The sequence below is a fragment of the Chanos chanos genome, chromosome 8 (genome assembly GCF_902362185.1).
Source record: "Chanos chanos chromosome 8, fChaCha1.1, whole genome shotgun sequence".
Taxonomy (NCBI): Eukaryota; Metazoa; Chordata; class Actinopteri; order Gonorynchiformes; family Chanidae; genus Chanos; species Chanos chanos.
Genome location: NC_044502.1, coordinates 36,227,517 through 36,371,695, shown reverse-complemented (window position 1 = coordinate 36,371,695; position 144,179 = coordinate 36,227,517). Strand labels below are relative to the sequence as shown.

Here is a 144,179-nt window from a genome sequence, read left to right as displayed (position 1 = left end):
CTGGCATGCTCAATTCGCTTCCTCCGCATCTTCACAATGGCTCGTTCTGCTTTTATCTCATATTTCCTGGCAAAGGGTTTCAACTCAGGCCTTCACTCTTTCATACTCAGTATTTTCCTCCGACTTCCTGGAGTGCTCTTTTTAGGTGGCAGGGGATGCTGTCAGCTTCAAAAAAAAAAAAAAAAAAAAAAAGAGTAAGTCTGACCTGAGAACTCTAAAGCAGTGCTTTTATTCCTCCTCATACTGTCACAGGCAGCTTCACTCCTATATTCTGTTTGTACTTGATTAGAAGCACCAGTCTCCTGTGTAGTTCATACCTAAGACAAACAAAATGCTGCTTAATGATCTTTAAGATTTTTCTCGCTTTACTAAGTAAAATGGCATGTGTACTGCCACACCCTTCTCTGAGCGCCATACCTCCTCCGAATGTGCAAAAGGGAAAAAATACTATAATGCAAATCATAAATATGTAATGAGGAAAACATGTTTGAAGACCAATTTTAGACTTCTGGGCATTTCTCTTTCTTCACTACCAGATCTAGATGTCTGCTGATGGCTTTTTCCTGCCTTTTCCAAGCACGCTTTTCCCTGTGGAGCTGTCAGATTTACTTCAATTAATGTATATCTGTTACAGTCCGATGGCTCCAGAGCAAGACTGCCGATCCTGTCTCCCAGCTTCTCAAACTTTCTGTGGTTGTCATGGCATTTAGTTTGGTTGGCCAAGTCTTTCATTTCTTGTCTGCATGTTTGTTGACAATCAGTTCAATTCATTTACCTAGTGGTATGCAGCATGCTGCCATCCAGCCAAATGTACATTATGTCATTTTTTTTATGCTGAAAGAAAAATGATTAAAAACTCTCAGAGGTCAGAGTGAAGAAATACGTGTACTGTCATGTTATATTAAATTCGAATATTCAGCTCTGTTGCTTTTTAATATGTTTTCATCATATCTATTAAATCATATTTGAGCGGATAAGTATCTGTAAGACTTTTTCATATTAGCTTGAAACATATAGATACAACATACTAGGCTTATCACCTGAGGCTGAGAGTGGTCACAGCACAGGAATGGAAGAATTATATGAGATAATATCCATGTCTCAATAGGCACAGTACCAACTTCTCTGCACAGCCACTGTTTAGTAGTGAGCAAAAATGAGAACAGCAAAAAAACATGCAAGTAGTCTGTTCTTTTGATTAAATAAATGCAGTCACCACTCTTAAACCATTCCCCTTGAGGATAAACATGCATTCTTAAGCACAAGCATAAGACAAGCATTAATTCTGACAGCACTAGGAAATGCTTTATAAAAATCCATTCAAATCAGACATTACAAAACCCCAAGAGGCACTGTCTATCCACAGCGAGGATTCTAAACGCAAGGTGTAACACACCACTGTACCTTAGATGGAAAAAAAAAATCTGTTTACTAATCTGATAAACCACATCACCAAGATGCAGTCTTATTGACAGCTCAGCAGTTTAAAACTGATCAAAACAGACAGGATTTCCAGAGTCTTTAACATATTCCTTGCAAGAAAATGACATTGCCTGATGTTACTTCTTGACAAATATCTAGTTAAACTGTCAAAGTTTTGTCATTATAAGGTGAATTTGACAAACATTTAGACATCAACAAAACGTGGATGCAAAATAGATGTAAACTTTTTTGGTCAAATGCCTTTTTTTTAGTCAAAGCCAAGTTCACTCTTGACATTTGGTCCCATTTTCACTGTTTTTATATTTCAATTAAACCATCAGTGCACAGAACACCTATATCTACCAAAGGAGACTTAGCACTGCTACCCTAATGTCATGTTTGGCTACCCCAATTTGTATGTTCACATATGTTTTTTTTTTTTTTTTTTTCCGAAAGGGGATGAGCACATTTTGTTGAAATTGAACTTGTGCACTGTAGTTTACTGTAGTTTCTTCATGGATTTTTTTGATTTGGCAAAAGAATTAGGCTGGTGGTGTCATTTTAAAGTTCTGACGTGTTCCATAGATAGCAGGTAGCTAAATGACACTGGCCAGAAAACCACACTACGTGAGCTAGTTAACATGACTAGTATCTCGTACAAATATGCCCTAGCTTTTGGTAGAGCCTGAAGAAGCTTTCCAGGTCTAATAAGTGTAAGTTATTGTTCATATTTATGGAATCAGGCAATACATTTATTGATATGAGAACAACCTTTTTTTTGGGGTGGTATCCCCTTTTCACCCAATTTAGTCATAATTCCTTTGTATTTCTACTCCCTGTTATTTACACAACTCCCGTGCTGCCTAGGGAGAACGTGGATATGCAGAGTCATCGACCACTTCTTTTCACCAAACCGCTAAGGACTTTTCTGGAAAGTTGTAACATGTGCAGAGGTTCATGCGATGCTCCCCAGACATACCTAGCACCAGTGCTGTGATCCCCAAATCTACCCTCACTAGTGGATTGACTAATTATCACCTTTTCAGCATTATGAAATGGTGAAAGTAGTTTTATTTCTACAATGCCAAACAAACTGTGACTCAAAATAGGCTGACTGTACAAATTTGAAAAACAGCATGGAAAATTTCAAGTGGTACTTGCTACTGAGTAACATACCTTAGTGTAGTTGAAATCAAATGAGCCACAGAGAGGGCTAATTGTCACGGCTGGTGGTGTGGTGCAGGACCCAAGTGCAAAGACACGATGGTTGAAGGTGAAAAAACGGAAGGCTTTACTTAAAATGAAGACCAAAATACAAGTGCAAACTAATAACAAAACTAATAACAAAACCAATAACAAAAAGGTGCAGCATGACTGTTATGCAAACTAACACAAACAACGATAGACAAAGACAAGGCAAACACTAGGACTTAAATAGAAGGAAAACTAATCAGGGCAAAACAGGATTGGGCGAAATTAACAAGGTAATAATGAGACAAACGGGAACAGGTGAGGGGCGGAGACAGGCACAGAACAAGAGCACAAAGACATGGCAAACTAAAAGTCCAAAATGGCGGTGCAGGTTGTGACACTAATAAAATGAAATAGCACTGTAAGTTTGGTCTAATTGAAGAGGACTCTGTCAAAGGTGCACTTTGATTGGCTACTGAGCTAATGCAGTAGACTGTAATGAATTTTGATAGCCTTACATAAAATAGGGCTCCAGTAAACAAACAAACAGAAAATCCAGTTTTCCTGAGGAATACATGTGACCTTGTCCGGAATATCATAATGTTTTCATTATGACTATGTTTTCCCTCACTGCCGGATTTGACATCTCTGAAGAATATTTAAATTCTTCATTGTTCTTCACCGAAATCATTAGATTACAGAATTTACATCATGAAGAGCAAGTGATTCTGGTCTACATTTAAAATCACTCTAGCCTATATTAACTGCTAAACTTTGAGATTATTCTGAGTTCCAGCTTTTCATTTTTTTTTTCTTTTTTGGTATGTCATATGCTCATTTTATCTTGTACATTTGAGAAGTTGTTGATTAACCAAATAATACACTGGCCTACTCAAGGAACTGGCAGTGATAGAATTATGGAATTATGGGCATTTATTTTTATAGTTTAATATAAGTTATTATTAGGCCATATTAGTAAAAAAACAAAGCAAAAAAACAACACTTTGGATGTGACCACAAGTGCAGAAGTGGTAGAATTTGTTGCTATCCTTCTTTTCTTGTGATAGTAAAGTAAGATGCTCTGTTACTCAGTTTGTTTCATTAACTTTACAGATTATTTTTCTAGGAAAAAGGGATTACATCATTTTCATCTATTCCTTTTGTTTTTGATACGAGTTCTATTTTCCTAACGAGAATGAAGTAGCTTCAAGTCTTCAGACTGCGTCTTATAGAGTGTTCTTGTGTTCGTGGATTCCAAACAGCAGGAGAAGAAATATATCAATACAGATGTTCACATAATGGAGCACAAGGTTTTCAATGCCATTATGAGCTCATTGATGCAGATGAGTCAGTAAAAGATTTTCCTGTGCCCCTGTGCCCCTGCAGTGGCACACTAAGCAGAGAAACTCTGTGAAAGAACAACTAAATGGGAATGGAACCAACAGACTTTTAATAGAAAACTGAAGGTAAATTGAGTACTGTGGAATGTTTAGATAATCCACCTGTGAGACTATACATTTGTTGTTCAAAGTGCATAGGTTAATTGTTGAGTCTTTTTCTCCCAGGAATTTCTGCAATAAGGAATAGAAACTTTCAACACTGAAGACCTTAAACAAATTGTAATAATAATAATAATAATAATAATAATAATAATAATAATAATAATAAAACAAAAAAACTAACAAGCAAGCAAACAAAACACAGTATGATGCAGTTATTTTTGCTAATTAAAGCACAAAATAGACAGAACTTCAATGTCAGGAACATTGTCCTTTAACCTAGCCACATATATTCACAGTAAATTTGCCTATTGTGGGTTGCCATTGTTCATCACTCTTCAGGCAGACGGTGACTGGCAATGTTTAGAGGTTATGTTGTCATGGCAGTTGTAAAGCAAGAGGTAACAGTTTAGATGAAACTTGGGGAGGATGATGAATAAATCAGTCTAATCAGGTCTTTGGACAACCATGTTGGTCTCATACCTCTTCTTTTTAGCTTGGGAACTGGGGACTGATTACACCAGGGAGTACAGTGGTCATTATATATTTTTTTTCTACAAGAATCATTCTATATAACTCTGTGCAGAATTTTTGTTCCAGAATAGCTTTAATAATATCACCATCATTTACATCTGGAAAGTACTTGCCTCTGTGGCATTTTTCTCAGACTGCTTAGTTAGGGTTCCTTTGAAATGAGAGTGGCCTTCTGTTGTAGGTTTCTTTCAGCTCCAGCTATGAACGTAACACATAATGGTGTTTCTATAACGTACAAATGTTATTTGCCAACATTTTTAAAATTTTGTTACATATGGCACCTACTTACATTTGGATTTCAGTACCTGACTCAGATATACAGTGCTGAATTTAAAGATATTTCCATCAAAGTTCACAATTTTGTATATATATATATATATATATATATATATATATATATATATGAATGATTGGCCTGTTGATGGATGAGATAAGCTTGAGTGTTTGTCTGAAGGGTATTGACTTTTGGATGTTGAAACTGGATCCTATGAAAAAGTTTCAAAAGTTCTGTGTACCCATAAAGAAGCTTAGTGAGGTAAATGTTTTAAGAGAGGAATGGGTGTAAAGGAGAGAGTACTGATAAGGTTCATGGACACTGACCAAATACACAAAAACCATTATAAAATAAAGTTTTAATTCAGAGTAAATAACCTTTTTTCTTGCACGCCCTCACATTGTGCAATCTTCAAAAGCATTTAACTGAAGTCTGAGATCCTTTTCAGGGTCCTTTCAGGATTCTTTTCAGCACTTCGACTTTACTTATATTCATTTGGGGGGGAAAATGATTTAAATTAATCAATTAAAAATTCTGAATGACAAATTTGATTTTCTGCGCTTATCATAATTAAATACCCTTGTCAATAAGATCCTGCACTCACTTTGCAAGCATTCTCCAGTGTGGCTTATACTTATTATTGAACCAGAATTAATCTTCTGAGACTCTGGGGGTTGGGCTTTGTACTGTATAATGCACTAGATTGCTCAGATGACATTTAATCCAGTTTAATATATCTAGCTCCATCTGTATTGTGAAAAAGTGATTTCGATTAATATAGAAAAAGAAGAATGCAATTGCCAACCTAAACAGAAGATAGCTTATTGATTGTCTGAAAATAATATGAGCCTTACAAAGACATGTCATTCATATGTGCCTAAGACAATTGACATAAAGCAAGGCCGATATTTTTGACTACACGTTCTACTTCCCCACAAATATTAAATGACCAAGTCCCTTTCAGATCAAGAGATTATTAAATTGTAAGTGTAAAGTTAAATTTAACTGAAATCATGGTTGGCATTCTAATATTCATTAAAATTCATTTAAAATGTTGATTGACAACTCAACCAAACACAAATACAATATGCAGAAGATTGTCCAAGACAATCATACAAAGACTAGAAAAAAATATGTTCATTGCATCTTTCTTGGTTGTGTTTTAGCACTTTAATTTCAGCAGTGTGTCATTCTACATTTGGATGGGAGAGGTTTACTATCCCTGATATATCACTAAATATAGTTTTTTTAATGGTTTCTTCTTGATTATCCCTTATGGCCCTTGAAAAGAGAGAAATCGTACCCCCTATTTGGATAAATCACTGCGGTGTAGACTGCATAGAGACAAAAAAAGAGCTCATCTTTTTAGTCAAGGCCTGGTGGGTAGAGAACATACAAGACAGCAGTTGTCATGGTAACAGGTGTGACAATATGGAGAGCTAAAAGCAAACAGAAAGTTCCAAGCGCAAATTGAACCTTCTATGCCCCTTGTTAGAGGCCAGTCCTTGGCATTTCCACATAACAATGACTCAGCCTTACAAACCTTATTCCTATGCAGCTTCATCTTCCCCCATTTAGAGATCTTGTGAAATATGAAACACATTTGCATGAGAAACTCCTATGATATTTTATTAACTCTTAAGACTGATAATTCTTACACTCTATTTGATATCACTGGTTATTTTACAGGCTGTCCAGTTCCTTTCTCATATTTTTCAATTTCATGGAGAAATTCCCAGAGATAGAGAGAGAGAACTGAGAGAGAGAACACTTCAATGAGTGAAACTATGAAAGTTCATTTGTCTGCTTTCATATACTTCTAATCAGAGATGCACTCGCAGTATGCCGTATAGATCAATGAGAGTTATAATTTGGTGTTGGGCTCCTACCCTGTGATGACTGGAAGAAATAATTACTTTGGAGTAAAACAATAACTGAAGTGGAGTGATGCACTTTCATGAAAGGCATCTGAGTGAGCCTGGAGAAATCAGATCAAAGCTATGGAGGAACCTATTGATATGTGAATTGTGCAAACACCAAAAAGCATGTAAATATCGACTGGGATGATGTGAAACCAATGAAATATCCGGGACAGTCCTTGCATCATAGAACAATGAAATTATAAAAGTAAAATAAGCACCCAAAACCAAGGGATGGACTTTGTATATTTTGCCATCCATTTTTACTTAAAAATACATAATAACGAAATGTAATTTACTGAAATGAGAAAATTTTGTGCTAATGAACATATAAAGGAACATATATGCAAACCAGTTAGAAACAACAGAGAGGAAGCTACATAGCTGTACTTTAAATCTTGTGTAATGAAACCATATATATATATTATTGAAGAATATTGAGAGCCCCCCCCCCGGGTGGAAAAATTTGATTTTGTGTTAGCAGCCATAGTCATCCTTTCTTTCTTTCTTTTCTTTATTTCGTTATTTTCTTTATTAATATAAAAGCAAATCTTCTTTGTGTCTAAGCTCAGGTTCTCCGTGTACTTTTAGCTGTTACCAGAGGTACTCTATTGCATGTGTAACCTCTATTGCAGTACTTCTGTTGCAGAGGTACTCTACTGCACATGTAACAACAACAATATTCTCTATTGCACATTACACACCATACAATAGTGATAATCTTACTATTGCTGCTCTGTATTGTGGGATATTCATTATATTCATTATATTCATTATATACTATGTGTATAACTCCTGCACTACAGCAATAACTTTCTATATACCTCACTATTCTTACTTAAAGGCTACCTATTACGTTACTAATCACTGCGCAATGTACAGATACAACCTTTATTTTTATCTTAGTTTTATTTTTAATATTCTGTTTTCCTATTTATCTTGTTATATTCTACTATTTTATACTATGTCGTGTTTGGTGAGTGCTGACGGTGTTGTTGCGACACTTGAATTTCCCTTGGGATTAATAAAGTATTTTGTATTCGTATTCGTATTCGTATTGTGTCTTTAGAACTCCTAATAGACAACATTCATTCAATAACAGTTAATCATGCTTGTTATTATTAACTGACTATGCCTTATATATGCGACAGGGGAAATAACTTCCCTGAATTCCATCCATTTTAAGTTGTGCTATGCTCATTACAGAAAATGAGCATTTTGGGTAAATAATACAATGAACCAAAAATTGTAGCATGTGATCGAAAAACTGTCTGCAGTACTGACAAATGCTGAAGTAAGGATTATAATGAGCCCATATTGTCAAAAAAGATAGTTGTAAGAAGAGGCAGCCATCACACTGGAGAGTTTTTTTTTGGGAGAAAATGGTTTTCAAAGAGTTGAGAAACTTCCCAATAATCCTTTCATCTTTTTCTCTTGGTGCCTTTCAAGTTTTCCTGATACTACTTTTGCACTTGAAACACCTGCTCCATAGTCATGGCAGTATGTGATAGTGAACCATGAGTATGTTCATGAGTTTTGGTACATGGAGCATTCTAGAAGATGGGATGAACATCAGCAAAATTCTTTCCGTCTGTCAGCGAACAAAGAAAATTTAATAGTCCCTTACTTGCTAGATCTCTCCTATGACTACCTCTACTTTCACATGGCAAGGACTTTTGGAGTTGTATTATATTGCCTTTCTCTCCTTTTTACCTGAAACATTTGGAATTGAGAGAATTATTTTACAGTCATGAACGAATGAATCTCATTTTTTGACGAGGCAGTTGTCATTCAGTCTCGAACCTGGAGCAATTACCTGAGCCTTATTGTATTACCACCTTCTTGGTGTTCCTTATTCCTCATCTTCAGTGCTTTCTGCGGGGTCCAAAGCCTTCCATTTGCCACCCTCCTCCATTGAGGTGACTACTGTAATTCTCTGTCTGTCTCTCTTTCGGTCTGGCCTCGCAGTAGCCGGCCAGGTGAAAATTGCAGTTGGAACACAATGATGTGATATGACTACTGATGGTCTCACTTAGACTGCCCCCTTGTGAGGTACTCTTCCCTGCTTCAGAGATGGTGTGAGTCCTCACCCTACTGTGTGTCCAGTCTAGCTGTGAGACAGAATCTCATAGGAATGTACAGAGTTATAATTTAAAAGTTATAATTTAGCTGCAAAGGAATATGTCTGGTGTCCTCTGTGCGTCTGTGCTGTATGTGTGTGTGTGTGTGTGTGTGTGTGTGTGTGTGTGTGTGTGTGTGCGTGCGTGTGTGTGTGTGAACAAATGAAAAGATGTGTCACAAAAAAATGCAAGACGTTAGGCCTAATTCAGTTGAGGTCTGAGAACAGAAGTGTATAATAATTTAAGATTCTGTCAATCAAATTAGCATAGCAAGGTCTTTATTATGCTCTAAGGCTGGATTTTGAGGCCTAAATCTTGCCTATGGAAGAACTCTGGTGAAGTGGGATTGCTGTTACATGAATATTTAAACTCATTGAGTAGACAGCTCCAAAAGCTTCACATATACTGGGATTTCTGTTTGTATGACAGACTGTTGTTTGTTTGTTTTGCCTGATTAATTTTGCATTGTACATCAAGTTAAGCTTGACTTTGCAATTGTTCCCTTAGAGGAAAATTAATATCACTATCAGACTGTACCACTGAAAGCAAATTAGGAGTTTTTGTTATTTCCCTCAACCTCATGATTCATCCAAAAAGCTTAAGTGAGCCTCAATGACAGCTGTAATGGAAGTATAGTCTTCCTCTTAAGAAACTTCTAAATCAATTTCTCTGATGTTTTTGAAAAGTACTTTTTGAATTGAAATAATTAAATTTAATTAAATCCAATAAGGGACTGATCATGGGTTTTTTTTTAACAAGTCAGATCTAATAGTCTTACTAAAACATACTATGAAACCTGTATTGATAGTGGTATATATCTTGAACAGCCCTTCAAGGACAACCATTGATACTATATATACTTTTAATTATTTACTGGCATTGGCCATGACAAACCTAATTTCGCTAAGTTTTAGATTACTGTGGTCTCACAGTTTCTGAGAAATTTGATCACCTTAAATTCTACCAACTGACTTATTTTCTGCATGAAAAAGCTCAGATTTAGAAACTATGTAGCACAGATAGCTCTTCTTGAAATATCATTAGCATTTTCCCCCTCAAATCATGTTCTTCTGAGAAAAATATGCAGTCCTTGTATTTCAGTAAAAAGGGGCATATAAACACACATCTCAAAATGCTGACACAAGAAGCGCAGGAAAAAATGGTAACCAAGGTAACTGTCAAAGTGCTTGATCAAGGTTGCGCCAATGGCCTTTGCCTTGCAGGGGTGAAAACAATAAACAAGCTACAGAAATTTAAGCCTTTCCTCTCTCTTATGTTTCTGCATAGTGTATTGATTTTGATGGTAATAACACTGACGGGCAAGAGCGTATTATTTATTTAGTCTGTTTTTAAGGCATCAGTTAAAAGTTTCCTACTTAAACCAAATTCAAAGATATTCTGTGCAAAATAAGATTCATTCAGATCTATAGTCAGTGAAGAAACAATTTTAATGTGCAGAACGAAAAAGATTAAATATAACATTTCATTTGGTTTGAAATGGATTAGAACAGATGATACTGCCACACAGGGTCTTGAATCGAATGTTTCTATTACACTGTGGACGTCAGAATTTTCTATATATGAGAATACTCCAAAAAGTTACTACACCAGTTCCCTAGAGGAATGCCTGATTTACTTGAAATATCTATTTTCATCTGTCCTTAATTAAAAAAGGGATCAAACTTCTTACTGTCAGTATTACTATTTTAATCGTTTTTTTAGACCGAGTGAAATGTCTATCCAGGGGATGTCCAGGTATCATCAGCCCATTTCCTTAGATCATAAATAACACATGGAGTGAAGTAATGAACTTTAACACCCTTCAGTGGTCAGACTATTCATTCAGCTGTGAACAGAAAATATAAGCATTACCATAAAAGAAAGGAGTCTGGAGGCTGAGAAGCTGCATTAGACAACTATTTCATATAAACACCAGAGACAAGTATAAAATGCAGCTTTAAGCCAAAACTATGGAAGATGTGAAAGTGCTTCTGTTTTAGAGACATTGAAGTGCTTCTGGAAAAAAAAAAAAAAAACAGCTTGATCTCCAGACCGGCTTTGATGTTGGGAAGGTATGGTTTCTTGAACTTAGTATTCTCCTGCTTTGAGGGACAGACATACTCTCACTGCCCAGGCATTTTGACACGCTATGATGTCAAAGATTTAAATGAAGAACTGGAAGTCCTAACTGCTGAAAAAAAACCTACCATAGGGTGATTGACTGGGATATATCTCATCTAGAGCCCATATCTGTTGGTATCTTAATATCTGTTAATATCAGTATCAGCTAATTCTGTTTATATAAGTACAGTATTTGTATTGACGCAAGCCTTTAACAAGGAATTGTCATTTTATATGGGTTGATGCAATGTAGACCCTTAGCAAACTGTAACCGATATTTGTCTGTGGTCACTGATCAATAAATTCTCAAAACAATGTGTTTGCTAATCTGTTCATCAGAGACCCCAATTCTTTTCTCATGTGTTTGTGTGCACACGAGGTGACTTTGTCCTTGGCTTCATGGCTATTAGACTTTTTATAGGACATGCAGGAGACTTTTAATGCCTAACTGCTGATGGCTTTTTGCAGTTGAGCACCTGAGCACTCTGAAAATGCATTTTATTGTCTTCAGAAATTTACCCATTTATCAAACACAACTTCAGATAAAACTAGCATTCTTTTTGTAAGAGAAACAACAAGATTAAAAAAAAGAAAATTAAAATGCATATGACATGTAATTCCTGTCTGAAATCTGTAGGGGTTTTTACAGCTTGGCTATTCAGTGTCAGTTTCCCGTGTCTGGCCCCAGTAACCCTGGAAGCTTATTGCCTCAGAGTTACATGAAACTCCTCCATTGCTCTTGAGTTGTTTTTGTCAAGATGCCTTCTGTCTTCCAGAGACAAAAGTCTGTCTAAGATCAAAGGAACAGGATATCAGAAAAGACAGCTGTTTTCTTCAATCAAATGGGCTGACGCTCTGGCCTTTTCTTTTCTTTTCTGGGGCGGGGGAGAGGTGAATGGAGCCAGATACAGTACATGATCAGCCTGACTGTTTAGGTTCCTGTTATAGAGACACTATTAAGCACTGTTGGAAATAACACAAAGAAATATCGGGCAATAAAACCTTACATATGTATTGTGTGGATTTAATGTGGGTTGTCCTAAATCACTTTTTTCCTTTTTTTTTTCTGGAAGACATTGCTAGACATATAGTCTGGCCTACTATATATAACATAATACTGCACTCACAAAAAGTGTCCCATAACATACATGAACGTTCATCACATAGAGCAGTTCCTTGTCTGTGGCCTTTGTGTGTTGTCATGTAGGCAACGTTACTGTGAACTGTGATCTTACGTGTAATGTTTTGGGTAGGCTCAGGTTATGTGATTTATGCCATTTCAAAAGCTTTCACCATTACTCTCTTTTGATATCAGTGTTTACCCATGCAGGCAATCTTCTCCACTCTCACAGATGTAATATATTTACCTCACGTCCCTTCCTGTGCTCAGACTATGAACATACACAGTTTTATATGATACATATCTCACATGCTGCTTTAGGACCCAGGTGTCTCCCGGTAAGGTTAGCATTCTACTTTAAACTACTATTATTGGTCCACAAGCAGCTGAGTTCAATATATTCTCTCCCAACATAAAAAGTGGTACCTTGAAATATTCCATTATTTGCATTTTCAGACCCTCATTTGAGAGTCATGAGTATGTCTAGATATAGTAACTGCACACTTTTATCCAAAAGCATAACAAAGACATTATGGGATTTGCTGTCAATACGACTCTGCAAAGATAAATTAGCATCAAGCAAGATTAATGTGCATATTGTGGTGCTCTCTAATGGGCTTGCAGGAGTGTTCTTAATGGATTGAAAAGATAAAAAGCTGAATTTCTAGGTCAGTGATTGCATCCTAGCTCTGCTCCACGTAGAAATAATTTAAGGTTTGCTGAATTTACGTTAATTTCAAACTGGAATTCGGGGCATAGTTGATTTGTTCTTGTTTCTTTGTTGTTATTGCTAATAGATTCAAATAAATTTCTGACCAGACAACAAAAGGATAATATAGATAGAACTGAAAATGGAACAATTGTGAATGATAAGGTAAATTGCTGGAGAATAAACTGATTTATGCCTTTGGTTAGAAGAAACCATTTTAAATGTAGAAGATTTCCATTTTAAATATGAGCTCATGTACCCAGTTTGACGCAGCAGCTGAACACGAGATGATGGATTCAGTCGCTTAACCCAACATTAAATACTCTGTTGTTAATGAGATTACAGCTGACTGTAAAATGTAGGTTGCTGTTTGAGGTGTTAACATTGTATTTGTTTTCTGGGGGCAGAATGAGTTTCCCTGACATCAATCAGCTTTCTAAAATTAATTGTTATTCCTTCAAAACACTAAACCATGATGTAAAGTCTCTACAGACATCAATTCCAGGAACTATTATAGGCTTCCAGACATTAGAAACATTTAAGGGTAATGGGAACTGAATTATCCTGTGGGGGATTTTTTTTATTCCATGTGATAATGAAGATGAGTGTCTCAAATGTTTCTGTTTTGGTAATAAAATGATCATGACATAATTCTCATGATGGTATGTCATTTTGGAAACTGAAACAGATATTAAGGCAAAGATTAAAGTGTTCTCCAAAGTTTTAATATATATAAATGCATGTGGTGTGTGTATGTGTGTGTGTGTGTGTGTGTGTGTGTGTGTGTGTGTGTCTTCATACCAGTTTTTATTTAAGGATGCGAATTTGTATAGTACAACTCAGTATGATTAATTTAGTACGATATGACATGTTAGCTCTAGCCGAACACATTGCTCATTTAAACAGGACTTATTATGTAGTTATTTTAGGAGCACAACTAAATCTCCTACACTAGTCTGTAAATAATATGAAACACATTACCACATCATGATCAGTTGCACCTCATTGCTTTATTGTCTTTATCTGTGTGAAATGGCTGGTACTGGGTTATGGCAGTCTTTTATAGAGACTCAGCGTCAACAGTGTCAACTCAACTTTAAATCAGACCAAAATTATCATCATCATCAAATGGACATTGCACTGATAAGCTATTAAGCCATTTGGAAATACTGCATTTTACAGTTACACAACATGAAGTGCTCTGTCGTAAATGTGCCGATCATTCACTGATATCAGATTTAGCACCTGTGTATGTTCTGTTTTTTAGTCCTGTTCCCAGCTGTCCAACAAGGATAATAACACCAACTCAGTTAAAGATACCTTAGAATGTACTAAATAATATAGTATTGATAGAAATTTGAAAGGGTTTGTGTGTCCTGTGTGCGTGTATAGTTGTGAAAATCATCATTTAGTTGAGAGAGCTGATAAAAAAAATGATGTGTGGTTTGTATATTGAGGCCTTGCAATTGTGCTGAAAGTTTTCACACGACTTGTATCCATCCTTCAGATTTTGCTGGGTAATTGTCATTCCATGAAAACATGGAGGCTCATTATCAAACCCTAAGGCCGTGAAAAGAGTTGAAAGAAATGGGCCTCTTCATTTGCATAATATTTACCCTAATGGTTTTTCCATTAGGATAAAACTATCATCTGCATAGTAAAATGGATTTGACAGACAAAAAAATGCATATCTGCTGAGAGACTGTTTCCCCAAGCTTAGAGAAGAGAATCAAGGAAATAAAAAAGCAAACAAACAAACAAACAAACAAAATATATATGTATATATATATATATATATATATATATATATATATATATATATATATATATATTTCCTTGATTTTATATATATATATATATATATATATATATATATATATATATATATATATATATATAAACATTTTTTTTTCAATGTGGATGCACTCACAGGCTATGTTGTAGTGTGACAGAAACATGCAGCAAGCAAGGGATTCCTCTCCTCATTCTCATCCTTACACCAATGACAGATTAGAAGATCCATCAGCCAATCCATGAACCGAGTATCTCCTTAACTTTTTTTTTTTTTTTTTTTCTATTCAAAGTACAAGGCAACTTGTAAAATGCTTTCAGCTTATCATTTTAATGGTGAGGTGATAATAAATATTTACAGCATTTTTTCAGTCATGTAAGAAGAGAATCTGCAGTGTTATGATAAAATTAGACTTTCTATTTAATATCTATGTTAAATCAGAGTAGGCTGCACTAACAGCTCCCCTGCTGTGCATTTAACATTACTGGACTCAAATGGGAAGCTCCTTTTAACTAGCACATCTGCTTGGCAAGACAACATCGCATAAATTTACATTCTGAATTTTATGAACTTCAACAAAAATATGAGAGTTAGTATTTTGTCACCAAACCACTTAAGATGAAATCATGGGTCGCGAGAATCGATGGATGCATTTCATAGCATAAATTTTGGTGAACTGAAGAGGGATGCAAAGTTTCACCGAAAACACCTTTTAGTTTTCTAAGAAGATAAAAAAAGATCGTCCTGAGCGCAAGAGCTTTAATATTTCAGAGAGATTAAATCTCGATCACATTTTACCTCAGACAGATATTCCATTTGATTTTCTGTCCCTTAATGCTGTTTTTTCTCAGAGCCCCACAGACTTCTTTGCATGTATAAGGAAATCATTGCACGGGTGATGCATCTCTTAGCATAGAGTAGCATGTCATTGAACAGGCCACTGCACCATCACACACACACACACACACACACACCAATGTTCCATAAAACAAAACGTGAATCTTCAGCTACCATACACACATTCAGGCGAAGGCATGGAAATCTTTGTGATGTTCTGAGAAATTCATCCTGATCTTTCTATGGAAAAAAAACAACAACACAAAATGTTACTGGGATGAAAACATGAATAAAAAAAAAGAAAAAAAGAAATCATCAGCCAGAACATCTTGTCAGAACATTGGCCTAGAGCGTAACCCTAAAATGACTGGAGAATTGGACAGGTTTTTGAATACAGGCCAAATTGTTGTTCTGATTATTGTGATCACAGGACTGTGCACATTGCATTTTGTGCTTGGCTATGCAGTAAGAACATGTACTTGATGAATATATTCCAGTTGTGCAGTGCGATATGAAGTGCATTCTACTAATAGGCCTCTGCCAAGACGGGCACACCTCTAACAAACGATCTCGTCCTCTCTCATGCCATACACACAGTGCTCACATCAATTACCACTGCAGAGTCTGGCACCACGCTGGAGCACAATAAGACACTTACTTCTCTTGGAACAGAACAGTAGTCATTCACAGCCCTGTGTAAACTACACACACACACACACACATTTACATCAATAAAAATACATGTCTGTGTTTTACAATACAAACCTACGCAGTGCCATGGTGCATATGAATCTTTCTGTGTCTTTTATATCGCTGTGACTGAGGAGGAGGGGTAGAGAGAAAGAGATTGTGTGCATATGTGTGTGTGTGTGAGAGAGAGAGAGAGAGAGAGGGAGAAGGGGAGAAAGATAGCAGACATATGTGCGGCTTGTCGGTTCTCTGTCACCCTGCAGGAACGTGAAATGGATACACTGGCACAGAGTCGCGGTGGTTGCTGGCAGTTGATTGATTTAACTTGCTGTTATTTAAAGGAATGAATAAACATAATAGTGCACAGAGGTCCCTTATGCCCTTATGCTGCTCAGGTGGGAGACTAGCTCTGTCTAAGACGAGTCTTATTGTAAGCTCTGTCTCTCAAGGACAGAGCAAATATGACGTTGATAACACAAGAGAGGGCAGAGGGTGCAGTGTGTATTATCATAGAGTAATGAAAAAGAGAGAAGCACCTCACATGTTCTAATATGCACTCATCAGCTAAAGGGCTAATACTGCTGTAGCCACTCCATTAATGTGATAGAGAGGGGCGGAGGCTACAAGACATCCGTCACTGCAAAATCCTCGAGGGAAACTATAGACCAAGATGGCATCATGCATAGCCACTTGTACAGAGCCATTAGAATAAGACATTTTTTCATCATTGTTTAGTAACAGAACATTGTTGGCATTGTTTAAGGCATAAAAGTCCTTTGAAACTGTGTTATTATGTTCCTAAGGAGGCTGACACATTCACATATATGGTCATAGGGTATATTACTTAGGGGAGATATTGGTTTCAGATTTCATTATGCGACACAAACAACAGAAGGAAAACATTGTTGAAGGACCCAATTAAAATGTGAAACTGTGAGATGAACTGCCAAAAATTCAATTTTTTTCTCCTATTCCTCCACCACCCTTCTCTCTCTCTCTTTCTCTCTCTCTCTCTCTTTCCCTCTCTCTCGTTTTCGCTCCCTGTCTTATATGCACTCTCTCGTTCCCACACAGTATACGGTTTTAAAAAAAAAAAAAGTTGCCGTGGGAGGAGGAGACCGCTTTTTCTCTGTTTTTTTTTTTTTTTTTTTGAAAAATGTGTCCGTTCCGCCACACTTCAATAAAAGCGCCTATCTCCCTGTGCATACAGCAGATTCTAAATGCCATTTTCCTCTCGTTATTTCCCTCCTGTGCCTATCTCTGCCACCTGACAAACCTTTTAATGGCCTGTTTTGCTCCAGTTCTTTTATTCTCTCATATCCCTCCCCATTCAGGAAGAAGGTTCATAGCAACATATCCTATAGGCTGTCTGCATAGGGAGAAGTTTAAACCTGTTCTCAGGAAAGTACTTCCTGGGACTGGTTGTTACAAGCCTCAGTGTGAGTCCCTTTGGCCTCCCTCTGGCTGCTCGCCTCTGTTTAATCAATCACCCTTATTAAGGGGTAAAAGTGTAGGATTTAATTGGGGATGATGGGGAGGAGGGAGAGGTCCCTCAGGAGTATTGGTTCTCCTCTGTTTAATTGCGTGTGGTTGCAACCATAACTGAATCCAAAGATAACTAGCATCACTTCGAGTTTAGATCCCTGCCACCCCCAGTAGTCTACCCTGAAAGGTACCGTTCTTTTTATTGAGCTGGATGACGTGAAATGTCTTAATGCTGTTGGATGAGACCTAACAACGTCAAGTACACCATGTCATTTCGCATACTCATTTAAAAGATGCAGACATTAAACAGGTGGACATTCTTAACGTTGCCTTCTGAATTGCTGTCAATAAAGCCAAATGCCCAACTTGGAAACAGTACCTGCGAATAACGCTGAGGGTTATTGTTAGAAACTGTTTTGTTCATTCAGTTTGAGCTCAGTGTTACCCTCATAAGTATATTTTGATAAGCATGTTGTTTTAACATGTACTGCTACCAGAATACCATGTAAAATGATAGTGTCTGAACATATTTTAGGAGGTGTTAAAGGAAAACATTTAACCAATAGAGGAGATCCAATAATGAAGTGTAAAGATAAAGTCACACGGGGATGAAGAAAAAAAACAAAACATGGCTCATAATGAGAAGAGGAGACAGAGCTGAGGATTCTGTATTTAGAGAGTGGGATGAAAGGAATCTTTATGTTAAGAGACAGTAGGGCTGTGTGGGGAGCTGCCATGGGGTAAATGGGGTATTTGATTTCACCTCTGGATGTGTGGCTAACCTGCAGCTAAGCTAGAATCCAATATACATATGGAAATTTTGCCTCTGAGTTGTTGTTAGTATGACTGTTTAAATCTGCCTATTTTTATGTGTTGAATAAAGAACTGACCTTTGTGTGAAATAGACTCGTTGACTAGTGTTGTTTGGTGGTAACACATGTACCCCAAAAAACTTGATACTTACATTCACACCGATAGCTAATCATTTCAGTAATACCTATTTGAATGCAGATTTGGAAGACTAAGAGAAACAAGTTTAATTGATAACATACAGAAAAAGCCCAAAAACAACAACAACAACAACAACAACAACAACAGCAACAACAACAGCATAAAAACGCCAACGACAGAATACAAAATTTTAGATCTCTTACATTTATTGAGATCAATGGATATATACTCTGCAATGCCATCCTTCTCCCATCCGATCTGTGATACAAAATTGTACATATAATATGGTGACATTTGGCCGACTGGCTGTGTAGTGTTCTCCGGGTAAACTGATCTGAACTGCCAGCTGGGGGAGGAACTAGCGGTTGCTTTCAAACAGAGAGCTGGTATTAGCATGATGCAAGCACATTGTGTTTAAAAAGGGGGATGTGATGAGGGCAAAGGGTTGATGCCATGACCAGACTGGTGACATGGCTGCCGGGCCAGAAGATAGAGTTGTAATTTCCCTCAGTGACCTGATAAGGGCATCGACCTGCCAAAGCATCAGGGAAGAAGCTGATATACTTAAATTGCCTGAATATTAAAAGCTTTTTTTCCCCTTGTGCCAGATAAAAGAAGGAACTAGTGAATGATTTTCTTTGGGCAACATTGTTTCCCCCCCCCCCCTCTCTGTCTGGATCACTGTGAGGATTATTCAGTTAGAAACAAGAGACGCATGAAAAAATAAAAATAAAAGATTAAATGTTGTGAACGGAATTAACATGCAAGACAATCTGTGTTTTGTAACTTTTGCTGATTAGCAAAAACACCCTGACTATGCATGTCAACAAAGAAAAACAAAGCAAATTCCTTCCAATTGTCAGCAAGTTGAGAATTTCAGAAAGCACAGCAATGTGTAGTCCTCTGTGAGTTCTGTGCCGAACATTTTGAAGTAAAAACATTTCGAACATGACTGAAATATTTGATTTAGAAGCATCTTTGAGTGAAATGTTAATCTGCTTCATAATTAATTCATTCCTCAATTTAAAAAGTCTGTTTTTCTTTTCGAAACATTATTAATTGCTGACAGAATTGTATTTATCTAAACCAAGGACTGATAGCCATTTTTCATGATTCTGTCTTACAGGAACATAAGCCATAAATATCACCCAGATACAATATACCATGAGATACATGGTTGGAGACAAGGAAATAATTGTATGGGAAAATTTTGACAAGAGGTTCAGATAAATCAATTTTTTTTTCTTTTTCTAGCCAAGGTTACTCTGACCTCTGAGGAGCCATTCTTTGATATGGAGGATGAGATGCCATTAGTCCAGTACATTTATTTTTCCTGTCGTTACTGGAAACAACTGGTTCTGAGTTAAATGCAAATGCTCATCAGAAAGGGAGAATGCATCAGTTTAATGGCTGTGTTTATTGGACAGTTGCTGAATATCAAGCTGATAGTCAGGGTACAGCTGTTTTTAAATTGTGGCTTTGCGGCTGGCTGCTAGCTGTACACACAGAAGAAGGATTAACTTAAATAGAATCCAATCAACGCTCTCTCTCTCTCTCTCTCTCTCTCTCTCTCTTTCTCTCTCTCTCTCTCTCTCTCTCTCTCTTTCTCTCTCTCTCTCTCTCTCTCTCTTTCTCTCTCTCTCTCTCTCTCTCTCTCTCTTCCTTCCTTGCAATTACTGCCCATCTTTTATGATTAGAAGAGGCAAGGACAAGCGGGATATCGATACCTCAGAAAAGCAATGATAGAGAAGTGACCTCTGTTACATGCAGCACAATAACCCTTTCCTCTCATGGAGCGCTGCACGTGCAGACACTGGGCAGCACATCACAGCACTACTTCAGATGTACAGACATGCGTGGGAACACTAGGAGACACAAGCGGCTGAACCAAGCAAAGCTAAACTCATCCTTTTAAATACACAGAACAAGAAGCAAGTAGGCTTAGACTCTGCAGATATAGCCTGAAGCCCAACTGTTTCTTCTGAAGCCTTGAATTTTATGGATAATAAAGGGAGAAAAGAAAAATCTTGAAGCACAATTAGTTTTAGCCTGGTAAACCCCTTCTGGATATTTGGAGTCGATTCAAATTTAGTTCATGTCACAAGTTGTTTGGTAAAGGGGTTTGAGATATATGCGCCTCGCTTACTATCTGAATACCATATGGTGGCTCATGGATTAATAAGTGGCCCTTTTGTTGGTTTATGTGCTTATGTGCAACTGTTACATTTAACTGCTAAAATACTCTGAACATTTTTGGAAATCATCTTTGTCTCTCAGCTGCAAGGTACTTGTTTTTACTGAAATTTTAGATCATTTCAAGAGGTGAACAGTCATGCATTTCTTTTGTTTGCTCTGCCAAATGTTTAGTGTCTGTTCTTTGAAGCTTTATGAAGTTGATCTGTCGAATGTAATCACAGAGAAAAGTTCTTCCTGTTGCTCTGTCTCTCTTTTTCTTTCATGCATGCACACACACACACTCTCTCTATCTCTATCCCACAAAGTAAAACTTGAAAGTAATGATGTTAATATGGGGAATCTTTTCAAGTCTTCAGTGGAGTCATGGGTCACGGTCAAGTACTTCTGTAATGCTTATGACAACGTGCTTCTTTTGGAAGAGGGGCCCTTGTTTCAACTGTTCTCACTTTCTGTTCTTCTTCTTCTTCTTTTTCTACCTCTCCTTCTTCTTCTGCCTCTTCATCACAATCTTCGTCCTTCTCATCTTCCTGCTTTTAAATATTTCTCTCACTGTTGTTCTTTTTGGTTACATTTTGTAAAAAATATTGAAAAGCCAGTAGATCAACAGTATATAGCAGAATATGATGCTAGTCCTACCCAGGATTGTATGATTCTTGTCACAAGACAAAGTTTACTATCATCAAGCAGTTTGGTGTAAAAATTGCAGACAGACTCATCATTCTATAAGATGGATAGCAGACAGGCGGTCTTCTATATGGAATAGCAAATGAGTTCATTGCTTTGTTATGCCCCTCAAATTATGGATATTATTGAAAGTGAAATGAGGCACTTCATCATACAGCTTCTTTAATGTGTGGATGTTCACACTCATGAGTGATCAATCGTGCTACAGCTGTCAGGATGTTCAGTAAAAGAAGTAAGTCAAATAACCGGAGCAGACGCTAATCTGACAAAATCTACCTGGGCTTTTCAGTGAAGGTTCAGCTCTGCCCAAACCTGATCTAAAAGACATTTAACACCTCTAGTCTGAGGGACAAAAGGAAATGACTGTCTAGCTGAAGCTTAGGTCATGTTTTCATTCATGTTCAGGGTCCATCTTAAGGGGGTTGTTGAAGTCCTTAGCCATTGCCAGAAAAGATCTCCAGCAGAGGAAATGTAAAGTGTCTTTAGATCATATACATGAAAATGTACTCAAGTCATACAGTCAGAGACACATATAATCTTGTAAACAAAAGAGAAAAAAAACAAACAAACAAGATTGTGAGAATATAGCTTGTTCTGCCAACTGGGGTAGGATGGAGTCTCTGTTGAGAAAACCAAGTGATTTTCAGTTTTTTTTAGTGAGATGATAGCACAGAGGAGAAAAAGAATGAATGAGGATTACCTCTAGAAGGAGAGGGCATGAGGGAAAAGGGGGAAAGGCCACATTTTCAGGCTCTGCTGCTCCCAGGATGAATAATGCATGTTGAATTAATAATATATGATCAAGATTTTGAAAGTTATCATGCAGTTCACCACACCCACGTTTATTTACTGTTCTCACACACAACTATGTATGTGCACTGATTTATTTATCATTGATTTTGTGTGCATGTTTAATGCTTTAAACTATGTTTTTTGCGTACATCATTTTCATGTATTACCTTTCGTTGTCACTCGGGCACATCCTCTTTGACAAATATCACCAAACAATTTTTACTGTTTTGAGGAAAACTGGATTTTGTTGCCACTGTTCAGAAGTGTCTTTGATGCAAGAAAGTCATTTTCAAACTTGCCGTCTTATCCTCATTTACCCCTGGTGCCACTGTAAGAATCAAGTAGCTGTTGTGATAACAGCTTGAGGCAGTGATCTATGGGTAAAGATGATTTTCTCATTTTCTTTGCCTTCCGATCTTCTTACAGCTATTGGCTGCTGCTCTGAAAAGCAGATAGTGATGTTGTGAGTGTTTAATATCCCTGTTGTCTCTACACCTGGTACCTCCACAAATCAGAGTCTTCATCTGATGCTACATATATTTACCGTCATTGAAATGGAAGTCTTAAGGAAGAATTCATACCACATCACTGGTCGAGCATCAGATATTCCATTCTACAAGGTCCATTCTAAAGATTACTGCATGAAGAAAAAGATACGTCTGTACATATGAAAACCTGTTCAAGTTTCATAAAGAATTTGACTGTTGGGTAATATGTTGATGTTGTGTATCTGAATAAATATTATTTTCTACTGCATTATTTTCTACTGCAGACCTTGCATTTGAGAATTCTGAAAGGGGGAAAAGCCCTCTTTGCAACATCTCTCTCTCTCTCTCTCTCTCTCTCTCTCTCTCTCTCTTTTCCTCTCTCTTTCTAGGTGGAGTTGTACTCAGCTGAAGGTAATCTGGTCATGCCCCATTAGGTTTGTGTGGGCTAGGTTCAGCGTAATCTGTCTTGCTCCACAGGGTTTGGGTGGACCCTGCTCAAGAGTAATTTGGGATTATGTCTGTAACATTGGTGTCAGTGGATCAAGAAGAGGCTCAACATATGTGACACTGCTCAACACAACACCATAAGTTGTTTTCACCACAGGGATGAGCCTGTTATTTACCATCAGAGGCAGCTGTAAAATACGTTATCTTCCTTCCATACTCTGTATTTTCTTTTCTTTTCTTTTCCTTTTTTTTCTTTTCTTTTTCAGATTGCTAAGGGAGGAAATTAAACTGAGGCCAAGGCAACATCAGAGCAATCTCTTGACACAATTCCACATGGTATGATCCTTCGTTTTTCTGTTCACCCCCCTTTTCCCTCTTCCCTCCCTCCCTCTCCATCTTCCATCCTGTTATGTTTCGTTTTTCCAGGGGATTTAGCTCCACAGAGCGATTTTTTTTTCTTTATCCCATCACATTGTCACACGCAAAGGTGTGATGTTATTGCTTTTGTTTCATGATAGGGCTGGCTTATTCCTCTGAATTTTACTTTTGATTTAACACAACATCAGAGGAGCACATGGAGGGTTTCCAGTGTGGATGATTTAGTATCAAATCCCCTGCCTCCCCTTACCCTCTCAACAGAAAAAAAAAAAACTACACCTATATTCAAGCCAGCAAGGCAACACACTCAGGAAAAATCTATTACACCTATTAACTGGAAACCTTGAGAATTTTACACCATGAATTCTTTCACCCTGCTTACTCATCATAAACATAAAACTTTTTGTGAAGATATTTTTTTTGCTAGAAAGTATTTTTTGTTGTGTACTTTGAAGATGATTTATCTGGAAATGTCCTGTAATCACATAATGTCTTGGAGTCCTCATTTGTTTGACAGTCAGTTCAGTAGCATCTTACTTTACCAGCTCTCTGAAAAATAAGCATATATCTCGTAAGGTGGCAATCGAGCTTTAGGTTATCATTAAAAGCACTGATTGATAAACAGGATTTGACTTCTAGATGAGAGAAGTACCGCAGGGCTCAGCTTACCTCCAATCTCCTGATCATTCTTATTCCCCACTAACCGTGATAATTAGCCAATTAATGGCATCCGGCATGTACCGTGGTTATCGGATGCCCCTCCCCCCTGGCCCTAACAGAGGCATGAAGATTAGGGCCTGCCTAAGCGCACCTTTTGTGAAAACGTCAATCTGATAATGAAATAGCCAAGAATGGGTTTAGGGACCACACACACACTTGCACACACAGGGAAAAACACCACAGGCTAGAATCTAATGATCTACACAATGCTAGCATTAGGCTTGTGGATCCTAGGACCAGATAAGAATGTTTTCTCTACAGAATGCATTTTCAGAATCTTTCAAGGGGGAGAAGAAAAGATTGTTTTTAATGAGCTGCCTTCTCTGTGGTGGACTAACACGTTCATCGCATTTGTATGTATAGCTGAGGTATACATAATGTCAACTCAACCAAGTGTTAAATTCTTGTATTCTAAGTGTCTCTTTCACAGATTACAATAAATTAAATTACAATAAAATACAGCAAATGCCATCCTGATTCTTTTGAAAAGTCTTGGTTTCTGTTACGTTTAAAGCTATGCAAAAAAAATACACTGCTAAAGCCTTTTGAGAGACTTTGTATAGGGTTTGTTTTTCACCATTGTATGAAATCATTTCTCACAACAGATTTCGTAACATGCTGAGCAGTTAACATGCCGTGAGTATCCCATAACCAGTTCTTTTGCGAGATGTACCATCAGTCTTAAAGCTTCACATGCATGTCATAAAACCAGATGATTTAATCAAAACAGCAGCACCTAACACCTGATGACTAGTGTATTTTATCATCCAGTAAATACTGACTCAATAAATGCTGAATATCTTCCCTAATTAATATGCATTAATATGTTTTGACTCAACAGATATAGAGTACAATTAACAATATGGAACACTCTATCAAGTATACCAACCTATGTAAATGGTCAGGGGAAAAAGCTATCTATCTATCTATCTATCTATCTATCTATCTATCTATCTATCTATCTATCTATCTATCTATCTATCTATCTATCTATCTATCTATCTATCTACTCTGTCTGTATGCCTATCTATGTTGATTTCTGGCTGTTATTTATAGAGAACTGTATATAGCAAGTGGAAAATCAGCTACTTCTTGTTGTGCAAACTGCTGTTCTGTTCTTTTATTGTGTGCAGTCCATATAAAGTTTCACGTACTTGGTACAAGCTATCGAGAAAGACTGTAAATGAAGAAGTTCTTGTGATATCACTTTAGGAAGTTGGGGTTAAGGTGAGGCCTTGGACATAAACTGATTTGCTCCATATTATGCTGAGTCATTTGTTGTGAAAGGCTACAGGTCAGGGGTCACTGATGCTGTCCTTGGGTATTTACTTCTTCCTCTGCTGACATGCAGTTTTTGAGTTCATCAGTGGTAGACGGGCTAAACACTCAACTTTAAACCCCCGTTGCCCCCCGACCTTGGTATCTGTATGCTCATTATTATAGTCATTATATAAAATGACTGACATTTATAATATTTACAATAAATTAATTGTCCAAGAACGGTAATTGTTTTTTCTCATCTTGATCCCATTACATATACATAACTACCCTGTGTTAATATACTGTAACGAACAGTGCATGTATTGCCTTGCATTCATGCCAAAATATTCTTCATCAATAGGATCTCATCATCATCATCATCATCATCATCATTGCAATTACAGCAAAATTCCTCTATAACAGGAGAGAGAATAAGGGATCAAGCAAAAAAAAAAAAGAAGAAAAATCAAGTTTCTCTGGTAAACGTAAAGTTTATGTTGTTGAAAGCATTCATTTCTTTTTCACTTTATAAATTACTTATGAACTTCTTCGTTGACATGAAAAAAGTTCTTATCTCTCATTGTAAATTTGTCACTTATTTTGGTATGGTTACTTGTAATCCTACGGGTGGTTTCCAAGAAAAAGGATTAAAATTAGTCTTGTATTTTGAATTTGCATTTTGAAGGTTTATTCCAGATCTGACATTAATCTATGTCAGAGAAAGGTCCCTTTATGTTTACTTATTCCAGTATGAAAATAAAAATGGTTTTGTTCCCTGTACTTTCATGAAACACTGTAGAGTTATTTGTGTCAATATTTGTCAGAGATGGACATAGCACTGACAATATGTGTTAATAAACAACCCTGAAGTTAAATGTTCTTCTCATTCCATGTTTTCTTTTTTCAATCAAAAATATTACAAAGGTTTCAGACATATTCAGGTCTGTGAATATTTATTGAAGAACTTAAAGCAAAGTCTTTGGATCCGAGTTACCTTGGAAGCCTGAGCATAAATCTGACAAGGTCCTGTGGGTATACCAAGAGGTAGAACAGGAATTTTTCAGAGATAAGTCACACCAGGGGGAACAATACTTGAAATTAACTGATGCAAATAATGAGGTTATGGACAGTGTCATACTGTGTTGACAAGAATTATCACTTGATTTGCAAAAATATTTAGGGCTCTATCTTAATGATCTAAGTACATGGTTTAAAGCACATGGCATTTAGTACATTTAGGGAGTGTCCAACTCCACTTTTGCTAGTTTACTAGCGGATAATTTGGGCACAAAGTAAGGTGCAAGGTGCAAAGGGGTTGTTCATAGGGTGCAGCCGAATAGTCAAAAAAATTACATCCTGTATCCTTTCCTAACCACTTTTCCTTGACCTCGATGGAAAACGTCCTGAGGTCAAGGAAAGACGGGAGGGAGAATTCATAAGGACTTAGGAAAAGGCAACTACGGTGCTAAGAGTATCCGACTGCACTTACACTAGGCTATGTAATTATGTCACGGTGGATGTTATTGACGCGAGTCTGCCATGATGAAACTACAATGTTCTGAAGATGGACTACTAAAAGGACATCTTAGATACTTCGCCCCGTGCGCTCCTACTGTGTTGTTTCATGCAGGCCATATAAATGTGGACAACCAGGTGAAAAATGATACTTCATTACCAAGGTTGGAAGTGAAATAAAAAGGAATATAGGCTACAAGTCACAAAAGTGAAACAAAATGGTTGTCGCATTGAGAATGGTTACTCACACTCACCCTCCTCTCCACTCATATTTATCGACATGAATCCCACTTAGTATGCTTGTATGGAAATAATTGTTCAATTTATGCAAGATGAGCATAACATGATAGGACTACAAATCTACTACTGTACATATCATCATGCTTAAGCTTCAGACATGTTGAATTAAAAAAATCGTCTGGCTAAAAATGTCTCATGTACTTGTCGGTCATGTTGATCCTTTGTATTCGTGAATGGACGAATGCTGCTGCCGCAAGGAGTTGTGGGACGGCAGTATCTCCTTTCCTTTTATAAAGGATGCTCCAGTGTACCCTATGCTAAAGGAGATATGAAAGGAAGCATTGAAACACCTTTCCTTAGCATTTAGAGAATTCGATCAGCTCTTATCATGGCTGCCACTTAGATACTTCCGGGTCACTTCATTCAGTTAGGAACTTTCCTAAGCAAAAAAGACTATTCGACTGTACCTTTAGTCTCTTAATTAATCGTAGGTGTGTTTTGGGCGTGACATTCCATAAACCAATCAGAGTGTCAGCTCCCATTCCCTTTAGAAGCCACCTGTGCAGGCACCTTGACGGATTGCTATTACAACGGCCAACTTAGCACCTGGATGAAAAGAGCGATCCACCGATTCGCTGCCTCTGCCATCTCCCAATCCTCTGTCCAATCAGGTACTCCATTTTTCAATGAAACAACTGCGACATTACTTTAGATCAGGTTTTAGTTAGTCTAAGCGCAGAGGCTTTCAGTTGCATTTGAAATAACAATGCACCAGCAATGCGCCTGACCACACCTCATTTTAGGACAAAATGGACACAAGTTCATTTGATATTTAAACAACCTGGGCCATATATTTCTTCCAGATGTTTAGCATAGGGTTTGTTTGCGGGTGGGTGAGTGGGTGGAGGGTGGGGATGGGGGATTGTTCTGTGATTTTGTATTTTGTTTCAGTGCCTTTTGTATGCACTAAATAAAAATAACTATTCACAAAAAAAAAACAAAAAAAAAACATGGGTGCTGGACAGGAAAATGAAAACTGTGTCAGTCTGAAATTAGACATTTGCATTTCGGTTTGTGCCGTGTTGCAAGATAGAGCCTGTGGTGTAAGACAGAGACCTTGTTCATATGAGAATCACTTGTCTTGAACATGATTAATACAAGACCTTGAAGTGCTGACTATGTATTTACCTTACTGTACATGAACTAAGTGCATTGTATTATTCCCATGTATAAATCTAGAGCACGAAACAAATGAGGCAAAATGTTTGTAGAATTTTTTTAATGATTTTCTTCAAACTTGTGCATCAACTTCAGACAGTAAACTGTGTGCACTCAATTATGTTTTCACAACATGGTCAAAATTAGTTTAGCATCTTTAAAATCTTTAAATACATCTTTATCCATTTTAAACCATTTACACACAATTTCTCAGCACTGAATACTAGCAGTCTATTGGAAATCAGGGGTGTAGAATGAGAGCAACGTTGGCAGTCCTCTTCACTTTAGCTCTGTGTAGAGTGATTTTATATATATATATATATATATATATATATATATATATATATATACACACACACACACATATATATATTTATATATATATTAGTCAGAATTATTGTCACTATTATTTCACCCCAAGTAAAAATATCTTTCTTTTAAATATGATTCATTTACATGATAAAAATAGGATCTGTCCAAAATGTTTGTGTCAACACTACCAGGCATGCTGAGTGCTCTCCCCTCTGTGTGAATCATGAGAGTGGTCCCTTGACCATGAGGGACATAGCTCATGAACTCTGGCACTGCCCAGTCCCTAACAGTTAGGTCACATGGTTTCCAGATGTGTCCAATCACAGGCTGGTCCATGCAGACCCAAAATGGCCACAGTTTCTCACCCTTACATGCCCTGGTGTGGAGAGTCCATGGGGCACCTTCAGAGTAGGACAACGACGTCCACAACTGGTTTTGTATTGATAAAAATTATTACAAAATTTTGATTCATCTTCGTACAAAAACACTGTTTTTCTCATAGAAATCTTGCATTAATGTGAAGATTCTGTATCGGAAATGAGCCACAAAAAGTACAAACAAGAAACAAGACATTCAGAGAGAAAAAACAAAAAAAGAGAGAAAAAAACCCCAAAAAAACACAGTAGAATGATTGGAAAAAAAAAAAAATCAAATCAAATGAGTTGTATTTTTGTATTTTTTTGCCTGCTGTGAGGCAGTCCGTGAAAAAAAGAGAAAAAAGATGAAGGTATTCATAAATAAAATAATAAATAATTGAATAAATATAATGTGATAGCTGTGAGTTTTGTTTTCAGTTGCCTACTTTGACCAAAAATGCACAGGATATTCAGACGTGTTGAGCATCTGCAAGGGTCAATATTCTGTCTGTCTTCTTCAGTAATTTGATGCTCTATGACTTCCTGTGTTTTGATGTTACTGCTAGTGAGTGAGAGACACAGCTAAGCTGTCATGATACCTTCCCTTGTAATCTCTTTCTGCACAATATTCACATTAAAATTCCCCCTCCAACCATGCCCCCTATTTCTCTATCCCATACCATGTGTGTTAGTAATTTGAAACACAAGCAAATTAAGTGATTTATTGCCTGATGCCTGGTACTTTTCCTACCTACCCTGGATTCATTGGTGTTTCATTGGTGAATTTGAAAGAGACATACTGTCAGTCCCTCAGACCTGCTTTGTTCTGTATCAAACAGGACAATTTTCAGTCTGGTTGATTTTGGACAGGGTCTTAACTTCCTATTAGACTTTCACTGTTGAAATCAAAAACAAAAACAAATAAATTTTATTAAAAATAGATACAATATCCTGTCCCTCCAAATTATACTGAACAGAGATTCTCCCCACTACTATGTTTTGTTTCATTATTAATTATTTTTTTTGTCTTTTAAATTCTCTTGAGTTGACCAAACTCAGCTGAACTCTGTATATGTGATTTCTTTTAGAGAACGGTTAAATTGCCTCTATAGATTATAGCTTCATGAGCCTAAACTAATGCAAACTTAATGAAGGGACAACCTAACTCCAAAACATACACCTGTTGATCCAACCCATTTCAAAACCATCTCCTCAATCAACACATAATCTCCCTCCCATAATCTCTTTCTCTCTTAATTTGTCGGTCCTGTATTCCCTCCATTAGTTTCTCTTAATCCTGGTATCAGTCAGTCGTTGCCCTGTTGTCAGGAGCAATGAGGTAACTCTCTTTGACTTCACCCGGATTCATGTTATTTCCACAGGAAATATTCTTTTGAGTTTCTTTTTCTCAATAAATGACTAATTGTTCTGGAACAACGATGACATTTAGCACTCCGAGCGATCCCCCCCAAATACAAATGTAGCTATTTTCCCCCCTCTCCCGATACCCTCCCTTTTCCCCCTCTCATCCCCTCACTGGGGGAGGTGGGCGGATAAGAGTCCAGCTCAGGCCATTGTCTCCTTGCCTGGTAGTCTCCGGTCATTGAAGGTGTGCATGTTAATGACCTCCTCTGTTTTGACCATTACGGGCGGTTGAGGCTTGTGTTTCAGTCTGCGCTGGCACTTGAGAGACACTCGCAGTTCATCAACCATGGCACTGCAGAAAGATCTCTGTGAACGAAAGAGAAGAATTTAGAAGCCCCTTTTTTCAGCACATAAACACACAGCAAACAGCAAGACAAATGTGAAGATTTCAGAAAGCAACAGGGGGAGTGGATGGATGCTTTGGTCCGGCAGGTGTGGGTGGAGGGTGAACAGAGTGGATGGCAAAGCTGGTAGTTGTGGGTGGCAGAGTGAGATTTAGGTAGAGTGGGAGTGGGAGTGGGTGAGTGGTGCAGAAGAGGAACGTGGTGGGTGGAGGTGTGGGTTGAGAAAGAGAGGAGGAGGTTGAGGAAGAGAGACATGGTGATTCAGTGCTGGAATACCGGCTCCCATCTGGATGCACAGACAGAGCTTCAGAACTAAAGCCATTTCTCCATGGCAGATTTCACCCGCTCCCTCCCTGCCAGGATGCTGCTGCAGCATGACTTATTGATGCATATTACATTTCCTCAGACCCAAATCCCATGTAGCTGCATGGCCAATTAAGCTGCACTGCCTCTTCCATCTACCCTGCGTTTTTTTTTTTTTTTTTTTCTATTCAAAACACACTCTGGCAGTTGCAAATTCTATATTAAACAATGGACCAAACAGAATTTTAAGTTTTCTTCCCACAAACATATCCTGGTAAATAATTAATGGTAACATTTGCATACATTCAACATTTTTTTTCCCTTTACAGTACTTTGTTCCCTCATCAATTTGTCCAGTTTATTTAAGTTTGCCAATCCCTGCCTGCACATTCACATATATAAGTCGGCAACTAGAACGGATCGTGTTAAAGGACATGTGCCATTGCCCAGAAGTCATGCAGCACTGGAAGTTTCAATAAACGAAGAGCTATAATGTGTGAGCTTTATGCGTTGAACGTTGATCAAAGAAAAAAATGTCTGCATTTAGAGCCTGACAAGTGCATGCCATTTTGTAATAAACATTTATTTTCAATATTAATGTTGAACAAGGTGCACAGAAAAATCAAGTAAATATAGATGAGTTTTGAAGTTATATTTGGAATCAGACTTCAGTGATGTGAATGAGTGTAATCTATAGTTGAAGATGACATCTGTTTTGGCTTAGGCCCACAAATTCAGATTTTTTTTTTTTTTTTTTTTTTTAAGATTTAAGAGCTGCTTTATTGTGATACAAGTGAGAATGATGCAAAGTGCTCATTGCTAAATACTTTCAGAATCGTTCATTGCTTACCAAGCAGTCAGCCCTCTCCTTAGCGCTGTTTTCCACTATTCCCACTGCCGATTCCCACTTGTGAATTGACTTTAAAATGTTTCGTTTTTGGAGCAATTAACAGTGTTCATTTCAGCAGTGAAATCGTCAGTGTTAGGTGCACATCTCTCCTGTGCATTTTTTTTTTTCTGCAAGCAAATTAATTTAAATAACCCCCAAAAAATACAAGAGTAGTGCTGTTAATTTGCAAAAAAATATCAAGAAACAATTGTAACTTCGGTTTCAAATTTCATTATTATCCTATCTATCATAGAGTTCTAATGATATTTAAAATTTTCAAAATCTCATCAGCCTGTTTTTGATCTGAATGAATCTGAATCCTTATTTTACTAATTCTGAATTCTCAGGCATATCATAAAGGTCTTGCCTAAGTGTTACTTGACTGATGGCTGATGTGTTTTGGTAGAGGAGACAATGATTTTTACGTCACACTGGCCTGAACTGAGCGATCAGTGCTTCAGAGCAGCTAAGAGGGAAAATTCTGGATGCCTCTGGAGTACTGTGCAAAATTCTATTCTACAGGTAGAGAGAAACTACTGTGCTCCCTGAAATACAGGTGAGCATAATATTACTTTATTAATAATTTAATACTGAACATATTAACATTGTGTGTGTGTGTGTGTGTGTGTGTGCGTGTGCACGCGTGTGTGCTGTGCATCATGAAAATGACAAACAAGACAAATATCACAATATACCTATTTTGGTTCAGATGGTTGGAATTCTTCTTAAATATAAAAGTGAATTTCATTTCCTCGATATTGTTTTCTTCTATTTCTAATGAGTATTACTGAACAAATAAGTATTTTGAGTAAACAACAATTATAATGTGTAATTTGTTTATGATTAAAACATATTTCAGAAAAAAATAGAGATTTCAGATAAACAAAGTAAACTGAAATAATAAAGGTAAAATAAATAGTAAAACAAGAAAAATAAGAAAAGAATAAATACAACCCCATCTCTTTTATAATCTGAGTGCTGGCACCAGAATGCCAGAGGCAGTTCAGTATGTCCTCATTGGGAACGGACTGATATGAGGAGATGAGAGATGTATGATATGGTAAGAGACTGAATGAATCAATAAAACAGCACACGCTCCATCGAAGGTGATCTGTCATTGGCTCTCTGAAAATGACAGACCAAAATGGTGATGGAGAGTCTGTTGGAGAGATGGAGGAGAGGAATGATTGAACGATATGCGTGTTTGTTTCTCGGTGCATATGCACTTAGCTGCTTTGTGTACTAATGTGCTTTGTATGAGGACGTCAAAGTGTTTTCACATGTGTGGTTGCGTATATGGACATTTAAGCAGTGTCTGTGTGTATCTTCGACGTTTATGTGCATTTATGTATTGTCTTTGTGTTTTTGTGTATGTGTTTGTGTACATGTAGGAAAATCATTTATGTGTTTCATTTCTGTGGGTGTGTCTGCAAGTGCATGTTTGTGTGAATATTTGTGAGGTTCTGTATATAAGACGGGTTGTCCCTGACTCTCAGGAGAGAGGTTACTATGTTGTAGCTTGGAGCACAGTAAGCCCAGACACAGCAGCAAGAGGATACAGAGAGAAATCAAAAAAAGGGGACAGGGAAAAGGGACAAAGAAAGACCTCAAAAGCCAAACTACTACAATCATTGAACTGCTCTTTATTTACTCTGGTTTAAAATGTAGATTTATTGTTTCTCTGTGTGTGTGTGTATGTGTGCGTGTGTATGTGTGTGTGTGTGTGTGTGTGTGTGTGTGTGTGTGTGTGCACGTGCATGTGTGTGTGTGTGTGTTTGTGTGTGTGCACGTGCATGTGTTTGTGTGTGTGTGTGTGTGTGTGCGCGTGTGCGTGTTTGGTTGTGTGTGTGTGTGTATGTGTATGTGTATGTGTGTCCATGGAGAGAATCCAAGCATGCTTAGTCATGGGAATGGGGAGGCAAAGCAGAGAAATCATATAATTTTAGTACAATGTTAAGACTTTTCAACCTCTTAACCTACAGGTTCATAAACATTGTATTAGTAAACTAATCATATGTTTTTATCTGTAAAACTGCTCAAATGAAATACTTTGAAAATGGACATGTCTGTGATTACAGCAGATTAAATAAATAATAAGCACAAATTTAGCACTGAGTAGATTGACATTCATCATATGTAGATGTTATATGTAAAGGGGACAGGGAAATTATTAATTGTGCTCTAGTTCAATTTACAAAAATGAAGCAATTAAAAATACAGCTGACAGGGCAATATTCTATCAAGTACAACCAACACGGAAAAAAGAAAAAAAAAAAACAAATAATAGAAAAAGAAAATAAATATATGGGGATGCTTGCTATCACATTTTTCATTCTGTGTGCTTTGGTGCGAAAACAACCTTCACTTGCCAAGAAGAGGACAGTGTCGCTACCCCACAAATATTGCTTGTGTGAACCAGTTGTCTCCTGCCTGCTGTTATGCATTTGACTTTTCACCACTACTAGTGCACATATCTGCAATGCTACTCTGCCCATATAACACCTTTAGGCTGCATTTGCTGTTAAGAGCTACAACAAAAGACTTCATGCTCATAGTAGCTTTCTGTCAGGCGAATATAGTCAATGCCTTAGCTTTAATCTCAAACTTTTCCTTTCACTGTCTCCTTTTTTTTTTTTACTCATTCTTTTCTCAGTCATTCTGGCTCTCTGTGTTTTTTTTTGATGAAACTATATTTTCCAGTTCTTCGTACGAATTCTTTAGCGGAGAAGAACTAGTTGCCTCGTGTATCAATGTAATCACTAACCACGGACTTACCACAGAACAATGTCTCACAACAGGACACCTTCGAAACATCAATATAGAGGCTTACAGCGAACAAACAAAAACACTCAGTGAGATCAATGGATAGTGCTGGAGAAAGCTCTTGAGGCCAGTTCTCCTGCTGAGAGGAGCTAAGTGAGGCCGAGTGTTTGAGACGTAAAACTCTTGTAACAACTGGTGCCATCATGCAAGACGAAACCAGGAGGATCTCATCATATTTACAGTTTACTACACGGATTCAGGGCCAAATGAAATAATCAAATGTCACTTCTTCGCTGAAAAAAAAAATGTTTATCGTCATATGTCGTCCGTAGAATTTAATAAGCGCTGTGATTACCAACTGATAAATTTGCTGCTAATGAACAAGGGTCTAACCATCAGATGAGTGAATATAAACTATAAGTGGACTGCCACAGGCACAGTGTATGAATATTTCTGACATATTCTAGGGAATGGACGTGTTATATTCAGCAAACTGTGTTCATCTGTGTACTGAAACTGTCCCATTTACTCTTCACAGACACTGATGCTTCAGAATCTTCAGATATCACCTATGAGAGATCTCTAACCCCACTGAATTTGCATCAGTGTTTCATCTTGAAACAAACAAACGTACAAACAAACAAACAAACAAGCAAAAAAATCTATTGGTTAGTTTGAATTCCAGATGCCATGAAACGAAAACTATATATATAGGTTTTAAATAACCTGTAATCAGGTAAGTTAGTGAGTAGCGAGTGAATAGTCTATGAATAATGAACGTTTCTACACAACAAATCAATTATTTGTTTAATTAGAGAATTGATTGACCTGCTTATTCACCTCATTATTATTACAGTCCAAAATGTCACAACAACGGTGCTGTTTACATATGCTAAGCTTTCTTATTAAGTCTACCTAAACATTAGCTCACTCAGTAAAGTAAACTGAAGAGGTGAAAATAAGAGTAAGGTGAGGGGGAAGGGGGGCAGGTTTGGACAGGGTGTGATAAGTTTTAAGTTATGAGACATGCATAAACAAAAACAGCCGTCATCGCCACCAAACCAATGCGCTTTTTATTTTTTTTGTCCTTAGAGACATAGATCAAAATGAGCCGCCTGTCTGGGAGGATTATTGATGACTGTCTGTGAGTCTGAGAATATTATTGATGGAATCCTCTCTTCTCAAAATCAGAGCTGTCGAGATATTAGATCCATGTTTGGAGAATGTAAATAAACTGCAAGCTAAACAAGTCATTTTATGAAGGTGGAAGTTCTTAAATTCGTACTCCTCTATCCTTCTCCTGAAAGTGACTCTCTCTGTTTGTATGCATCTCGTGAAATAATCAGCGTGTCTTATTATTATTATTATTATTATTATTATTATTATTATTATACAGGGGAAACAAAACAAAACAAAACAAAATAGAAAAAACCATACACCTCTAGTCCAACTCTGGTTTTCTTTTTTCTTTTTTTTTCCCCCGACAAAACAAAGGCTACATTCTTACTGCAGTCCAGAAATGTGAAAATGTTGTTTTACCTTCTCGAGTTGTGCGTTTTGTTTGGACTTGTACAGAAACTCTCCCACTGCCACAAAGACAGAGAGGACAAGTCCGGCTGCCAGGACAATGAAGATTCCCCCAATGTTCTGCACCCCCAGGGCACTGGCCTCTTTACTCTCCTCCTCTGGGCAGCCATTACCCCTCCACCATTTCTCCTTCATCATATGCAGCTTGCCTTCTTCCTGCAGCTGCAGTATAGCAATGGTGATTTTATCACGGTACGGAGAACCTAAGGGGAGAAAAAAAAAAAAAAAAGAAACTGATGAGATGAGTGGTTGAAAGCACCATCTACCTCCACACACAGAGACTCAGAGGAGCGAAATTTGCCTGACACACAGAGAAATGGTGGATGTATTGTTATGCCATTGTGAGCAGACCATTTTAGCAATAAATGGGTAATTCAGAGAATTCTGGATCTATTTATGATTGATCGCGATACTGTAATATGCTTCCAGCAGGTGTCTTTTTGAGTCTAATGGTTAGTTTATTGAGGAGACTGCGAGAATTCAGTGTGACTGTCGTGTGCAAGCAAGCACAAGACTCACACAAATAATGCTCCACAGTAAAACATAGCTCCCAGGATGCTACTAATAACAAACCTATAAAACCCAATTACATTCCAGGGACCAGCATTTTCCCTCCTTTTATCTATTTTTTTCCTCTGTATAATTAAAACTAGTTGCCATACTTAATTTGAGGTAATGTTTCCAGTATGTGTTGTTTTGTTTAGCTTAATAAATTAATGCTTTCCTGAGGTGGGCTTTGAAGTTGCCCCTCCTCCAGTGTGAGCCTTGTTCAGAGCCTTGTTACGTGTCTGGAGAGTTCTCTCCGGCTCCCAGCAGCCCCCTGCGCCTCCCCCGCTCACAGGTAAACAGGCCGTACACTGTACACTCCTCGCAGATCAAAAACCTTCAGAGAGGTAAAGCTCTGATTCGGTGTGAAATATGAAATGAAATGAAAACACTTGAAATTTCTCCGACCCTTTCATGTTCTGATTGTAGAAATGTTCCTGTGGTTAGGTCTGTGTAATTAGGATGATAATATTGCCTGAATTATTTAAAACTCCGCTGTGTTCTTCTCACATCTCCCATTCTGGTGTCGGCTCTACTCTGCTGGAAAGACTATGTTTTGAAGCTCAGAGAACATGAAAAAGTATTCTAGTGAAGCAAAAACACACACAAAAGGTGCTCGCGATCATTGGCAAAACATGATGCAGGCCACAAGCAGTACGCCACATTAATAATCTCAGTACCCTCTTTTCTGTTATGCCGCTTAAATAAATGAGACGAGAAAGAATCTGCCAAGCTTTGTGGAATGAGATAAATACAGTTATATTTAAAGGCAACGAGAGAGGGGTTTGATAAGTTTTATGGAGCTAAGTGCAGTAAGGGCCTAACTCAATCCAAACTTTCCAGCCACAGTGTTATGCTAGTTCTGGTCATATAGTCAAGAAGACCACAGCGACTAGACAAACCCGCTGATCAAAACTATGAAATGGATCTCTCTGACTTACAATTGCCAAGAGGCAAAATCTTCTCTTTTATGTCTCACTTCCCACTTATACAGCACTCTTTCATGCTACAATTAATCTTATGCCATTAATCATACAATGGAAATATAGAACACTGTAATATGATATGCATATGTAGTTTGCCCTGGAAACCTGATGGCAGGTATAAAGGTGATTGTAGTTGCTATAGGGGAATACATTAAATCTTTACATTCTCACAAACCACTCCAAGTGCAAAAGGGAATGAGGTAGGAATATAGCTGAAAATATTTACTGTATTTTCTAGCGATGATAGGACCAGTGCAATGCCCACTGCAGTGTGATGAAAGATAGATATACCAAGGCTCCCACTTCCCAGCCATTGTCAGCACTGGAAAGACATTTTAATTTTACAAGAAATGATTGACAACGTCAAAATCTAGAAGTGAGAAAGCTGGTTTACTAACCTATCCAGGAGGACAATTACAACGAAGGAACCATCAAAGCACGAAAGCAAGTAAAACAGGAGGGCGGCTGCAGATCTGATGGCAACAGAAGCAAGCACTTAATGTCACCGGTGTGACAACTGCCTGCATTATTTTGGGGATTTTGTACCCTCAAGCAAGATTAACTGTAACGATCTTGCCAAGAAATCAAACAAAGAAAATACAGGTATCAAAACTTCTAGATTTTTTTTGGCGATAAACTTATAAACTTAAAGTGATAAAAGATTGGGATGATCTTGATAATAATCCCTGTGGGGCAAATTTCACTAAAATAAACATAATTAAAAATCTTACGATACAAAAGAATGAACTTTTTATTTCTTGTCTGTATGCAAGATATTCTCTGTAAGGGACACTGGTTAAGAAATTAAATTGCTTTCTGTCCCACACCGCTAGTTAAGAGAAAAGGAGAATGTTTAACAATATGTCATGTTTTTGTTTGTGAGTGATAAACCGGGTATGTAAATCCAAGAGCTCAAAAATAGGTCTCTCACAGCATGAAAATCAATAACTGATGTGCTATATCCTACGATTGAAGCAAAAGAGGGGAATTAAATGACAGTCTACAGTGAATTCAGAATAAGACACATAGCTGTAATCTGCCAGAAGATCAAAGACAAGTAATAGCAGATGAATCCCTAATGCATTGTCCCTCACCCAAACAGAATGGAATTTCAAATGAGCTGCTAGAAATGAGATGCCTAGAAAATGAAGGAGATGGGGGTTTTTTTTTTTGGTTTTTTTTTTCAGCTTTGAAAGAAAGACCAGAATCTCAATCTTTTCTCTTTCAAGTCATACTCCATGCAAAGAAACGAAAAGAGAAATTATTATAATATTTAACATGATAAGAGGTGGATCCTGAGTTTCCTGAGTAAAGATAATGCTTCTTCTCAAGTGTTTTTTTTTTTTTCTTTGCTTGTGTTAACCAAGCCCCACCCTGATGTGATGCAGTTCTAAAACCCTTGAGCCTGGTGAAGCTTAATTTTTTCTCTGTCTATTTGCATTTCCCTATCTTTGCCCTCCTGTTCATCCATTAAACAAAGAGAGGCACAGACTATAGACAACAGGCCAGGGCCTCTCTCTCTCTCTCTCTCTCTCTCTCTCATTTACAGGCCACTGCTAAAAACCCTCTGGGGAGCCCAATAGCTCAAAGGATACTTTTCTCCGAAGCAAAATTTGCACGGCTTAACTACTGAATTTTATTAATTCTACCTAAAGAGGTAAAATTAAGATAGTTGTAATTAATACTAATGAGAGAGAGAGAGAGAGAGAGAGAGAGAGAGAGAAATTTGACAGGTCCAGATGAGTGAAGACGCTGTAGTTTACTCACAAGGTAGTGGTCCGCTTAAAACAAAGTGCTGACAGATGTTAGATGACATGGTACTGTACATGACTTCAGTTAATGACCCCTCAGGGGAAGAGGCCCACACACATATTCTGAAAGCTGACTGGGCCACTTTGTACTGTTATCGTACACAAGGGGGAAATAGCCTGTAATATGTGAAATATGACTAAAAGGGCCTGGCAAATGAAATGAATGAACTGAGAGACGTAGAGGTGTGAAAAAAGGTTCAAAGCTCTTGCCAATTCAGAGTCAGTGCTAACGTGAAACAGACATATTATTCAAGAACATATCTATCTCACACATTCAGATTTTACAGTTTACATTAAATTAGTCAATTTAGTATCAAAACACCCACACATTTATTATAATTTAGCTAATTTTCACAGTGGATAACAGTTAAAATGAATGTTACTTTTTCCATTGTAAATACCTTTGCCAAAGAGACTAAGGCATCTGACACCATGTGTGTATGGATATCACTGCAGACTGACAACTTCTCTCTGTTAAAGTCAATGAGATATATGCTAAATGTCCTGTATGGGGAATACATCCTGCACATGGTAAAAGGCACTAAAAGGGTAGGATTAGCAATTTAAATGACTTGTTCTGAACTGTGTGTGAACGGTACACATGGGAGTGATGATGCTAAACACCATTTTTAGTGTGCCCTATGTGTGTACGTGTGCTCCGCACAACATGCTCCCTCGACACACACTCCACGAGCAGCAAACACATCAACAGAGGTTGCCGTAAGCCCTGCTGCCTCCGACTCATTTTCTCTGCAGATGGGAGAGGTGTAAACAGTGGTGAGAGGAACAGTGGCTACTATCAGGGAGGTTGAGAAACCTGCAGACCACCGAACACAAAGGGAGTCATCACTCTACATACTACAGGCCCCCCTGGTCCAACATTACACAGATATAATGCATTGTACCGGTCGACCAATAGAAGCTCATACTCTTCTTTCAAAGAGAACTGCTCATGTCATTGGGCCAGCCTTCCTGTCAGTCATCTGTCTCAGTGAAATGTTGTTGGTGAATATGTTGTCTCATGCCAGCACTGGCCAAAGGGCCTTTGATACTCACATCAAGGTGTTCCCTAAAATTCCAGGCATTTGTTATTTTCAAAGCAATCCCACTTGAAATGCTGAGTGGATCATTCTGCTATTCAAAATGCTGGTTTAGCAATTCTAAAGCATTCAATTTATGAAATGTAAGCAATTTATTTGCTAGAATTGAAATGCTGAATGTTGAATGGCCCTACGTGCTCCTCTATAGAGGAGCATGTAGCATATATACTTTTATATACTCTATATATACTTAGTTACACATACGTTACATCTTAGAAAGGCATGTAGTCACATACTTGGAATACTCAGATTCCCCTTTTGAGGTAATGTTGATTATATCATTTCACATTACTTTCTCTTCAAGCTATAAGTATTACTGACTTAAGCTGTAGCTACAGAGGTTTAGTTTAGGGAAATTTGGGGAGAGGCAGATTACATAAAATAGCAAAAAAAAAAATCTCTTGGAAACCTGAAGTAAAATTGTGTATATATGAATTCAAGATGTACTCTGGAATAATATTGCACATGGTTAACTTATTCTATAATTCATTTAAATTAGAATACCCTCTTGCCGAGATTTCAAATTTACATGCCTTCCTTCTTTTATTTTTTCTCATGTTTCCAGGACTTGAAACACTGTTGAAAACAGCAATGGGAACTTTGCAGAGGACCAGAGATAGCTTGGGTTCAAATGAGTTGAGTATTCATACACAGACTATAATCTGTCTGTATTAAATTTAAAAACCCTAAAAGCTGAGTACAGACATTGCAGGAGGTCACTGTGTTGAGATATCTGTCAGCAGTGTCTTGGACCCCCCCCCCCCCCCCCCCCCCCACCCTGCTTCCCTTCCCCGATCCCCCCATACAAACTCAGGTACTTAGAGAAGAGTTTTTCTCCTTTCTTTAGCTGACACAGCCGGAGGCTGCATGTATAACAGGATTAAGACAATCTGCTACTGAACCCGATAATCAAATCCTGCTCCTCCGCAGAAGAGTGTAAATGCTGTACCGTCTCCCTTTTCATTCATTTATTTATTTCATATGTTCATCTATTTTCCCTGTGTTTGCCTCAGGGTTCTTCCCTTTTCACATTCACTACATTAAAACGCATGAGGCACTGAATCGCAGTATCGAGAGGGGTTTGTGGTGAGGAGCTGGCCTTGACTAGTTAACCCTTGTCAATTGTGTTACGGAGTTATTAATCGAAATGAAATGAACGTGTCCATCCACTTCAGTCTGTGGATTTGAGTCCATTATAATTTCTATGCATATCAATAGGAAAGTGACATGTTCACTTTAACTTTTTTTTGTAACCAATATTTTTGATAATGAAGCACCAGGTCAAAAATGACCAGTACCAGTGATTCGATTAAGCAGCATCAGCTGAGGATATTGATTAATCCTGCGCTATCAGAAAATAACTGCAGTCTAAATGATTTGTGTAGTCATTTTGATGGAACTGAACAGCAGCATTGTATTCCTACTGATTAGCGTTTCTAGCGTCATGTATTAGCAGAGTTTAATCGATCTGCCCAGTGCAATAATTTGGGGCAGTATTAATGATCGCTATTTACAGTGCTCTCATTTACGCTCAGTTTTATTAATCAGAGTTAATCTTGCATCTGATTGGGGAATAGTTTCTGAACACAGTATTTACAAAGACAGAATTTAACGTGATGGTCAAGTGCTGTTTGCTGTGTAGCATTACAGATTTTTTGAGGCAGTGCTATGGTTGTAATACGCGTTATGTGGGTGATGAGCATGAGAAGTGAGTGAACGATGAGTTTTTACAGTCTTCGCACAGTGTTTACATTAGAGCATTTTTTTTTCTTTTTTTCTATGTTACTTACCCATAGGAGTTCCCACTCCATAGGCCTTGGAGTCAATAAGGCCACCGATTTGCGTGAGGTTGCAGTTGCGCTGGGTGACATACTCAATGGTGGTAGACTCCATGAGGAAGGCGTAGTCTGAGGTCAGCACGCGATGGATCCCCTCCTCCTGATTCTTGACCATGACAGAGTGTCTGCGACTGCTCATGAACTCCCACATCTTATCATAAGTGGAGATCTTTGTTTTCTGAAAAAGACAGCATCGTAAACAAAGAGGATAATTATGTGGTGTATAATTAATCCAAAATAAATCTACCCGTTTGGAAATTTTTTTAAACATGTTTTAAGCATGTTCATAGTCAAATTGATAATTTTTGGAGGCATCTCTGCAGAATATAACCAGCACTTTTTTAATTCATTTGATTCACAACAGATCAAGGTAGGTATACATGGATCAACACCAGACATACCTAATGAATTAAACAAAGCATCATTTTGGAGTCTATTCATAGTGATAAAAATGCATTCTTTTTTCTAGAATTATGATCTAGTTTATTTTTAAATACAGCAATAATAATCTAGGCTATTTAAGTAAAAAATGTGAGTGCACAGAATGCTAATGAAAAACATTATGTGTTTTGCACCTGAAAAAAAAGAAAAAGAATATACACAAAAGAGAGCGAAATCCACATTCTTGCATACTCTGTTATGCTGGGAGGCAGAGACACCCACAGAAAAAACAGGAATGAAGTAAACTAATGTGAAAGAAAAAGTGCTCATTTGAACACAAAGCATGCTTTCTCCTCATCAGAGTTCGGAACACAATTTACATGCAATTATTTTTTGAAATGTCATTAGGAAACATCATTTATTTGTGTTGAGCTTGAAGAGCTCTTCTCCTCCCTCATAGTCATTATCTCGGACTAGGAGAACTATGTCAGAAACAGTAGCTCATGATAATGACTTTAACCTTGCTAAGATACTATTGCTGGAAATAATTCAAACTGTTAAATCGTGGTCCGATTTGCGCATCTAAAGCTGGCTAGACATAAGTCAACAATTGTTTTAAGTGTTAGAGCAGAAGAATTCATAAAAAGTGAGAAACAAACTATTTTCACAATTATTAAATATTTGTAATTGCACAAAGAAGTGTTAGCGTCAACTCTGGCAGCAGTGTTTATAATGGTGTTTATAATAAAGGCAAAAAGGTTTGACCTCTAATAGGACTCAAAGTAACATTCCTAGCAAGGACTGAAGAAGTATTAGCAAAATGATCCTACCATTTGAAAAACAGAGGTCTATTTCTTTCTCTGAGAGCGTTTTTTGAAGTCATTTGAAACCTAATTAAGTCACATCTTCAAGGTCCCGCCTGCCATTATTGTGTGTAATGACTTTTTGTGGTGGGTCGATATTTTAGATCAACTGGGTGATTTGCCAAGTGCCTATCAGAATCTTTTGGAGTCACCCTTGACAAATCAGCCGACTGAGCATGTAGGCTACAGACTGCTGATAAGGCAGGAGTATTGGGGCTATGTACAGGAGAGCGACAGATAACCACCCTGTCTCAAACTGCTCTCCAGCACAACTCACTCAACAATAAGAGGATTTGTCTTCAGCGAAGCAAACCTCATTTCACTTCAGAATGACACTCAGAAAAGTTAAGTGAAGAACATAATCTGAAAAGGGTTTTTTTTTTCTCCCAATCATTTTGTGGTCTTAAATTGGAAGATATGTTCCAAATTATATATTCACCTGAGAATACAACTTGAGAATGTGAGATTAGGGATTTTTTTTTTTTAGGCATTTTCCCTTCTTAGCTGTTGTTACCTAAACTAGCTCGATGTCTCATTGCTTGTTGGAACTATTGCTCTGTTCATATTTTTCTCTCACTATGACATACTGCTCTCTCTCTCTCTCTCTCTCTCTCTCTCTCTCTCTCTCTCTATATATATATATATATATATATATATATATAAATCCTCTGTTATGAGGAGACCTGAGTTTTTGTATATTCATGGTCAGAACCCTTAATAAGCCACAGTAGTATGAAACACTACAAACAGTAAAATGAAATCACTGTGTGACCAAAACTAAAAATTAATCAAAAACTCCAGAAATGCCAAAAGCCGAAATGTAGTAAACCATATCTTTCAAATTGTGAAAATGGCATGTTCTGGTTGATAAAATGAATTATTCACAGCTCAGTGTGAATGAGAGAATTCGTTTTCCAGTCTAATTCCCATACAACAAACATCACCATTTGTGTCAAAAGCCAGCACATTTATTAGCCATTTGTTTGTCACAGAAAAAATAACTTGCACAATCCTTACACACAGCATTAAATTACTATTGACAAAAATAGTTATTTTGTTGTTGTAGAATTGCACATTCCACAATTTCTTATTTATAATAGAAACAATTACCCTTCCTCCCCATCATCATATCTCTCTCTTTCTCTCTCTCTCTCTCACTCACACACACACACACACAAAGAAAAAAGAAGTAAAAAAGAAAAAAAAAAATTCAAGTGCATTAACTGTGCAGTAGCCTGCTGTGGATAGACGTACTTATTCAAATTAATCTGATAAACTGAGTTTGACTTTTAAGGAGCCTTCAACTTTTTAGTAATGTTCCTACTTTTCAGGTGAAAGCAGTCAAATAATTGCAAAAGAGCCATCATAACTAAGATGGAAAAAGAAAAATTACTTACCTGAATAAGCAGGAACATAACAACAACAACAACAAAAACAAAAAAGAAAATGGAAATCTAATGCATGGCGTAAAATTAGGGTCAACCAATGACAATTTCAGCATGGATAACTGTGAAAAGCATCCAGACTGTTGTTCTAATGGTTGCATTGTATCTTGGCTTTGTTATGAGATTCTCAGTCAGACAGAGTATTCTGTCTAATATTCAGTACTCTGTTTTGTTTTGCTCCTATCTGTTATATGGGCTAATTTGTTTGTCTCTGTAACAGTCCTTTGGGTCAGTCTTTGTATCGGTAATTCTGGCTCTGTTCAGAGGAGCTGGAGAGCAGTGACAGAGGGGCCCAACAATGGAAGTGTTACAGGAGAACCCAGAATCTGCCAAGCATGTGGTGACAGATAGTAGTCAATATTAGGCCATATGTCCTCTCCCATAGTACCATGCTCTTTTTTACATCTTTCCTTTGAGCATATTTTACCGTTTCTTTGCCTTGCTGTAGAGTCTCAGTCTCAGTTTTGTGGCTGCCATATTTCATGGCTGCTAAAAGAATGGAGTTTGATTATGATTGTGCTTTGTATAATCATTCGATCATGGTGAAGAGGCCAACAATTGGGATTGCGGAAATTCACACGTGTCCTCACACCCACTCAGAGGCTTTCATTCATTTCGTGATGTGCCGCAAAACTGAATCTCTGCGCTCAGAAAACCATACTGTCCTCTGCATTAACTCTAACAATCAAGAAATACAAGCAAGCGTCCCAGTGGACAAAAGGTGAAATCTTGATCGTAATCAGATTACCTGGGATTACAATATAAAATGAAATGGGGGGGGGGGGGGCATAATCATGCATGATGAATGTGGGGCTGAGAGTTGGTGTTTACCACCCATGGTTTACTAATTCAGGTGCAGCTTCACTCCCCAAAGTATTACACATTGTATGTGTTATGTGTTCCATGGCTGAAATGAAGGTTTGAACTTGCTTTTTAAGATGGTTCCATGAAGACAACAGAGGCACATGGAATTATATGACTGCATCGCTGTGCCCTGCTACAACTGAGGCAAGATTAAAAAAAAACAAAAACAAAACAAAACAAAAGAAGCATGAGCAAATGAAAAAAAAAAAGTAATTTATGTTCATTTGACTAAGGGTCATGTTTAAAATTAAATATAGAAGGGTATGCTTCGCCTTTGTGTGTGTGTGTGTGTGTGTGTGTGTGTGTGTGTGTGTGTGTGTGTGTGTGTGTGTGTGTGTTAGCCTTGGCCAGTTAGGAGTTTTACATCTTTAACACCCTTTCAAACCTGGCAATCTAAGAACAATTCTAACCTTGTATCTATATGAGAAGATACAGTGTAGTATGTGTTGCTAATTAAACATAATAAATGTTTAAAATTGTACATTATAGCTTTAAACTTAAACTTTTTTTTTGGTGTATCGTAAATGGTTGAGACCAGATGTGCAGATGCATGTCCCCTACCCAGAGGCATTTGAGACATGAATGCAATTTGGCAGCATGAATCATTTAACATGTTTTTGTGGTGACATTTGGGAATCTGTAATCAACCTGTCAAACCTTTTTGTTAAACCTCCAGAACCTGTAACATGCCTTTCTTGGTGTTTGAAACCTTGATTTGCATCTGTCCCTTGAACTAATTAGATGAAGCAGAGCTGCCCCTGTTTCTAGCTCCATTGTGGAGGTTTCCTCTTGTAATTCCATTATCTTGGCATTGTGATGTTAATGGAAGTGGCAATGATGAATAATGGCCTTAAAGGACAACACATTCTTTGTAACCTTTAATCAACAGCAAAGCAACAGCCTCCCTCACTTCACTTTCTCAAGGGGCATCCCATACTGAATCTAAAGATGTCACCCAGTAACAGTACCATCATATCCTTATTGTATGAGTATAAACAAGACATCCTCACTGTATGTAACACAGAGGCTTTCCCAGGATTTCATAGGTAGTTAACGTTTTTAGTTTAGTTTGTATTTCACAATGCCTTTACTTTAGATGATTGTTAACATTTTGTACTTTATATTTACAACAGTCATGCTGTTTTGTGAATAATGTAACACTGAGTCAGCAATCTGATACTGAACTATTTTCTTTTTTATGAACTATTTGTTTTGTCAACATTGAAAAAATGAAATATGCTGAAATATTATTGATATTATTGATGGCTATTTTGTAAGAAACACTACAATATTACACAGATAATGATAATGTTATCAAGGCCAAAATTATATTATATTATATTCATAGTCTGTTACAGTCATATTATTTGATGCAGAGTAGTTATTTAAATAACACCAATTACTTAGTTATGAATCATGCTCAATATATAAACATTTACTAAGCATTTGATGCGAGTGCTGACACGTGTTATATGGTAGTTACAGTGTAGTAACTATGTAATAATATAATGTAGCCAGGAAAGTGCCACAATTACAACAGTGGTTCAGCATAACAAACAGATGAGATCACACGGTCCTAATGAGCTGCTTGCATTGACATTGATCCAGAAGGGCACAGAAATGACTTAAATATTTTATGTTGACTGCACTGAAACTAAGGTCTAGTAAATCAGTCTACAATTGTCAGAGATAAATATATTAAATACTCTGGCACCAAACTGAAATCTCACTTTTGGCAGCCAGGCGCTTTTGAGATACCATTGAATGTGTAATGGGAAAAAGACTGGATCAAACAGATTAAATAAAGATGGAATGCAGAGGGAGTGTTGTCTACATATCTATGTACATGCTTAGAATATTTATTTCTTATTTCCTTTGTTAACCTTTCTGGTAACTCTCTGTAAAATCACTCAAATGTTAACATTTACGCATTACAATTACCAATCATTTGAATTATTTATGATTCATTTGTTCATGGTTAGTTTGTAATTAACTACTGATCTTTTCTCTTTTTTCACTTTTCTCACTATATACATTTGGTTATGGAAATTCTGTTTCCTTTCATACATTCTTATACTGTATGTGTTGTGAATACATTGTAAGTGCAGTAATATTTGAAAGGTCTTTCCATTTAGCTGTCTCAAATTATGTCCTGTTTATGTTCAGACAGTATTTATATCAAGAACCATAAACAAATTCTGTGTAGTGCATTATAGTGGGTCTAAACCTGTGTGTGTGTGTTCATGCACCTCTGTGTGTGATCCAAAGCATGCCTGTGTATGTCTATTGGCCTCAGAGCACTTGCACAGGGATATGCTGTAGTGACTGCGTGAGCAGGTGCACTGAGAGGCAGCCATCCCTTGGGTCTTTTTTCCCCACAAACACGCTTTCTATTGTCGGGCTTGTCAAGATGTCTTGGTTGAGTGTTTTACATATGGTACCAAAGGGCTGTAATCAAGAGAATTGAGAGAGAGGGGAAAAAATAAAAACATAACGGCATCAACATAAATACCCCCCCCCTCAAAATCATCCACCCGAACAAATCCAAACCTTCCTCAATTATGTATATAGTGATGTTAACAGTAGCAGGCACCTCACCCTGACTGGAGAAGCTCTGGACCATGACTAGTGGGAGGTAGAACAACTTTGACATTTCAAGTTTTCAGTCATAAGAGGGACTGCATGTAGTTAGCAAGCTTTTAAACAAGTTTTATAGTTCCAGGGTCAGTTATTTAAAATAGATGCATTATTCTCAATGTAACTCACTGCAATGATATTATCTTGACTGTTGAGACATTACATTATTCTTTTGTTCTTCAGTTGGACTTTATTTTTTATTTGAGCAGGTTATGTTTGTTAGTAACATAACCACAGTAACCTATACTGTGGATTATGAATGGAGAACATACACATATTATATAGCATAGTGACGAAACTAAATCGTCATGAAAACTATTGTTTTTGTTTTCCAAATCTGGAGAAACATTTTGTCAGTGGCTCATTTGTTTTCGTATTAATGAAAAATAGGCTGAATCAGAGACGCTGAATCCTTCCTTATTTATTTTATACCTAAAAGTGACTTTTCTTGGGGCCTGGTGGTCAGATTTCATCAGACAGGCTGAGTCAGATAGCCTCTCCATCCATCTCTATGGTTATAAATGCATTGCTGTCCTATGAGGATGCACCAAGGAAACCCATCCCTTAAAGAAACGCTTACTGGATTGCGATGGGAGATTGCAAGGAAATGTGTGTACCTGTGTTTGTGAGTTTGTTTGGTAGTTATCAGTAGACAGGAGAGAGAGAGAGAGAGAGAGAGAGAGAGAGAGAGAGATGGTCACAGATTTTTTTCTGATTCCATGAAACACCCAGAACAAATTAAAAAGGAAAAAAAAGAAAACAGAAAAAGCAATGACAGCAGGCGCAGGGTTGTTAGGTGAGGGGAAGGGAAAAGGCAATGAGAGATGGATCTCTCGGCAGCAGAGGGCTAGATATGGTTGGAACGGGAAGAGGCGGCGGGGTGAGGAGGTGAGGCTGTGCTGCGCTCAGCAAAATGCTTCCACAGATCGTTTTGATGTCGCTAGATTCAAAAAGAAAATGAGGGAATGAGAGAGAGGGAGAGAGAGAGAGAGAGAGGAGTTGAAGATAAATACACAGAGCCAGGATGCTCTTGCAGCAAAGCTGCCTCTTTTTTTGATCACAGTGCCTTTTGTTGTTGTTGTTGTTGCTGCTGTTGTGAGAGAGGTGACACACTATACATGACAGAGATGAATATGCCCTGGAGAGGCAGAGAAGAAAGAAAAACAAAAGAAAATAGAGGGGCGATCTCTGAGAGGAGAGGCTCTGAAGCTCAGGCTCTGGACGCTCCTCCTCGCAATCACAGGGTGGCCTGGGCTACGCTTGAGTGGCTTCGGCACTGAAACCTGGCCATGAATGGAGCAATGTGTGTGGTTCAGGCAGGGTCAGGAAAAAATGAAGTGCGTTTCTGAGAGCTGCTGGTCACATCTTTTCATCTAGCTGTGCGGTTCAACGCATTTCAGCTCTGCATTTAAATGTTTTTTTCTTGCAGGTTATGAAATTATTTGAATTTTAAAAAAGGAAAAAAAAAAAAATACTTTGAGTCTAATGGTGGCGGACGGGAAACAGCCCTTCCTGTGAAGTGGGGATCAGGAACATTGCTGTGGTACAGTTATCAGACCGCAGTGCTGCTTGGGGCGCAACGCTCACTCTGTACTGGAAGTGTGCAGTGCTATCAGAGAAGGCATAAGAAACAGAGAAGACTTACACAGCAGTATGTAGTGTTGTAAGTCATGTCAGCAGCCCAGAGGCAGATAAAGTGCGCATACATGAGTGTAAAGGCAGAGGCATATGTGTGTGTGTGTGTGTGTGTGTGCGTGTGTGTGTGTGTGTGCGCGCGCGTTGGGGGGAGGGCAACACCCACATCTTTTCCTATCATTCTTTCAGACCTTTTCCTTCACATGCTCCATTCATCGTTTCAATGAAGCTATTAAATTAATTATGCCAGAGGTAGCACGCGCATTTCCGCTCTAATCACTACATACAAATACCACACTTCCTGAGACCGAGAGCACAAACACTCACAAAGCCGTGGTGTTGCACAGAGGCCTTTTCATCCCCAGTAAGGATGTGCCTCCAGTGTGGCATCACACGAATGGGGTGGAATAATTAGCACTGTCAGTGACCTTGATGAGAAGTGATTTTATTAGGTAATAATACAGACACCGAGGTTTGCAGTTATTAAATAATTCAATGTTATCGTAAAGGGAGTCTATAGGGGCTCTTGCCATGACAGCATGGAAGGAGGCAGGGAAAAAGAAACGAGAGACTTGCTTTTGGATGAGTAACCCATGCAACCATTTACATAATTAGCTAACATTAGACATGTATTACTGCAGAACCAACCTAAGTGAATAATTACACAAGATGCAGGGATGTACTGTGCTTTTTCCTCTAAGAATCCTTTACTAATATTGAAAGGTTGCCCGTGTTGACTGACTGTAGAGCATTAGCCTGAATCAATGCCTTCTGTTTATCACTGAGTTTATCCATCAATCCATCAAAGCAGTCCCTCAATCAATTGATAAATCTATAAATCAGCACCTCAAGAAATGAACTGTTTGTGGTTTCATTTGGCCAGAGAGCTCTCTTAAAACCAACTGTGCCTCTGGGACCACTAAGCGCTACTGTATGGCTCTGGCCATAATTGTACATTTAGTGTCATACCCAGGTGTTCCATTAGAACAGTACAGAATTTAAGGGGCTTTAGCTTGCTTTCTGGCAATATACGTTACAGAGCATTTTTACTGCCGTCCCATATCTCATTAAACATAAACCTCATGGACAGTAGCACTTTTTTGTATGGCAGCTGTCTTTTTTTTTTTTCCTTTGAAAGATAAAGTTTTAGAAATGAAGTAAAAATCCAGACTTAAAAAAAACAAAAAAAAAACAAAAACGTAAAAACATGAAATAACGCTTCTGTTTGTTTGTCATGCTGATGTGGAGTCTTAAATTCTGCAATTTGAAAACATACAGCAATCTGATTCGTGCGCTAGTGGTTTGATAAATCCTAAAACTGATGTGAAATTGCTGTGTGTTTTTCGGTCTCACTGCAGTGCACATTACAAGAGAGAAAAGAAACGCTGAGGACCAAATGGCTCTGTTTGTGTATTGGAGACTTAGAGGGAGCGGAAATGAGCTAACGCGAACCCCTTAAAATCTTGAGTAGCCATCCGAAAAAAACCCCAAAAAAAACAGATTTCAAAACCATCTGGCAAAAATGTGATCATGTGTTGCAGTCCTCTCCCATGCCATGGTTTTGAGACAAAAAACAACAGTGGGTAACATGAAAGCCACAGTGGGATACTTTCCATGTGGAGATACAGCTAATAAATGCTGACTTAATAAGAACCCTTGATGTGTTGTACTGAATCTATATGAGCATGTACTTATGGGATTAGAAAGAAAGAGTCTGGTAGTACTTGTGCATTCAGGCATCAAAGCAGCACCATAAGATTCTGCAGCAGTAAAAGACGATTCAGTCAGTATCACCAGAATTAGATCACAATGCTGAGGGTAACCTGCTCCCCTCATTACAATAGGTCAAACAATAAACATTTTATTGACTAATATTGTGCTTTTCTGTATACACCCAGTCTCTGTCTTGTTGAATTTCAGAATTTCACTTACTGCCTCTTAAGACGACTCACTGAGTGGGAGACTCGGAAAAAAAATAGCAGCCATAAAACCAAGCGGAGCAGAGAGCAGTCATTCTTATGGCAATTGAACGTGAGTTTTACATTGCTTGTAATCTCATCTTTTAGTGCCGTTTCTAACTAAATCCTCTTTCTGAAGATTTTATTGCCACATCTTGAATCATCAGCTTGATTTGAAACACATTTTCTTGAAATGTCCCTCGTTTGGATCCATTAAACTCCCTTTCCATGTCCTTTCTAACTTTCTCCTTTTATACATGTGTTGCACTTAGAGCAAATGTATTTATATCGAGATTCACTGCCATCTGATTTACTGAGTTAGTGACAAGCTGATAAAGTAATACTTTACAAACCTTGAAGAAGGTCATGGTGGCACCATCCTCGACCACGCCGTACTCAATCTTGGTTTGCTTAGCAAGATCATCTGCTGAGTCAATGGGGGATTCCATCCTCTCTACAGTGAGGAAGGCTGCCAAGTTGGCTGTGTAGGAGGAGATGATGATGAGGGTGAAGAACCACCAGATGCCTCCAACTATCCTGGTAGAAAGTGCTTTGGGCATGAGCTCTGAGCCTAGTGGAGAGGAGCAGACAGAGCCGTCAGAGCCGGTCAGGTAACCAGCTAGTGAGGGTCAGCACCAGAGGACCTTGCCTGGTCTTAGTGCACAGCAACAGGAAAGAGTACAGCTGCAGGGCATGGCTGAGTTTTGGTGATAGAGGCTACGACTAATGCCAAGGGAAAGAATGCTTCATGCTAAACGGTTGTGTTCAGGACTCACAAACAGGACTCACAGTTTGATCACAAACGCATTGTTCAAGTACGCATAGCCTACAGAAGAGATCTAATGGTAATTTAGAATAATTAGAGTTTTAATTGTTAATTCAGTACACTTTTCTAAAAAAAAAAAATCAAAGCCTGTCTGTACACCAGCAACAAACAAGTCACTAAAAATCAAAGGTTTTACAGCAAAGGGTCTTTAAAATGACTGTTCTATTCAGGCTAGATAATTACCCTGCAATCATAAGGTAATTTGCTCCATAGAAAAATTAACGGGCTTTCTATGTTACAAAAGAAAAAGTATTCTTGTCTGCTCTCTTTCATTCATCTAGGGTGGAAATATTTGTAAGCTCATGCAGGAGAGATGAATCAGGGGTTGAGCATAAGAGGGACCAGAGAAACTGCATGTAGTGCGTGAGGGCCCATTACTATAAAATGGTAGAAGCTGTAGAGGAACAGTACAAGGACTTAAGTTGGCATTTTTCTCAAGCATAAGAAGGCACTGAAAGCTGTGATGTCAAACATTCAGTGTGTAGCCAAAGGCAATCGACTGTGAGAAAGATACACATTTTTTTGGAACGGGGAACTAGCACATTCTGGCCTCTAAAAATGAGGCTTTGCTCTAACTTTCCCACAGTCTGTTCAGTGACCTGTCAATCAAAGGAGAGGGTTTGGACATGACAGCCAACTGCAGATCCAGTCCTCTGCCCAGACCACAATTGATAACGAGTTAAAAGAGACCTTTTTCACCCATTTCTTCACTCTAACAGTCAGGAGAAAAGTCAGACATTATTTAGCAACCACATCATCAGCACTCAGGATGTCCTGCAGCCAACACCAGACATAGATAAAAAAAAGTCACTCAAATGAAAAAAACAGAGATAAAAAAAAAATGACAAAAGACATTTGGCCCAAGTGAACGTGGCATGTTTTACCAGCTTAGAACCTTACCCCAGCAGACCTGAGAGATCAGTGTGGTTCGACCTCACCGTAGTGGGCCAGACCAAAAGAGAACCTGGTTGGGGCTGACTGTCATGTACCCAAGGTAACGTCATGTCCAAACACTACATCCCACAGTTTTCTGGGGGCTGGCAAGCCACGGGCGAGGGAGCCTCTCTACAGTGTAGTGCTACATGGTTCATCGTGGACATGTGCAAACAGACAGAGTGCTCCTTTAACCTTGCCTTTGCTCCTCATTGTCCCAAAAGCCACATCTTCTCAACCTCTCCGCTCAAATGCATCCCCAGTTTTTCTCTATTTTTTTAACCCTAACAGGGCACCACTCTCTTTGTCACCAAATGGAAACCTGGACACTTTTTGTCTTCAGCTTCAGATGTTACATGGAAGGCTATATACATTATATATACATTTACATAGTAATTCACCTCTTAAGGCCACTTCTTAAATCAACAGTTTAAACAAGCATTCATGCTGCCTTCTCCACTACATGCACTGTCCAGTAGTTTCTGTCAGTCAACAAGTGAAAGTATCAAGGGAGAAATAAAAAAAAAAGAAAAATCTATCTCAGTGTAGGACTGCTAACTTGCCATGGCAACTCAATCTCCTCAGTGTTCCATTCCATTCAATCTAATGCAGTTCCAGACCACACATTAACCATGCCAACAAAGACTGCTAGCCGGCCTTTAAGTCTCCAGTATGTTGCATTATCTGAGAGGAATACAAACAACAATGCTGATCTGTAATGCAACATATCTGCTGAGGCATGCATATTACTCCTACATTTTAATGAAATCATCCATTTATTAAAAAACAACAACAACAACAACAAAAACACTCCTTTCCTTTTTTCTCAATCTTAGAACCCAGTTCAACAGTTGAGAAGATGTGGCATTAGGTAGGCAGGAGATATTAGTTAAGGCCAGGCCTGAAAACCGCACACTGTACATGTCTGTCTGTCACTGTCAATCATTAGGGATCTTTTTCTGAGATATGGTCATAAGATTTGGACTTACCTGTTCAGAAATCTAAAAGAAGGAAATGGGGGGAGGGGTTTATGGAACTGTGACATGCATGAGTAGTCAGTGCCTAGCGCCCACTATCCACATTCACCAGTGCTCACACACCAGACCATCCATACCCATTCATACTACCAACTTGCAACCGGTCTGGATCTAGCTACATGCACAGAGGCACCCATGCATCGCCGTGGGCCTGATAAGAGCAAAGTTTGACCCCCAGCAAAAAGAGTGGGACGTGTGCTAAAGGGGGCAGGCAGAGGCGTCTACCTTGCTGCATGAGAGCTCCAACTCCGAACCAGAAACTATTTAGCAGGGTGAAATTGTTTTCCACTACATCCGAGTCAGGGTTGCAGGGGTGGGGGTTATACCATTCGTAGGGGCTAAACCTGTGGTGATTAATACAGAACACACACACACACACGCATATATACACACACACACAAACACACATCATACACACACACACACACACACACACAAACCTTCAGTTTAGACAAAAGGAAAGTCAGCATAATATATATTTGAAAAAAAAGAAAGAAAACAAGACTGATCCACCTGGAGAGACATAAGTAGAGAGAGGCAGGTTAGAAATGATCATAAATCATTTATAGACAAATAGTAAACAGAACAAAAGACAACTTTCAAAAAAATTCCAAACAAGAGCAATTTATCACAATCAACTTTTCGAGTGCATTTGATGGTTCAGATGTTAGGTAAATGAAGCGTAAATCAGATCTGTGACAATTTAGTTGAGGGCAGAGCATTGGCAGCTCCAGGGTTCAAAGCTTATAATGTCATGTAAAACGTTAATATAAACAATCTATTCACCCACAGTTATTCTAGCCACTCCACTACCCATGAGAACTGTACATGTTGACATATTCACATCAAAGGCAATTGGCTTCATAATTTAATCGATGCAATCTGAATAACTCCATTGTCACTTCAGAAAAATCTAATAATCCATATAATCTTACAAGCTGATTAAAATGCAGCAGATCAAACGAATCAGCTTCATCATATCTAAAGCCCGCTCTCTCTCTCTCTCTCTCTCTCTCCCTCTCTCAGCGCTCCTCTTCAGCAAAGAGATTTCCCATTTATTCACGTTAAATAAAACTGACATTACATTAGTAAAGGTTGATTGGGCTACAATTAAGCACATGACCTGATTTCATTTGTGCTGGAGAGGAAGAATTAGAAAATATCTTGAGTCAAGCTTTTCTGAGGGTAAGACAGAATGACTAATCAAGCCCTCAGGTGCGCATTTGACTTCACTCTGGTTTGTATACCTTAAAGGAACTAGGCATAAGAAAAGTTACGATCAATCTCATCACTCAAAAAAAAAAAAAAAAAAAAAAGGTTATAATAGGTATATATGAAAGCTCTATTGATAATTATTAAGACTGCAGGGGCATTCAGGCTTTTCAGTAATATGTCATCACGGAACATAGACATTGCTGTCAAGTGTCCACCACTGTTGCTAGGCACATTTAAAGATTACCACATCATATTTAGAATTCTGCAACAACATGTTTCGTTTGCTCGAGAATTCTGAAATGTCTGCCAAATGTACTTTTAAAAGAAATCCTTGATCTTAAATCAATCTGTCCATTTATAGTCAACTGGTGACATATTTGCGTGCTTGTCAGTTTGCGATGCTAAATTGAGTTCAGCTGAACTGCAACCTTGTCGAGATGTACGCAGCTAGCGCCCAGGACCCTTCTTACAAAGGCCTTACACCATGTTACCCTGATCATGTACCGAAAAGCCAATTACTAAACGCCAAGAAAACAGATGAGTAGGGTTGTCATTCGCATACGGCCTCTCCTGGCTTACGGAAGGCAGGGAGAGGCACAAAAGGAATACTAAAACATTTTATGAGTCACAGTTTATTCTGCCTCTAAAGGAGGTGCTCTCCACCGTTAGCTGTCAGTTTGATCCAATTACACTGACCTTCAGTTATCACAGGTCATCTGAGCTGCCGCAGGAAAAACTTTGAGCAAGGTCAACACGGAGAGATAACAGTAGACAATGAACAAATGAGAAAAAAAAGAAAGGAACAAAAAAAAAAAAAACAATAGCCATTTTTTCAGCTGTTTATAAGGCCTCAGTCAATCTCTCTGAAAACTCAAGAGGTCATTCACATGATGAAAAGTCATCTTCCTCATCAGAGAGAGGGAGGGGCTAGCATCTAAATATCTTCCCTCTGATAGTTAGTAGCGGATGGAGCACGTGCATCAAAACACAGCGCTCATTGCTCGATAATGTTGTTTACCTTTATGCATCTGGGAACATCAATGATCAGTGTGCTGTCGTAGTGTTTGGACAGGGTGTTTAGTACACACCTCTTTGTCACATATCGGACTGAAATAACTACCCATTAGCAAGGATACTCTACCTGTCTGGCATTTGGTCAGTTTGTCAATTTGACTGAGCCTTTCCCCTGTATGTTATCAGCAGTGCTGTCAACCAAGCCCACTTCAAAATACAACAATCCTGGATACTTACAACATATCTGTCCACAAGATTTTTTTCCCCCAACTCCAGAGTAGTTAATTGATTCATAGGGTGATTTGTCTATATCTTCCTAAGCACTGCCAGGCTTTGAATACTACCACAGACCTCTTTCAAGCAGCGAAACCTGAACATGCTCCAGTTTTGCCCACTGTCTCTTCCAAGTATGGCCATTTTCTCAAAACGTGTCTGAGTCTGCTTGCTAATTATCCCGTCCAGAACTGGCTCCGTGCGTGGGGGTGCTAAATCATCTTAATGTCTGGCCGTTTAAAAGCATATTCCACCTGGAAATAAAGGCGATGTGATAAGGGCCTACAGAAGGCCCTGGTGAGGGCATTACTCATCCTGAGATTCACAGCACGCTCATCCACTACTCCATTGTTTCATATGCCTGAGGTGCACTTACTGTAGAGCTGAAAATGGGTGATATAAGCGGGTTGAAAGTAGTGTTAGATATAGTTATGTGTAATACAAGCTTTGAGGGAACAATATATATATATATATATATATATATATATATATATATATATATATATATATATATATATATAGATAGATAGATAGATAGATAGATAGATATAAATATAGATATATATATATATTGAATATATTCTTTTATAAATTTGAATTACAAATATTCCTTGATATTGCTTTAACATTGCATTGTGATACTCACCAAAAAACCAATGATACAACTATACATTTATCATGCCTGCAGTTTCTCTGAATCACAAAGAACAAATAAATAAATTAATAAAAATATAAATAAATAATGCTACCTCATTCATTCTTCTTGTTGGAGACATAATAGCACTTTTGAAAACAATAGAGAATAAATATTTTTTTTGTTGTTGTTGTTTCTCGTGACTCAGAATCTGAGATAAATCATTCATCTTACTGTCTACAATAAAGACTTTTTTTATCAGCTGTCTCATCACCTGCTGCACAAAACAAATATAGAGGAAAAGAGGAGGGGAATTTCTAGGCAAAGGGAAATCAACAACAACAACAACAACAACAACAGAAAAAAAGACCAACAAAAAAAAAAAAAGAAAGAAACTGGTGATATGCAAAAAGAAATCTTAGCCGTCTGTAAATATTTGATTTTTTGTATTGCACCTAGAAGGAAGAATTCTAAAGACTGCATGATGCAGAAAGCCTAAGAAAAGCCTCTCCACCAGTCCCCATTATGTCACCCTGTGATCTCTCTCTCTCTCTCTCTCTCTCTCTCTCACACACACACACTCCCCTTTCTCTCATGCAAAGCACCCACATATGCACGCATATAAAAATGTGCACAAATAGACACACACATATACACACACGTTACACATCAATATTCTTGTTCAAAGCCTTGAAAGAGTACTACTGAGGTTTGTGCTGAAGTAGTTGCATGCTATTAGCTTTATGTGCCTACGATTCTTTTGTTGTGTTTGGAGGGGAAAAAAAAAAAAGTAGCAAAGCACAAAAACTCCAATTTTTATTTCACTTACCCAGCATAAACTGAATGTGGTATTAAGGATGTAGGTGCATATTCTGAACCAACTTAGATGACAGTTGCAGCTTGTTATACTCTTGTGTGATCATATCGCCAGTAACATTAATAAAACACGAGTGTGTTAACTGTAAAACTCTTGAGTTTACGGCTGAACATAGCTGTGTATTCCCAAAAGTTTTAGAGTTAACATGGGCACTTTTCTTTCTTTTTCTCTTCACCATGCTTCAAATGTTGACCACAAGTAACTAAAACACAGCCCAGTGACATAAGGACTTCTAGATTTAAAACTTTTTTGATAATTATATTTTGGAGTGCCTTTTTCTATTATATTTGGAAGGTAATTTTGTGCTATTACTGGATAATCTATTGGTAACGGAATAGACGTACTTCAGTAAAAGTCATTTGTATATGACCGTATATTTTTAGGAGCTGCTCCTCGCTGTGAGAAATAAATCTTCGTGAAAATTCATTTTAAATTACACATAAACTAACAGTTTTTCAGCTGTGTCACTACTTAATGACTTTAGTAAAGTAGCACAAACTGAGCTTTATAGTCATCAATCTCATATCTTCAAATGGTATTTACGACTGCACTGAAAAGAACAATTACAAAACAAACAACAGAAAAATAGACAAAAGAAAGAACTACAGTGAATTACGTCTAATTAAATTTCTGATGCATGAGAATGATGCTGAAAAGATCTAATTAGACAAACCGGGGAAGAGTAAATGAGAAAGCGACTGGTTAAAAGAACATATCCTTCTCATAGCGCAAAGAAAAAGTCATAAAGCACAAATCATTTTCAAATGTGGAAGGGCCGAGTCATCTAATGATATGCAGGCTTTGATACTGTCGAGCTGTACAGTGGAGTAAACCTCTTTGGTCTCTGGCGGTATCAGTGTATTAGAAGCTTACTTTCACATAACCGTTGAAATATAACCTAACAAACTCCTGCCTCGGTTTTTCCGAAGCACGTGTAGTTCCTCAATTTTATCCGATGACCTTTTCGTTTGTCGTGAGAGAATCGAGCTCTGACTGCGGTGGAAAGGGGTTTTTTTTTGTTTTTTTTTTTAAAAAAAAGAAATTCTTATTTATTCTTGACATTCTGTTGTTGATAAAAGTGTATGCTCTAATATTTGTAGCAAATGTGCATTTGAAGCAAGGTGAAGAAAAATCAGAAAAGAAAAGAAAATACAAAAACTAGAGACACTGGGGACAACGAGGGATGGGGTGTAGGTGGGGAGGAGGAGGAGGAGGAGGAGGGGGTGCTTCCGTTCACATGGGGAAAATTCAAAAGCGCTCACACACACTCGCGCACACACACACACACACACACACGCGCGCGCACACACACACACGCACGCGCACACACACACACACTTTCACACATTCCTGCATGTGCACACATGCATACCCTATCCTGAAACGGCTGATTAAACATCTCTGCTCATACGGTTTGTGCCATTGTGTGTTATCTACTGAGCTTGAGAGTGAGCACTGAATCTCCGTACAGAATAAAAGAGAAGAGAGGAATCACTTAACATCCTCCATTATATTGGCCAAGGGGACTCGTCTCCTCTGTTCCGGGAAGAACTACTCATCACTCTTTTTTTTTTTTCTGAGGGAGGGAACTATGTTGCCTTTAACTTTGAAAAGGCACTAATGTATTAGCCATGTCTTTGTATCCTTTTGAGAGAAGGATCAAACATTTCCTGTCGTTGTATACTCATCATTAGAATGAGCTGTTGAGTATTTACTGATTAGTAACTGTTGAAAAGAATCGAGTGATAGTTATTTAACCCAGTGACAAAGAGACTGTAACTTGTATGTGGGGGCAGGGTAGATTAAATGGTTAATATTGCAATTACAGTGTGCAGGAGGAAGATGTGAGATTAGATCGTTAATGCAGTGAAGTTAAGATGTTCTGTTCACGTGTCTACAAGTGCAAATGCCATCGTTGGAACTGACATGTTACCTGGCTATGACAAACAGCACACAACTGACACCCAAGTAAGCCAGCAGAATATACATCCAGATATCAGGCGAGAGGGGGTTGAGGAAGGAGAAGACGCCCGGGTTGGTGCCGTTGGGCTTTCGGTACAGAATACTTATCCCCAGTGTCATGAAAGGCTTGGAAAAGTCGATGACCTTCTCCCTCACGTATGTGATGGCCAGAGGAGCAACTGCAAGGTCAGCTTTCTGTCAACACAAGACACACAGCAGAAGAAAGATGGGCCATAATTCAGGGGGCACCAGAAACATTTAGTAGGCAATCAAATTAAGAAAACAGGCTTTTTTACACACCACAGAGTCTGTCCCAGCGGCACTTAAGTGGAAATTTAAAGCCTCTTCTCTTTCTCTCTCTCTCTCTCTCACTCTCTCTCTCTCTCTCTCTTCCTCCCCCTCTCTTTCTCTCTTTCTCTCTCTCTCTCTCTCTCTCTCTCTCTCTCACTTTTCCTTAAAGTACTTGATTTAGCAGCTACAGTTTCAGCAGCTTTGACCGTTCAGTAAGGTTTTTAATGATGTACAGCCACATTCCTGCGTCTCTGTGTTAAGAGACTGCGGAAGCACTGGAGTGAAACTACAGACTCCCTCTTCGCCCAGAGGAAGATGGATGAGAAGAAGGACCATACATGTCCTGCCAGAGGCAGGTGTGAGCTTGCAGAGGAGTGGGGGGGGAAAGGTTTACAGGGGTCCGGGAAGTGTCACGGACAGACATGAAATCACATTTTCATTTACTGCAATAAAAGCATTCTCCGGTGCCATACACGCCCCATTAAAAACATTTGATATTTCATTCCACCATGTTTTTTTTCTTTCTTTCTGTAAAATACTAAAATGAATCTTTGTTTGCAGAACGTATGTGAATCGTATTCACGGACAGGTTTTTTTTTTTTTTTTTTTTTTTTTTTTGTGGTTTGTACTTTAACAACCTTTGTCGTTCTTTTGACTTCCTTCGACGCAGTCTATCACAATCCCCATTTATTTTCTTTGACCTGTTATTAGCTGGAGAGACATCAAGGAAAAGAAAAAAAAAAGTCTTAGGGCTGAGATCCAGGTCCCAAGGCTTGACAGAGATGCTTGATACATTTCCAGCTTCACTCTGACTGTTAATGTAAAGTACTCTGAGCAAGGTCAACTTGATCATTTCTCAAACCAAATATCCTTTTTGCCCCAGTAAGGTTTGCCATACATCACCCAAGATTGAATGAGTTTCAGCTGTCTAAATCATAGCATAGCTTCGGTCTCCTCTCACTTTCAAGGTGGTGTTTAATATTCATGTCTCTTTTTTATTTGGAAGGGGTTTTTTTTCTTACCAAATAAAGTGATGCAGATGGATATAATAATTTACTTTAATTAATCTTGGAGAAAGTAATTCATGTAATATAGGAACTTATACCTTCTCTCTGCTTCTTTGAACTAACTCTCTCTCTCTCTCCTTCTCCCTCTCTCTTTTTCTTTCTTTCTTTCTTTCTTTCTTTCTCTCTCTCTCTCCTTCTATCTCTCTCTCTGTCTCACTTTAATCTTTTGACAAGATATTTATATCGCCTCCACTTCAACACACTGTTTTTTTCCTCAGCAATCTGCAGACTCCAGAGCCCTGTGAAAGACTGTCCGGGCCAATTACAGTCTGTCCTCTATATGTCTGGTGAGAAAGAGAGAGAGAGAAAGAGAGAGAGACAATACGCAAAGGGAGCCTGCTTGTCCTGTGTATATTTCTCACACAAGCCTACACCTCTTTTGAGTCTAATCACATGGATTGTTTTCACACACCAGACAATCAGTGCATGATCAATAGAATGTGCAGCTAAAAGACATGTCTCAAATGCTGAGGGGGCGACACAGGGCTTATGTTCACTTGTAATGGGGTCAGCTATTGAATATCGGGTGTGCGGACTGTTATTTTTTCGTCTGCATGGAGACTATCCTATCTGGGTCTCATTTTGTCAAGCTTAACGAGGTAGTGCAGAGGTGTGCTGTGTGTGTGTGTGTGTGGTGCCCGCACACGCGCAGCGTGTGTGAGTGTGTGTGTGTGTGTGTGTGTGTGTGTGTGTGTGTGTGGGGGGGGGGGGGGGGGGGGGGGGGGTCGGCTGTGTGTGTGTGTGTGTCTGCGAGTGTGTGTGTCTGTGTGTCTGTGTGTGTGTGTGTGTGTGTATGCGCGTGTGTGTGTGTGTGCGCGTGCGTGTTTTAATAAGCTCTACAGGGGAAAAGTGTAATGCTGGAATCACTCTGCTGTGTTTCTTGTCTATCTGCTAATGCTGGAGTTCGTACTTTTTCACCCACTTTCTCTCTTTCTTTTTTGCTGGATACACACACACACACACACACACACACACACACATACTCCACACGTATACTCCATATTCATTGATTTTGTGCACAGGAGGCATTTTCAAAAAGAAGATATTTCAAATATCTGAGCTCTAATATTGTAAAAAAAAAAAACAAAAACGTTTTATGGCACGCAAGGGAGTAGGCTAAAGATGTTGTATTTAAATCCAGCAGGTTTTACAAACAGTTGGCTGTTAATCAGTGTATAGTCATGAGCTAGAGTAGATCAATAATACAGCGGCTACATGGAGAGAGAGACGGGGGGGAGGGGGGGGTGGTAAACTCACGTGGTCCATCAGCTCTCTGACCATCCCATTCCACTGGCCCGAAGACTCCTCCTGTGCACCGTACTTCCCGTCCTCCACCAGCCGTACTTCGTAGGTGAAGCCCAGGATACTGGCCAATTCGCGGAGTAGGTCGATACAGTAGCCCTCGAAGCGGTCGTTTCCATACAGCGGCTTGTCGGACTTCTTGAACATGACATAAGGCTCCTCCTGCCGTGGGAGAGGCAGAAAAAGAAGACAGGTGTGAACTCCTCTTACACTGATAACAGCTGGACTGAGAGTGATTGCGATGCGGAGGAGAGATATAGACTTTGGCTTTGAGGTCTTTCTGCTTGGAATCATGCTGACACAAGGAGGAAGAAACCCTGCTGTTACTGAGAGGATCTACACACAGACACACACACACACACACACACACACACACATATACACATGTGCACACACAAAAACACATATACACGCAGGCAGACGTCCTGTAGCACAGCAGATGAGGCATAGAGTACGATGTGTCACCATAATAAGAGATAATCCTCCCTATCTCCAGCTCCCTGTTCCATTCAGACAGGGTAACCTGGCTGTGGTTTGCTCTCTTTGGCCTACAGATGTGCTGCAAATAAGATAAGATGAACTGATAGGCTGTCTCCATGGTGTACACGTACGCTGATCTGCTTTGGTAGGACAAACAGCTGGGGAGATTACCATTATGAGTGCTCGCTCTCTCTTTCTCTCTCTCTCTCTCTCTCTCTCTCTCTGTCTCTCTCTCTCTCTCTCTTTCTCTCAGTCACTCTCTCTCTCTTTTTTCTCTCTCGCTCCTGCTTCCTCTCTTTCATATTCAGAGCAAAACAAAATGAGGAACATACTACCAAACAGGTGTTTACTGGCAGTGAAAACTAATTAAAGGGCAGAAAAAACAAAAACATCTGATTTCACCTCATGTTTTTTTTTTTTTCTTTTTTTTTTTTTGTCCCAAGGCGAAGTATGAGTAAGAGGATTGCAGTGTATCAGACACCTCTGGGTAATGCCAGGGATTTCTCAGTGAGGGTGCAGGCATTTTGGGTAACACTGAGAGCTGGTGTTAACTGTTCCTTACACATCAGAGAAATGCTCCAGGGATCCACATCATGCCCATGGAACGCATCCAAGTAGCGATAAGCGCTCGACCGCCCCCTTCCCCCATTCCGCCCACCTACTGAATATTCATAGTCCTCTAAATGAACCAATGAGAAACAACCTCTTCTCATCAGGAGGTCCAGCATGGAAACAACGTTTTCTTGCGCACAAACATGCATAACCTGTATAGTGCTTGTTTGAATGTATGTGTGTGCATACGTGTGAGTGTGTGTGAGTGTGCGTGTGTGCGTGTGTGTGTGTGTGTGTGTGTGTTTGTGAGTCTAAGAAAGATAAACTATGAACTGACTGTGAATCAACGTAAAGATTCTGTTCTGAAAAGAGACATTTCATATACCTACTCACGAATAGCCCTCTTATTACACTTCACACCTCCATATTTATAAAAAATCAGCATGCGCACAAACATATGATCCAGACGTAAATAATTTAAACAAAAAAGGTATCATATAAAAAAAACCCCAGGGCATTCTAAACCGATCTGTTTCATCGTGGATAAAAGAGAACGTAATACAGGGCCAACTCAAGACCGTATCGTTTCCAAATAGCCAATAAAAGCTTTTAACACTTAACAAAAGGGCGCTAGGGAGAGCACATTAAAGGCTGTATTGCTGGGATGAGTAGAGGGGTGGTAGCAGTGTGCTGGTGGAGAGAACAGAACCACCGTGGCAGCGGAGACCAGCCAGGGTTGAGCTTTGTTTGGGAGCATTTGCCGCCCGCTCCCTGGGGTCTCTTGTCTTTAATATAGCAGCAGATATGATTTTTGTTGTCCTAAAGCTCCGTCAAATAACCCACTGAGCTCTGCACGTCTGGAAGCGCTGTTTGCACACGTGTATATTACCATGGTAACAGAGCTGCGGTTTGAAAAGCTGCATGCACAGTCATGAGCGAAAAAAAAAAAAAAAGAAATGTATTGCAATGTTTTAGAATGGTCTAAACATATTAAATGCATGATGCTCGAGGGGATTTAATATTGATGTTTGTTTTGGGGTTTTTTTGTACTTTGCTCATACTAAGCATCTGCAATGTTGTCTGTTTGCTGTTTTTCAAGTGAGGGGAACATTTTAACGTTGTACACGTTGACGCAGTAGAAAGGAAAAAAAAAAGCCAGGCTAATCTACAGCCTAAAGGAAATCATTCCTTGAGTTCCAACAATGTTTTTGGATCACCTTCATTTGACTGGTCACAGTAAGTTTGCTCATTATGAAACCGGTACTGTTTTTCGCAAAATACAAATGACAGGAATATGAAGCTGTTGTTCACTTTTTTTTTTCAGTAAATCCAACTAGAGTTATTTGCTTAATGTATGCAGTTGCAGCTTGCATTTTATTTAGACAGCCATAGAAACAAATGTGTGATACTATCTGATACTCTCTGACATCAGCAGCAGCTGTAGGCAACATCTATCAGACTGAATAATATGTCGCAGTCTGTCATAAATATTGTGATGTCTGCTAGAAAGAACTTTTGGAAAAAAAAAAAATTCTCGAACATGAAAACAAGGACTGATCTCTTTGTAGTGAGGGACAAAACAAGTGAAAGATCTCTCTCTCTCTCTCTCTCTCTGTCCCTCTCTCTCTCTCTGTCCCTCTCTCTCTCTCTGTCCCTCTCTCTCTCCCCTGTCGTCTTAGCTCTTTCTCTATTTTCTTAGCTTTTGCGTATTCAGGAAAATCTATAGATTTTTTGTCAGATACACAATTAAGTGCTGTCTGGAAATGAAAAATACTGTGATATAAAAAATGATGACTAAATTCCAGCCAGCCAGCCAATGAAATGGTAGACACCTTTGATAATACTTACAAAGAATTCTGCTTCCCTGTTTAAGTCTTCAGCTGACAACATTCACAGTTTCCATTACATTTAGCCTTGAAAATGTAGAATGAAGAAATCCTTGGTATAACATATGCAACCTACACTGTGGAGCAGTTCAATCTTTGCACATATTTCTTGTCTGTTCAGAATTGCTGACAAAGATAGTTTGGTGTAGAAACTCATGATAAAGAGTAACCCTACTTTACTTTGTGAACATACAGAGACTCACACTACTCTTGACTTTTTTTTTTTTTTTTTTGTTTTAGCTGTCTAGCGGCCAATCAGAATGGCCCATTCTCTATCAATCTGCCGGCTCACCAGTGAGTATACTGCGTTTTTGTACATAGAGCACAGTTTTGAGTTTGTCAGCCAATTAGTTTCTCATAACCCCTTATCCTCTGTCAGCTGTGAAAGACTGTAATTACCATAGACAGCCAAAGGGCCTATTAACCTATAAAACCTTTTATTACCCAAAAACAACACCTGAGTCCGCTGGCACGGTGTCATTAGTGTGCTTTACTGTGATGAGTTTCGTCTAATTGCTGTAGTATGTGCTTTTTAAAACACGAGAAATGTAACTGATATTCCATGTCGGCATGATAACATGTTTATGAAGCATGCTGTACGCTGTCAGAGAACTGGTCTGTGCATGACTATGGACTGACTGTCCAGATGTTTCAAAATCTTCAATTCATCGTGTAAATGTTTCTCACAGGGATATCACCTATGCATTAAACTACATCATGTATATGTGTGTAATATGAATTGATGAGACATTTGAATCCATTGCCTTTTGATTCAAAAAGGGAAGTCTACTCGTTCTGACATGTGGGCTCAACTGAATTCAATTAAATCCTTGCAATTAAATTGCTGACCTGATTTTTATCACAAGTAATTTCATTAAACCACTATCTATGTTGTACTGTTGTTTATATTTTTGACTCCTGTAAGTAGACTACTATTTTCTTTCACATGCAAGCTGTGACATGGACATGGTGTGGGCTGGTTCTACTTATAGAACTAGATAGAACTCAGAACTTAGGTTTTTCACACATTGCATTCTTTCAAAAAAAAAAAAAAAGTTATTTGAAACAGCAGTTATTTGACAGCGTAGAAAATCAGTTAATCTTAGACATGTTTTAGATCATTAAGCAAAGTGTGTGTTTTTGGTGAGACATACAAAAAAGTAAAAATCCAAGGGTTCAGTCTAAAAATCCACGTCAAAAAAGTAAACTTCCACTTTAACAAAAAACACATTTAAATCATTATACAAAAAAAAAAAGAAGGAAAAAAAAAGACTTGTGCTGGAAATAAAAACCCCCTGGCATTAGTCCAGGGCAAATCCATATATATATCTACATTTCATTTTTCCATACTTTTTGCTTTTTTGCCATAGTTTCTGTGAAATCTCTCTATTTGTGAAGTGTAATATCAGAAGCTCGCCCATACCATGAAAAGTGATAGTGGCAGCTTAGTTTATTAAAACTCTTTAATCCAAATTAATCTCATTTGAAAAAGACGTGTGTGAACAGATAATCTGACACAGGAGTAGTGTATTTGGTAAAAAGCCTACATGCGCTGGTAATCTGTCCTGCGTGTAATCTGACTGTAGAGTAAATATCTGACAGAAGTACAGGATGAATATATGAATGGAGCCTTACACGCCTCCAACAATCCTCTTCTGTGTTAGAGCCCCCACTGAGGGAGAGCTATTGCATCTTTAATTAAAAAGAGAGAGTGTGGGTAGAAAAAGAAAGACCTCCTAACTCAATGAAAAAAAAACATACAACCAAACAGAAAAATAAATCTAAAAAAACCAATAAGACATGCCGCAGAGATGCATTCCCTAAATGCAGTTTCATCCCTTTTTTTTTCTCTAATGAATTAAAAAATGGATTTTGCGTCTCTTTGAAAAGAAAAGATATTGGTTAATTTTGTGCCATATTTAAACATTTATTTTGGTTGTATTGATTCCCCTCCAACATCCCCAGCAGTTGTTTAAGTGCAACAAATAGTTGAGCGTCATTTGCTATTTATTATAGAATTTTGTTATAAAATGGAACCTTAATTTTACATGTTATTAAAAAAGTAATATGCCTGTTATTAAAAAAAAAAGAATATAAGTATTCTAAGAATATTGGCAGTTTAGTCTACATTCTGTAGGTTTCATGAATCGGAATATTCTGGAAAACTGCTGTGAATAAAAACTCATACTACTAAAACAACGATGAAATAAATCAGGTAAATGTGTTGGTGCTAAAGTGACTCAAACAATATCACTAGATTCTTGGACGGCTGGCATTATTATCATATCCTTAAAAGGTCTAAAAATGATGATGCTCTTCCTTTAACGGAGGAGGGGCCCTCACCTTTCTTTTCTTCTTGATCATTACTCCCTTTGAAAAGCGACGTGCCAAGATCTGGCCTGTTTGCATTCACTCGCGGGCCCATTAAAAACATTTTCCAGACAGCACAAGCACAACAGAGGATCCAGAAAGCAAACCTGAGCACATTAAATTTTCATGTTAAGTCTGACTTTCATCGTTGCGTTTTCTCCCCCTCTGGCTCTGCTCACTGTCTCTCTCCTCATTTGTGACACCTTTGATCCTCAGGCGCCTGACTCTGAGAGTGAGGATTTGTACCACTTAATTCATTCTGATCGGCAACTGATAGATTGTGCAACTGGAGTAAATAAAAGTCTCATATTGAATTCTGTTTTAATGAATTGTTTCTCCTGCCTGGAATGCTAAATGTTTATTGACGGGCGTTAAGCTCCTCCTACCACGGGCAGGGTGTGGAACTGCTCTCTGATGTGCTACGTTTGCCTTAGCAGCATCCTCAGTCAGTCAATCCAACTCTTATAACATTTTTTTTCACAAGTTAATTGCTGGAAGCCAACAGGATTTTGTGGCGGTAGTGCTGAGAATGCTTGATAAACACATAGGTATGTTTGGAAAAATGTCATGACGGTGTCTGAGAATAAACAAACAAACAAATTTGCCATTTGAAGCATATTGTAAGATGTTCAGAGTTTGCTAGTTACCACTGTGACAATTCCACATTGTCATAGCACACCATTCTCTTTTTCCCAGTCCTTACTGCATAGATTATCTGCAATGAACATTTTTATCACTCTGCGTGATAGCACTGACAGTAGACTAGGATCTCATGGACTTATCACTGGGCAGAGCTCTTTCCCAATACCAGTCACTGACTGATGTAACTGCATGGAAATTTGACATTGGAAAGTAAGGTGAACTCTTTCAGTCAGACTATTAATTGACGGAATGCTTGATGGATTTATACTAAATTGTGCTTATGGTGAATATCTCAAGGTTGAAATATTCTGTCTGTTACAAAAGGCCATGAACAAGGACAAAGAAACAATGAGACAAGCACTATGGGCATGAGTCAAAAGAAGCGCAGTAATTATGAACGAACACCCCCTCCCCCACCCCCGGCTCTCTCTTTCTCTCTCTTTTTTTTTCTTCTCAAAGCTCAGATGAGTCCGTCTGCTCAAGATGACTCACGTCTAATCCTGCAATTACAGCCAGGGACTGTCTTAACTACACAGATACACACACACACACACACACACACACACACAAGAACAAGCATATTCTAGATAAATAATAGCACCTTTCAGTTTTGTAGAAATTGTTATTTTTATGCCCCATTCCATAATAATGGGATCATAAATTGCTTTTGATTTCTTTACTTCTGAACCTTCCTATTTAGTGTTTGTGACTCACGCACAGTTCTGCGGATGCAAATTTACAGACAAATGACCATGATGCATCTCATACAGGATGTTTCTACTCAGCTATAGGAGGCAATATGTCAACATGTTATGATAATGTACATTTAACTGAATTATGTCATGTTTTTCATTTCTGTGTAGCCAGTGAGACATTCAAATGCAGTGAGTCAGTTTTTATGTTTGCATTGAAAATTCTCCCTGGTCAAAAGTAGGGGTGTGCCCGAAGCCGAATTCCCATATTCGGAAAACACAGAAATAGTAGCTTCAAAACTAATAAACAATGCTACTGAATAACAGAATTTTATTTATTTATTTGTTTGTTTTTACAAGTGACGTCATCATTGCAGCACAATATTGTTGACTGTTAAACTGGCTCGACTGTATTTTCTGAATCAAAGACGACAGCGCAAAGCCAAGGAACACAATAAGGGAGCAAGGGCAACTACTTGCGTGTGTGTGTGTGTGTGTGTGTGTGTGTGTGTGTGTGTGTGTGTGTGTGCGTGTTGTCCATGGCCAGCCTGCCAGGGTAACAGCAGGTTAGTTCAGCGCTGCTCTTGGGCTGATTATGTTGTAAACTAAAGTGGCACAAGCAAGCAGGGTGATACTTATTAAACATTCATCTAAAAATATTACAACTCAATGATGAGTCTATTTTGATAATGAAGTCAGTACTATCGAGATCTGAGGTCCTCCTGCAAGTACATGATGCTAAAGTACACTAACCGAAATTGCCCGCAGTGTGTGTGTGTGTGTGTGTGTGTGTGTGTGTGTGACTATATCTGTCTATGACTATCCCAGACAGGGTAGGATGCCAGCAGGGGCGGTCAGTCTCGCATCGCGTCTATCTCAGAAATCCAAACTTGCCAAGAGCAACAAAAACACAGAGACACCATATCCTACATAAATTATATCTGGCATGTTCTAAAATGTCTAATTCTGCTTTTAAAGCCTCGTTGGTCGGCTACATGATCGATTGGTATTATGCTACTCTTTCCCGCTGCTAAAGCACATCATCTACAGGCAGAGTTGAGATTTTTCTGTTTATTTCAGCAATTTTTTGAATATCTCGCTGAAAAATGTGTGTCCGTGAGTTAATGGTGATACTGTTGAGGTCAAATGTATATATTTTAAATGTTTGGGTTTTTTTCCACCTCTGCATTATTTACACACATTTCATTGTTTGCGTAGTTCAAGATTTATCCAGTTTTGCATATTTTGAAACACATTTTTTATCTGCTAGTTTAGAGACCCCAAATGTGAGGGATGTGGAGAATGTGAGAATGTGAGAATGTGTCTGTTTTTTTTTTTTGTTTCTTTTCTGATGATTCAGTGTCCCTAAGTAGGATGTGATGGTGTTGGGGTTCTGTGTAGATACTTAACGTTTTATGTTACTGTTCTCCAACAGGGCTACTATTGCTCAGTTTCAATATATGAGAAGCTTTTTAATCTTATTAATGGGATCATGATAAATGACAACTATAAGGCATTGGATTTGCATCTAAAAACAGACCTTCCTTACAGTTTTGAACCACTTCCAATACAGTACATATCTGAATACAAATACAAATACAAATAATATTATCATCCCAACAGATACAGATACGAATGGTGGCCCCAATGCAAAACCCTTGCAGAAAGGGAGCTACAACCTAAAGTTGGGGCAGACAGTGTGGGTTTGCATTGCTGAGTAATAAAATGAACCCCCCTGATTGGTAGTAATACACTGAGAGAGGAGTGGGACAGACTCAAACTACATAGTTTTATTGGACAATAGATAAGCCAGTTAGGCCAGAATGAAACTGTTCAAACCAATTGAAAGGGATTCTTGTAAATCAGAGAAGTATGACAGGTATTTAAAAGCCAGTGTTGTAGGTTCTTGTAGGTTGTGGCAGGCAGTAGGCTATCTCAGGAGTGTTTGAGCAATAATGGCATGAGAAGAGAGAAATTAAAATAATAAATTCTAGGGTAGCAAGCTGTCATTACCTTTGCACCCTCAAATGCACTAAAAGAGCCACAGCAGGGTCTGCCACTTCCACAACTCATAATTTGTGTACTTTCTTTCTTTCTTTCTTTCTTTCTTTCTTTCTTTCTTTTTTTTTTCAAACTTTTTTTGAAAAGAAATGCCCTCTCATTGCACTTTTCTCGAACAAGTTTGAAAACCTAGAAGCTGTTTAAAAACTGTATAATGGAGAGAATAGTATCATGCAGAAGTCTCTCGTAACCGAAGCTGTCTATTTAGTGAGACTGTAAAAGATTAAGGATGGCTGTTTCTCCAAAACAGAACTGGGCTTAAGAACACACAAACGTGTCACGTAATGGTACCAGGAAATATTCAAAAGAGGTATTAATTACCAGTATTGTGGAGACAACCAGGGACCTGTTAGACAGAGAGTCTGTGACGTTTGCTGTCTTTCCTTTTTGGTTTTCAGTCATGTTCAGACCACTGGCAGGATCCCATGTCCCAATCTGCAAAACACACATCATAATGCAATATAAAAAGTAATTTTCATACACTTTCATGTGTAATGTTCTCCAACATATTCTTAAAGAACTCCATTTCAGATTACTGGAAGTCAAGCTCTAAAGTTAATGTGTAGTTTCTGTGAAGTTAACAACTTCATGAAGTTCTAACTCTTGGAGTTAGAAGATTCATAGCCCTCAAGACATGGTCTGGCCGTTGTGTGACCTCTCTACTTTAAAGAGAAGAGCCAAGAAAGAGAGTACGGTCGGGGGTTGATATTTACTCTTGCCCTGACACAGGGGGAGGGAACAGGAAAAAGGTGTGAGGTGATTGACAGGTGGTAGAATGCACCTCTCTCAGTCCTGACTAAATTATCCCTGAGGGCACTCAACGTAGCTTGTGTATTTCACTGAAAGAGCACACAGGGGCCACACACTCTCACCCACCGAAAACAAAGTGCTTCACATGCCTTCACAAAACGCCGAGGCTGTAGTTTGTAATTGCAAATCAACTCTTTAATTCAGCCTTCATGAAGCTGGAGGGCTTCTGAAGGGTTATTTTATTAAAAGAGTAAATTATTCATGGAGGTGCAGACACACGCGTCAAAGAAATGAGAGGTCACACAGGCTGCTGAGAGAAAGGCTGTGTGTGTGTGTGTGTGTGTGTGTGTGTCTGTGCGCGCACGTATGCATGCGTGTGTGTGTGTGTGTGTTAGTGTACTTGTGTGTGCGTGTGACAGAGAGAGAGAGAGAGTATGAGAATATGAGGGTGTGTGTTTATGTAACTTCTTACATGAAGACACCCGCTTCTTATATGTTCTCATATGAAGAAACTCAAACTATATGAAATCCACAGACAGTGTATGTACAATACATACAATTTTAGACACAAAATTGCAGTCACTACCTTCTCCAGTCCTTCCTCCTTCAGACTAATCACATCCAGATCGAAATCTGTCCTCAGGCCGTTAGTTCTGTTGAAATTTATCCGCCCGGTCAGGCCATCCCAGTGGGCCTAGAGGTGCAAGAGAAATATTCATCATAACCAAGGAGCACAAGCCAAGGAAAATTCTTCCATTTCTGGCAAAAATGGAGGATATTCATTATTCATTACAAGATACACTTCACCTTCAAGTAGGTCACTAAAACAGAAACTCACTCTCACACTTCTACACAGAAAGACAGGCACTCCAGACAATTAGTGGAGCACACAAGCACAGGTAGATGTTAGAAGGATTTACTCCTTTGGGCTTCTGTGCTACTTCTGAAGCAAAAACTTTGTCAGCAAGAAGAGAGATAAAGGTGTAGTGTGAGACTTCCTGAACAAAACATCACCATCCGGAGATGAACAAGAGAACTTTCCAGAGTGTCATAAACACACTAGATGTGTTTGCAAACTTTATGTACTCGCTGTGTATTGCTTAACATAAGAGCAAAAAAAAAAAAAAAAAAAGCACAAATTTTACACATATATGTTTTCCCCTTGTCTCTTTACTTGTGAGTAAACACTGTCAACTTCAAATTTGATTTTGATGTGTTTTTTGGATTTTAGCTCAATCACTCTTCACATGGTTTTATTGAACACTCTTTTGGGTGTTTGGATATGACATTTGATGCACCGTTTTGAGTGTCAGGTCAGGTACAGTAAAGATTGTGTTACCATGCACACACTCATATCTCGCAGATCTTAGGCATTAGTCCAGCATTATGCCTCCAGCACATTCAAAGGGAGCTGACGCTGAGTGTGTGGGTGTCTGGTTAAACAGCAGCTCCTTTTAGGGCAAGGTCTCCCAGAGACCTCTGCACCGCTTGGTGGGCTTAGAGTCTTCAGCTTCGCTTGAAGTTTCAGCACAAAAGGATCCAAACGAGGTCAGGCGGGAAAAACCTCAGAGAGAGCACCCGGAGTGGAGAGATTGGAGATTATTTGCCAGGCAGTTCAAGACGAAGACGCGTTCTTTAATGTGTCAAAATCCCCGCACCCCAGTGCACCCTATCCCAGCCCGGCCTACAGTCTGAGTCTTAGCAGGCTACTTGTGATATCTCTGAGAGCAAACAGTGAGGGTTTTAGCAAGCCTATATATAGGCTGTAGAATCCTGCGCTTAAATGACAGGGAGGCTCAGATTAGTCGTCCTAGTTTTCCACGAATCTAGCACACTGAAGAATAATTACCACAGATTAAGATAAGTTACTCGCTTTCTGTGGGAGAGATATCTAATAGCAAGCGTCCCAGGTCAGAGAAGAGCACTCCTCAGGGAATGCACGCTTACAAAAAAGAAAACACATTTTCGTCCTCTTGCCCTGTCTCTCTCTGTCCGTCTCTTTCTCTATCTCTCTCTCTCTCTCTCTCTCTCTCTCTCTCTCTCTCCCTCTCTCTGTCTGTTATCCATTGCATGTGGTACAGTACCTCTTTGATGAGAGTCATGAAGCGGTTGCCGAAACGCCAGGGTTTGTGGCGGTTGCACTGGAGGGAGCTGACGGTGATCTGAGGGGACTGCTGCACAGCCACTGCCACCACATGCACTGCATCATACATCAGGGCAGCATCCGTCTGCAACCACCACAGAGAGAGAGAGAGAGAGAGAGAGAGGGAGAGAGAGAGAGAGGGAGAGAGAGAGAGAGAGAGAGAGGGAGAGAGAGAGAGGGAGAGAGAGAGAGAGAGGGAGAGAGAGAGGGAGAGAGAGGGAGGGAGAGAGAGAGGGAGAGAGAGGGAGAAAGAGAGAGGGAGAGAGAGAGAGGGAGAGAGAGAGAGAGGGAGAGAGAGAGAGAGAGAGAGAGAGGGAGAGGGAGAGAGAGAGAGAGAGAGAGAGAGGGAGAGAGAGAGAGAGAGAGAGAGAGAGGGAGAGAGAGGGAGGGAGAGAGAGAGGGAGAGGGAGAGGGAGAGGGAGAGGGAGGGAGAGAGGGAGAGAATCGTTATGACATTACATCCTCGTACCTCCTTATCTCAAAGCTGAATACCTGTTGAACTTCAAAGCTGAATCAAAAAATTAAATTTTTCGCCACATTCTGTAATTTACTTTTTTCATTAGTACTAATATCAACCCACTGGAACAAAGAACATTGATGTAAACCAGTATGACTTTCTTGCAAAAACAAAACAATAACATTAAGAAAGCCAAAAGGAAGAACTTCCATATCAGTTAACCACCAGACACCCTTGTTCCATGAAGGAAACCTTGAATTCTGTTGGACAAAAAAAAAAAAAAATCTAATTAGTGTTTTTCTCGGATGATTGAAAAGCAATCACAACAGCACTCGACATTTGTTGTATGGAAATGGTGCCTAGGGGTACATTAGAAATTGCTGTCCTGTTGAATAAATCATGGCAAAACCTGTCATTTTCAGGCTTTTGTCTCTGATTGTCTGCCACAAGCTTGTGGCTAAAGATGGCTGTGGTATAATAACACAGTGCTGAGGATTTTAGCATCTGTCAGAATGCCTGTCTGTATGTGTGTGTGTGTGTGTGTGTGTGTGTGTGTGTGTGTGCTGAAATCAGGCAGAAATAAATCCAAATGGCTGCAGATTACAGGTAACCCCAAAGAACAGAGGATGAGTCTCTATGCTAAGACCAATCATTGAAACTAGCTGCCTTCGCCTACCAAACACACCCACAGAAAAGCCAGTCCATTAGTATTTCAATGAGTACCTGTGGATGTTGTTACACACCTATCCTTCATCTATATCCTTGCCTATTCTTTTTTTAAGCACATAGCTAACTGTAGGTATTCTTTGTTTAAACAGATACAAGGCTAATCTTCATCTAGATGCATCCCTATTTCAACATATTTATACCTGTTTTTAACTGAAGAAAAAAAAATAGATGTTCTCTATAACTATTCTAACACATATATAGCTATGTTTTGTCTCAGTAAATCCGTAATTCTAAATTTACATTCACATTTTACATTTATTAATTTAGCGGATGCTTTTACCGAAACCGACATCCAAGTGAGGCTAAATACAAACCGAGCATGTAGCCATTAGAGGAGCTAGCTCTGTCTTTTGTCTTTGCCATAGAAACAAAGACAAACATGCTATGTCACCAGCACAGACTTCTCTGGATCATTCAAATGAGTTACTTGTCCTAATAAAACCTATCCGCGCTCCTCTGCAGCTTTCCACAGGCGACGGAGCTGCTGAGCTGCCGCGGGTGTGAGAGGGCAAGTCTGTGCTCTTTATGCAAAGCTGACTGGTGTCGTCCTGGGCACGGTTCCCCTGACGACTGGGGGTGGGAAAAAAGGGCTGTCATCTTAATAATGTCTGTGGGAGTGGGTGTTGATGAAAGGGAGAAAGGGTGTGAAAGTGCTGTAAGGGAGAGCCCACTCCTCACCGGGCTTCTGCGGTAAAGAGGAGGGACGGTGCTCCCGTAGCCGGCTGATCAAAATTGCTGGGGAGGAGGGTGGAGGAGTGGTGGTGGTGGTGGTACGGGCAGGGGTGGGGGGGGGCTTCTGTTCACACAGCCACAGAGCTGTCAATCACTCTCCCACCCAGTTCTATACTGACACCGAGAGCAGCTTAATAATCGCTTGTCCGTGGCACACGGCCTGTCAATCAATCAGAGCGGCAAAGCAGAGCGAAGTGGCAGCCAATGGTCAGAAGGGGATTCAAGGCTAAGTCTGAAACGGAGGGAGAGATGCCGTTGGAAGAGGACGTGCCACGACTCCTGTCCACGGTCCCCCTCATCATTGCCATACCTACAGGCGTCATAGCCGAAGGGTCTCAGAGGGAAGAGAGCAGCCATGCCGTCGAATGGGACAACGTTTCTCGACGGCAAGAGTGATGATCTGTAGGGAATGCACGTCACACTTAGTCACGCAGTCCAAAAGACAGCCACCAAACGGCGAGGAGTCGATGAAGACCGCTCTCGCGCTGTGAATAGTAAATAAGTAATAACACCAGAGAAGCAGGAGACAAGATCTCCCTCTGAATACGCACCGAACACAGCATATCTCTCCCCTTTACCAGTGCTGAACGTGTGTGTGTGTGTGTGAAAAAGAGAGAGCGAGAACCGCTCTCCTGGGTAGTGTAGAAGAGTGAAATCAAAGCCCTATGGCGTGTACGTGTTGCTCTTGGGAGGAGGAAAGCTTTGTTATGTTCAGGATTTCATCGAAGCTTTCTGATTCTCTAAGCAAACTGACACAACCATCCTTCTTCAGCCAGACAGACCAAGGTCCAGCCCCTAGATTTCTCTACTCTGAAATGGACACAGAAATGGGGGCTGCATTAATCTGTACAGGACAGTGTCCAACAATACAAGCAAGAGAGACAGAGACACACAGACAGAGAGAGTGAGAAAGAGAGAGAGAGAGAGAGAGAGAGAGAGAGAGAGAGAGAGAGAGAGGGAGAGGGGGGCAAAGACAGAACAGAAAGACAACTGTGATTTTTGGCTGCACAAACTGAAGTACAGAACTCGTTTCCCTTGCGCGAGACTCCAAAGAGCCCAACAGGCAGAGACTCGCAAATGATTTAGCAACACCGCCACTTCACTCTATAAACATCTCATTAAAATCAATTATGTCACTCCTGAATGAAATTAAAACTAAACACTTTAAAAGCCGCTTTTCCCTTGTGTCAGCTAGCATGAGCGTTACCCCTCGACGCTTTCTTTCTTTTTTTTTTTTTCTTTTTTTTTTTGCGCCTAATTCTCACCTTCTCCGCCAGTCTGCATAGAGAGATTTCATAAATCTCCCCAGTGCAGATTGATTTCAACACTTTTAAGAATTGTTAAAATGCTGAGGCCTGACGTGGAGGCTCCAGAGGTCTCCTCGCTGAGCCCCCTGTCAGCAGGAGCGTGAAAGTAAGAGAGACGGGGGAGTGCAAACTGGATCCCTGCAGTCAGTTATCCCTAAAACCACAGAGCAAGCGGAACACTTCACGACGCGTTAAAGCAGCTCTTTAAATGCACATTTACAAAACCTGGGCTTTCAGTGGGTTGCATTTTTTTTTTCAGAATATACATAAGAATTTATTTTAGTCAGGTGGGTTGCGCTTATTGAATGATGCGCCCGGGTACGCATTGCCCAGAGGTTTGTCGCATTTGTTTCGAGGGGACGTTTCTTGTTTGTGACAGGAGGCTATATGTGGTCTATGGTACACTCGGGGTTTTTTTTTTTTTCTTTTGAGAGGGGTAGGCAAACTTATTCCATTGCACACTAGGGTATATTTTTTTGTGAAGAGAGAGGGTCAAAATTGTTCCATGGTGCACTTGGGTATATTTTTGTGAGAAGGGGAAGGGGGGATGGGGGGGTGGCAGTGATTGCGCTTGGTCACAGTGCTTTGGCTCCTTTGATTGAAACATAAACACCCTAAGAAAGCTGCTCCACTGGAGAGCGACGAGGGGGAACGCGTTGTTCTGCTACAGGCCCAGTAAAAATAACCATCATTCCCCACTACAGAAAATAAAAAGCACCAAAAACAGTCTTTTCCTCAGGAACAAAAAAAAAAAAAATCATAACCTCTGATCTAAATTCCGACTTCATAACGCTGCGCCAACCTTAAAGTCATTCATTTGCCCTCTTTCATTTGTCCACCGTTATGTTTGTTGATTGGTGCCCTTCACATGACCTTGTCATCATTTGCCAATAAATCCCCAATGAAAGATAAACCACATTACTTTTGCATTTCTGACACTTCAGAGGTTTAATCTTTGTCCAATTATACGCAAGCTACTACACACGGTACATGGATCTTTGGGGCAATGCTTTCATCATAAGAAATGAAAGAGATAAATATCAGAGCAGATGAAATGATATGCATGCAAATAACCCTGCAGCTTATGTTAAGACATTTTGTTCAAAACTAAGGCTTACAGGAGAGGGAACGAAGAAATGGGGGAGAAGGGAGAAAAAAAAAAAAAAAGAAAGTGTTTATCCACCAAATGGTGGTCTAAGTTAATATTCAAGGCTGCTCTGCTCTATTCTGTGCATAATAAGCTAGTTGAAGAGGAGAGCAGGGCGTCTGGGCCACGCTGTGCGATCTCTTACGGGGGGTGATTGGGAAAGACTCTAGTCGACAGGACTACGGCAGCATGCGTGAGTGGATATGTATGTGTTTGTGTGTGTGTGTGTGTGGTGAAAATCAGGCAGTTCCATATTCACCGACAGCCAATCTCCTCTGCTTTAATCACATCTGATGCCTCACCTATTCAGTGCTATTGACCAGTACAGCCTGGAGTGACTGGTTGATCAATAGTGTCCAGTCTTACACAAACACAGCAATGGTTACTCCCCTTGGGAGCTTCCCTCTGGCTGGTAACATTAATTCTACTGTCACCCATAGCCATACCACAGGGCTGACTGCACACATGGCATGGTGTGGGTGTTTGTTATAAACAACGCCTAGACTGTTATGAGGTGTGTGTGTGTGTGTGTGTGTGTGTGTGTATGTGTGTGTGTGTGTGAATTACACTCGAACAGACAAAACACAATAGAAAAGAAGTCCCTGGCTGCCTGCATCGAATGCTCTGCTGTTGTAGTCAGAGACACAGAGACAGGCAGAGAGAGAGAGAGAGAGAGAGAGTGAGACACCCACAGAGAGAGTGAGACACCCACAGAGACAACCGAACGCGTTCGGCAGTGCCCAGAGGTGACCGTCACGTTAGCCTCTCTTTAATCAGAGCACAGTAAAGGACTGAAGCAGAATGTGACATGTATAAATAGCAGCTGAAGAAAGGGACTGTCAGTGGAGCGCATGAGAGCCATTACAAGCTCTGCCTCCCATAAGTCTTTTAATCTAATGCACGGCTATACACACACAGTTCATGGCTATAGAGGCAATACAGATACAGCCTTTGATGACTACTAATAGCGGTAAATGGACTACACACATGACTGACACAGACAAGGTGAGAGTGATGTGATAGCATGTTAGATAGTTTGATGTTCGTGGTGTTTGGTTTGTGAGCTGATGTGTTTGGTTGATTAAACAATTAATGTGAAAGGTTGTATCCTAATTTCTCATATTTGTAGTATCCAGAAAGGGTTTGGGGTTTTTTTTTTTTTTTGGCTTTTTCCTGTTCATTTTGATTTATTTTACTTTTTTTGTTTCATTTTTAGAGACAATACATTCTGATCTATGTCCCTGCAACGGGTCAGATAAAATTAGAAAAGCAAAATGAGAAGCAGAAAGAGGGAGAAAGAGAGAGAGAGAGAGAGAGACAGAAGAGGCATGAAAGAAAGAGAGCAAGAAAAAGAGAGAGCGTGAGCAGTGATATTGTAAGGATAAAACAAGAGAGAATGTGTCATTTATCCTCTCAATTAAGTTCATTAGTGTGTTTGGTTGAGGCGGATTGAGACAGCAGGCGGGTGGAGGATGATGCATGTTGGCAGGGTTATCTGTTATTTCAGGCTGGTCGTTTGCGTGTCTGTGTGTATGTGAGTGTTGTAATGTGATGTGATGTCTAAACCCTGGGGCCCCTGTTTCTCCAGCCTAGCTGATTAGAATCTGTTCACACTGGTAAGGCCAGGGCCCAGGGTCTGCGATTCCTCACCTCTCCTCTCTCTTTCCAACATAAATGACCCTGACACTGGCCTCCTGCGGCACCTCCTGCTCTCACAATCCCCCTAATAATGCATGATATCTATCAGCAGAGCCAAACAAACAAAAACACAACCACACATCCAAAAAGTAACAACAGCTGCATCCATAGTCCTGGATGGAAAACAGAGCAGTGTTATTGTGATACATGCTATGGTATAATATATGGAAAGGTGTGCGTGTACTATCCTGTGAAATGAATTGTTAGGCGTAAAGGACGAGAGCAGAATTTTTTTCCCTCCCTGTACGGTGTCTAAGTCACACCTCGCTAACAGTCTGTGAGATCCCGAACCACATCCTATTCCCTCCATCCCAAAGTCTCATTTACATCCTTATCCACTCCAGTTGGCTTCAATTCCTCCAAGCTCTGACACCCAAGGCCTAAGTAATAGAGAGGCTGTTATTGATAAATAAGTAAACTTTAATAAACACTCTTTATTGGACTAAATGAATCATAAAATTGCCTTGGCTAGGAGCTCTATAGCTGGTGTGTGTGTGTGTGTGTGTGTGTGTGTGTGTGTGTGTGTGTGTGTGTGTGTGTGTGTGTGTGTGTGTGTGTTGAGAAACAAATTTGTTACGGTAGTGTGAATGCCCAAAAGGACTGAAGGTGACAGAGAGTACGCAGAGCTCACTGAACAAGTCAGACTGAACTGTCAATCAACCATCCACATATGGATAATGAAGCCCCATTAAATACTGGCAGTTGTTACTGGTGAAGACGTTATAACACAACACTGATATCTAAATACAGGTCAGCGGATGGATTTTCTTAAAAAAAAAAAAAAAAAAAAAGTAACCACTTCATTTGGAGTTCCATTTAAATATAGCGAGAATTCGACGCACCAAAAAATATCACCGGCTGATGATGAAGTGCCAAAATACCCGCAGACAAGCTAGTGGCTTCTGTGAATCGAACAAAAGAGGACTACCTTGAGGCAGTTGTTTGTTTCTGTGATTCTGCCTCAGGCTATTTTCAAGATGGGGCTTTATGTTCCTCTCTCTCTCTCACACAAAAAATATATATTTATATGTATAAATGCATTCCATGGAATCTCTCCCTTGACTGCTCCTGCCTTCACCATCTCCAAGGCCTCCTATGTCTCTTAAATTATAAATGTCTGTGTTCAATTCAAAGACATTTTGAGTTTTTGAGATGGAACACAACATGAAGGGTCTTACAAGCGCAAGGAAAAATATAGAAAGAATGGCCAAACCACGCCATTAGGATTTTAAAATGCTGTAGTGAGAATGTGGTTCAATAGGAAATTAAATTGACTGTGTAAAACGTATCATTATTACTGCTAGCTTTCCTTTGTAATGACAATATGCTGCCTCTTCACCTCATCTCTATGCCTGTCTGTGGAACGAGGCAGCCAAATGACCCCTGAAGATGACTATTGGGGATGAGTGATACTGGGAGCTCTCTACTGGGCGATGAGCTTCAGAGCAGAATGCTAGTGCGTGACTTCAGTAAAGAGTGGAGAGATAGAGGAGACTGACAGAGTAAGAAAGGGCAGACAGACAGACAGTCAGATAGACAGACAGACAGACAGACAGATAGATAGACAGATAGATGGGTGGGTGTGTGGGTGGACGGATGGACGGACAGACGGACTGAAGTAGGCATAAGTAATCTGAAATAATATGACCTACACCAATTTCCAACCAAATATGAAGCCATAAACATTAGGACCTGAAGGATTTTATTTATGACCTCGGCATAGTTAATCAGCATACAGGGATGCTTCAAATAATAACAGACGATTGAGTGGGCAGATAATAAAGATAGACGTTAAAGGTGTAAAATGATAATCCTTTGAAAACATCTTGCGTAGTTAGATGTATTTAAAAACACACACACGCACCAATACACGTGGCCTTTCCAGCCAGAGCCCTTTGGCCTATTAAGCCTCATGGGTAATGAGAACATGGCTGGTGCAACACTCTAGCACACATTCGCATTTTTGTGTTGATCCTCCTTATACACTCTCCAACACGCTCGTTTACCCTAGTGGACCTTAACACATGTTCAGAGACCATTCCCTCGCGCACTGCAGTGCAAGGTCGACTATCTCCTCCTACGGGGGGATTGTTAATAGCCTAATTCCGGAAAGCGATCATCAACCCAGCATTCACTGGTTATCTTACGCAAACTAATCAAATCCTCTTCTGAATATACAAAGAGTATTTGAGAAATTTTAACATGTAAAAGATATAACTTAAAATGCAATACTCAAATGACTCTTAAACAGCAATACACTTAGAACAATCTAGATCAAAATGTTGTTTTTTTTTTTAAAAAAAGGCCTATCTTTCAATGAAAAAGAGTCTCCTGCTGGCAAAAGAACAGAAAAGACTGGTGTGTGCATAGCCAGGGCATGATTACAGAATTACAGAATGGTGATGTAGTTGCTTTGTACAGAGCTGCATACAGGCATTTTAAAGCAGCAGCACATTTCAAGTCATTTCTCTTTATCTTTCCTGACAACGTATCTTTACCTGGGGGAGACCACTTATGCTTTCAATTCATTTACGGCTCATAATAGCTTTCACATAATTATTCTCCAATTCAATGGAATCCCTCTCTCTTTCTCTCTCTCTCTCGTTCTCTCGTTCTCTCTCTCTCTCTCTCTCTCTCTCTCCCTTCCAGCAGATTATAGGGCTCTTTTTACAGAATGAGATAGTATATTACTTTTAATCCATTCCCCTGTATATATTTTCATTCTCTAGTCCTCAGGCGTTTTGTAGCCAGTTAAGAACAAGCCCCGGACTAATTGGAAACAATGATGCAAGTTTCAATTCACAAATTGAAAAGGCTAATCCAGTGGCCAAGATTTCCTTAGGGTAGAGGGTTGATGATATTGCTGGGGAAAGTCTCATGACAAAATGCCAGTTGTTGCTGTCTGCATACCAGGCATACACTTCAATGAGCACACAGTATAAAATACTCTGTATTTCACCAGGTGTGTGAGTAATTGTGATACTGGGTTTATCATATTCTCCCTTTGTGTACGTGTGTATGTGTGTGTGCACTCTGAGATATGTGATTTATTATTAGTGTGTATCCTTTTAAAAAAGAAAGAAAGAAAGAAAGAAAGAACGACAGGAAAGAAAAGAAAAGAAAGGCCTGTCAGTGATGCACATACAATTACAGTGGTGTTTACATGGTTACAGGTATGCCAACAACATATATTCTATTGAAATTTCTATCGATAGCTTTTCTTCATGTTCATCATAACTTAATGAATTTCTTTGTGTGTTTGTTTCTATATTTACAACGCCTTGAAAGAAACAAAGGAAAGATGTCGTTACTGTATAAGAAAATTAAAAACATAGGTAAAGCGGATCCAAAACCACGTGATACTGGAAACTGTGATGACTCCTGACTCCTGACTATAAAGTGTGCAGCGCTGTCTTTGAGGGAATGAAACACTGACATTCGGGCTGTAACTGTGGAGGAGGTAAAAGTATGTGACTGCCTAAAATCCCTGTCTCCCAGTCTCTCTTTTTTTTCCCCCCCTGTCAGTGCTGTCTTTCTCATCAAAAGACAAATTTGACATGTTAAAAGTAGTTAAACCTTTGAAAAATGGATTGAATTTTTTTTTAATGTGAATAAACATTGCTATTTCATTGCTTCACAACCCACTTGGGACATTTTGGGTGAACAGGTAATTTCCTCATGACGTTCATTACATTTTATATTCATTGACTTGAGTAGAAAACAAGAGCACAAAAGTAGAAAGCAAATGTTCTTTAATCAAAGTTAGCAGGCTGACGTCTGTGTTTTTATGAGTTTACTTTCTAAGTAATCCAACCAAACCAAATCAAATCATTTTAATTGCTTATTTAGTCAAAACATAGGGTATCTATTTACTGATCTGTGCAAGAGACAACCATGAAATTGTCTTAACATCAATATTCAACAAAGATTTGGCTAATGGGCTCCAAGTTGGCAAACCCATGAAGTTAGGCTACAGCTCCTCTGTGTCATAACATAACATAATGAAGTGGAAAAAGAGAGAAAGAAAGAAACAATTAGCTAAGAGGTCCCTGAGATCATAACTAATAATTAGAGAGAAATGGAGTGACAGGTTGAACTGGCAGGGATAATTTCACATTTCCTCTCTTCCTGAGGGAAATCTGGGCTCTAATAGAGTTTGCCAAGGCTTTGTTTGGCAAACAGTCCTGAGCCAGGCCAAGGCTACCACTGTGCTTCATTATGCTAACTCAGTAATCCCCCATTATCACTTCCCCTCTCTCTCTCTCTCTCTCTCTCTCTCTCTCTCTCTTTCTCTCCCTCTGTTTCTCTCTTTCTTTCTCTCTCATTGTCACTCAGCTCCACCCTTTCCGATTTTGTAATCTGTGGGAACTATATCGTCAAGTTTGTTTTACAATTACAATTGTATTTACAATTGTTTTGTTTTGTTTTGTTTTGTTTAACCAGAGAGAATAATAATATTTCGTCCGGGTTGGCAATAATGACCCTACACAAATAAAATACAATACTGACTAGGCTGTAGGCAGCAATTCTCTTTCTTTTCTACTATTATAAGCATGGTTTTCAAAGAAAAGAAATGGTCCCAACAATTTTCTAGCAAACATCTGTTGGTACAATGTTCCCTTTTGAACCCATTCGCCTTATTACTTGAATGACATTGAGAAAGTGGTAGATGCTAGATTGCCTTTGGTTTTCAGGCAAGGGAGCCTTGCCATCACAACACAGCATGTCTTTTATCCGTGGCTCCATTGTGAGGAAATGGAAGCAGTGGGCCATGTGGGTGGGTGGGAGCGGGGGATGGGGAGGGACGGGGTATTATGAGGCGGGTGAAAACTACTGCCACCATCCCAGCTTCAGCCAGTACTCAGAATAACCCAGAACTCAATGGAGTGTTAAATGGGAAATCATCTGTTTTCTGCCACTGCTTTAATGTCATTGCTTTTCTCTCTCTCTCTCTCTCTCTCTCTCTCTCTCTCTCTCTCTCTCTCTCTCGGCCTGTGAGTGTTGTCATGAGGCTGTGGGTTATCTAATCTACCGTGAGCATTTCTCTGCCATGTGTTTACAATAGGCCATCGCATTTGTAATGTGCGTCTGTGCTCCGTACCACAACACTGAAGACAAGCACCTTTTCCCAGCAGGATTCCTCCATTAGAGCTTTCACAGGAACACACTTCCCTTACCCACAATCCAAATCATCCCTCCACCTTACTCCCACACACAAGTTTCTCCAGATTAAGTCAACAGCTATTCAACTAACTCCGCTAATGACTCCATTTGAGAGCTCACACCAAGTAATGACTTGGAAGCTGAGAAGTTGATGAAAACATTTATTAAACAACTTTTAGGATAGTTACTGCAAATTGAATAAGCAGCAAATGTCGGTTGGGCTGGTGACATGGTTGTAATGTTTTGAATGAGTTTGTGAATTAGCTCGGACTGGCAGGATACTAACTCTCTCGGGAGAGGAAATCCATCCCTAGTGGCTGAGATTTGCTGTAGTGAGTGCAAACTGGATGAAAATGATTACGGTACTAAATGCACCGTACCATTTAGTTTTATGCGCTGAGTACATATAATGCTTCTTTGTGTGTGTGTCTGTGTGTGTGAGTGTGTGTGTATGTGTGTGTGTTGTCTTGCGCAGTACATTGAAAATCACATATTTACAGTTTTACAGCAAAAAGCAGTGCTATGTGTATCAGAGATTATTAGACTGTGAATTCCACTGATCAGTTTTACGACTGATTATTACAAAATTTGTCTGTTAAAAAAGAAATCAATTGAAATTGTAGATTACAGTGTTTTCTCTGAGGCAGAGATATTGTGTCTGTCTCACCACCAGCACTATCATCCTGCTGTCCAAAGTCTCCGGCAACATTTCAAATACCACCGAGTCTACCAGATCGCCAGCAACTGTTGTCAGGTTGTTACCATGAGAGATAGCCTCCAGCTTTGAAAAACCTTTTCATATCAACCCACTGTCAGCCTGGTAAAGATCATCAACACAAGGCACAGAGCAGAGAGCAAAAAGCTGAGCTCATTCTAGACATAAAGGGCACAGGAGATTACATTAATTACATTATCACCCCGCATTCACTACCAACATCAACACCTACCATGCAAGCACGCAGATACACACAGACACACACACACACACACTCTCTCTCTCTCTCTCTCTCTCTCTCTCACACACACACTTTCTCTCTCTCTCTCTCTCTCTCTCTCTCTCTCACACACACACACACACTTTGTCTTTCATTCCAGAAGGACACTTGTATTTACATAATCATCATTGGACAAAATTGGAAATGCTTCTAAATGGTTAATCTATTTAATTGAATTCCTCTGGTGCTGAGAATGTACAGAGGACAATGACCAGATGGAACTCTGAGACCATGTAAAGGAAACTTCTATGGCTGTGTCATCTCTTGAAAACAATGTACAGTGATCACATTACAGCTTGTTTAAAGACGGCCTAAGATTCTATAATGGGAATGCATTTGGTTATTTTCCTCCTGCAAGTGATGTTCAACAAAATGGCTCAGTATGCATCAAAAGAAATCCAATCATTTACACCAAGTGACTGCAAATATTATGTTTACTATTGCTAACAAGCGTTTTGAAATGTGTTAAACATTGAGTTTGGTCATTTGGTGAGTGCATCAAGTCATTTCTCAGAATATAGATTTTTCATCTGTAATTAGAACGCATGAGAGTCTACAGAAAACCTACAGTAAAGGGGGGAGTGCTTCCGAGGCTCGTAGGGTGCCCAGCTGAGACAATGGGCATTATGACTAATCGTTTAAGGTGCTGCGGCTCAATGATGAAATGCCCTATCAGCCGAACAAAGAGTCTGCACGTTCTCCTCATTACTTCAAATCTTTATCTTTTGAAAACAGCGGGAGAAACCTTGAAGCCCTGTTTAGTTTCTCTTGATGAAGGGAGGGATCGGGGTTTTGTGTCTTGCCGATTGCCGCGTTTCAGCACCACGGACAGAGCCGGTTACACTGATTAATGTGAAATTTCTGCGCAATCTGAAAATGGCTGGAAGCAGCCATTTTACAGTGTAATAGGCAGCTCGCTGACGAAAAACACACATCTCAATTCCCTATTGCAGTGCGAAAAGTTCAGAAATTTGGCTACTCTTATCGGTGACATTGATAACAGGTGCTGTGTTTATTCACCAAACGTCCGGTTAACTGATATGAGTCACGAGATCTGCAGGAAATGTCAAGCCCAGAGGAAAGAGCCAAAGTCACATTTCTGTCTGTGTGTATCTCCGCACACACACGAATCCTGTGTTGAGTCTGCGCTGCGCTTTAACGCTGTAGAGGTCAAAGTAAATGTAGTACAAAGCACGTTTCGCTGCAAAACACTGGTGGGCAGATAAAGGTTATCTCAAGGTCCTTGACGGCCGTGTTGTATACATGGAAGACCTCTGCGTTACTTCTGAAGAGAGAGAGAGAGACGCAGTAGTAGAAAAGAAGATAGAGACCTGCAGGTATTTACTTTGTCGACAAACAGAGAAACCATCATAACATGAGTGTTTCTGAGTCTGCAACACAACCGCAAACCCAGGGAGGGCAATCAAAAGAGGTTATGTGACCTCCCATTAACACGCCCAAGCCCCCTCACCAGATTACCTTTTGATCTCACTCACCCAGTCTAAAAGAGTAGCTTTTCCAATTAAAAAAAAAAAAAAAGCCCAACTCTGTCAGGCATAAGAAATGGGAACGCTTTAGCCCTCGCGAACGATGCATAGACAGACCACACGGGCACTGAACGCAGCCCTTACCAGAGTGCTTAACTAGCAGAACCCATAGGGCTGTGACTAAGACACAGCGTCAAGGGGAATAATAGCTTTAAACACCCAACTGAATCTGATGATTTTTTTTTTTTCCTTACAGCTCAGATAATAAGAGGATGAACTAAAATGTGTTCTCTGCGACATATACATGAGCCCCATTTGAAATACGTATGTTAATGAAACGAACAACATTTTATCCTGCAAGCTTAGGATCATTCGCTTCTTATTTTGACGTGCATGTCCGATGGGGAAATACTGAAGAAAAAAAAAAAAGTTCTAAATCACTCAGTCTGAAGTGTGTTTTGTTATTTATTTTTCAGATGATACACAGATCATTTGGAGGTTTTTTGTTTGTTTGTTTGTTTTATTTTTTTTTTTTTGTTGCGTGGCATGCGGAGAAAACTCGGCGGTGAAAATTCTGATTTGTGGAAGCGGCACTGTAGTTTCTTGATCGGGGCCGTATTACCCCTCCTACGTGAGTCAGTTCCCTTTAGTGAACATTGTCGTCAGTAAGAGAGTTGGCACACATCAGAGACGTGATGGCTGTCACTGCACAGGCAAGAGCAGGGTGGGTCATGGTGGCGCACTAACTCGCAGTAAAGTCTCTGTAGGGCTAAGAGATCTAATGATAGCTTGTGGCAACGACCGGAGCCCAGCCGGAAAAAAAAAAAAAACCCAGCTCATTACAGACAGCCTGTCAGATTCCAAACCACTCAAGACGCTCTTCCCTAACCACTTCACTCCACTCCTTTCACAATTAATATTTTTCATATTCACCGAAGCACATGAACAAAGACTTCTACCTGCAAAAAATTCACATGACAGCTATTTGAAATAAGAATAATTGCATTCCAACTTTTTCCTACATGTCCTTTAAATAGACCAGAGGAGAGACGAAGACAAAGACTGCTTTAGTGGGGGGGGGGGGGGGGGGGGGAGAAGGATAGGCAGGCAGACAGAGAGAGAAATCTGATTTGATTGTAGATGTGCAGCACAACACATTGGACCCCAGAGAGTAAAGCTGTGAAACAGCTAGCAGTCTCTGGGGAGGGAGAACTGACGAGGGGGAGGGTTATATGATTCTGGCTCTGTTCCTAAAATCAACATGATCACTCCTGTCTCCAGGGGGACCATCTCAGGAGACACCTGTCTTCCTGGGTACCTGACAGCGACACTGTAAGGCTCAGAGTCATTAATCTAGCCTCATGTATCTGCTCAGACTGCATGTGACAGTGTTCCGCTCCTCCACGCCACCATGCTCGAATCACTGAAACACAATTACACCCTCACAGAACAATGCAGGCACAGAGTTCTTTGTCATGTACAACTGCTCCAACTGCAATTTGTACAATGCAATTTGGAAATCCTTAGTGCTGCTCTGCTAAAGTGATGTATATGACAAAATTCACATATAATAATAATAATAACAACAACAATAATAGTAAAAAACAATAACAGTAGTAAAAAACAACAACAACAACAATAATAATAATAATAATAATAATAATAATAATAATAATAATAATAATAATAATAATGATAGGCTATGTCATCATATATCAGGGTTTTTTAAAGGCCAAAATCAAACTACTTTTACCCCTAATAATTCAGTATTTTTTCTTTATTCAGTACATTTTTTTTTTATTTGAGTGCTGTAAGTGGTTTTGCTTTACATTAATTTACTGCTTCCTGACAGACATAAAGTTTATGTTAATGCTTTGTCTGACTCTTTCATTGGAGGTGGTTGAAGTTGAATAGATGTTGGTTATGGGTCAGCCCTAGGGCACTGTGTTCTGGCCCAGGATGTGAAGGAGTGACGCTGTCCGTGCCAGGCAGAGCCCATGCCAACCCAGCAGCTGGAACCGTCCTCCAGCCAAACCCATGTCCAAATACCTCATGCGGCATGTGTGCCGAGGTCCCTGCCAAATCCCAACCAGCCAGTCCAACGTCAGCACGAGCAGGCAGCCGGCCACAGCTTAAAGGGGACTTTGTTTTGGGGGGCAACAGCCAAAGAGGGGGTTTCATCAAAACCCACGATTTAGGCAGAAGGGAGTTCACACGGCCCACTTCCCAGCCTGCCTCGTTGAGTTAAGACTTCTGTGGGCCAATAGAATTCTCCCAGCCAATAAAAAAAAAAGACAAAAAAAAAAAGCCATAAATCCCGGCCGTTGTCAATCGTCTCTGGCCTTCCACTCTACGTTACCCTGCCACGGAACTACAGGCCATTCTCTGAGGGCCCTGGGATTATTCCTTAAACCTGAACGTGCAATAGCCCCCCGGGTAGGAGGCTCCTCTATCTTCTTGTTGTCGTGATAGCGCAGGGACGAGGGGAACTAACAGGATCATATGAAAAGAACAGCGTTCAGAAGCTCTGACTCTGTGTTTACGTAAAAAAAGCGAGCTGAATGGACCGCTGAAACGCTTTAGAGCCAAAGGCCCTGGATGTGAACTCTAGCACAGAGGGCCGCTGCAGTGAGGTGGGCTCTGAGCATCACCCCTGCTGTTGGAGCTTAAGCTCAGCACGCAGGGTCACGCCGGTTCTCCTCCTCCACCAGTGTAGCGCAGGCTCCCCGCCGAGCCCTGCCACTCACACGCATCCCCCCCCACCCCGAGAGAGGCCGCGTGACAGACAGGTCGATCGGGAAAAGTCCCCGAGCTGAGGGCCGCGGAGACCAGAAAGGAGCACAATATCCATCTTTCAATCTCTTAACTCTCGTTCTAGTTCTCTTTCTTTTCTTCTCCAAGCCATCTATACCCGCCTCTCTTTCCCTCTCTCTTTCTCTCTCTCTCTCTCTCTCTGTTTCTGTCTCTCTCTGGGAAGTTGCTGGCCACAGTTTGAATAAAAAACGTGAACTAGAAGCAAAGGAGACTAGCACAGTTATATAAGTCTCAGAAAAGCATTATATGCTCTGCTATATAACTGGAAGCAACACTCACTCACTCACTCACTCACTATCTAAGCCGCTTATCCTAACTAGGGTCGCGGGGGTTGCTGGAGCCTATCCCAGCGGTCACAGGGCGAAAGGCGGGGAAACACCCTGGACAGGTCGCCAGTCCATCGCAGGGCAGACACACAGACAATCACACTCACACACACAATCATACCTAGGGACAATTTAGTGTCTCCAATTCACCTAACCTGCATGTCTTTGGACTGTGGGAGGAAACCGGAGCTCCCGGAGGAAACCCACGCAGACACGGGGAGAACATGCAAACTCCACACAGAAAGGACTCTGGCCGCCCGGCCGGGAATCGAACCCGAGACCTTCTTGCTGTGAGGCGACAGCGCTATCCACTGCGCCACCGTGCCGCCCACTGGAAGCAACAAATTTCACTTAATTGCTCCTGATGTTTAGGGTAAACAGTAAACTAGCCAAGAAGCTTTAATCCCTTTCCCCTCTTCCCAAAAATAAGGAGACTGGGCATTCAAACCATGACTGAATGTTTTCTGAATCTGCCCAGGATTAATACACACTAAGTAAATCAGACAGAAGCTAAAGCAATTAGCAAGGAGAGAAATTATGCTAATGAGCCAGAGGAGCTTGTTAGGTCATTTTCATTATGCATGTTAAGCCTCAACTTGGGGCAGGGTTTCTCCAAAGGAAGATTAATTACAGCATGAGGAGAAAAAGGTGTAAAATTAGGTTTCGTAATTTAGAGAGAGCAAACAAATTTTTTTGAAACACCTCCGATTCAGGATACAAGATTCAAAGTAAAAGTCTTTGTGTTTTTCACCGGGGAAAATGCCTAAGAAAATTAGAAATTGCGTAAGAACTTAATGGCTACGCTTCTGCCCAGGCCAAGCTCTCTGTTTCTCTCTCTCCATCACAAACACACACACACACACACACACACACACACACACACACACACACACATGCACGCACGCACGGAAGACAACAGTCATGACACTGCCTTTCTCTCTCAAATACTTTTGACCATCCTTAAAAAAAAAAAAGAAAAAAGCCCTGAGTCTTTACTTTTCCGGAGTCATTTGTCACAATCTTCGGGCTGTGAGTTAGATTTTCAGTGGCTCGGTACTTAAACACACCGGATCGTAAATACAACGTACAAATGAAGTCATTAATCAAACGTTTACGGAACCTTTTGCCATGTCAATATGCATTAGCCATTGACTGATTGCCATTTGTCTAATGAATCAATCCGTGCCGTCAGACTCATATGCTATTAATTCCCTTGATGAGCAGGTCATAGTTTAGCCCCTGCAAAGAATAAATCTTCATCCTTTTGACGCAAAAAAAAAAAAAAAAGTCACATTCCGAGTTTTATGCCCTGTTAAAGGGGCGAGAGAAGAAAGGCAGATTTTAGAGAAGATAGAGAGATGAATGTTTTGTTTTCCTCACCTTAAAAAAGAGGGTTACGGTTAGATTTTGTAAGACTAACTGTATGTGTACACAGGAGGAGAGGGGCTGAGTCAGCTTAGGCAAAGGATTGGAGTTTCTAATTGAGTGCATTAAAAGTGTCAGAGAAAAATTTACTGTACTCCGCTCTCATCTGAATGTGTGTGAGTGTGTGTGTGTGTGTGTGTTTGTGTGTGTGTTTGTGTGTGTGTGTGTGTGTGTGTGCGTGTGTGTGCACGTGTGCGTGCGCGCACGCGCATCCACGTGTGTCCATCTTACTCCACTCAATCGAAACGGCCAACAATATTGACAGACTTTGGCCTCTGACCCAGTGAGCGACAATCTTCTACCATTTGATATCTATAGACAGAAGAGGTTCAATTACGCACCACTATACAATTCATCTGCAGATTACACGGCGCGCTAGATAACGAGCCCAACATTTCACACCAATCTCTGAAGCGTAATCTGACCGGTTAGCACAACCACATGTCGCTTTTATAACCTTAGCACTTTTTTTTTGGCAATCCTTCTAACACATGGAATCCAATATCACCCCCTTTCTTTTTTCTTTCTCCTTCTCTCCTCTCCTGTCTCTGGTGATTTCATATTTTGGCGTCGTTCCCAGATAGGAGAGGCTTGTGAGGAGAGAGTGCTGTAGAACAGACATTACTGCCAGTGTGCTGCTATCAGAGAGTGTTTAGATCGCTGTAACAGAGGCCTCGCTTTTCACACACAGTTCAAATCTCCTCTCTACCCTCACGGGGTTGTGAATTCAAATCCCAAAAGGGGAGACCAGTGAAGAGACAGAGCGTAGCATTTGGAACGATTTGACGTAAATTATTTGAATTCATAGTACCGTTTATACAACGCCGAGCAACTCTTGTAGACTGCAAATTTTTATTTTTTTTTTTTGGAGCGTGTTTGATGCAGTAATGTTAACAGAAAGACGACGACCCATCAAAAATCGACTTCTTCAATCAGAGATTCAGAGCTCAACACAATCGCCAAAAACGAGTAGTGTAGGCTGGTACTCTTGTCTTACCGTCATAAAGCCATCCAGTAAACCAGAGTCAGGCTTAGGTGGTGCTTGTAGACGCTCCATGGACCATTTCTCAATGATTGATGCCACCTGACTGTTCTCTGTGTTCAGAATGCGAAAGCCCGTCATGTTAACTCCGCTGTACCGGTAGGGCTCCACGTCTAGGGCAAAGAGATCCTGGAGCAGAATAGGGATATATATATTTACTGAAAGGAAAAGCGCAGTCCAAGAAAATATTGATGTTTTAACATTAGTATGTTACATATGTGTTATTCATAAATAACAAACTGTACAATAAACACACATGTGTACATATAGGAAGCTTTTAGAAATATCAGATGAGGTGCACACACACACATACACACATACACACACACACACACACACACAGGGAAATGGCAGTAGTTGCTAAAGTGTAATTTGGCAGAAAATGGGGTCCATATGGACCCTTTCAGTGGCAAGGTTGTCCACCCGGGTGGCTGAATGAAACTCACAGTGCTGGGTCCCTTTTCTGCCAAACTGAATCCTAACCAGACTCTGCACTGTAAAACCACAGACACGCAGACACGCCACTGCCTATCCTTTTTCATTTTCTGCTCCAATCTTGCACACTTGCAAAAAAACGTTTGAGATATGAGTTTTAAGTCTCTGTGCAGTGTCGCAATATTTAATACTCCTTTCTCTGATGGTATGGTATAGAATAGATAGAGAAAAAGAAAAAGAGACCAGGGAGAGAAAGAGAGGGGGGGGGGGAGAAAGAGAGAGAGAGAGAGAGAGAGAGAGAGAGAGAGACATGTGAGGTGAGAGAGGGTGGGGAAAGAGAACTCTTGTTTAAATTTCAAAGCTGGAGGAAGTGTTTGAACTGGGCCAAAAGCTGTGTCCATTACACAACCACAGGGTGTCAGCACAGCTATCTCAACTCTCCCTTTCTCTCTTTCAGAAGAAGGGATTAAAAGTGACATCCTCTCTTTTCTCTCGGATTCCCCATCACTCCCGTTAGTCATCTCCAAATCAAAGTTTTATGAGGCTCAAGCCCTACGCGCATACCGAAAAGTACTTTACAGAACGTCTGGAAAAGAAAAATGATATACCATCTTTCATTAACTTCAGTTTTGCTTCTCTAAATAAAAGCATTAAAAATGATCGTTCATGGTACATAAGTGAGGAATAGTTCAGAAAAATGATTGGAGGAATGTTTGTTTTTCGAATCCAATAAAAGATACATGCACATCAAGACATTTGAGATACCAATATGCACATATTTCAGTTAAAAAATTAAAAATAAAAAACGGAAAAATGAAATGTTGATAATATCTAATAATTGAGCAGCTATACTTACAAGAGTGGTAAAAATATAGTGATAGTACTCCGTCATCATTCCCATGGCAAGAGCCTGAGAAAAAAGAGACAGAGAGAGAGAGAGAGAGAGAGGGACGGACAGACAGACAGACAGACATACAGAAAACAAAGAAACAGACATACACAGTAGTTATTACTCCCTTTTTTCTCCTTTCTTTATTACATGGAACTATTTATTGCTATCAACCTCATGCAGTCCTAAACGCCACACCTCACTTTCTGCCCTTGAGAAAGGTTCTCACCTCAGTTCAGAATTATCCACACCAAATCTAAGACCTGAGATATGACTCTTTTGTTCTCTGTGATTCTGTTCATTCTCTGTTTACTAATGCTGCATAATTTTCTTGTGAGGTGAGACAGGTCAACACACACACACACACACACACATATGCACGCACACACTCACACACACACACACACGCACACACTCACACGCATGCACGCGCACGCACACACACACTCACACGCATGCACGCACACACTCACACACACAGACACGCTTACACACACACACACACACACACACACACACACACACACACACACACACATACACACACACACACCAGATGGAGTTTGATTTTGCTTTGCCTCCGTATGTTTCTGTAATGATAATGAGCTCATAGGTTCTGCTCTGCCACTGAAACCTCCACTCAGATGGGAGAGATCCCTCAAAGACAGACAGATGACTCCATTCATTACTCTAATTTGTTTATGGTGTGAGCTGTCGACTAATGGAATCCTAGAAACGACAATAGCTGAGCTGAAGTGTTGATCTCTTTCAGATGTTGATTCTGTTCTTCTGGAGGGCAGCATGAAAAATTCAACGGCCATCTTTCGGTACAGCATCTGGCACATCGACAAACGCAACAGATTAACACCAACGCGAGTACATAGCCTGACACCTTTTGTTGTTCTTTAACACGGTTACTTTCTATTGATTAACCTCACGTTTCATATGAACGTATTCAGCAGCAATACAATAAACTAGAAATTCACGCCACTGCTTGTCCTGCTCTTTTCTGTGCTCCTGGACGGCATTAGAAGTATAGAGCTTTCTGCTGTTGGCTCCACTGGCACTGAGCCATTCTCCATAAGCTACTGGTAGCTGTGTGACAGCTGAACAGGTGAGCTCTACAGGGCCTCCAGCACAGTAAAAGATTATGAATCACAGATTGTTATTGTGCTCTGAAACGGAGAGCTTGATTAAAGCGGCTGAGGTCAGGGCAATAATTGCTGTGTGTGTTGGACGGATAAGAATCCAGGTGGACTTGGAAGCCTCCAGGATATCTATGTCCCTGCATATGAACCTCATTATCTCATTTGAAAATCTAGCATAACTCCTACAGTTAATGAAATACTATATAAGTGACTTCTTAGCTTCTAACCAACAGGGTTTGACCATTTATAGAACCATCTCTAGGTACAAATCAGATCAGATATTCTTGATCTTATCTCTTTCTTTATCTCTTTGGTAATGATACCACAAAAGATTTTCAGCTGCTGTAATTTTTTTTTTTCCCGCGTTAATCTTTCAACATTGGTTAATGATCTTTTAATTGCACCTTTTTAAAGTCCCCTCGGTTACCTGCTGTATAAACTAATCTAATACATTTTAAATACCCGAATAATTACATTAATTTTCAATGGATCATTGCACTCAACTTTGTAGGTAGATTTGAAGTGAACCTGCCCATTAACCTCTCTGGTGGAGGTACAGAGGCCAAGCAGTGAGTAAGGACTCGGAGAATATTGGTGGAAGTGCAGCGTAGTCTGTCAAAGGACAGATTATTCCACAGATTGAGAATCTCACAAAAACAGCCCCATAGTTCATTACTCCCCATTACAGAAACATATCTCACATGCCAGAAACCATGAGCGCCCTTCAGTCTCATTACCAATCCACCAATTTGCAATTGATTAAAAGAGCCTGTGAATGAGTGTCAGAAAGAGTCATGCTGCCATTAACATTTTATCATGTCTATAAATTGGAAATACATGATCATTTTTAATTGAGCTAGATTTTTACACATGGACTTGAACTGAAGCACAACTAACAAGCAACAGAACAAATAATTGAAAGGATAAATATTTCCTGCTACACACTTCATTATTCATTTTGAAACAAGGCTACACTTTGAATTGGCTGCTCCAAATTAATCACAAAACCTGACATCGTTTTAGGCTTGATTAAAGACCAGTATCATTCAGAGCATTTTAGAAATGTTGATTTTATATATATATATATATATATATATATATATATATATATGTGTGTGTGTGTGTATGTGCGGTGTGTGTGTGTGTGTGTGTGTGTGTGAAACTTCCTTTCTTTCTAATGTGCTTTGTGAATGGGGTGTGATTTAGAAGCTCACCTGTTTGAGAATGCCTGCAGCCATCTCATGGCCACAGTCAAAGATCACATGGAACTCTTTTCCACGTTTCATCTCTTTAAGTAGCGGCTTGGCATCTTTCGTTTCCGCCGGCAACTGGCGGATCTTTAAGCGGATGTTGTAACGAGAGGGGGCCTTTATCAGCTCCTGTAACCGTATAAGTCCTATAAAGAGGAGAGAGAGAAAGAAAGATAGAGAGAGAGAGGAAGAGAGAGTGAGAGAGAGAGAGAGAGAGAAAGAGAGAGAGAGAGAGAGAGAGAGAGGGAGACAGAGAAAGAGAGAGAGAGAGAGAGAGACAGAGAATGAGACAGAGATTACTCACAATAGTAAGTCGTGAATAATGAGGTTGAAATTGTTGCATTCTGAGTAAGTTTCAAATGGTTTAGAGTCTTCTGCTGTGCAAGCGCTGATTCAACACAGACATTACAAATATGTATCTAGGATAATTGAAGTTATATTCTGCACTCATTTGATTCCCTTGGCTTTAATTAGAACTAGATAAGAAAGTCCTATGAATAGATGGCTAATGTCATTCTAATTTTAATGAAATCCATACCTCTCCGAACTTCTCACACTGCACTCTCTCTCTCTCTCTCTCTCTCTCTCTCTCTCTCTCTTTGTCTCTCTCTCTCTCTCTCTCTCTCTCTCTCTCTCTCTCTCTGTCTCGCGCCCTCATCTCGCAGGCAAACAGCATTTATGTGTGCCAGTCACACATCACTGCTGGAGAGTATATACACTCAAGAGAAAAAAAATCAAAAATTAGAGAACAAAGAATATCAACTTCTGAAAGCCAGAAAAATGAAGATGCTTATCTTTAGGAAATCTATTGATTTGGAAATCTACTGAATTTCCTTGCTTTTTTCCCAAAGAACAAAGGCCCAGAGGCTTTGTCAATACTTGACCTGAGTCTTGTCATTGACCTGAGATATATTGAACTGAAACTCGTTATCGATCCTTTAGTTCCTTTTTTTAAAGGCCAGTTTAGGTTCTCAGGACCACAGGGCTGTTAAGGTCACTGAACAGTGCCCCTAAAGCACGAACCTCATGGTTCATTTCGCAACATTTAACCGAACAGCTACCATACATCAATCACAAAACATAATTCATAGGAAAAAAAAGGAAGAGAGATTCCAGTCTTTCACTCTAGAACTGCAGAAGATTACATCCAGATGTTCCTGCAGTTTTTGGTCTGGAGCTATTTGGTTCATTACTTTATTTGTTTATGGCCTATTTCCAGTCGAGCACCCACCACTAAGGGACAGCATAATGCAGATTGGGATAGTTGAACATCCAGCCCAACTCTCCCACATAGTCCGCAAGATTCCAGCAGGCGTAAGTCTTCATTAACTCAGTACCGTGTCGCACACTGATGATGATGCCCCACAGGGGTACCCTGTCGCAGACCGATGATGCATCACTGCCTGTGACATGGTCGGCACAGTAGGCATGTGTGGAAACTTGAAATAGCACCAGCTGTGGGTCAATTGGCAGTTAACCCCATCTACACTCAGGGGTAATGGGCAGTGCGGCATGCACAGGAAAATGCCCTTTCCATAAATGTATCATTCTTCTATTTGTTTTTTTGGGGTTTTTTTTTACACCCTGCATACGTCCTGTCTGTAACGGCTGGTGGTGTCTGTTCTGAGCCAAGCGTCTGAATCTGATTCAGTAACAGTGGACATCTCCAGAGCAGTCTATGTATGCATATGACACACTGTCCTCAGACCAGGACTGGATCTATCAGTCTGGAGTAAATGCAGCTGCCTACTGAAAACATGAGTAATAATTTTAGCGGGTGTAATCATTACTCCGTAAAACATTTTTTTCCTCTACCTTTTTGTTTTTGCTTGTTTGTTTTTTTTTCCAGAATGTGCATTGTCTTAGATATCAGTCCCTATTAGTTTATTCTGCAAACAGTCTTGGGGTCATATAAATGCAAAACGTCTAAGGATGTGCCTAGCATATTCTGTTGCAGTAAAAAAAAAAAAAAAAATCTCTGCATGGTTAGTTAGTGAGCTCTGATAAAAAAAGCCTCTGACAACAGCGCCCGTTCCCATTCTTTCACATCAACAGTGCGTCCGAGAGACTCTGATGTCTGTCCTGCCATTCAGACAAGCATCTTCCCTCCCTCTGCCCTCGCACTGCACCACAGAGCACGGGAAAAACATGGAGCAAAAGAACAGAAAGGGGAAGGGAAAAAAAAAAAAAAAGCAACTGTCAGTGGTGATCTGTATTGACTGTGTCTAATGCCTCCCGACTGCTCCTAGATCCGTATTTAACTCAGCATGAATATTTCATCCACTCAAAAGCGTTTATTAGAAGCCCGTCTGGGAGTCTCCTGAGTGTGAAACATAACGGGCCCTGATAAATATCTGTAGAGAGGCTGCATCGCTCAAGTGCTCCCTGCCAAAGTCCTGAACTAAAAAAAAACAAAACAAAACAAAAAAAAAACTGCTTTGTCTGACAGTGTCTGAGTTTTTCTGCAGTGTCCCGGTCTTTCTCCGAAGGACTACACCTACAAAGACGGAATTTCGCCGAATGCTATTTCCTGTTGGTGCAGAATTGCACTCTGGGAGACTAATGGGACCAGGGAAAGCTTGTGAGTAAGAACACTGGAGACACCTGGGTCAAGGTTAACTGTAGCCCTTCCTGCATCATCGGGCTTATTCATGTTCGATTAAATGTGTTGAACAAATTGAAGAAAGATTAAAACAAGGTTTCCGGTCAAAGGTTTTAATGGTGGCTCCGCAAAAAAATGCTAGGGCATTTCCACTTTGTGAAAATTACACACATGCACGCATCCATTCTCTCATTAATTTCTCACTTCCTCCTTTGTATCAGGTCAACTCAGAGTTCTGGAAGGACTTTGCAGAACTGACAGAGGAGGGTGAAGTAAGGACTTCCTCTGTTTCACAGTCTGTTTAAATTTGGCTGTGGCAGAGAACACAATCAGGAGCCGTTTAGTGAATCTCTAGGAACAGCTGTGCCTCTGTGTCATGCCTGGTGTGGTTTTAAACACCTTGTCAGAGTTCCACACAGATGTACTTCTTTAATTACCATAAGGTGACTATATATATATATATATATATATATATATATATATATATATTTTTTTTTTTTTATATATGAAACGTCAACATCTTATTAAAATCTCTGGGAACAACAACAACAAAATCTTTCAAGGGCATTTTCCTGAGAAATGTTCTTAAGAGCCATGAAAATATTACTATTTTTCTCTAGCAAGCTCAAACGACTGTAGAGCAGCAAATTAGAGCAAGGCAAGCTCAAATTTACAGAAAAAAAACCCAAAAGACAAAAAAAAAACCCTTGAATTACTGCAACATATTATAATGATATTAGGAATATGAATCATGAGGGCAGTTGTAAGAAATGTCTATTTTTTTTTCTTTTTTAACATGAAATTATCATTGCGCTTATTAGGATTCTACTGTGAAACCTCTAAATTATTATGGCACTCAAAAAACAGCAGTGTGACTCTCTAAACAATCTGTAAAATGTTAGTGGAGCGTATGATGGTCTAGGTCCTTCATTACTGAGAATGGTGCTATTGGTTTGGTGCACTCAGACAGATCAAATTGAAACAGATTACTGGAGGGGTCTTGGGAGACTTTTGGTGCGCTCCAGTGCTGCTCACTTCCATTCAACCCTCTGACCAATTTTGAAGTGTATAGAGAACACTCTCTGCATTAGCAAATACACACACACACACACACACACACAGACAAACACACACACTCACACACACACACACACACACACACACATACACATTCTACCAACATCCACAGCCAACTATCAAACACCAACTTGCATAAATTTCCATACATAAATTCATGCACTCACAAACACATCCTATTACAATTCATGTGCTTCACTTAGTTTACTTTCAAACAAATTCAACAAGTGCTTCAAGCACTTCACGTTTTCTAGGAGAAATTTCCCCCGTGTTCCGAAGACCTGTAAAGTGTTTATAACTGAAACCGGGCATTCCTGGATTGCTTTCAGAGCATGCCGTCACATCACGCAATCGAGCGTCGCCCGGTAAGCCTGCTGTAACATTGCTGTCTGTGCTGACCTTTAAACTAATGCAATTAAAAAAAATGTCAGCCATACATGGGTCAAACACACACCCATAAAAGAATTACACGCCCTGGGCACACAGTAAATTACCTTTTTTTTTTCCTTTCTTTTTTTTTTTTGTGCCTAGGAGTGTAATGTACTGTGATGCTGTTTGTTGTACATTCAATTCCGTTTTTATAGTTTTGTACTGTAGTTATATGCACCATTGCGATTCTCTGGGGAACCATTGCTGCTTAATAGAAATAAAAAAAGAAAAAAAAAAGTGAATCCTTGCAGCTTATGTTCTGCCAAATGGAGCTGCTGAGTTTTGGGTCTTTTGACCCCCTTCTCCCATTGAGACCAATCCCTTCATTGAGTCTGCAGCTGTTGTCATGGTGATAGGACCATAAACATGGTAAGGGCAGTTAAGCTGTCACTCTCTGGCGTAGCTGATGCAGGAGGAACAGACAGAATACAACAGAGACTAAACGCCGAAACCTCTCTTTTTTTTTTTTTTTCTGTCCAACCCATTTCCTTATAGGCCTAATATTTAACAGATCCCAACAGTGGTGTTTGACAGAGCGTCGTGCTGGCAGGCTGGAACTAGCTCTACATCTGTTGCTGCCATTACACTTCTGCCATTACAAAGTTGAGCCATTAGAGGAATGCTATTATGGGTATCGATTTACTTGTTTGCTCTATCGTACATGGAGACACAGTGCAGTGAGAGACCTATTTCCACTGTTCTTTCTGAGGGAATGCTAAAGGACCAGAGACTGCTGTGTGCTTTTGTTTCGCCAGGGTTGCAAGGTGATTTAAGCATTCTGCTCTAATGATCTATTTATCTGGACACCAGACAATGAGTTGAGCCACATAAACATGAAAGTAAGCAAGCTCATTTCAGAAGGCGAAATTAAATGTTCCCTTAACCATTCCAAACAACCCAATTACGCCCTTATCGTTTTTCCGTAATGTCTCACTCACGAGGTTCCTGCGTTGGAAAGCAATGTTTTTCGTATTTCAACACAGCTCGGTGAGAGTTTCTATCGGGTCTCCCGTTTGTGCTTTAGTCTCATTCCTAATTCCTGTGACAGAAAATCAAGCCACTATTAACCCCATCAAGACCCGGTCATGTCCATTTACCCTTAATTAATCTAAACACTACGACACACAGGGATCAATTCTATCCATAAATAGCTGTCTCAGCCATCTGAGAGACTTTAACGTCCAAAAAGGAAATAAACACGGAAGACATGGCCAGTACTCCTTTATGTTTTACTTTAGCCTCCCACCCTTTCATTCATGGTTTTGGCATTTGCGGTGGAAAATACCAAAGTCCTAAATAAGATCCATGAATTTAAGGTATGTGAGAGAATTTAACATCAGATAGAGCAGCAGCACGGCACTTGTCATGGAAAGTTCTCAGCAAGAGGTTTAAGGCTTGCTATGGGGAAATCTGGCAGCGTACTCTATAGCTGGCTTTCGAGTCGACCCCTGGCATATGGCACTTGTACCCTGACTGTTGAGGAGCTTGCTGCCTGCTGTTCTAACACTGCCTGTCAGCCTGAGGGGGAGAGCTTGGCCAAACTGTACAACAGAAGGAAACAAGGGAATAACATAAAGTACCAGCCCTCAGGTCAGATTACTGGGGCTCACGAAAGCCAGGCACAGTCTGAGAGAATCTTTGGGTGGGCAAGCCCAATTAAAGGACAAATGAGATAATGTAGTATTTTATGTTGTACCAATAAGTGAATGGGTACATTTTCTAACCTGTACTGTCGTCATAGACCACCGTGACTGTCTTCCACTTGAAGAAGTGCACCAGGTCAAGGATGGCCCGACTGAGGGAGGAGAAGTCTGGGTACAGGCTGACATAGAAGGAGTCTCGGTTATCAGACACCTGGTGCTTCCACTTGGTCTGGATGTGAGGAACCCCCAGAGCATTGCAAATGGACTGGACTGCGTTGGCAGAGGAGCTGTGGGAGGGGCCAAAAATAGCAGCCACTCCCAGAGAGAGCTGGTCACAGGCTGAAAGGAGGAAACAGTAGTAATTTATAGCACAAAGCAAGGCAAACACACACATAAAGCCAAGAAATATGATGAAATCAAATAATCATAACCTTGTGTTTCTCAGTTCAAATGAAATTTAGATTTGGCTATATATTGCAGTCTAAATAAATTACTTTTGATACATTTCCTGAAGGCAATAGTTCTCACTACTTTTGTGATATACCTGAGGCAGTAAAATTTAAATTGGACAGACAGTAGAACAGTAGATAGACAGTAGAAATTACTGGAAGCAGAAAGGTATATTGGCATAAAATTTTCTTCTCTCTTGTGTTAGAGTCACTTCTTCCACTGTCCTTAAGCCCACATTACTTGATATATCAAGTAATATTCACTCTATACACAATTACTGCTGCCGTAATATTATGCCCCGTTGTCTAACAAAATAACAGGAAGAAAAAAACTCAATTACAGTAGAGGGATCTAATGAACTGTATAATCGCGATACCAAAATTGAGATCTTAGCGCAAAATAAAAATGACAGAATAATTTCGGTCTCTGAAAGTGTCTCAGGGGTATGAGCAACTAGCTGTATTAGCCCTGCTGAGTCATTACCTAAAACCAATCAATTCTCTCTGTTTACATGTGAGCTGGCCAGCGACGCTACCTCTTCCTAATTGTCATTATTTAAATTCCCACACACTCGGCTCAGCTATGACTGTCATTTTTTTTTACAGTGCCAATGCCATGCAAGAGACGTTTTGTTTAAAATTCAAAAAAAGGGGGAAAAAAAATCCCTCACCTTTCCTGGAGGCTTCAAAACTGTCGTGGATATTTATCCTCTGTATGTCATATGTTAGAGTTGTGTTTGGCAGTAGTGTTCTGTTTCTGTTGATTGTATTTAAAGCAAACTTAAAGGCTAGTTCCTCAGCACCTGATGGGCCTGTTTCAATGGATTCAAATATCCCTCCTGGAAAAGAAAGAGAGAAAAAATAAGTATGTGATTTATGGCATTTAGTTGTACAATGTACTGTGTGTATCTGCATGATGCTTGGTAACTGTTCTGCAGCCAAGCTCATCAGTAGATTCTTTTAATAAATCAAATCAAGCTGTAGCTAATACATTATAACTATGATTAAATAATACATATTTTATGAAGGACACTGACGTTGGTAAAAGAAAAAATAAACCTTTTATGCTGACAAATCATTAAATAAAATATCATAAAACACCCATAATATAGTTTCAGACAGCAGGGAAAGTGTATTTGAGGTTGCCAGCTACACAACAGCTTGCCTCATGTGAATTCCTTTGACAGTCTGTAGATGAATGGATTGTGGTGAGGTTGGGGAGGGGGAATTCTTAGATCAATGTGTTCTGATTGGCCAGCAAATCAATCAATCAAGCCCTCAGGGAGCAGTGGAGCACAACAGAAAAAGATTGAAGTGTTTTGTTTGGGTCAGTCTGTGGTCTGCCCCCGTTGGCTCACCATACGTCAGTGTAAACGTGGGCCCGATGCTTTAGCTCTTGAACTGGAGGGACTAAAATTCAATACATCACTTGAGCCCTCTCCTATTTCTGAATTACTCAAAAAGTATGCTGTTTTAAATGCCTTTAAAATATTTTTTATTCAGATGACAATGTCTGATTCTGTTTACGAGCATAAAAATTACGGTAATATAAATTTCTCTTCTGTCAATAGCATCTAAATCATTGTGTGAGAGTTAACATAGTTTTCCTGTTACATTTCAATATACCTTTTTGCCAGATCTTTAAATATCAACAAAAGCTTGCCCTGCAAATTTACAGGAGTGCACTGCAGATTTATTTGGCAAGTATTAAAATGACACTTGAGCTAAATTGCTTTTTGAATGTAAAATGTACTCACAGAATACAGTTTACTTCAAGACTAGGCTCAACCCTTGTTTCATAACCTGGCCCCAAAAGACCATGATAAAACGTACATGTTTTGGTACTGGAGAACACATATTCTGTTGGCTATGAGCAACAAGAGACTGAGAGGCAGACAGTGTTGGTAATAAGAGTGTGGCAAAGTTTCTCCTTCATTAGTATTCCTCCCATGAGGGAAACCTATTTTGCATGCCATAATGAGTTTGAAGGAATTAATAACCATCAGTTAAGCAGGGATGTACTATAATTGGAAGCCTATGCGTTTGGAACGTCTTTTCACACAGAAAGGAACACAATTGCAGCTGAAGCTCTTTCTCTAGCTCAGTTGAAAGAATAATGCAGTGTGGACAGGGAGGTAAAGATGAAAAATGAGAGAAAAGTGAAGACATGTGCGTGAGGAAGGTAAATGAGTGAGAGGATGAGGAGAGAAGTAACTGTGAGGGAGGAGCTGGACTGGAAAAGACACCTGCTGAGAACTTTTTTAAACCAACTTTTTTTTTTTTTTTTTTTTTTTTAAAGTGTCCCTAAAAACACCAGTCCTACAACATTCATCAATCAAAACCTAAAACTAAATCAATCAAAACGTAAAGTCTCAGCACTAAATCTTACTAAATCACTTTAATTTTCTATTTGCAATGGTATTTGGTGTGTGTGTGTGTGTGTGTGTGTGTGTGCGTGTGTGTGTGTGTGTGTGTGTGTGTTCTGGTTGCCCCAATCTCTCTTTAAAGAGTCTGACAGTGATATGTAGTCACGTTACTCTCCATTAAGACCAAAGCCAGCGTCATGACATTATAGGTATAAACAAACATTTAACTGACTGCTGAACACTGACCTCAGTGACAAGCTGAAAGTGAAGAGGTTATGTCAGGATTTCCCTGGAGGACTTCTGAACCCATGAAGCCATGTCAAACATCTATCAGTCTAGACCTTTCTGGATCACAGCTTCAAATGACAACTGTCAATGCACAATTCTCCATCAAAGAAAAAAAAAATCAATCGTTTAATCAATCATTTGTCAATATTTAAGAGATGGAGAATCACATTTTATCTGAAAACAACAGCAGCCAATCAAATATTTAATTTCGCACTGCTTGAATATCAACCCCCACCCCCAGCAAAATCAAATCAGGTTATCTTTTAATTTGTATTACAGCATTGCTTATGGCATTATGTGCATTCTTTTGTTCACTTTTTGCCACAACCATTGCAGCATTGTCTCTCTGGACCTTAAAATATGCAAATTGCAAAATGATAAATAATGGAATCTAGACCTAAACCCAACATAATGTCAAACATCTATGATCTTTGGAGCTACAACTGACACCAAACTATGTTTAAATGTCGTAAAAAACTCTTCATTAATTAGATGTCGAATAACTCCTCCCATCTTATCATGTACAGCGTATGGCTATCAACCCATCTGTCCTATGACATTCTATCCCGCTGTGACTGATCCACTGATGTCCCGTTACACTCAGTTGGGCCCAAGTCTCATGAGCACGCTGACTTGTGTGTCTGGCCGTCCCCATGTATCAGAACCACACGCGACACCTCGCTCGATACCATACTCAGCGTCCGTAAAATATTCATCACACACAGACTCTTGGCAGCCCAATCAATGCCATCGCAAAGCTCCCGTTGCAGCTACAATGGTCATAACCTCCTAACACATATTTCTCACTGTCCATTTTCACCCAGCCTTACCAAGCCTGTGCAGAAGTTAGCCACGCCTCCCAAAAAAGTGATAAAAAATAAATAAATAAAAATCCTTCAACATGTGCATCCAATGTGAGAATGATAGATTTGTCAGCACACATGGAAGCGATTTACCATCCCTGCTGATCAATCAGCTCTGATCACAATGAGATCACCACCAAAACTGATCAATACTCAAATCAAATGCCTCCCTGAACAAACGACAACAAATGACCGCAAAACGGCACACAAAATGAAAGGAGATTCTGAAGTATAGATGCAGACCTATCTACTGTAAAGCATGCAGATTCTTACTGTTACATTAAGAAATAAATGCTGCAAGTATTAAAATGTCAGTTTACCTTTTAACACGTGAATGAGGAAGGTTAAGGAGTGAAAACAGTTTAAATAGCTCATTAGTGCAAATAAAAGCAACTTGCCAGCAACTGTAGTAATTGTGAAGAATTTGGTATTCATAGCATGCATAAAATTTGAACATTAAAATATATAAATATTTAAAAAAAAAAAAGTTTGCAAGCGTATCACTATATCACTTTAAATATGCCAATTTATTCCTTATGTTAATTTTTTGGTTGGAAGCTGCCTGAAATAAAACATTTTTAAAAAGTCTTTGCGTAAATGCCTTCGAATAAATGAACGGAAAAAGATTTATTTATTTTTTTTCCAGATTTAACGCCTTCCTGCGAAATCGATTGATGCTCTAGCTGCTATCCTGGCAAGAGTTCTCTCTCTCTCTCTCTTCCACTCAACTATGGAAGACCGGGTAGACTACCTTTGATGAATGTGCTCTGTAATCCAGTCAATTGGTAGTATTAATGCTGTTTGTTTTGCTAAAATAGCTTTGTTTGTCTGTTGCTGCCCCACGCATGCTGAGGCAACAGGCCATGTTGGACTAAGGGATTCAGAGATGCTTTAATGTTGAGAACACAGCAGAAGCTCAAAGTCATAGATGCAGGGCAATAAAACTGAGGAAATAAAATGGGATCAGTGTGGGCTTTAACTCGCATCTATTTTATCGTAAGCACACTTCTTGACTTTTGTAGCTTAAGAAATCTGCCAAGAAAGTGTACTGGCAGATGTTCAACATTCCAAGTCTTACTGCACTACTGGAGCTGTGACGTGAAATCAACATATCTTTGAAAATCATGTTTTCCAGTAGGCCAGGGGTTCTATATGACACGTGCATTCAGTTGTTTGGAGTATTTAAGACTATTAAGGTTGAAAAATACTCTCTGTTTCAGTGTGCCTTAAGACAAGTACTTAAATAAATGGTGTGTTAAGCTCTCCTTACGAAGTGAACGGAAAGTGTGTAATTGTTTATTTTGCGGTCCCCTTGACAGAAACCAGAAAACGAAGAGCAAGGGACTGTGTGACAAGAGTTGTCATGATGAGGGTCGGGGAGAATCACAAAACATCATCCATCTCACTCTACTTGTAGAAAATAAACACACACACACACACACACACACAAACACACACACCAAAGGGGAAAATTTTGTTTCAGCTTGATGTTGTTTTTCAATAGAAATGATTTATATAAAAAAATAAGGTGCTCCTCCCCGACTCATTCTGTCCCTGATGTTGACAGTTTGATGGAGAACCATGTCAGAGCATCCACCCAGCGTAACGGTGTAGCGCAGCGTAACAGTCTTGTAGGACACATTCCGCGTTGATCAGCAGTGATGCAGCGGTGTTACAGGCAGGGAGAAGGACAGAGCAATGAGGCTGGACAGGAGAGGTGATTTAAGCAGATTGCTAAAACACCTGATTCAATCACTCATTTGTGGATTATTTGAACCAAGCATGTTTGTGCAAGTCTGCACTCAAAATATAAACTCCTTTAGATCTTCAGACCAGCTCTGGAAAACACTGCTATGTAACAACTGCTTAATAACAACTTAATAACTATGCAGTAAATGCAAAGAACTTAATAATGAAATTATAATTCAACAATAATACACTCAGAGGAAAATAGCTACAAACTATAGAGATACATTACTATCTTATTAATCTCAACGATGCAAACATTTATGCTTGATTCAAATGGCCACAGACATTATTTAAAATCACTTGCCCAAAAGTCTTACAACATTGAAGATCCAATATTCAAGTCAGTATTGATTTGTCTGTAATTGGCTCTTTGGCGCTTCTCCATGATCCCTGCCATATTTCACAGTTCTTGAACCAGTTAGAACGGGATGATTCTGACGACACAGTGAGATACACAGTCTGAAAGCTAAGGACACAATAGCTGACAGCATAGCTGTATTGTCCTTGTGCTTCCCTGATCATTCTGTTAGCTCAAAATGCATCAGCTTCTCCCTCCCTCGCCGTCTCCCAATCACCACCTCTGTGGGGAGCAGGCAGCCCTCCTTCTGATAAGTTGGGATCCTACAGAAATTTCCTCCAGTCCTAACCTAACATCTGATTGTACTGCTCAGAGGGATCCTTGGGACTTTGATTAACTGAATCAGATGTGAAGATGCATGTCTCTCCAGGGTTGAAAAAAAAAGTGCTTAGAAACTTCTTCAGAAAGGTTTTACTGAACTCTGTTCTTATTCCTACGCCTCTTGCATCAGTCTCCATTTTCCTCATTTCCTTACGAGGTCTTCTAATCATTCCTACTAAAGCGGATGACACATGTTTTACTTATATACTAGCATTATGTATTCTTATGTCATATATGGGTTGGTAATGAAAAACCCTTTGAGCTCTCAGTTTAAGAGCTCTAAAAATGCCAGAACCTTTTCTGGTCGTCATCAGCATTGTGTCACAGTGGCAGATACACAAATGTCAGCCTCTGTCCTCAACATCTAAGGCTCACACATTTGTAAATGTCAGTGATTTCCCCCTGAGTATATAGCATTCTGGGATACTACAGTCTCAAAACTGTACTCTTGTACGCCAACCACAATCCGGTTCATTCAGCCCATATACAGCAGTTTTCATACAGAGGCACAGACACTCATCTACCATTCACCCCACCAATGACCTTTATGGCAAGGAATCAGGCTACAAATTCAGTCTATCTCCTGGCTGCCTCTGACAACGAGAGCGGATCATTGTCTTTTACAAGTCATCTGTTGGGTTTTACTTTCTGCAAAAGAGAAATTGGGCAGGCAAGATAGTTTAAAGTTCATCTTGCATGAGAACAAAATCTCATTCAGCAAAATTCGTGCCAAGAGTCAAAAAGAGTCTTGCCCAGAGTCTTCGTTTTTAAGGTGTCGAACGTAGCAAACGCGGGGCGCTCGTCTCAGGTAAATTAATTGCATTTCCACAGCTCTCTGCCTAAATGCACTCCATCCCACAGCTCTGAACCCATCTGAGAGTAGACCCCAGACGCCAGCAGAACAAAGCCACTAAAATGGCTGAGAGCACAGTGGAACATATCGGTTTTAGCACAGCTAATGTCATACCTGCTGAGGTGAGCATTTGGCCACCATTGCCATATGCTTTCATTTCTCTCTCTCTCTCTCTCTCTTTCTTTTTTTTTATATGATAGTACTTTGTTAATGTGTTTCAGCACAACTCTTATTACTGCATATCTCAGTTTACAACCCACCCCGGTGGATCGATTTGCTTAACAATTCTAACAATCCCGCCAGCTTAATTCATCCACCTTGCAATGATTCTCTGTGTGATTCGAATATGCAGCCTTCTCCCCTTTTTTAATGAGTAGGATTCTTTTTGAACTTGGCCATGGTATATTGATTTTCCACTTTCAGTCAAGAACAATGTGATCTCAGCAGCAGGCATGTGGATGTGGATTGGAGGATGTGCCCCGACATGATTTCCTCTCATTTCTTAGACAAATTGCCCTTTGACCCCCCCCCCCCCCCCCCCCCGTATTGTGCTGTAATCCACGTCCATTTAAAAGATCAGCTTCGGATCTAATGAGATATGAATATGTGCCTCGTGAGGCCCATCGACTTCATGTTGGACTTTTGGCAAATGATAGTTCTCTCACTCCGCAGTGGGGTTTAATTAAGGCATGCTTTTTTTTTTTCTTTTTTTTTTTCTTCCTCCATTTAGACCAGGCAACGAGTACGCTGGACTGAGAGGGGATTGGCAGCAGATATTTAATTCTGGGTGAAAAGTCCTTCAAGTTGGATCACCTCTCCATTCAGCCTCTGTTCTCTGTGTATTCACTGTGTCCAGCTCATGACACTCCATGTCTGAATTCGTACATGGTAAACAAAGACACAGCCAACCCACTTAGAACCCAAGGATGCAAAGGCTTACTTTGTTTTATTTTAAAAGTAAAGAGAAAGACTATTTTTACTGTAAAAGCTTCAGGTCTATAACTGCGAAGGTGCACCATTGTGAAAACTCTCTCCAGTGCATAGAAACCGCTCATGGTTCTGCATTTGAAAAGAGAGGTTAACAATGATATTAAAGCTCACACAGCACATCTAGTCCAAAGAGACTGGTTAGCAGCCTTTGGTGTAAAAACGGAAAATCCATCTCTCAGAAGTCCTCTGTCTGTGTGTGTGTGTGTGTGTGTGTGTGTGTGTGTCTTTAGGCTAAGGGTGTAGGGGTGTAGATTTGCATTCCACACCCAGACCCTGTTTAAAGGCAACGAGAATTATTCCCAACACATATGTCATCTTGTTGAGAAATGCATTTCCATGTGAATTGCGGGCAGGACCCTATTTACTCATTTGAATATTTTGAAAAGTGGCAAGGAAAATTGAACCTTTGCACTACTTTGTGAAGATATGAGCAATGTTTTTGCTTACAAATCCAGAATGAATATTTTCCATTCTCTTTATGAAATCGTAGACAGTGTGTTTGAATGAAAGAATTGCTGCAAAACAAGCACTACAGATAATGAGAAAACAAAGGGTTGCAAATCAAATTGACAGAAATTCTATTTTCTGGGGGGAGAAAACAGAACTGTCAAGTGTGCATTGAATTATAATGTCAAGCCAAGATGGTTCAGATACAGGGGGGCTCTGTGCTACACAGTGATAAAACATGAAATGGGAAGCTCTACGTATCAAAAAAAAAAATTAGTAAAGAGTGGTATCATTTCTTTCCAGCTGTTTTCAGGGATGGCTATATCAGTAGACGGGGGGGCGCGGTGTTGGGGGGAGGGGTGTGTGTGTGTGTGTGTGTGTGTGTTCGTTTAAAATTTGTGTTACTTGATGAAAGCACCATGTCTCCATGCAGACTCCTTTATTTCACAAGACAGTGGCCATTCTATTTCACACAGCTTTCCTATTGGCTGCCCTGACTGGGTGAGCGAATCGTCCGTGTCGGTGCTTTGTGACTAATGAACTCCAGCTCAGCCGCAAGGTCACGGCCAGGTGGACTCCATGGCAACAGCAGAACCTTTATCAAATGGTAGGCAGGCCAAGCTAGTCTCACTGAATCTAGAAGGATCTTTGAGAATCTTTGAGATGGAACAAAGAGTGATGGATGCTGTGTAACGAGCCGGATGTCTCGGTAATGAACTTGTTCCCCGAAATTCTCAGACAGAGACAGACGAGAAACGTGCTTAACCCGTTCTCTTCTGCCACACGGGATTCCTTTCAGAGTGTCAGCAGTGAGATATGAGGCCTCGTAAATATCAGAGATGATGAGGTCTGACACAATACATGCACAATTTAGTGTGCTAGTGTCTTCCTGTGGCGACATCTGAACACCAAACAGACACATGTGGCCAAAAGCGCCCCAAGCAGTGCAAATAACTGCATGCATGATGCTAATCCAGTTTATTAATGGTTTTTTTTTTCAACTTCAGTCCTGAAGTAATATGAATTCAAACATGCGACTCAATTAGAATCAGGAATTGAATCCACTCTCAAAAAGATTTTCTCCGAATAAGAGAGAAGATAAATTGATATGTGTATATCCTGTGAATTCAAATCCTGTGAGTTCAAAAACATCATCCCTATTACTTTGCGCCTGCAAACTACCCCCTATTCCCGAGAAAAAAGGAGCGTATGTGAAAAGGAGGTCTTCACGTAGAGAAGGTTTTTCTTACAGGACCTGTATTTCCAAAAAAAAAAATGTTCACAATCCTTCATTTTTCATCAATCCTTCAGTTTGCACTTTTGACTTTCGTCTTTTCAAAGCTTAAAGCGTTACGTGAACCCCACTGACACCCCATCCAGTGACTCCAGATATATTCCAGTACAGTCACCTTAGTTTTGGGCTAAGAGACTGTAAACTGTAATTGTGATATCTCAGTAATAGAATATCTGCTTGTGAGTTATGGCAGACTTCATGCTGTGGCATTATTCAGTGTTTCTGTGGCGTTTGTGCTCTCCTCTCCATTTTCCTTGGGGAGGAAGCAGTGTCTTCAGGTATGAACCATCATATCCATTAAGCTCTAGCTAATATATTAAATGACATTTCAAACTAAATCTGCTAAAGCACAGACCAGCGTTCCCTCCGGGCCATGTTGGCATATCTACTATGACAACCAAACCAAATTTCAGGATGAATGAAGAGCCACCTGCAGCTACGGTCTACCCTCGTCGGTTCTCCTCCTCTCATCCTCTATCCTCTCTTCCTTTTTTTTTTTTCTCAAAGCGAGTGAGCAACCTCATCATGTAGCCCCTTCCCCTCTGCTTCTCTGTCGGTCTCCTGGAGCGAGGGATGAGCGTAACGAATGGTTTCATTTGTGGGGATAGTGATGAGGGCCTTGAAGGGAAATGTCTTAAGGGGTGAATCAGCACTATGCTCTCATTTCCTTCTGCTTTTTACCTCTAGAAAAACAGGCCATCTGTTTTCTAGTTGCCCATGACTGATACTGCATCTTTCCTCTCTACCTCTCTCTCTCTCTCTCTCTCGTCTCTCTCTCACTGATGTAGAAGTGTTCCCCAGAAACTGTCTGCCGTGCACGGCGGACCAATGAAACTCCGCAGTTGGCAGTGTCATCACAATGCCTGCCCCCAGCTCCGAGTTTAACTTAAAGCTTTTGCCAGAGTCTGAACATCAAAGATTTGTTCTGAAAAAAAAAAAATGTTAAGAGTACCAGACAGAATAACAAAATAACCTCTGAGAGAAGCGGTGACAGTAACTATTTATAAATATTCATAAAGGCTTTTAAAAGTGGGTAATCACTTTTGGTGTTCTGCATAATGTCGATTATTTATTCAAACGTTCCTGTGTGGGAGAGAAAAAAAAAAAAAATTGCTCCGTTTCAGCGCGCTCTGTTTCTGTGACTGCATTAAGCTGTAACGACAAAAGCTAGAGCTTTGTGGCGCAGGAAACGGTAAACGTTTTGGGCTTTGGTGCAGGGGTAGGCAAAGCTCTGAGCGGTGTGTGTCGGGCGCCACACGCGAGCATTCTCATGCAATTTTTTTTTTTTTTTTTTTGCGCACACTTGTGACATTCTCCCCGAAGCACTGAATAAAGCTATTCTTGGCTCTCCGTTTTGATACATTCATAGCTTGTCCTCCTTTGGAACCCTTGAAATCTCTCTCAGCAGGACAAAAAACCGTGCCGCTGTGACTCAACCATCATAGGTATACAATGCTCTTTCACATCTGGTCACAATGCTCTATGACCCACATGGATGAATGAAAAAAAAAAAAAAAAAAAGAGTTTGAAAGTGCTCTTCTACTCAGCTGTGACACCCTGAGACCAGCTCGGTCGACACGGCAGACACAAAAAGCTCAGAGTGATTCTGACTCAGGCCATTAGACCACCCCCACAGAACCAGCTTTGTTTGGACTGAACCTAAAAATTGAGACGAAAAATACACAAGGCACCGAAAGGTCCAAGTATTAGATAATAATCTATCAGGTTTCTTATTACACTGACTCCGTGTTTACTGTACAGGACAAACAATTTGAGATGGAGCTCACTCAGAGTACGTAAAGTGCTAACGACATCCGCGCGGCACGCATTTACATTGTCACTGTTATATGGCCCTTGCAAACGTGGTATGAGCATCACAGCAATACCGCGTGACCGTTGCTCAGTATCCGCGGCAGAGGAGAGGAATGCTTCGCCGTGTGACACACAGAGAACACATACTGACAAATGGGAGCGATTGGAGCCAGAGGGGGTTTTCTGGGTGAGGTGAGCATTCTAATTTAGGACCCTCGCTGAGGAGAGACGGAGAAAAGTACGGATCTACCGAGACACTTAAAGAGAGCGACAGAAAAGACAGAGACCTGTGCACCAATTCTCTACCCCTTCCCATGTTAATCCACTCTCTGACCCTATTCACTTTAATATGCCACGTAGTGCTAAAGCTATACTGCATAAACTCAATCTCTCAAAGCCCTTGGAAGTTCAATATATCAATAATTATTATCTGACAATAAGTTAACTAAACCATCAGTCAGATAAACCATAGCTATCATTCAATGTCCTGAACTCTCTACAGAATATGTGGAGAGTCTGTATGTAACATTCCCTTGGCATTACAGGCTAAGACATGGGAAGGAAGAGGGAGAGATTGTTTTATTGTGATAAACATCTCCCAGGAGAAGGCTCTCGGCATTATGTAGGACAAGTAGGACAAAGAGGAGATTATTAATAGAAAAGTTAAAAATATTTGACAAAATAGTTTATGACACCACTTTAAGAGGCCTGGACTCCAGAGCTTGAGAACGCAGGCAGGTCAATTCTCAAACTCCTGTTTATTTAACCTGAATGTCTCACTCTACAAGCACATTTCCTCTCCATTCACCATTCATCCATATACGACTGTCTTCCAATGTCCAGTCCGCACTGCATCTAGGCACATACACTACACCCAACGAGTATAGCCTCCAACTTCATTCAAATCAAGCATGTCACACAATGCATTTTTAATGAGCAGATCAGAAAACTGGATTTAGCATCAGTTGAGAGGATTAATATTTCAGCGAGGAACCAATTTCCCTTCAAATTGAAAAGACTGAGAATAGAGTCCATTTTGTCTCTCTCAAACTTGGGAGAGGCCATGAGGAACATAATTGTGTTCCATTTTTCATAAGCAAAAAAAAAAAAAAAAAATGTTCTCTCTGAGTGGATTTCACTGCTTGTATTTCGAAGACAACCATGATTCACTGCGATGAGGCTGAAGTGTCACAGAGCGGTTCTGTCTCTGAAAGTTGAATCAAATATACACAATGGATAAACACCAGTGAACACAGGCGAGTTCTTGTCCATTCACATAAACAAGTGAGGCTACTGGAAAAGGAATTTGTGTGCAATGGTTTCGAACTACAGCTCTAACGTAATCAGACAGGTGTCACAAGCTCCCTCTCTCTCACACCCCTTTGGCATGCTTTCCCTACCAGGATCCACTGTGAGTAATTCACATTCATATTCACACTCTGGACTATAATGCAGTCTGTGTGAGGTGGACAGCAGGGAAAAAGACCTTGCAGCGTTGAATCTCTTTAACTCTGATGCCCATATCCCCTGGAATTTAAAAAAACAAAAAAAAAAAAACCTGAGAGCTTCTACTTCTATGCTTTTATCAATTCAACAAGACCTGCCTTGGAAAATCCAATGAGGCAAATGAATAATTTAACAAATTTTGTCAAAAGCTTTGTACGGATATGTCAAATTTACATTTAGTCAATAGCTTGAGTAGTGGCTGTGTCAACTCGGTTTAACTGAAAACAACTGAAAAAGAAAAGCTTGAACTGGCTAAATGTGTGTGAAGAAAAACTGGAGGCAGCATTGCAACACAGCCTTACTACTGACAGAATAAGGTAACGGCCATAACTCAGCAGCTAATTACAGCCTGTACCGTTTTATTACCAACTGAACTGCTCCCGGTTTTTTTTGCCAGCGCAAAGAAGTCTGATTTCAATTACAGAACATTAATGGGGCAAGCCTGCAGGTAAAACCAAAATGTACTGCAAAGGGAATGGGAGAGAGAGTGAGGGAGAGAGAGAAAAAGAGAGAGACCAAGAGAGATTGATGCTGAGTGCTAAGACTGAAGACTAGCCAAAATATCCCAGTACTCCGGAGATAAACCAGAGGTTCTAAGTCACATCAGGTCCTGGCAGCAACTGGTGTTTCGAGGTATTCAAATGAGCCAACCAGACAAAGGGAGGGAACGGGAAAGTGTGTCCTTAATTAGATCGTTTTGATTCCTTCCTGGTCTACAGCATGTAGGTTAATGAGGGTGTTGGAAAGGAATAACTGCATCATGTCTCCTGATTAGCTTTTTGTTACATGGCCCTAACCTTAGAACACCGTTCCTGTCCTCGGGTTCAGACAGGCAAGGGAAACATTCCATTTTAATATCTAATCACATTCTAATTAATTTTGCTATTCCATCTCAGCTGTCATGTGGACGTGTCTTTAATTGATAAGAGTGCAAAGCACTCAACTCATCCAGAGGGAAATAACTCAAAATGGAGGGCACCAAGTGCCATGAGCTACATACTGAATGCATCAGTATTGGCAAGCTCTCACTGCTAAGAACCTCCTGTGTCTACCCAGCCTGCATGTGCTATTGGAGCTTTAAGCAGTCAGTCACAACATTATGTCCCTCCTACAGGAGGATTATAATTTCTGATGACTATCCTTCAAAATACAGTTTTCAAAATTACATTCAAAGATGAAATGGTCTATTCAATGTTGTAAATCTATCTGGAGGTTTGTATCTGGTAACTGTTATTTTTCCAGGATTTAGATTGCCACGCAGTTTACATGATAATTCAAAAGAAATGATAGAACAATTTACTCAACAAGGTTGACAACTGAATGCTCTTCTTTTTCTGGAGGTGGGGGGGGGGGGGCTTACTTTATTACAGAAACAGAAAAACCTGTTGTAACTGCAGTTTTTTTTTGCTTTTTTTTTTTAACTGAGGGGCCACTGTACCAGACTGTTCTGAGAGAGAGATTAGCACTTGAAAAGGTATGAGTGGTTAGTAGTTAATGTAATTATTATAATAATCACAACTATGTTTCTGTTGCACTTATGAGATCATTCAGTGTGGTGGGTTATTATTTCAAAGCAATTTAAACATAATCAATCAGTTGAGTTAAGTACCTCACATGTCATTTGATGCATTAGAGCAAAGGTTACTCTTCTTTGATACTTCAATGCGTATGCCAATAAATCTTGCAGTTTCAAGTCACAGATAATTACTCTGCTCTTAAACACTAAAACGTACTAAAATTAGATGTGTAATTTTGACTCCGCAAATGAAACAGAAAATGTTTCGGTTAAAGCGACAGTCGTCTGACAAGGCGACTCGGTGACGTGGCACTGGAAAAGGTGAGGCTGCCAGGGCAAAAGGAGGAGCAGGTGTGACAACAAGGGGAGTCCCCCTCTGCTCCAATGACTGAAAAAAAAAAAAGCAAAAGAAAAACCTCTGTCTGCAGATTAATTATTCATGAGATAACTCCTCAATTGGAATACGCTGGGTCTTCCGCCTGAGTTCTTTTAAAAGAAGTCCTGAAGCCTGTAAAGTTCAGTTTCCTGTCTGTCTACGAATAATAAAATGAGTGAGTTGAGAAATAACCCTGGCTGAAGGGGCTAAAAATGATGACGGTTTTGACTGGGGATATTGCTTCAGTATTAAAGAAAGTCTGGTCATTTACTTGTCTGGAGACGTTTTCCGACAAGCCCATAAGAAAGATATAATAACGCTGTTCGAAAACCTTCCAACCTACGACTAAACACAAGGATGCGTGACAAGACTGACGCTTTGGTTTGCACTTTGAATAGGAGTTTAAGCACACATTTTCCCTTTTCGTGTCGTTTGCTGAATTGGCTGAGGAGAAGACTGGCCAGGATCTGGGATGTACAGTGGATGGAACATAATAAAAGCTTTGTTCCTTATGAAATATCCACTTTTATACAACTACAGTGTCTCAAGGGGAAAGCCAAAGTCTTCCTTACTTCTCTCTCTCTCTCTCTCTCTCTTTCTCTCTCTCTCTCTCTCTCTCCCTCTCTCTCGTGCCTGCACCCTCTCTGTAGGTGTTGCAAAAACACATGACTTTTTTGAGAAAAGCTTGTAATCTGGATAAGTAGCACTCAATGCTGAATGGAGTGGTTATGTAAAGCCACAAAGCAGTGCTGTTGCAGCCCACAGTCGAGCGATTATTTTGGTAAGAGCTGCATCAATTAGAATACCAAGATCTAACACAACCCCATTCTTGTAGTGCTGCTATCTCACTGACCAGAGGGGGAAAAAACATTTCAGAAAGGTCTCCTATAAATTCTGCTGCACTGTTTAATCTGAAATGATGTATGCTAAAGCTGGCGTGCTGGAAGGTGAAGCAGAAACAGTCATTCAGGCCTCGTTTCTCTCAGTCTCCTCTTAGAGCTTGTGAGGTATGATTGAATTGTGTTAGGTGACAGAGAGGAGATGGTGCATTTCCAGGCTGTTTTTAATGGGGGGGCCTCTGTGCCGAATTCATAATGTGCATTCAGGCGCAGACGAGATGCTCCATAAAGTCTGGCAGACAGGCTGAAGGTAGAAGGTATAAAAGAGGACAAACCCTTACAGGTTCTCAATCAATACCGCCAGCAGCGTCAATATTCACATCCTCAATACTCTAGCTGCCCTGTTGGTCAGTGGATTCATTCTCTCTCTTTCTCTCTCTCTTTCTCTCTCTCTCTCTCTCTCTCTATCTCTCTCTTTTTCCCTGTCTCTCTGTCTGTCTCTCCTTCTATCTATCTATCTATCTATCTATCTATCTATCTATCTATCTATCTATCTATCTATCTATCTGCTCTGTCTGTCTGTCTATTCATGAGATCTTATGAAAAATGAAATAAAATCAGCATTTGTTTGTGTTTTTTTTTTTAACCGTCTGCCAAAAAGACTTTTATCCTGATGAGAGCCATCTCAAGCTGCAGACGAGACTCCATTAACAATAACTAAATGCAGCAAGAAGAAAACTTAATATTAATCGTATATTAATACTCACAAACTCGCTCAGCCAACACACACTCACCCACAAATACACACACACCCACTCGCACACATATATCACCCAGTTCCATGGCAGATATTGAGACTCTGTGAAGGATGTTTCTCAGCAGTTTTACTGTTTAGTGTGCAATATTAAAAAACAGAGCACACAGGGGGGGAAATGACAACCATTTTGTCTTGCCACATCTATAACCAATCAAAGACTGGTGTTTGTCTGTGTGGCAGTTCTGAGCTGCTAATATTTCATTTCAGCTGGTGTGTGTGTGTGTGTGTGGGTGTGTTTAGAGAGAAAAAGAGAGAATGATAATACAGAAAGAGGGAGGTAGAGACAAGAAGAGATGCTTACTGCTCACTTGTTTTTTGGCGAATTTGGAAAGCGGTGTTAGCAGGTGACAGATGGTGACCTCATGGCGGTATTTTCTCTAAACTGATTTTTATTAGGCTTAAACAAGTGTGAGCATTGCTAATGTCCTGCAGCGGGTGGAAAGTGAATGAGCTGATCCACATGCTCACGAGGATCCTGGCTGGACCATATGGACTACCTTCCGCAATGCCAGAACAGAGACACTCACTGGCAGTGTCTACATGTGAGCTTTACACGCACACATACACACATAGATATACACATATGAAAACACAAACGTATACACCACATACCCAGCTAACAATCCCCCCAATCCATTCATAGTGCCCCTTGCTGCCTTCTTATTTATGTCTCTTTTCAGAAGTCTTTTCTTTGTCTATCCATCTCTCTTTCTCTCTCTCTCTATCTCACACACACACACACACACACACACACACACATGCACACACACACACACGCATGCACGCACACAGATATGCACATGTACACACAGAGATATGCTCATATGAAAACACAAACGTATACACCACCTACCCAGCTAACAATCCCCCTCCCCCAATCCATTCATAGTGCCCCTTGCTGCCTCCTTATTTATGTTTCTGCTTAGAAGTCTTTTCTTTGTCTATCCACCTCTTTCTCTCCCTCCCCCCCCCCTCACACACACACACACACACACACACAAAAGTACATACTGTCTGTTTTCCCTCTCTGAGTGAAACTGATTTATTCCCTGAGCTCTAGTTATCAGCACGGGGAAACTTTGGCAGGTGTTTTGGTGCAGGAGGAAGAAAGAGTGAGAGATGTGCGGGGGTAATGATCATCACACAAAAGCCTGCGAGGGAGGATGAAAGCCAGCTCTTTTCTCCCATTCACATCCCTTCCCCTCCCTCTAATTTCCTCTTTTTTTCATGGATTGTGTGGATTACAGACCGGTTTCTGAATGGATTTTATCTCTGAATTCCCCAAACGGTTATCATAAAGAATAAGGGGTGGGGGGTGGGGGGGGGGGGTGGCCGCTCTCAGAACGCCAACTTCTCTCTATACCTCTTTCATATTTCCCTTTTCACCGTTCTGCCAGATTCCGCTGTAGCGATTCAGAGAGACTGAATTTTCTATAAGTTGTAAGGAAGAGATTAAATGTTAGGGGGAAAGAGGTGAAGAGTTTAGGGTTTGGGTCATTTATGGAGATCAAGGATTCTTAGTCAATCAGGTCTTTGAAGCTGTTCCAGAGCTAGCCACAGTTTTGCATGGAGATCATCAGAAAAATCCCTTTATCAAGCTAAACCAAGGCAAGGACACCACTCACTGGAGGAAGTGCTAGAAGGCAAAAAGCTGTGTCCCCTCTTTCCCCGCTCTCTCTGTCACTCTCTTTCTCTCTCTCTCTCACTCGCTCTCTCTCTCTCTGTGTCTCATTTTCATTCTTTCTCTCCATCTGTCTGGCTCATCGAGACAAAGCATTGTAACGTCTCTCCAGTATGACGATGGAAAAACAGCCCTGTTCCTCCTGGGCGACTGCTCAGACATTATCCGCTTGTGAATGCAAAGGTCAAGTGCTAATTTCTGTGCTAAAGCACTTAATGTTTGCTGGCATCCATTATTTAGAGGTTTCCGACAGAGGGAGAGGCAGTGTGTGAACTGTGCTTTGGAGATAATTACAGTGAATGGGAGCAGTATTAAAACAGAGCAGGTAATGACTATGTAGGTACATAGAGAGAGAGAGAGAGAGAGAGAGAGAGAGAGAGAGAAATTAGACCAGAGATAAGGCTCTGACCACTGCTCCACCACAACATGATTGCTACCTCTGACCCACCTCCTCATGTCCTCAAGACAAGACAAGCTCTCAAGGACACGGATCGTTTACAAACATAGAACATTTCTTATGAGTCATAACCCTGATAATATGATTAGACATCAAGCCATGATCTGAGGCGCATGAAATACAAATTAAGAACCTCTCATTAAATAAGTTGCAGGCTACTCAACTCAGATCTTTCTGGAAAACAGCAAAAGTATCTCAGGAACGAGTATTTGATCAGTTTTTTTTTTTTTTTTTGGACACAAAATTTTATGTGCATTCAAAAAAAAAAGAAAAAAAAAAGGCTTTGTGAGTAGTTAAACAAAGATGTAAAACACACCAGCCATCCAAACAAATGAAAGGAAATTAAGAAACAATAAAGACCAATGAAGACACCCATTGTAATTGTGTTCTCTCTGACACACTCTTCAAGCGCTCTCTCTCTTTCTCTCTCTCTCTCTCTCTCTCTCTCTCTCTCTCCTGCTTTTTCTCTCTTTCCTGAGCAGTGTTATTGTAAAAGAGATGTTGGAGCAGTCTGGGACAACGGCCAACCAGGTAGATCAGCTTGACACTAAATGAAAACATTGTGTACCCTCAAAAATTCAGCTCTTTCAGAATGAGGTAACACTTCTCATCAATTCTGATACCGCCTCGAGGAGGTGAAACCTGGAAGGAGACTATGGGACCATGGGAAATCAGTGTTGGGGGGAAACCATCGCATTTGGTGGGCTGTTTACTTGACTGAGAATAAAAGAGAGATCAGGCTCCATCCTGGAGGCTGTGTCAGTACCAGAGCTAGAGTTCTATTGGAGGACATGTTTACACACTTCTCGCCTCCTGATCTCCTCACTGATCGATTGGCTCCTCCACACTCAAGGTCCCTCTTTGTCAAAGCAAGATTTTCACTCAGAAATTAAATCTGTTCCCACAGAACAAACAGCGGCTGGAGAGAGAGTCTCACTAATACTATCGCCAGCAGCCAAGCCCTCAACCACAGACTATTTAAGGGTCAAAGGAGGTGAAACATTGCTCCATTAAATGACAAAATAGATGGACTAGAACCTGTACACTGACACTTGCATCAAGGTGAGTTCAAGAGCCGCCCGGAGCCAACGAGAAAAAGGAGAGAACAGGATGGGATTAGATGAGAGAAGGACAGGGGGCCAGGTGAAGAAAGCAGGAAGGGTGAGAAAATACACAAGGTTAGAGGGGAAAAAACAAAGAAGAGATGGAAAAAAGGAAAAGAGAGCACCAGTCACCCTAAGATTCTGTCCTGATTCAACCTACCTCAAGCGTTCAAAAAAATATGCGAATTGCCACTGTATTTGTATTTCGGAAGAACTTTCTTTTTTTTTTTTTTTTTTGAAATAGACAAGAAGAATTTATCAGATCTCCAAGGACACATATTTTTCCTTTTTGTATTGTGCCTGGGTTGATTTTTTTTTTTCTTCCTTTTTTGTGTGCTGTCTCCTGATAGAAATCGAGCAAAAGTAATGTGATTTGGTGATGCTCAGCCCGCTCTCCATCGATCTGCTGGGCAGCTGAAAAAGGCAGGTCAAGCGTGAGGAAGAACAGGAAGTCTAGGGTGATTTGTGGATGACAGAGAGAGGAAGAACAGGTACTTCTGTACTTTACTTGTCACACAAAAAAGTGCCTGAACAAAACTGCCACCTATTATCACAGCATTAAAAAATATATTTCTATTTTATATTTATACTCACATTTATAGATAGATAGATAGATAGATAGATAGATATAGATATAGATATATAGATATATATAGAGAGAGATATATATAGATGTAGATATAGATAGACATTTATTTAGTGCCAAGAAATTATTCTGTAGCACATGTTCTAACTGTACATCTATGAACTGGATCAAACCAGATCTTTAAACGGAATCATAATTCATCGGGTGCATTTTGTTCCTTTAATTCTTTCTTTCTTCTGTTCCTTTTGCTTAATTCATATGAATGGAGGAGGGCACCAGCACACCAGCGATCAGCACGCTCTTATGTGACATCAAGGTGAACTCCAGAATGCTCCGTCAGGAATACAGTGCCTATTAAAAGAAAGAAAGAGCCAGGGGCAAAACGTCTGTTTTTTTTTTTCTTTCTCTTTCCCATGAGAGGTTTAACTCACAGACAGAGTAGAAGGAGGGGGGGGAAGATGAGACTGTTTTCTCATGCATGCGGGCTGTGCAGCACACCACAAACTCCTCTGAACGCTGCAGAGATGAGATGACGAGATAGGGGTGACGGGCCAAAAAATTTGACTAAATCTGGTAGACGTGTTCTCTGTTTGCACTTTGTCCTGTCCAAGAAACCACAGATTTTGCTCTCTCTGTCTGTCTGTCTGTCTCTCTCTCTCTCTCTCTCTCTCTCTGACACTCTCTCCCTCTTTCTTTTTCTCACTGCGGCAGAAATCTTCTCACTTCCCCAGCATGGCACTCATCCAACGCCGTGTCTCCCAACAGACCTCAAATGCTTATTTTCACCTCCAGATGAGAGAAAATGCTGCCACAGGTTCTCCATCCAGAATCTATCACGGCCACATGCAAGGTTCCACGGTCCCCCGCCGGCCCTCACAGAGCACCAAGCATTGGCCAGCGTGACAGACCCGCGACCCCCGCAAACCCCCCCCCCACCCCCACCACCCACCCCACCCACATCCATCTTTCATAGTACTTGCGCACTTTTAATCAGGACTGATTGATCTGGACGAGCGAGAGAGCAAGACGGCGCTCGTGTTCAGGCTCAGCGAGCAGAGTGCTGAATAATTTAGCAAGCCTCGTCACCCATGCCTTAATGAGTCGGGGGAGGATCTCGGGTGTGATGACCTGTGTGTAACATCATGTCACACTCATTTACCGGCAAGGAAAAAGGCCACAGGTCAGCCAATGGGATGGGGGAGTGGGTAGGTGGAGCAGAGACTACTCACCGTATTTGCATAATTTACAACAGAACAGAAACTTCGGCAGAGATCAGAAGGAGATCAGATTCAGTACAAGTCAGACAACACGGAAGACAAGTGGGAGTTTATCCAAACAGGTCTGAGTGGATTGGAGACGGTTATGGCGATGATTCACAGCCTAGAACATTCTTGGAAAAAAAAAGGCATATCTCCTGGGAACTACGCCATAAGCTTTGCTGAAATATAGACAAAATTTACACACAAAATGGGTGGCACCATATTGCATTGAAATCACGTTTTTGTAGACTTGTAATTCATAATTTGGTGCTCATTGCTAAATAAAATCAGAATAGATTGAGTGAAGGAACTTTCTTACTATAAGTAGTTGCAGGTGTAATTGCCACAGTGAACATGCATTGTCTATAAACACAATTAAAATTACAATGATAAAAAAGTCTTATGGTTACTGTATTATTTAGAGTACACTCTTTATAATATTAAATGCCTGGCACAATCCATTTGATTAGTGTAAGTATATAGAGTATACATGTAAGGTATGGGTTATTAAGTACCTCTAATGTAAATTAAAATAAATCCGTTAATTAAGTTAAAATACTCTCTGTCTCTTATGGTGAAATGACATGCAATGTTTTCTGAGACAATTAAGGTTGTTATTCTCAGGGCAAATGACAGCTCCATACATTGTGTTCACTCAGAGAGAACCTTGGCACTCCTTGAGTGTCTGTGTGAGTGTCTTGGTGTCTGCATGAAACATTCACATACTTGATGTGGCAAGAAAATCCACAACAAAGCTTCCCATGGTCTGACAAAAGTCTCCGGGGTTTCTGCTCAAAGGAGTAACAGAAACCATTAATTACAGTGAAAGCATCGATATTTGTCCTGCTTTCTCAATAAGGATAATAGTCTTCATCACTGGTAAATACTCTGTCTTTCTGTGACACTCATTTGTTCATTTGGTTTTCCTTGAAAAATTACTCCCTGACTAAATATATTTTTGTTATTAGAAACACGCGCGCGTACACACACACACATGCAAAGAATTATACTGTGTCATAATGTATTGATGTCTGTATAGTGCCAGGATCTGTGTTTAGTTCTCTAATGCCACTGTTACCAGTCAAGTAGGCCTGGAAAGAGTGTGACTCATTCGGGGGAGTGAGAGAGCGGCTATCCATTCATTTAGAGTGAGTGTAAAGTAGGATCAGAGAATGATCATCTGCTCAGTGCACTGATCATCTTTGAGCCAAAGACCCCTTGTTAAAATCACAGATTGTACTGAGTCATAAAGAATCCAAACAATATCCAAACAGAGTGTGTTCACACATTGCATTGAGCCGTGTAGCTGAAGCAGACAGTAATTCAATTCTGCCTCATATAATTGAGTGAAATGCGTTGACACAAATAGAAGTCCCTGAGTGCTGTTTGCTCTCTCTCTCTCTTTCTCTCTTGCTCTCTCTCTTGCTCGCTCGCTCTCTCTCTCTCTCTCTCTCTCTCTCTCTCTCTCTCTCTCTCTCTCTCATTCCTGCTCTGCCTCTCTGTCTTTCTGACACACACTCGCGCAAACAAACTCACACACACACACACACACACACACACACATCACACAGAGTGCAGAATTTTCACACAATTTGTTCACTGCTATTTATCCCTGTCTGTTCCATTTCGGCCCTTCCAGTCACCATCTAGATGAGATGAATTCATTTCAGACCTGCAGGGGTTTTATACCCAGATCCCACTTTACACATTTCGCCTTCATTTCCCAAATAATCTCTTGGCACATTCACCACACACCCTGATAGTGCTTTGCATGTAATACAGCTACTCTTTTCTTACAGTCTCTAGATATTTTCAACACACTCAAATACTCAACTGCCAATACTCAACTCCCCTCAGTTTACACCACTTATTTGCATTCTCCTGTGTCCTGCGTTTCAACTGCACACACTCCCACCACCAACGCACAACACGGCAATATTTTCCGACGATCTGAAACACTCCAGCATGCTCCTAAAGTGTCTGCGCTGTCTGGCCCAAAAATAAATAAATAAGTAAAAAAAAGAACTGAGAGTCTGTACTCCCTATCGTCTCTCAAAGCATTTTACAACCATGTTTAATTCAAAGAAACATCCTTTATTTATGTTTCACTCTTTACCTCTCATTCTCTGTTGTTCTCTCTCTCTCTCTCTCTCTCTCTCTCTCACTCTTTTTCCTATCGTTCTCACACACCCTCCCTTCTGTGTTTATTTCTCTCGGCCTCTCTCCGTTTCTTACGCTCTCTCTCTCTCTTTCTGTCAACCGGTTTCTCTACGGGAGAGATACGGCCTGACTGTGACATCTGGGGAAATCAAAGTGCTGCCCCCTCTCATCCCCCCTCTGCTATGGTAAACGCGGTGGCATACATCCCCAGATCCCACTCTGCCGCTGCCCCGGCACCAAAGGACTCATATTGAGTTCTGCCTCTCACTCTCTGATAGCATTCTCCACAGGCTCCCTGGGAAATCAGATAGGAGCATGGGAGTTAAAATGGGCCTGACAAGTGTCTGGTGGAGAAACACACACATACACACACACATACAGAGACACACAAACATACGTCCCATACCACTCACCCGGACTAATACACTAAAACATACAGAGATCCTCACAAACACAAAAGAAAACAGTATTCCACAGAAACAGTTTTTGTCTCCTAGGTCACAATGTAAGAAAGACAGACAGAGAGAGAGAGAGAGAGAGAGAGAGAGAGAGAGAGAGAGAGAGAGAGAGAGAGTGAGATGGAGAGAGAGGGAGGGAGGGAGAGGGATGGAGAGAGAGACTAAAGAAGGGGAGAGAGAGTGTAAGACAGCAATGAGAGAATGGATCTTACTGGTGATTTTCAGGTTATCGTGAGAGGAACAAACCTTTCTGCTTCCATGAGTCATCAGCACAAACCTTCTCAAGAGAAAAAAGAAAGTGACAGACACAAGGACAAAATCGCACAAACACATATACATGCACTCACAAACATACACTCACACACATACACACACACACACACACACACACACATACACAGAGCACTGACCTATCGTGCTTGTGGCTATGGAAGAGTGTGTTAGACATGAGCTTGGTATTTCGCTAGGGAGTGCTTACAGGAACACGACACTGACCTGCAGACATTTTGTTACAGACTGGTCATATACTACAGAGAGCACAGGAATTCACATACTGAGCACACAGGTCAAATCAGCACTCCACTACTGAGACCTGTATGTTCAGTTACGACAGGGCACAAAGGTCAGACCATCTCTCTCTCTCTCTCTCTCTCTCTCTCTCGCTCTCTCTCTTTGTCTCTCTCTGGCTTGGAGCTTCAGTTGTTTTTTTGGAACTCCAGTGCTCTCTGTTCGGTAGTTGACTGAGAGTTATGCTTTAGAGCGATCCCATTTTATGTGATCATGATATTTATGCGAGCTTAATGATCTTAACGATTTTTGTTTGTGCAGCGTTAATATTTTCTGCATCAAAGATGTTAAAATTTCAGAAACCCTCTCTCACTGTCTCTCTCTCTCTCTCTCTCTCTTTCTCTCTTTCTCTCTCTCTCACTCTCTCTTTCTCCCACTCTCTCTCTCTCTCCATTCTCTTCTCCTCTCTTCTTCTCTGTCTGTCAGATATTTGCTCAGAGTGTCAGTGGGGAAGGAGCCATGCCCAGCAGAGATGGTGTTTAATAGGCATCCTGACTCTGTTCTGGCTGCTGGAGTGCAGCAGTAATGATTTTGTTTAGGCGGGCAGGAACCGGACGCAGCAAACAGAGGTTCTGTGAGGTTATCGATCCGGCTCTATCAGCTGATAACTGCACCGCAAGAGAGAGGGAGAGAATGAAGGAAATAAAGAGAGGATTAAAGATTTTCCTTCTCTGAAGAAGCCATAAAAAGGTGTTCAGGTGTGAGATTACAGACACACACTCACCAGCACACACACACACACACACACACAAACGGGTTGATATTGTAGAGCCTTTTAACGTGTAATTTTTTTCAGCCAGTGATTGGTCAAAGTATTAGCAATCCACCACTCACTGGTTATATTTTTCGTTAATGCATACAATATTATAAGCATATGCAAATCATATCTGTAAACCTGATGACAGCATATTCCAGCCAATAGCCTGTTGACCACACCTCAGTCTAGGCACAGTATTTACTCCTCTTGTGCTGACCAGCAAATGTCACTGACATATAACCCCTCCCCTCACTGAAATAGATTTCATTCTGAACACCCAAGTCTAACCCAAATGGTATAAAATTTTAATATGACATTTTGGAATTGGATTTGTGGCAATATCAGCAGAAACTTCTATAAAGGGTGGATATGGGACTAGGGAAGGAAGGAGTGGACTCCTGATATCCATCCCTTTGGCTTTGTATTCCACATCGATTTCTCAAGCATATTATTATTCGGGTTTCTTTAGGGACTAGAGGCAGGATATGGGCCAAGAGTAGACCATTCCCTCAGCAAGATCATTTTGATTCATAACGCTGCAAATGAGTTATTGACTCAGAGACACTCTCTCTCTCTCTCTCTCTCTCTCTCTCTCTCTCTCTCTCTCTTTCTCTCTCTCTCTCTCTCTCTCTCTCTCCTATTCCATGTTCCTCTCTCCTTTCCTTTTCTTTTCGCTTTGCTGACATGAAATACAACCTGTGTAAATATTACCAGAGCAAGAGAACTTATGGTATAAGTTTAACAGATTACACTCACTGACTAATACTGTTGAGTGATGGTAGTAACACCATAGCTGATACTGCTACTACATCCGTTACAACTAGCACCATCACCCCACCCCCCCAACCCCAACTCTTTAGTGTCTTTGTGCTGGATGTGTGAAGTGCCTCCTTATTTCCCTCCTTAAGCTCATAAAGAGAACAGTCATTTCATCTCCAAGCAAACGATGAATAACTTATCTACGGTATATGGTCAAAAACAATTTTCTCAGAAAAAAAAAAAAAAATCAATACTTGTAATAGAAAAATACCATCGATATAATTTACAGTATATATGCACTGGGAGTGAAAGAACACTGAAGGCTATGACAAACGTGGAAGGAAACTGTTCATGTGTCACGCGTGGTTATGACTATATGACTGCACAGTAACGTAGAGTCTAAAAAGATTATAAGAGAAGACTGGTCTAACAGACGGCGGTACATGGAGAGACTAATTACTGCTATATGAAATATGAAACCCTGGCTTGTTTTTTTTTGTTTTTTTTTTTTTCTTGGTTTAAAAACCAGCCACAGATGCGTTTGCTTTGAACCCAAAAGAAGGAGCCTTAAAATAATCATTGCAGCAAGCACATTAAATCTCTTCATGCATCGTGGCATCTGACGCCTTTGAATCAGCCACTGTCCTTAACGCGCTGCACGGAGCCTAAGAGGCTAAATCCACCCCTATCAGAACACACGCCGCTCCTCTTTCCGCAAACACACGTCCGTCGCACCACTGTCACTCAATTTATTTTTGAAAGTATTATTCCTTAACACCGAAAATTATTTATTTTTAACCGTGTAACTGATTTGCAACTTGGAGATAGTTTCATATTTCTATAAACTAGCTGTAAGTGAAACATGAATATTTTAAGCGGCTTAGCGATGATTTAAATATATTTACTCGGGAGTCTGTTGGCTGTAGGCCAGGACACAGTGTAATACCCACAAAACCTTCAATGCTAAACTCCATTTGAGAAAGCTGATAATACAGACTGGCAGCGCTAAGGCAAATAAAGTCAATTAACAGAACTATTTTTGAAATTCATTTCTGTCCTTCATTAAAAAAACGCAGACTTACACGGTGCCAAGAGAAAGAACTGGAGCAAATAAAGGAGAAAAAGCTTAACAAAGACTAAACATCAGAACCATATTTTTTTTTTGAAACTGAAGAAAAACATCAAACCTTTCGAAACATGGCGCGATGCAGTCGATTTGGGACTCCACAGATTTTTTTTCAATTTTCTCAGAAATGTACATTTCTCTCTGTTCCACAACATCTATCTGTTCGTCTTTCGTTAATGGCATTTTCATTTAACCGCATCCCTTCCTTCAAATCCATTTCCAAGGGAATCCATGCAGATTAAGGTGAGCAAGACGTGCCACTCCACAGTATATCCCAATCTTAGAGCTGCCTCTTCACAGCATCAAACTGACACTGTTAGAGAAATGAACTTCACTCAATGTTGCATTAAATCCCCAAAAATGAGAGCTGACTTCACTCTGAAATGTCATAATCTCCACAGGCTCAAGCATCATGACCATAACCCATATCTCCAGCTTCTCAACTCATTTAAAATGTAATCAAAACCATCTGGCCATTGGTAAGATGGTCATTAACAACTGTATAGGCTCTCCCTGTCTGTCTCTCTCTCCCTCTCTCTCTCTCTCTCTCTCTCTCTCACTCTCTCTCACTGTCTCTCACAAGATACAGTCTAAGTTGGTGCAGCTTTAAATGCGAGTGTCTTTCAAGTTTAGATGTATTCAGAATTAAATTGCTCTGTTTAGCATGGCTAATGTTTAAAGTCAGTGAAAAACTGTCCAGTTCTGCTCCACATGCATTGTATGGAGGTTGCCTTTGCATGTGCAAATATTTTTGCAAAATTCTATAATCCTACATAAATCCTAAACTTTGGATTTTACCCAAATAGTACTTACTGAGCGCTCCTGAGAGTCTGCGTTCCTGTGTATGCTTTACTATAAATACTATTGATTGATTGATTGAGTGATTTACTTGTTTGTTTGTTTTTTTTTTGCTGTTTGTTTCTATTTTTAAATTATTTTGGGGATCTGGGTCCTGCAGAAACGTTCCAGCAGGTTTAGGTGCTGCTGTAACCCATAAACAGCATCCACCAACAGTAGCAGGTCATCTGCATATAAGATTTGACCTCTCCCTCTATCTCTATCTCTCTCTCCTCTCCCTCTCCCTCATTCTTGTCTCATTCTGTATGTCCTCTCTCTCTCTCTCTCTCTCTCTCTCTGTCCTTCTTTGTGATGACACATAGAGTATGCACACATACACCCACACATGCTGACAAACACAATGAAATAGGCTCAAGTTTCCTTTAACAGAAAGTATCCCTGTCACAGCACTGAATGGCTGAAAGAACACTGAATCCACCAAAATGTCATGACTTTCACACACAGCCACTCCTCAAGGCCAATTAATCTCATTAAGGAAACATGGTCTTCGATTATTTCATTCACCTTCTTATCACAAAGGTTCCTATATGTACTTTCAATGATCTCCTCCTGTTTTTGGTCATTAACAACATTCTTACAGAATCCTATTTCAGAGGTCAGTGTTCACGATGTGAGAGTAATGTCAACAAAAATATCAGGACAAATTCCCCCATGAAATGAATGAAATTACTGTTTCATAGACAGCTCTGTAGAGAAATGTTATGTGAAGTTAATTGTATTTCAGATAAAATGGTATGAGTATAAAATAGAGTATCCCACCATTTACAACTTACATCCAGGATCTCGAAAACATTTGAATATTGAACCCATGAATATTTCTTTCAGACAAAATATGTCTCATAACATTTTTTTTAAAATTATTATTAGACCGATATATATTTGTCACAATATAAGACACATGAGTTGACTCAATCAGGGTGCTCTTGCAATCTGATGACAATACTCTTTCTGTAGGCTAAACTTCAATAGTTTAGGGTAAAAAAATATGACAGGTGGGTATTTGTGCCATTTGACAGGACCTGGGTAAAGCCTCTGCTTTAGCCTCAGGGGAAACTCCACAAGAGAATTTCCATTTTACTAAAACTGGGAGAGAAGTATGTGTCATCTGATAGAGGTCTGAGCAGCCAAGCCCATCAGCGTAACAGATGATTTTAAAATGGCTTCATTTTTCCAATCCGAATGAAAAAAAAAAGAAAAAAAAGATAAAATCGAAAACTATGGCTGGCAGCAGTATATTAGTGAGATGAAAACGCTCCCTTATTTGAATATTGTATGGATACATAATTTATTTAGTAACCCATAACTTAAGTTGATATTTTACACCCATAGCGGAAAACCCTCTCTCTCTCTCTCTCTCTCTCTCTCTCACTCACTCATTCACTCACTCACTCTCTGATACACAGACACACACAGACATACACACACACACACACACACCCCTAAATACATGCACACTTACAAGGACACAGACCACAGATGTGGTGCCCTGTGCTCGGATCTGGCAAGCTCTCAGTCCAACAGTACAAGAGGTCACAAGGTCATTTCCATTACAAATGAATGGTCAGCACCACAGAGGATAGACGCCAGTCAGTGAGGCAGAGAGGAACTGAGCTCTCTCTCTCCCCCTCTCTCCCTCAAGCCATAGGAGATCCATGCCTTTCCCTTCTCTTGACACCTTCAAACAGAGGTTTTAGAGTTCTTATTTAGAGTACTTTTTGTAAACAACTATATGCCATGCAGGTGGACATAATGAACATCAAATTCTATGATAGTTTCAAAACCCTACTGTAACTAATATTCTGTGTTACTGACAATGAGATTTCAGTTGAGGCAATATTCTTCAAGCATTTCTTCAGGCTGATATACCTAAACTAGCTAACTCAAAAATGATTTCATCTTAAGAGGAGAAAAAAGAAATTTCATCCCAGGTTGATTCACATCTTCCAAAAACATGTCCAATTCAATAAAAGCGGCATTTATACCCACGTTTAGACTGAGGTAGAAGTGTGTGGAATAAACATGTGACTGATTACAATGGTTCTGAATCTTCAACGCCATTTCCCAAAGATGCTGTCTTAATGATGTTGATTGGAATAAACAGATTATCCAAGACATTAGCTTGTGAAATAGGAATTGTTCTGCTTATCACTCCCATTTCATACCTAACCCTCTCTTGCTCCGTGATCCGCTTATCCATGCTTTGTCTCTAAGTAGCTTTCATTGTCTGTCAATCTTCTTATTTACAAGCAATGTTAGGAGAAGGGGAGTGTGAACAGTTTTCAGTATGTTAGGTGACAGGCATTACGATATTTTAAAACTTTAAGTTTTATTTTGCACAATATATATTTTCATTATAGAAGCCATTGCCCTTTAACTCTCAAACCTATTTCTTCTCTGCCATTAATTACTTCCAATATTGACCATTGATGAGTTCTTGTATAAAAATGTTTTGTTGGACGTCCACAAGAGACCAAATGGTCCTTATGAAAATATTATAAAAACGACACTAATAGAACCAAATGAATTGCAGTAAATCAAACAAATCCAGCAGGGCTTTTAAACAGGGACCATTAGCTGCCATAAGCAATAATATTATTATGTGAAGTACAGCATTTTAGCTTTAATGAGTCATTGGCAAATACCATATCTAGATATAAAAAGGATAAATGTATACACAAACAAACAAATGGACTTACATCTATTCACTTTCTCTGTATTTTTGAGTTCCACTACCTGGGCAACAGCCAGCCAAGTCGAACAGAATGTTTCCCAGTTGTTGTCAAATCCAGCTGGTTCCTAATTTAATGCAAAAAACCCACTTCCCATCAGACCTGTCTACAAAAATCACATATTCCCTCAAGGCTGGCAGCATCAGGTTACACACCTCACTTATCCCTGTCACCTCAGCACTGGACACTATAAATCCTCAAAAGAGCTACTGTTACACAAGCCTGCAGAGAACTGTGCAGGACCATACCACCCTACTGGTACACACACACACACACACACACACACACACGCTTACCAACACTAAACTTAGATTGCACTTGGCAAACTGAAAAATGCAATCTGGGTCACCCCGTTTCTTTACCCCATGTGCACTTACTGTATACACAGTGCTGATGGACAAATCTCCAGTACATATGTGGGTTGGAGGAAGGCTGACAGTGATTGGGTAATGCACTGAATGTAGAGACTAAGGACCGAATCCCTCCAAAGCCCTCTCCATGTTACCCTATACATGTATTACTAAGGTGGATTCCTCCTAATTCTATTTATTTATTTATTTATTCGTTTTACAAAACTGTAAGAATCCACAGTCCTTCTCTGCACAGACTCCAACGGTCCCAAAGCTAAAAAAATGCATTCCTTGCCCCAATGTAATTTTTGAAAGAAATAAAGCACTCATTTTTGAAAGAAAAAATATGTATTTACAAAGAATATTACCACAACTATATGTATAAGTGTGCCAAAATGCAGCATTCAATGAAAATTACAACAAAGACATCAATAATAACATATTTTTTTCACTCCCATTGGCTCACTAATGCAACATCAGCTATGTTCCAGCTCTTCCACCAATGTACAACATTACAGTTGTTTGAATTTCATTTTTAAAACAAGAGTAAAACAAAATCTTTTTAACAAATCATTACTTTGGATTTACAGCTGTAATCATTAATAGAGCTCTTATCGTTCCTAGTTTAGATACCTTTTTGATTTGCCTGCGATTAGATTAATGGCTTATGTAGAGGAAATTGGACTGATATTGACATAGCTTTAAAAGAAAAGGGCAAATGGTGAAAGGTTTCTCACTGCGTCACACTGAGATGGAAACCTCCTAAGTAGAGACTGGCCAAAACAACGATTACCGATGTACACGCTTTGGATAACATAATTCCCTCGCATATAGTAGAATAGGATTTCGAGGTGTTTATCGTGACTGTATAGTTTTTCCCAAGGCCGCTTTTGGTGGAAGTTGTGTTGCCCTCCTAGGCACCCTCTTCTGTTACAAGACTCCTCAATAATCCTGCTTTGCTGTGAGAAGTGAATAGAGAGAGTCGTCAGCCGGCACCCTAGGTCTGTGGGACTTGGTCTGTCTTTACCGTGAGACGCTCAAAATCTACTCGGAGGAATGACAGCGTAGACACCGGTGTCACCCTCTGTTACTCATTCTATTCGTTCAAAAAAAAAAAACAAGTCAAAGCATCTTTAGAATTAATCGTTCCTGAATGATTAATGAGTAATCGTTACTGACTGAATACCAGCATAACGATGAACAGCTAAAGCTTGGAAAGACATCTTGGAACAGCGAAAGGCGTGTCGTGATTCGGTCAACGAGTTAAAACAGGCTCCTCTGATTGTGTGTGTGTGTGTGTGTGTGTGTGTGTGTGTGTGTGTGTCTGTGTGTCTGTGTGTCTGTCTGTGTGTGCGTGTGTGTGTGATGGCATTGTCATATAACATAAGTAAACACAACAACATGCCATAACTTAGAATTCCCAAGGTACTGCTGGACATGAAATAGATTGCTGTGAACCACAACGACCAAAACCAGTGCTCTTCTAAAAGGCCTGGGCAGGGAGGACGCCGTCGTTGCCAAACAACCCTTGATGTTCGCCTGAAAACTGCTGATCGCATTGCATTTCTGATGAGAGTCCTTTAAAAGAACAACCTCACACCGGCCTAACATTTGCCCCTGGGATTATTTTAGAAGTACATTATGAGAAAGCGCATCTAGTTCCAGTATACCATCCGCTAATTAAAGTCAAATGGACTTCTATACATAAGTCTTTTTCTGTTTTAGGGGGCAAAGACGGGCTCAGTTAGAACAAAGCAGTCCTTGAATCGGTTGCTATTAGCAACATGCAAAGAGAGACACCAGTACAGGAGAAAACTTGAGCTCAAAGCTAAAGATTGCTATCATTTTACACTGCTGAGCGTGATCATCTGAATGAGATAATTTCAAAATCATATAATTGCTGTGTTTCAATGCAAATAGGGCCACAAGAAAGCTTGTTCCCTCTACTTGCATACGCAAGTCATACGCATATAGCCGACGCACTCAAAAGGACAGTTAGGTGATACATATGCTCTCCTGTGGCAGGGATAATACTGGGAAAGCGCTTAAATTAGAACCACAGTGTCGCGGCAACCAAATGCACTCGCTAAGAAGTTCCTCTCAAACATTTACCACCGTTCTGTCACATGAGAAAATGATGGAATTTCTATGTAAGTTTGTGGTGGCTAAATACATAGCTGTTTTTTTCTCTTTTTTTTTTTTGATGGGGGGGGGTGTCTATCAACCCGTCTGTCAATCCACTTATCTTTCGATGCACATTCTTCAGATGCCCTCCACGCACGCAGTTAAGGATACTTTATGAGTGGATGTTACACAGGATTTCACTATAATCACTTTTTAATGGACACTATTTTCTTTAAATGTGATAAGTTCTGTTTAGTAGTTGGTGTGGTTTCATGCTAACATTCTGGTGTTTCAAACAAAATGAAAAAGCTGGAATTTTCTAATGCCACAAAATGGAAATGCATTTGCGGTGTAGAGGAAGTGTTAAGGTATAAGAAGCAACTAAAAAAAATCAATGGGGGGCAAAAGTGATCAAAGCAACATGTGAACTGGAAAGTAAAACAAAAACTTGGACGATTAAAATTGTACTGAGACAGGAATAGCATTGATCAACTGTAGGCCTGTTCAATTTTTAAAAATGTTCTTACCAAATCTTAAAACGTGTGGCATCCCGCGAGAATATCCAACACATAGTAATAGTAGCAGAAGAAGCCTGACAGTGCACCTGAATCTCGCATTAGTTATCAGAGGGGAAGTAATCTTCATGATGTCTGTGGTGCTTTGTATTTTATTCCCTGGATCGTAAGATTCCCCGAAATTCTTCTCTTTGACGTTTAGCAGGGTGGACGGTCCATGCGAAGGATCACGGCATGGTTACTCGAGTAGAGGGCATTCGCTTTCAAGATCCATCAGCAAAGCTCTGCTTGTTCGTCTCACTGCGCCAAGAAACAACCTTCCGATTCAGCTAGCGGTGGGGCATCCATGTTAGACCGCGAAAATCCAGAAGAAATCCATTCACGGGTGGCCTGAAACAGAGTGACAAAGAGGAAAAAGGGGCTGAATATCCAGAACAGGACTGGTCTTGCGGACCGCTGAATGAGTAAGGCAAAACCTTTAAAAACAGACTGCCTGCCTATGCAAGCATTCTACTGCACTGCTGCACAGCTTCTGACGTCGAGCCAAGAGGAGTATGAGCGCGAGAGGCTGAGCGAGAGAGGAGAGACGTTGGGCATATTTCGCGGATGCTGCTGACCACACAGCGCCACTGATCCCTATCAGATACCTAAAATGCGTGTCTATTCCCCCAAACCACACGCCGCTACCAGCGGCCCCGGTTATTCAAGGATGTTCTCTTTTATCAGTTATTGCTTCTTTCGCTCTTGTCTTGTGGGATCGTACAATCAATTTAGCCTATGCATTTTAATAGATAAACTCTCTGCGGGATGATATACCGCTTCCTTTAAGTGATTGCAGTGCTGAGTGCCAAAATGTCACCGATGTCCAACAATGTCTCTGGGCTTTATCGTACATTTAGTGCTTTTTGAGCGGTAAAAGTTATTGTAAGATTTTCAGTATACTCTACTTTTACTTATTCTTGCGATGCACAGTGGAATTAAATCTATTGTAAGAGCCCAAAATATTCAAGCAAAAATGCAAAATGTGTTTTTAAAGTACGCGTTGAGTCGCTCTGTTCTGTTCTTGTCAAACTACAGTAGGAAATACACATTGTGTAAGGCCTAACTGTGGGTTAAAATATTTTAATAGATGTAAAAACCTATGTATATTTCTTGTTTTAATTCTGTAAAATAGTTATCCGATTGTTTGTGAGTATGTGTGTTCTTGCAAGTGTATTGTGTGTAAGTGTGGGCGAGAGAGAGAGAGAGAGAGAGAGAGAGAGAGAGAGTGAGAGAGTGGTGTGTCTGTGTCTGTGTGTTAGTGTGTGTGTGTGTGACACACAGAGAGAAAGGGTGAGAGAGAGAGAGAGAGAGAGAGAGAGAGAGGGCGAGAGAGAGATAGAGAGAGAGAGAGCCAGAGAGATATTATTTACTATGTCCTCTCTAATTAGCTTACTCTTTTGTATTTAATGATTTACAACGTTGTGTTTAGTTCATTGATGGCTATTATTTAATTCATACAACGATCGGTTAAGCATCCTAAGGCCGTTTGTGCATTAATGATCGCCTTGTAGCATATCGTCTGGGTTTCGTTGTTCGTACTACAGTTGCGCGTAAGAGAAGATTTTCTACAAAATAACATTGGCGTTTTTAAGGCAATACAAAACCGTGCACTTAAAAAATGTTCATTGAACCATCAGTCACAAAATGGCTAAAAAGGACGGTCACTGGACAGAGATTGTTGCCTAAAAATGAACACGAAGCTTGCAATTCATTAACACCTAATACTAATCAACACGTAACGTTCTCTGAAATTTGCCTCATTCTAAAACACCGCCTACTAAATTGTCAGCGTGGCGCGAGTGTCTAAGGAGCACCTTTGTCATGGAGGTAAACGTTTCAGGACCATGGTCAGCGACGGCAGGCCCTCCAAGTCGCTGATCTAACGGGTTAAAGTGTCTGAAGAGGCTGAAGCCTGCTTTCCTACTCCCACTCTAATAAGAATGTTTTAAGAAGCACCTCTCTTTTTTACAGCCTTGGATGCTTTCCCTTTTCAGTATAACACCCTTGAGCTTAAAACAATTAGTCTAATTGTACAGTTGCTTGCAAAACTACACAGATGTAATATTTATGTGTAATGGCTTTTTGACATTTTCAGCTATCCTTTTCCACTTTTTTATTGTACTGTCACTGTTTGTCAGTGCACTGAACTTTTAGTTGATGGGCTTCACCCCATTAATAATTTATCTGGTCTCAATCAGCTTGATTGAAAGCAAAACAAATATCCGTTGTGTAATCGATATCTCACAGACCCCCGCATCTCTTTAAGTACTGATTTAATGAGCGTATGTTTTGATGGACATTCGAACATGCTGTTCTTTACAAGATATAATATCATAAAATATTACATTTAAATGATCCATGGGAACTATTTAAAGATAACTATACTGAAGTAATACAGATTTTAAGTGTCCATCTTATACCTAAATAGGAGTCGCTCAACTTGAGTCGTCTGAACACGCTAATGAAGCACGGCTGCTTTTAAAAGTATTGTGAGGAGGACAGGGAATGGTGAGAGAAGAGGAAGAGAGGGGTGGGGGCGCTGATGTGTGTGAGGTGATTGATTCACCATGCAATATTATCCGACTTCGCATAAGAAATGCTATCATCATTGCTTCTCAGATCTGTAGGCTACTGCTGTTTTGGGTAAAAGCACATTGACGGAACATTACGCGAAGTGTATTATCTTACTTTCTTTTTTATTCAACTTGTGAAAACTGGCTTTCAGTAATACTATATATATGTATATCGGTACAAGAGACAAATACACTTTTTTATGAATCTAAAGATTAATCAGCAAGTGAATTCAAATCGAACGTCTGTACCTGGCTATTCGCGTCTGCAGTAGGTGGCAGGGTGTTGGACAGATCCGAGTACTCGATGTTTGCTTTGCTCTGATGCAGCTCACACAACCAACCATACACAGTCTACGATTGAAATTTCCAGTGCCCAGTCCGCACCCCCCCCCCCCCCCCCCACACACACACACACACACTTACATCAATATACATACATATATGAAAATACCATTTTGTCCAAGAGTGATCGACATCCCAAGTTATAGATCTCTCGCACAATTTTGGATTTGGTATCTAATACTACCACTTGTTCATAAACTTGATATGATCAGTGAAATGCTCTCGGAATACACTCACTGGCTGAAAAAATTTTACATGCGCTACCCGTTGGCTACTTTTCGACCAGCCTGATTAATTATTATCTAAGGATCATTCATAAAGCGAATCACGTCAACGCCGCTGACAGACACAATTTATACGCTTGACAGTTTATGATCCCGTTATGTAGTCTCTACCCTACAACCCCGAGAAGGTTAAATTTGCCTTTTGACTGGATGTTAGGGAGATGTGTGATTTTGAACAGGGGTCGAAAGTATAAAATATGGATTCACTTCTCAGCACCGTTTATTAACTGGTGTCATAACCCTCTCAGCCCTACATTTACGGTGATGCATATGGATAAGGAGCGCACATCAACAGGACGCAGCAAATCCATCTCCTGTGAACTGTTTCCTAAATCCGATTCTATCTAAATTCCGATTATGCTCATTTCACTACAGTAAACGAGACATCATTGGAAATCTGACACTGGTTGTCTGTCTCACCTGTAATATCTGACTCACACTAGAGCATTCAAAGTGTCAAAACCGAGGGACAAACTAAGGGACAATACAATGAGACGAATCTCGATATGACTAAGATAACTGAAAATAACTGAATTTAATGGTGAATAGAAATGCCCTTACCTCGGTCGGCAAAGGCAGAATAAGACGAGAAGAGGCACAACAGCCGGAGAAACTAGTTCATTTGTTCCGATAGTGGAAGCGAAAAGGTTCCCTCAAACTCCAGTCGGTTAGCGCTCGGGCCATGGAGAAGACACGCCTCCTGTCGGACAAAAAAATGCACTGCTTAAAGCAACAGGGATCTAGTAAGACTTAAGATCAAGAGCACGTGGACTGCACAGCGGACGCCAAAGTAGACACATGTAATTTACCCAGAACGATGTTTGTTCTTGGTCATCATCAGTAACCAATATTGTTCATCCAGACAGCCTCATTCTTCGAGGTGCTGATGCTCAGAAGGTGCGCACAGTCTAACCAAACTCAACCGCCGACGTATCAAATGATTGCTAGGCATTTCACATGAAAGATCTCATTTCTAAGTAGTCAGGAGAGTGTCTGGTTTTGAAAACTCTTTCTGGATCAAATTTCGTTGTGTAGTGGAAATGACATAAGAAGAACGCCACGAAGAACCAGTATATTTGATTGCGTGTGAATCTGTGCACGTTTTGAACCTTCTCAGACCACGCTCTAAACTTGTCGACGTAGGAGTACTAATTACTCTGCCTTGAATCGCGCTACAGTCAGGGCGGAACCGAGGGAGGCTGCGTGAACAGAGGCGATTGGGTGTTGCCGAAAAGAAAAGAATCTTTGATTCAACCTCTTTGCGGGTAGTATAAAGAGTATGATTGTAGGGGTCTAAAGTAAATAGTGAGGGCAATGGGGTCTTGAATCGGACCATGTGTATATGTGTGGGCTTGTGTGTGTGTGTGTGTGTGTGTGTGTGTGTATGTGTGTGTTAGGGCGAGAGAGAGAGAGAGAGAGAGAAAGAGAGGGAGAAACTCGTTGCCTCACCCCTCTCTCTTTAATTACAGTCAGTCTTCCATGTCGGGGAGGAAATTAATTATTCACCTAATCTGCCTGAGGAAGTACTATACACACAACCTGCAATGCAAAACACACCGAGTAGAGCAACACACAACCCTTCACCACACAAAAACACACAAACAAAATCTACAACATGCTCACCTGCAATGCACAGAGCTTCTACAACTCAGCACCAATCTGATAAATAACATGATGAACTGAAAGGAGTCGAGTCATGGCTCTCAACCTTACATCTCAGAGACAATAAGACAGCGAGCCCACCAGGAGTGAAGGAAGTGAGAGTACAAGGGTAAGAAAAGACATGTTTATCTTGATCTTTCTGAGACCAAAATGTTCATTTGGTGTTGCAGATAGTTTCAGGTCTACAGAAGAATAAGTGTCTGAATCTTCACTCAGTTTAAAGAAAAAGAGCAACTGGGGATAATGCAGTTCATTTCTGTAACAATACACAGAGGGGCTTTTTGCTTGGTTAATGTTGCTCACCATATCAGTACTTCTCTTTATATAGACAATTCAAGCAGGCTTATAACACAGTATAATGTTATGTCATACTCCACATCAGTGAACTCCATACCAGTGATTTTCAAACTAAACTTATCAGGAGTTGTTATTATATGACCTCATAGGCACCAAACCTGCATACCATTTCCACACATAACAAAAAGATTCCATTCAT

General features: G+C 40.0%; 1 protein-coding gene across 1 annotated transcript; it reads right to left on the bottom strand.

The window, feature by feature from the left end:
- Positions 1 to 30,836: 30,836 nt before the first annotated feature.
- grik2 (glutamate receptor, ionotropic, kainate 2) lies at positions 30,837 to 138,910 on the bottom strand. Its single transcript, XM_030781100.1, has 16 exons — positions 138,793 to 138,910; positions 105,568 to 105,735; positions 104,529 to 104,786; positions 98,661 to 98,842; positions 96,266 to 96,319; positions 94,930 to 95,103; positions 75,594 to 75,737; positions 74,096 to 74,203; positions 73,081 to 73,194; positions 64,032 to 64,238; positions 61,388 to 61,611; positions 55,667 to 55,785; positions 52,999 to 53,216; positions 42,815 to 43,040; positions 36,534 to 36,784; positions 30,837 to 31,001 (listed from the first exon to the last, which is right to left on the bottom strand). Exons 1-16 carry the CDS (start codon positions 138,908 to 138,910, stop codon positions 30,837 to 30,839), a joined length of 2,730 nt encoding a protein of 909 aa, XP_030636960.1.
- Positions 138,911 to 144,179: the final 5,269 nt, after the last annotated feature.

Coding starts and splice junctions, on each gene's coding strand:
- grik2 (XM_030781100.1), bottom strand. CDS start 138,910: ATGAAGATTACTTCCCCTCTGATAACTAATGCGAGATTCAGGTGCACT. Junction 105,736..138,792: donor GCCACACGTTTTAAGATTTG/GTAAGAACATTT, acceptor TTTCTTTTCCAG/GAGGGATATTTGAATCCATT. Junction 64,239..73,080: donor TGGTTGTCTCCACAATACTG/GTAATTAATACC, acceptor CTCCCACGGCAG/GAGGAGCCTTATGTCATGTT.